The 144179-nt window shown below is 43.5% G+C and overlaps 2 protein-coding genes and 1 pseudogene across 6 annotated transcripts; 2 read left to right on the plus strand and 1 right to left on the minus strand.

The window, feature by feature from the left end:
* The first annotated feature begins 19737 nt into the window (after positions 1 to 19737).
* On the plus strand, positions 19738 to 29561 carry LOC110526737 (annotated as a pseudogene).
* Positions 29562 to 35044: 5483 nt separating this feature from the next.
* On the plus strand, positions 35045 to 70668 carry LOC110525712 (transcription factor COE2). Of its 5 annotated transcripts, none has more exons than XM_036979821.1 (16): positions 35045 to 35711; positions 38580 to 38736; positions 40729 to 40786; positions 41911 to 41966; positions 42083 to 42156; positions 43573 to 43641; positions 61839 to 61920; positions 63513 to 63654; positions 63853 to 63983; positions 64238 to 64364; positions 64498 to 64586; positions 65737 to 65802; positions 67876 to 68050; positions 68246 to 68431; positions 68590 to 68757; positions 68997 to 70668. In XM_036979821.1, the coding sequence occupies exons 1-16, from the start codon at positions 35578 to 35580 to the stop codon at positions 69026 to 69028; spliced, it is 1746 nt and encodes a 581-aa protein (XP_036835716.1). In that variant the 5' UTR covers positions 35045 to 35577; the 3' UTR covers positions 69029 to 70668. The 5 variants fall into 5 exon arrangements, with proteins under 5 accessions (XP_036835716.1, XP_036835715.1, XP_036835714.1 ...); XM_036979820.1 differs by having other exon boundaries at positions 35578 to 35711; positions 40723 to 40786; positions 68971 to 70668; XM_036979819.1 differs by having other exon boundaries at positions 35578 to 35711; positions 40723 to 40786.
* Positions 70669 to 98205: 27537 nt separating this feature from the next.
* LOC118965020 (collagen alpha-1(I) chain-like) lies at positions 98206 to 112092 on the minus strand. The gene is made up of 5 exons (XM_036981740.1): positions 111891 to 112092; positions 111489 to 111667; positions 100233 to 101497; positions 99178 to 99789; positions 98206 to 99133 (listed from the first exon to the last, which is right to left on the minus strand). The coding sequence occupies exons 1-5, from the start codon at positions 112090 to 112092 to the stop codon at positions 98206 to 98208; spliced, it is 3186 nt and encodes a 1061-aa protein (XP_036837635.1).
* Between the last annotated feature and the right edge of the window lie 32087 nt (positions 112093 to 144179).

Raw genomic sequence — 144179 nt, forward strand, 5'->3', positions numbered from 1 at the left:
ACCATTTTAAGTCTTTAGTGATTTGGACACTGAGGAACTTTAAGCTCTCGACCTGCTCCACTGCAGCCCTATCGATGCGGATGGGGGAGTGCTCGCCCCCTCTTTTCCTGTAGTCACGATCAGCTCCTTGGTCTTACTAACGTTGAAGGAGAGGTTGTTGCTCTGGCACCACACTGCCAGGTCACTTCCCTCATCCCTATAGGCTGACTCATTGTAGCCGGTGATCAGGCCTACCACCGTTGTGTCGTCAGCAAACGTCAGCAAACAAACGTGCGTGGCCATGCAGTCGTGGGTGAACAAGGAGTACAGGAGGGGACAAAGCACATACCCCTGTAGGACCCCCGTGTTGAGGGTCAGCATGGCGGAGGTGATGTTTTCTACCCTCACACCTGTGGTCGGCCCGTCAGGAAGTCCAGGATACAGTTGCAGAGGGAGGTGTTTAGTCCCAGCGTCCTAAGCTTGGTGACGAGCTTGGAGCGGACAATGGTGTTGAACTCTGTAGTCAATTACAGCATTCATACATAGGTATTCCTCTTATCTAAATGCATTTAAATGCATTTATTCATGCATTTATTAGCTAGAAATGCATTTATTCATGTCTGCATTTGAATTTGCTACATTTATTCTATTACAGACACCTTAAAGCATACTTTTAAATTAAATTATCTGAGTTAAACATAAAAATAAAAATGTAAATATATATTAAAAAAATCCTTAAAGTATACTCTTTTTTAGATTACTAAAGTTACTGTCCCCACTACAACAAAAATAGTTCAATACATGTAATTTTTCCTATGAAAACATTTCATTTAAATATTATAGAATTCCTATGGAGGACTGCTCCTACTGGGGACTGTCAATATGGCCAACAGATGGCTTCAAAGCCTCTCAAAGAACAACAGATGCCTTTCTGTGTTTTGCAAACATTGCCACGCGAGGGCGATGCACTTCAAGTTGGTGGCAGAACAATGGGAAGTTCTTATAGAACGCCAGCAAAAAAAGCATATTTTTACATGTTGCATATGGATTATGTTTGGATTTTAAGGCTCGTATGAATGTCCTGCTTAAAACCTGTTACGGCTAGACGTTCCGCTAGCAGAACGTTTCGACAACATCCAGTGAAATTGCAGAGCGCGAAATTCAAATTAAATTATTAGAAATATTTAACTTTCATAAAATCACAAGTGCAATACACCAAAATAAAGCTTAACTTCTTGTTCATCCAGCCACCGTGTCAGATTTCAAAAGGCTTTACGGCGAAAGCATACAAATACATGAAAATCATATTTCAACCAAGCAGGTGCGACACGAAAGTCAGAAATAACTTAATAATTCATGCCTTACCTTTGAAGATCTTCTGTTGGCACTCCAATGTGTCCCAGAAACATCACAAATGGTCCTTTTGTTTGATAAACTCCTTTTTCATATCCCCAAAATGTCAGATTATTTGGCACGTTTGATTCAGAAAAACACTGGTTCCAACTCGCCCAAAAGGACTACAAATTATCTAATAAGTTACCTGTAAACTTGGTCCAAACATTTCAAACAACTATCCTAATCCATCCTTAGGTATCCTAAAACATAAATAATCGATATAATTTAAGACGGAATATACTGCGTTCAATAGCGGATAAAATTGGAGCAAGCTCCAGGTCGCGCTCTCCAAACAAAAGAGTCCAATTGGCTTGACACTCATTCTGAATAGCTGTACTTCTTCATTACTCAAAGGAAAAATATCAACCAATTTCTAAAGACTGTTGACATCTAGTGGAAGACATAGGAACTGCAACCATGTGCCTCAAATCTAGTCACCCATAGAAAACCAATAGAACCAATAGAAAACCAATAGAAAACACAGTGACGGTTTGTCCTCGGGGTTTCACCTGCCAAATAAGCTCTGTTATAATCACAGACATTATTTTTAACAGGTTTAGAATCTTTAGAGTGTTTTCTATCCAAATCTATCCAAATTATATGCATATCCTAGCTTCTGGGCCTGAGTAGCAGGCAGTTTACTTTGGGCACGCTTTTCATCCGGACAAGAAAATACTGCCCCCTATCCCAAAGAGGCTTAATATAATGTTTGGGTCATCATAGCAAATCAACTGCATTATACCTAAAAACACTTCAAGCAGAAAAATGGCTCTTTGGCTAGCTTTTGCCACAGCCTATATCAATGAGCTTTAGCATTCTAGTTAACAAGTGCTGTATCCAAAACAGTTATTTTGCAGTTATTTTGCAAAGATCACAACCAAATATAATATTAGCAACTGTGAAAGCAAGAATTAAAACATAATTGAAAGCTTGATAACCCAAATTTTGTTTAGAAGTAATAAAAACGTTAACCTAAGCTATGTTGAGTGGGCGCGCGCATCTGTGTGTGACGTCAGTGTGACGTGTACTGCACACTCCACACTGAATCATCAACCCAGGGTTTATATATATTATTGGGTACTACAGTTACAAATAGAACAATGGTTGCAGTCCCCCCTCAGCCCTTGCGCTAGAGAATATTCCCTTGGGGGAATCCCCGTCGAAACCATATGCAGTTTGATTGCCATTTTAAGTGGAGGTCCAATTCACTACTGTTGCCCACTCTGCCCTCCATTCAGCTCCAGGGAGCAAGTGTAGAACTTTGATGACTTGTGGGGTTGATATGACCCACAATTCAATGCAAACTGTAGTCACGTGTCATACTCCAGTGGCCGCAAAGTGTCACACTTAATCAACATGGCTGCATTTTCGGCCTGTCAGACAAAATGATGATGCTAGCTTGCAAAAAAAATATAGATATTTATAAACTGGGTAGTTTGAGCCGTAAATGCTGATTGGCTGACAGCCATGGTATATCAGACTGTATACCACAGGTATGACAAAACATTTATTTTTTACATTGGTAAACAGTTTATAATAGCAATAAGGCATCTCGGGAGTTTGGGGATATATGGCCAATATACGACAGCTAAGTACAGTGTCCAGGCACTCCGTGTTGCGTATTGCATATGAACAGCCCTTAGTCGTGGTATATTGGCCATATACCACACCCCCTCGGGCCTTATTACTTAAATATATGACATTGATTTTAGCATTGGTAAATTGGCTTAGTCTTGTAGTGAGGAGCCTATAAAACGTAGCTAGCTTCATAAACATATGTTTGGTAATTCTGAAAATGTATTGGAATAAATGACCAAATAATAAAACTAGCGAGCCAACTATGGGTAACTGTAGCTACCTAGCTACGTTAGCTTGCTTGTTACATGAATAGCTTTAGGTTGGTTGTTTTTCATCTCAAATTCAACATTCCCACCAAGAATGTTGCTTCTCCGATCATCACTCTCACTCGCTTGGGCCTGGGACATTTAAGGTACACTCGGATGTAACGATGTAAAACGTCATTCAAGGGCTGAGGGGTGCCAATGAGCCAGATATTTCACCGGATGTATAAATGTGAAGCATGGGGTTGGCATTTCCAAGGATTTAGAAGGATTGCAAAGGTGAATCGAGTTATTGCACACGCACTTCACGGAGTAGGCGTTCCCTAACGGAAATATGTCAATATATTTTAGGATCACTGGCTTGTGCTTGGCTCTGCCCTTGCTTGCTCTGCCCTTGCTTGCTCTGCCCTTGCTTGCTCTGCCCTTGCTTGCTCTGCCTGCTATGATTCATGTATTCCCATTGTAAAACGACAGGCTCTAGTCTATCTTGGGTTAGTTACAGAAAATTTGGTTACTAAGCTTTTCTAAGAGGTTGGTTATGTTTCTACTTGCCTCTGCAGAAATATGTATTAGATGTTGATGTATTCCTATTGGTTGGTTGAATTTACTTATCAATAAGGTGTCATGCCATTGGTCATGCTTGCAGATATGGGGAGGTTGCGTACGGGACTCCCTAAAAACAGGCCACTTCGCCTGAAGTGATATTCATAGCAAGTTAGGAAAGCATTTTAGCTAACCCTAATCTTTTTCCTAACCTTAATCTAATTATCCTAACCTGCTACATAAATTCTCCAAGTTCCCAGCTTGCCTGTTTTGCATGTTATTTTGTGACATATCAGTTTGCAAACAATGTAAAAATGTTTTTTTTTATATAATGGCGGTAATAAAGTCGCATACAAACATGGTCTCCTTTTTTGTTTTCTTGAGTAAGGCAGCGCCAAAATGGAGGTGTTTCAGCCTAGCTCAATGCTTTCTTTGGTGGTTAGGAAAGACAGCAGAAAATATGGAGCGTTGCGCCGTGATTGGCTCAGTGTTCTGTCACTCATGGGGACACTACGTTACTGCCAAGTCTAAGAGTAAAGCTAGAAATTTCAAGCCCCTTGGGTGCTACCATAGAGTTACATTAGAAGTGCCCATCCAAGAAGGCTCAAGGTCATTGGCCACAGATAAAATGACGTCAAATCCTGTTATATCTACAGTAGCTTTGATTGGACTGATCATGTCAACATTATACTTTCAAAATCTTAGCAAGCAGTCATCATCATGAATCAAGTTGAAAATCTACTGGTAAATGCTTATTAATCCTTGTCATATGAAGATAAATAATGAAGAGAAATTATAGATAAAATGTATCGGTACTCATTGGCCATTGGCTATTGGACATAAACATTACACAGCAAGTTGTAAATTGCAAATTCAACAATGAGTGGTTTGGAAGGAATCAGTGGCTAACTGCAAGCATTGCAAAGCAATCATTAGCCTGCTATTGAGTGGAGTGGCTATGTGGTTCCAAATCTAAGATTAAGGGTCTCTTTTCCTAGTTTCAAATTATAAACATTCAACGTTGGCCATGCTGTCAGTGAAGCATGATTTGTGCCACACAACTTAACTCGGAACTGCAAAATCGGACTTTAGTGAGTTCAAGACAACTGTGAACTCGGGAAAAACAAGCTATGACTGGAAAATAAGTTTTGAACTTTCATCCAACTCGGAATTATAAATCGGGAACTCTGGCCTCTTTCTAGAGCTATGACTTGAAAGTCACTGACGTCATCATGATTCAACCTTTTTTTTCATAGTTCCCAGTTGTCTTGAAAGCACCATAAATCCAGAGAATGCCAGACTTTGATGACAAAGTTTGATGACAAAATTTGCCCACAACGTACCGCTGCGCCACATTCCTGTTCAAGTTGAGTCCAAAAATGTATTTTATGCTGCTGCATAAATTATGTAGTAGGCCAGGGAGATATGTATACTGTAGCTAAGAAATTAATCCAAATTGTATGGTCTATTTTCGCCTCTTAATTTTGCCTACTGTTCTGACTTGGTGGTGCACATGTAGCCTATAACCTGTTTTTGAGAAATGTAATCATCGAATACTGGAAGAGTTTTCATTGTCTGTATATATGTACCCTTAATTTACCCTACGGTTCTGACCTGGTGTACAGGGAGAACACTGTAAGAACGGCCCATGTTCTGAATTCTGTCACTGTACATTTCAAAAGTGCTGAACAAATATTTATGACTATATCCATCCTAGCTCGCTCATTAATGTCTTAATCGAAATTACAGATGGCCTCTTATCCGCTTGTCGTCCCCTTATGCCATAGTTTGTACATCTCAATTGTCAGTAGAAACCACATTTGTTTAAGCAAATAAGCCATATTAGCAATGTATTTTTTTAATGGCAGTAAATGAGACTGAATGACTGTTTTGCTGCCACACATGGCTCCACTGATAGTGTTGTGTTCTGTAGTAGCATTGCTGGCATGCATCCCACATATATATTTTTTGCCCCACCAAGATTTACATGCTAAAATCGCCACTGTACCTGTTAGATATTGCGGGCTTCCTGTGATAAGCTTTTGTATGTATCATTGCTGTACAAGTGAGTTAGCTAGCATGCTCGAGATGTAATGGTTGCATTATCCCTAGCTGAGGAACCCTCAACCACAGACGGTCCAGTTTGGAGATAGGCTAAAACAGCTTCTCCAATAGAAATCCCTGATCACACTTGTTGGCGATCGTTGTTTAATCAGACAACAAAATCTTATAGTCTTTGGAATATGATACCACATTTTGTTTTCCAGAAAAATGGGGGGCTTCATTTTTACTCCAATGCCCTTATGCTGTGGGTTAACTTAAATTAGCAACATTTCATTAACAAGCTCTAATTTGCTAGTCCTTTTTATACAAGCACAACTTCTCTACACACAAATGTTTTATTTGGAATAACGGTGATATTAAATATAGAAATAAAACCTTATTTTTTCATAATTAGTTCGCCAATAATATCTTAGTGGTTAGTCAATTTATAACTGATAATGGTAATCTTTATATTTACAATGAATTATTAGCCAAATATAGCTTTGTTATGTTGTGTAAGGAATATATTTTAATGAAAGCTGTTCCCAATGGAATCCTTACTTTACTGAAGGATCGATCAAGCTTTTCGTTACATGCACTAAGTTACAGGGATAGTATAGAATTTAATGTCATAAACATAGAAATTATTAACCGGAAGACTACCCCTGCAGCAATTTTTCTATGGGCATCTTCATTTGATGTGAAATGACAGCGTGCGTGGACTAATCCACATAAATATTTCATAACTAATAAGATAGAAAGAAGTCTCTTACAAGATCCTTAAATATTCCTAATAGTCTTATTTCTAAATATGTAATTCATGTAGAATGTGAATGTAGCTTTCGTGAATTGGAAAATGACACTGTAGAGCGTTTATTTAGTGATTGTTTGCATAGTGAAATATTTTGGACAGATATGAAACTATATATTAGTGATAAGATGGGTAAAGCATGACCAAATTCGATATTATTTTTTATTTTACATACACGCAGTCACTGCCAATACATTGTATTGTATTGTAAACAAAGTTCATGGGTAAAAAATACACTTTTAAATAGATTTCTAATTGATTTACAATATTATATAACATCCCTAAAACATATAAAAGTAAATAATCAAAGAAGTGTCTACAGTATTTTGTCAAAATGTAACTTGTATATAGCGTAATATATACTAAACAAAAATATAAACGCAACATTCAACAATTTCAGAAATGTTATTGAGTTACAGTTCACATAAGGATATCAGTCAATTGAAATAAATAAATTAGGCCCTAATCTATTAATTTTACATGACTGGGCAGGGGCACAGCCATGAGTGGGCCTGGGAGAGCATAGGCCCACCCATTTGGGAGCCAGGCCCACCCACTGGGGAGCCAGGCCCAGATAATCAGAATCAGTTTTTCCCCACAAAATCAGTTTTTCCCCACATTTCTGTCTGACTTTAGTACAGACAGAAATACTCAGTTTCATCAGCTGTCCAGGTGGCTAGTCTCAGATGATCCTGCAGGTGAAGAAGCCAGATGTGGATGTCCTGAGCTGGTGTGGTAATACGTGGTCTGCAGTTGTGAGGTCAGTTGGATGTACTGCCAAATTCTCTAAAACGACTTTGGAGGCAGCTTATGGTAGAGAAATTAACATGAACAATTCTCTGGCAACAGGTCTGGTGGACATTCCTGCAGTCAGCATTCCAACTGCACGCTCCCTCAACTTGAGACATCTGTGGCATTGTGTTGTGTGACAAAACAGCACAAAGTGCACCTGTGTAATGATCATGCTGTTTGTTCAATTTCTTGATATGCCACACCTGTCAGGTGGATGGAAAATCTTGGCAAAGGAGAAATGCTCACTAACAGGCATGTAAACAAATTTGTGCACAAAATTGGAGGGAAATTCTCTTTTTGTGCATATGGAACATTTCTGGGATCTTTTTTTTCAGCCCATGAAACATGGGACCAACACTTTACATGTTGTGTTGATATTTTTGTTCAGTATACTTTTTTTGTGACTGGATTGATTTATTATTTATGCATTTTGGGGGGGATGTGTGATGTGTGATATTTTTATATTCTTTCTTACAATGTTCGTGTAATGCAATAAATAAATACAAATGTCAATGTCATGGCGATGTTGGCTAGCAAAGCTCATGCTTAGAAACACATCATCAGGAATAAAGGTCTCGCACCAAACTGCGCATGTGCAGGCCGTCAAATCAAAGGCATTTCTTCGTTATAAAGTTGTTTTTGACGAAAATGAAAACGTGTCGGTTTGCCACTTTCACTAGGTTGGAGTAATAACATGTTAAACTACTTAAGACATTGGCTCGAATCTAGGTTGTACCTGTAGATTTTGAGAAAAGGAACAACTAAAGAATAATTGTTCTTCTCTCATTGACTTCTCCAACCCCAAAACCTGTCAGGTATAGGTATTGCAATAGTTTTTTCTTATTTTGCACCTACCCCAGAATTTGAATATTATTATGTTACTGAATGTATCTAGAGTATTTTTAGATTTTGTTATTGACAAATGCTGGAAGAGTACAGTAAATGTAAAATGCACATCACATCAACAGTGTAATTGTTGGATTCAGTGTTGTGTCAGGTGAACTGTTGTGTCCTCACATTTGGTTTGATCATTTCCCCATAATCTCCAAAGCGTTCCCTTTCAATTGCTACCATGGCCATGCATATGCGTTTTAAAGTTCTTCTGTTCGAAACATTGCAATTTGGCCTTATCCATATAGGCCAATTTCCAGTGTGAAGGGTTAAGCAAAACTATGAATGTAATAGATATGTTCTACATGACTATAGTTATTAGATATGAAATATTAAATTACTTTGAGACCAACGGTTATTTATTTGTGTCATTTAATTTACCATTAAGATGTGGCCATCTATTGCTTTTATGTAACTAAGTAATCAAAGTAGCCTAATAATTGCAAATTTACAATGAACTGTTATAACTATTATTCCAGATCTAGGCCTGCAAAGTAATAACAAAATCTATAAACTCCTTTATTCACTTTTTAATAACATTGCACCAAGATATGTTTCTGGAAAGAAACAGACAGAGAGCCTAGCAGATGGGTAATAAGGGTAGTAGACCAATGCACATCATTTAATGGTTAAACCCCCCCCCCCCCCCCCCCCCCAGTTTACACATCAAAGGTTGTAATACAAATGTCTTTTCTTTTTTTTGTCATACTCCCATATTGACATTAAATACATAGATTCATGAGGAAGATAAAATGGTAAAATGGTACAGTACATACAGTATGAAGGAACTGAAAGTCTTCAACAGACAAAATTACACATGTGTAATATAGTGACCTCTAGTGAATGATGTTAGACATTGTAGTATGACCATTTCAGTTTGCAACACTTGTTTTCGACGTGTAAATACATTCAAACCCCTTGACTTATGCCCAAAATGACAAAGTGAAAACATGTTTTTAGACATTTTTGCAAATTTGTTGAAAATGATAAAACAAACATCTAATTTAACATAACATCTGATTTGCATAAGTACACACCCCTTTGCTATGACACTCATGTATTTGAGCTCAGGCATAGAAGCCGGAAGCAGGGGTGCTGAGGGTGCTGCAGCACTCCCTGAAAAATCATAATAATAATACGAGAAATTATACAAAACATATTATTTTACTTGGCCTTTGCTAATATTAGCGGACAGATAGACAACTGTACCAGGGCAAAACAAATATTTCAGCATCGCCACTTTGGCAAAAAAAAAGGTTGTTGTATAATTAAGAACAGTATCTTGGAGGATTCAATAGTTGGAATTGAAAAAGTTGTTGCCCTGTACCTTTCTCTGCGATTGTCATTCTAATGGAATCTAGAAATAACAAAACCCTGTCCTTCAACATTTACATCTAAAAGGTGCAAAGTTATGGGCAAAGACACAAATCATCCACATCAAATACATATATTTTGTAAATCAAATAACATGATTTTTTTTGTGCAGTATTAATTTACCATCCTTACAAACCACTTAATGTAAATGTTCATTACTGTATTGTGCATAGGCTGGTCATCTAGGTTTGTACCTGTAGAAAAACCATGAAGAAAAACAATGCACAATACAGTATTTGAGTACATTTAAGTGGTTTGTGATGTTGTGCTTAGGTTGTTAAAGCATAGTGCTCGCAATACTATGATGGTGGGTTTGATTCTCATGGGGGACCAGTACAAAAAAAGTATGAAAATGTATGCACTCACTACTGTAAGTTTAATTTGCAAAGTATTTCAAGAAACTGGAAAATATATATCAAGCAAGTATTTTTATATTCCACAAGTATCATCAGATTAACTGTTTTGTACAGATAAATATCAGACTCAAGTTACAAGTGCTGGTAGACACACTAATACGCTATATATACACAAACATATGTGGACACCCCTTCAAATTAGTGGATTTGGCTATGTCAGACACACCTACTGCTGACAGGTGTATAAAATTGAGCACACAGCCATGCATTCTCCATAGACAAACATTGGCAGTAGAATGGCCTTACTGAAGAGCTCAGTGACTTTCAACGTGGCACTGTCATAGGATGCCACCTTTCCAACAAGTCAGTTCATCAAATTTCTGCCCTGCTAGAGCTGCCCTGGTCAATTGTAAGTGCTGTTATTGTGAAGTGGAAATGTCTAGGAGAATCAATGGCTCAGCCGCTAAGTGGTAAGCCACACAAGCTCACAGAATGGGACCGCCGACTGCTGAAGCGTGTAGCATTTCAAAATCACCTGTCCTCGGTTGCAACACTCACTACAGAGTTCCAAACTGCCTTTGGAAGCAATGTCAGCACAAGAACTGTTCACAATGCCAAATGTCGGCTGGCGTGGTGTAAAGCTCGCTGCCATTGGACTTTGGAGCAGTGGAAATGCGTTCGCTGGAGTGATGAATTATGCATCACCATCTGGCAGTCTGACGGACAAATCTGGGTTTGGCGGATGCCAGTATAAGGCTACCTGCCTGAATGCATAGTACCAACTGTAAAGTTTGGTGGAGGAGGAATAATGGTCTGGTTCTGTTTTTCATGGTTCAGGCTAGACCCTTAGTTCTAGTGAAGGGAAATCTTAATGCTACAGTGTACAATGGCATTCTAGACAATTCTGTGCTTCCAACTTTGTGGCAACCATTTTGGGAAGTCCCTTTCCAACTTAAGCATGACAATGCCCCCATGCACAAAGTGAGTTCCATACAGAAATGGTTTGTCGAGGTCGGTGTGGAAGAACTTGACTGGCCTGCACAGATGAATTGGAACGGCGACTTCGAGCCCGGCCTAATCGCCCAACATCCGTGCCCAACCTCACTAATGCCTTTGTGGCTGACTGGAAGCAATTCACCGCAGCAATGTTCAAACATCTAGTGGAAAGACGAGTGGAGGCTACAAAGGGGGGACCAACTCCATATTAATGCCCATGATTTTGGAATGAGATGTGCGACGAGCAGGTGTCCACATACCTTTGGTCATGGAGTGTACATTTAGTTACAAATGTAGTGAACTCGGCCTTTGCCCGCGCTGAAGACGTCTATATCGGTCTGCTACTACAGGACTAGTAAAAAAAAAGTCTGCATCCCCCCTCTGCAAAAAGATTGCAGAACCCCCACCCCTTAACTACTTCCCACGGATATGAGCTGAGATGTCACCACAACTTGATTGGAGTCCACCTGTGGCCAATTCAATTGTTTGGATCAGTGGAGGCTGCTGAGGGGATGATAGCTCAAAGTAATGGCTAAAATGGAGCGAATGGATTGGCGTCAAACACATAGGAAGTAGAGGTCGACCGATTATGATTTTTCAACGCAGATACCGATTATTGGAGGACCAAAAAAAAGCAGATACCGATTAATCGGCCAATTATTTACATGTATTTGTAATAATGACAATTACAACAATACTGAATGAACACTTATTTTAACTTAATATAATACATCAATAAAATCAATTTAGCTTCAAATAAATAATGAAACATGTTCAATTTGGTTTAAATAATGCAAAAACAAAGTGTTGGAGAAGAAAGTAAAAGTGCAATATGTGCCATGTAAAAAAGCTAACATTTAAGTTCCTTGCTCAGAACATGAGAACATATGAAAGCTGGTGGTTCCTTTTAAGATGAGTCTTCAATATTCCCAGGTAAGAAGTTTTAGGTTGTAGTTATTATAGGAATTATAGGACTATTTCTCTCTATACGATTTGTATTTCATATACCTTTGACTACTGGATGTTCTTATGGCACTTTAGTATTGCCAGTGTAACAGTATAGCTTCCGTCCCTCTCCTCGCCCCTACCTGGGCTCGAAGCAGGAACACATCGACAACAGCCACCCTCGAAGCAGCATTACCCATGCAGAGCAAGGAGAACAACTACTCCAAGTCTCAGAGCAAGTGACGTTTGAAACGCTATTAGCACGCACCCCGCTAACTAGCTAGCCATTTCACATCGGTTATACCAGCCTAATCTCAGGAGTTGATAGGCTTGAAGTCAAAAAACAGCTCAATGCTTGAAGCACATCGAAGAGCTGCTGGCAAAACGCACGAAAGTGCTGTTTGAATGAATGCCCACAAGCCTGCTGGTGCCTACCATCGCTCAGTCAGACTGCTCTATCAAATCATAGACTTAATTATAACGGATGGCATCCCTAAGTCTAAATATTCCTGTTACATTGTACAACCTTCAATGTTATGTCATAATTATTGACAATTCTGGCAAATTAACTACGGCCTTTGTTAGGAATAAATGGACTTCACACAGTTCGCAATGAGCCAGGCGACCCAAACTGCTGCATATACCCTGACTGCTTGCACGGAACACAAGAGAAATGACACAATTTCCCTAGTTATAAGAAATTCATGTTAGCAGGCATATATACTAAATATGCAGGTTTAAAAATATATACTTGTGTATTGATTTTTAAGAAAGGCTTTGATGTTTATGGTTAGGTACATTGGTGCAACGACAGTGCTTTTTTCGCAAATGCGCTTGTTAAATCATCACCCGTTTGTCGAAGTAGGCTGTGATTCAATGATAAATTAACAGGCACCGCATCGATTATATGCAACGCAGCACACGCTAGATAAACTAGTAAAATCATCAACCATGTGTAGTTAACTAGTGATTATATTAAGATTTATTGTTTTTTATAAGATAAGTTTAATGCTAGCTAGCAACTTACCTTGGCTTCTTGCTGCCCTCGCATAACAGGTAGTCAGCCTGCCATGCAGGCTCCTCGTGAAGTGCAATGTAAGGCAGGTGGTTAGAGCGTTGGACTAGTAACCGGAAGTTCTGCCCCTGAGCAAGGCAGTTAACCCACCGTTCCCAGGCCGTCATTGAAAATAAGAATGTGTTCTTAACTGACTTGCTTAGTTAAATAAAGGTGTTAAAAAATAAATCAAATAGGTGTCCAAAAATACAGATTACCGATTGTTATGAAAACTTGAAATCGGCCCTAATTAATCGGCCATGGTATTTGATACCATTCCACTAATTCCGCACCAGCCATTACCACAAGCCCATTCTCCCCAATGAAGGTTCCACCAACCTCCCGTGGTTTGGGCATGATTTAGAAAGAGATAGCATTGTGATGAGGCATATATTGGGGGGAAGGGTATGAAACCATTTCTAGAGTGTTGAAAGTTTCCAAGAGCACAGTGGTCTCCATCAATGGGAAATGGAAAACATATGGAATTACCCAGACTCTGCCTAGTGCTGGCTGTCCAACCAAACTGATCAACCCGGAAAGAAGGACCTTGGTGAGGGAGGTGACCAAGAACCCAATGACCACTCTGACTGAGATGGGAGAACCTGCCAGAAGGACAACAGTCTCTGCAGCGCTTTATGGCAGAGTGGCCAGATGGTAGCCACTCCTGAGAAAAAGGCACATGACAGCATGCCTGGAGTTTGCAAAAAGCAAATATTGTTGAGTGAAAATTGTCTCATCAAACAAAAACTATTTGTCCAGAACACAAAGCTCTATGTCTGGAGAAATGCACAGTTCATCACCCATCTAACACCATCCCTACCATGAAGCATGGTGGTGGCAGAATCATGCTACAGTGATGCTTTTCAGCTGCGGGGACTGGGAGACTGGTAAAGGATTGAGGGAACAATAAATGGAGCCAAATACAGGCAAAAGTCCAGACTTGAATCACATTGAAAATCTGTGGAAAGACTTGAATATTACTGTTCACCGCCGAACCACATTTAACAGAGCTTGAGAAAATCTGCAAAGAACAATGGGAGAAAATCTCCAAATCCAGATGTCCAAAGCTGATACAGATTTACTCAAGATGACTCAAAGCTGTAATTGCCGCCAAAGGTGCTTCTACAAAGTATTGACTCAATACTTATGTAAATGAGATATTTCTGTATTTAGTTTTCAATACATTTGCCAAAATTTCAAAAAATATGTTTTCACCTTGTCATTATTTATTTATTTATTATTTATTTATTTAAACTTTATTTAACCAGGTAAGCTAGTTGAGAACAGGTTCTCAGGACCTGGCCAAGATAAAGCAAAGCAGTGTGACACAAACAACACAGAGTTCCACATGGAAAAAACAATCATACAGTCAAATAACACAATAGAAAAAAGAAAGTATATATACAGTGTGTGCAAATAGCGTGAGGAGGTAAGGCAATAAATAGGCCATAGTAGCGAAGTAATTACAATTTAGCAAATTTAACACTGGAGTGACAGATGAGCAGATGATGATGTGCAAGTAGAAATACTGGTGTGCAAAAGAGCAGAAAAGTAAATAAAAACAATATGGGGATGAGGTAGGTAGATTGGGTCGGCTATTTACAGATGGACTATGTACAGCTGCAGCGATTGGTTAGTTGCTCAGATAGCTGATGTTTAAAGTTAGTGAGGGAAATATAAGTCTTCAGCTTCAGCGATTTTTGCAATTCGTCCATTCATTGACAGCAGAGAACTGTAAGGAAAGGCGGCCAAATGAGGTGTTGGCTTTGGGGATGACCAGTGAGATATACCTGCTGGAGCGCGTGCTACGGGTGGGTGTTGTTATCGTGACCAGTGAGCTGAGATAAGGCGGAACATTACCTAGCAAAGACTTATAGATGACCTGGAGCCAGTGGGTCTGGCGACGAATATGTAGCGAGGGCCAGCCGACGAGAGCATACAGGTCGCAGTGGTCGGTGGTATAAGGGGCTTTGGTAACAAAACGGACGGCACTGTGAAACACTGCATCCAGTTTGCTCAGTAGAGCTATTTTGTAAATGACATCGCCGAAGTCGAGGATCGGTAGGATAGTCAGTTTGTGTGTTTGGCGGCGTTAGTGAAGGAGGATTTGTTGCGAAATAGGAAGCTGATTCTAGATTTAATTTTGGATTGGAGTTGTTTAATATGAGTCTGGAAGGAGAGTTTACAGTCTAGCCAGACACCTAGGTATTTGTAGCTGTCCACATATTCTAAGTTAGAACCGTCCAGAGTAGTGATGCTAGTCGGGCGGGCGGGTGCGGGCAGCGAACGGTTGAAAAGCATGCATTTGGTTTTACTAGTGTTTAAAAGCAGTTGGAGGCCACGGAAGGAGTGTTGTATGGCATTGAAGCTTGTTTGGGGGTTAGTTAACAGTGTCCAAAGAAGGGCCAGAGGTGTCTTCTGCGTAGAGGTGGATCAGGGAATCACCCCGCAGCAAGAGCGACATCGTTGATATATACAGAGAAAAAAGTCGGCCCGAGAATTGAACCCTGTGGTACCCCCACAGGCCCTCCGAATGGACACAATGAACTCTGTCTAAGAAGTAGTTGGTAAACCAGGCGAGGCAGTCATTTGAGAAACCAAGTCTGCCGATAAGAATACGGTGATTGACAGAGTCGAAAGCCTTTGCCAGGTCGATGAAGACGGCTGCACAGTACTGTCTTTTATCCATGGCGGTTATGACATTGTTTAGTACCTTGAGCGTGGCTGAGGTGCACCCGTGACCAGCTCGGAAACCGGATTGCACAGCTGAGAGGGTACGGTGGGATTCGAAATGGTCAGTGATCTGTTTATTAACTTGGCTTTCGAAGACTTTAGAAAGGCATGGCAGGCAGGACGGATATAGGTCTATAACAGTTTGGGTCTAGAGTGTCACCCCCTTTAAAGAGGGGGGTGACCGCGGCAGTTTTCCAATCTTTAGGGATCTCGGACGATACGAAAGAGAGGTTGAACAGACTGGTAATAGGGGTTGCAACAATGGCGGCGGATCATTTTAGAAAAAGAGGGTCCAGATTGTCTAGCCCAGCTGATTTGTACTGGTCCAGGTTTTGCAGCTCTTTCAGAACATCTGCTATCTGTATTTGGGTGAAGGAGACGCTGGGGAGGCTTGGGCAAGTAGCTGCGGGGGGTGTGGAGTTGTTGGCCGGTATTGGGGTAGCCAGGAGGAAAGCATGGCCAGCCGTAGAGAAATGCTTATTGAAATTCTCGATTATCGTGGATTTATCGGTGGTGACAATGTTACCTATCCTCAGTCCAGTGGGCAGCTGGGAGGAGGTGCTCATGAAGTGGTTCCCAACTCCGGTCCTCGAGTACCCCCATACTACACATTTTCATTGTAGCCCCGGACAAGCACAACTGATTCAACTTGTCAACTAATCATCAGGCCCTCAATGAGGTGAATCAGGTATGTTTGTCAGGGGCTACAACAAAAATGTGTGCTCTTCGGGGTACTCCAGGACCAGAGTTGGGAACCACTGGATTGTGTGAGAAAAAACATCTATTTCATCTATTTTGAATTCAGGCTGTAACACAACAAAATGTTGAATAACTCGAGGGGTAGAAATACTTTCTGAAGGCACTGCAAATTTGTGACATTCTTTTTCCATTGCGACTGCATTTCTCTACATTCAAGGTGGTAAACAAAATGTATGTTTAGGCCTATTATTTCTTTGACTACCCTATTCATAGGGCTGGATTCAATCCATATCGTCAAAGTATCGTGGAAGATTGCATTAAAATGTATAGCTAATTTCTGATTGAGCCGACATACCGTGAATGTAGTCTCTGTGAACGTGGGAACATTGACTTTAAATGTCAATCGAGCTATAAAGCAAATCCAGCACTTAATCACACAGTGGTTATATTGGCCAGTGGCACATTGAAAATAATGATTTGGTAGCACTTTATAATAACTCCACATAATAATTTGCCAGCAGCATACCACCCTGCATACCACCCTGCGTACCACCCAGCATACCACCCTGCGTACCACCCTGCGTACCACCCTGCATACCACCCAGCATACCACCCAGCATACCACTGCTGGCTTGCCTCTGAAGCTAAGCAGGGTTGGTCCTGGTCAGTTCCTGGATGGGAGACCAGATGTTGTTGGAGGGCCAGTAGGAGGCACTCTTTCCTCTGGGCTAAAAAAATATCCCAATGCCCCAGGGCAGTGATTGGACACTGCCCTGTGTAGGGTGCCGTCTTTTGAATGGGATGTTAAACGGGTGTCCTGACTCTCTGAGGTCATTAAAGATCCCATGGCACTTATCATAAGAGTAGGGGTGTTAACCCCGGTGTCCTGGCTAAATTCCTAATCTGGCCCTCAAACCATCACGGCCACCTATTAATCCCCAGTTTACAATTGGCTCATTCATCCCCCTCCTCTCCCCTGTAACTATTCCCCAGGTCGTTGCTGCAAATGAGAACGTGTTCTCAGTCAACTTACCTGGTAATAAAATAAAGCATTTATAATGGATTAGTGAATAGTTTATTCATTTATTAGTCATTAAACCTACTACCACATTGTAAATTGTATAACCTAGTTATTGACACATTTATAAATAACTTTTAAAGTATTTAATAATGATTCATAAGATAATTCATTATATGTTTATTACAGGTCCTTCTACTAACTCTATTTGTAAGGCCTCATCCAAAGTGCGGACTATTTATACTTTATAAATGTTTTGAGTGACCAATGTAATTTCTCACAAAAAGATGGACATGAAATTGTTAGACATTTCAGCAGTAACTGTTTCTCCATAAGGTCTAAAAATGGCCCTTCGAGCATATCAATGGTTAAACAATAAGCACACAATACAGAGGATATTCAAGAAAATATATAGGTCATTTTATTCAAAAACAGTCATACAATAGTGTGATGTGCAACTTCAGACACACTATGCTAAGTAAAATAATGTTTTTAGTCCGAAAATGCTAACATAAGCGTTTATTGGCAGTGACTTTTCTACCAAAACCAGTGTTGATTGCAGTCACTCCTTAGAACAAAAATTTGGTCAGCTGCGTGATTAAGTTCTGTGCCCATGCGTGATGAAGTTCTGTGCCCATGCGTGTTTAAGTTCTGTGCCCATGCGTGTTAGAAATTGGGAGTTCTGAAGTCTCCGCCCTCGCAAAAGGAAACTCTCAGCCAAAGATTTTTGGGCTGAGTTTTCCTTTAAGAGCAATCCGAAGACTGCTTATGAGGTAAGAAAACAAATATCTGAATACATTATTTCTCTGAACTATCCCATTAAGTGTAAACTGTAAAGAGTAATTCATTTAAAGGCCCAGTAAAGGTGCTGTCAAACAAAGCCAGCTGTAAAATAGTCTGCGCTTAAAAGACTGAAGCGCTGAAAGCATTTAAAAGTTATGCATGTAACATTTCTACTTCAATCTACTGCAACACTCACACACACATGCATGTGTGTCAGTGTAGTATGTGTGAGTGTGTGGGTAAAGTCCAGTGATTTTGCATAAAGCCAGCGCAAACGGCAAAAAATAAATAAATGGTGTCAATGCGAATCGTCTGGGTAGCCATTTGATAAACTGTTCAGCAGTCTTATGGCTTGGGGGTAGGAGCTGTTCAGGAGCCTTTTGGTCACAGGCTTGGCACTCCGGTACCAATTGACTGCGGTAGTAGAGAGAACAGTCTATGACTTGGGTGGCTGGAGTCTGACAATTTTTAGGGCCTTCCTCTGACACCACCTGGTGTAAAGGTCCTGGATGGCAGGGAGCTCTTCCCCAGTGAAGTACTGAACCATATGCACTACCCTCTGTAGCGCCTTATGGTCGGATGCCAAGCAGTTGCCATACCAAGCGGTGTTGGAGCCAGTCAAGATGCTCCTAATGGTGCAGTTGTATAACTTTTTGAGCATCTGAGAGCCCATGACAAATATTTTCAGCATCCTGAGGAGGAGGAGGAGGTGTTTTCGTGCCCTCTTAACGACTGTGCTGGTGTGTTTGGGCCATGATAAATTGTACAATTTGAATGAATTGTGGTTGATTGTAGTACATCATTTTGTTTTTACATGAATGTTCAAAACCTGCAAAAGCAATCTGAAAAATTACACATCTAAAATTCACAGAGTATGCGTTGTTTTCGTTTTGTGACCACAGCACATGTCTGGCTGTGGGAAACTTATGACATCCTGTGTGTGTTTTTGCATTTTCTGTGCCTTCTGGCCTTTGGGTTGTACCTGTGCTTGTTAAGCCAGGTGAATGCACGTGAGTGATGGCTGTAGCACCTTTCATCAAACTTCCAAAATGATTGCATTCTGTGAAAAGGGTGAAAAGAGAAAGTATTTCATAAATTGGTCAGAACATAAATTGGTAACTAATGCCTGAATGTGCTCTCATTTATTATGGACCAATCAAATGAACTTTGAATAAATAATTCTTGCATATAGAATGTTGCCAGCACTAGACATACGTATAACATGTGGAGATCAGTCACAGGAATTGAAAGATGCTTATTTTGTCTTCAGAAGGGCGCGTGAGCAGGATGACGTAAAATGATGCTAAGGCCAGAGTGGATGCGGACTATGAGTAATCCTGAAAAGAGTGAGTCTGAAAACCCTTCTTTGAAATTTCCCATTGGAGCCTGGTAGATCAGAATATATTTTTCAGTGTCATGTATGAATCACAGAACATGTTTCAGTTTGATTATGTATTGTACAGAATGTGTATTTCTATGTGGAAATGTCTTTATGGTACACCACATAACTTCCCAGCCATGTATAGCTCGCCGTAAGAGTGCCTAGACGCCTGGCTTGCGATGCTACATACAGTACCAGTGAGTAATACCATTGGCTCATGTTCCTGCACTGCCCCCCTGTAGGAGTTTATCACACGTAAAGAGTAATGCTGTTGGAGCAGCCTGCCCGGGACGCCCGCTCAGCGGTGCGGGCTGTAGACAACATGGAGAACACCCCTGGAAAGATCTACCAAAAAACCACAGCATCCATAAGCGCTCACTCAACGCCACGGGTCGGTCCTGTTTCTCACACACCTGTTTCTCTATCCTGTTTATCTCACACGTCTCTTTTCTGGCATTTCCCCGGGGTTTAGAAAAAAATACCCTGGCTGCTCCATACACATGTCCCCATCAACACTCAGACCACACAGCTCACTGGCTCTCTTGTCTGTCTTCCGCACAGACCTAATCTCTTCTGAGGATCTGGAGACTATTGCTGATCTGACTTGCTGCTCAGCCATGGCCCGCACCACTTCCTGCAAAAACCACCCCAACCTGAAAAGGTTTCGCACAGCCACCAGTGTCTGTAACAACAGGTAAGCCAAATAATGACATCAAAGCAACAAGTCTCCTACACCATCCTGTTGTTGCACAACACATACTGGCCTAAAATCACAGAAGGAAGGAATTGACTAGTGACGCAAGCCAAAAACATGAATATCACCATGGCATCTCCTTCACTTTTTCAATGTCTATTTCCCTCCCCCTCTCTCCAGGGAAAACCCTCGAAGAGGCTCTGCCAACACACCCTTCACCCACTGTCTCCTTGCTGAGTATGAGGATGGCATCTCACTGGCCAAGGGCTGGGATCCGAACATGCAAATCAATGGGAACCTCCTTCCCCTGGTACTACAACCGTATTATCATTACCAATATTATCATACTGATTAAGCTACTCTATTAACTATCCTTGTTACCTTGATCCTTAGGATTAAGATAGTGTTAGCAGTACGATCCATAGTACTCTAGTGGCACTGCAGCAACATTTCCTTCAGTCTCACCAAAGGGATCCTTTTCTCCAACTGTCCAGGTGAGGGAGGTGTCCAACCGCATCCTGAACATTGCTCTGACCTCCATGCCCACAATGATGTTGCGTGAACACAACCACATGACCCGCACCCTCACCCAGCTCAACCCTCACTGGACTGGAGAGATCACCTACTAGAAGACCCGCAAGATCATGGGAGGCTACTTCCAGGTAATTCCAATGAGAGCCTAATAACAAATCTATTTAATTTAGCTCAGTTTCTATCTGTACACGGAGTTCAAAGTTACACAGGTCATAACATAGTTGTAGTTACCTACACACATGGGTTTGAGTTGCTGGGTGATTAAACTGTCACACATGTCCTTCCTCCTCTCACAGGTGATCACCTTCAAGGACTTCCTGTTCCACATTGTGGGCCCAGACTTCATTGCAAGGCAGCTGTCCACCTACCCTGGCTATGATGAGAATGTCGACTCCAGCATCTCCAATGTGTTTGCCTACCTCTTCGCTCAACTGTCCATCCAGCCCAATATCTTCCAATATCTTCCGTCTGGATGAGAACTACAATGAGAACGCCCAGTTCCCCAGTCAGCTGCTGCACAGGGCCTTCTTCGCCCCCTGGAGGATTGTCTTTGAAGGTACAACTCTCAGTCCCACTTCTCAGGGGAACGTTTACATTCACCATAAGTGATTTCCCATTGTACACTAAAAGTGTATAGATCAAAATAAGGTTGTATTATTATTACTACTAAAGTATAGCTGGATCAGGCCTTACTGCTACCTGCTCCCCCAGGTAGCAGTAGTGGTTAGAGCGTTGGAATAGTAACCAAAAGGTTGCAAGATCAAATCCCTGAGCCGACAATGTAAAAATCTGTTGTTCTGCCCCTGATCAAAGCAGTTAACCCATGGTTCCTAGGCCGTCATAGAAAATAAGAATTTGTTCTTAACTGACTTACCTAGCTAAAAAAGGGCTCTGTTAAATACAGTCAAACATGTTGTGGATTGAGAGTCTATAAACGACCCTGCCTAATCAATGTTGTCAGGAGTCCCATAGAGGCTCAGCAGGTTCTGGGCCAGCTCAGTGTTGTTTATCACCATTGTCAGGTTCTGGGCCTGGGACAGGTTACATAACCCACACCATTTGTTGTAACCTGAGAGGGGTAACAAGAAGATGAAGTGTTAATTGTCAGCCTTTTACAGAAATACAGTATCACATAGAAGACAGTGTGGAGAGCTTTGACAGTAGTCCTCCCATGTGTGGTATAAGTGGAGGAAAGTTATACTGTAGAGAAAGATAAGCTTCTAGATGAGACAGTTAATCAGAGAGAGGGAGAAATAGAGGATAGGAGACAGAGAGATGGAGTACCTTACTGGGGAGTCCGTGATCTCGGTTGAGAGAGCCCATGACCAGGGACCTTTTAACGGAAAACTCAAACAGCCTACCCCTCAGCTCATCATGTGGTCCTGAGTGTTCAGTTTAGCCTGACGACCCACCAGCCACCTCAGCATAGGGTCCAAACCACCTTTTTTTTAGAAAGGACTCAGCAATGTCTTGTTTGGACTTTCATATCTCTGAGTCTTCAGTCATAATTTACAAAAACCCTGTTTTGTGTTGTGTATCAGACTGTGGTGGGAAAACGATAGTCTTCACCAAGGATCAGAAAAAAAGCCTGGGGAAGACATCTCTGGCTCGCGTCACCTGTGACAACACTGGCATCGCTGATGTCCCTGAGAGACCCTTCCAGTATCACCCCCGTGAGTCCGGTTACACCCTTGGTGAAGACATGCCTGCTTTTGACCTCAGCCCCTGGAAGGACAATGGTGATAGTGAGTGTTGATCTGAGGCCTCGCGTGACATACATCTCTCTTTAACTGAGCCTTACTGAGGTGGGAATTTGTGTGTTCTCAAGTGCGAGTTAGAAAGATATGACTTTGTCAATATATACAGGAAGTAATACATGATTTCTAGTATTTTTTTTATTGAACCTGGTCCAACACAGATCCCAAATCTGGTGGAACTGGCTTGACTAAACAAGGACCAGTAGGACCGAGAGGGTCACCAGGACCAGAAGGTCAAATCACCACCCTCCTCCACCATCCCTTCTCTCCCCCATTTACATGTATAGTGGCAAGAAAAAGTATGTGAACCCTTTGGAAATACCTGGGTTTCTGCATAAATTGGTCATAACAATTGTATCTGATCTTCATCTAGTTCACAACAATAGACAAACACAGTCTGCTTAAACTAATAACACACACAACTAATAACACACACACATACATAATAACACAACTAATAACACACATACATTTTCATGTCTTTATTGAACACACTGTGTAAACATTCACAGTGCAGGGGGGGAAAAGTATGTGAACCCTTGGTTTTAATAACTGGTTGACCCTACATTGGCAGCAATAACTTAAACCAAACGTTTTCTGTAGTGATGGATCAGACCTGCACAACAGTCAGGAGGAATTTTGGACATTCCTCTTTACAACACTGTTTCAGTTCAGCAATATTCTTGGGATGTCTGGTGTGAACTGCTCTCTTGAGGTCATGCCACAGCATCTCAATCGGTTTGAGGTCAGGACTCTGACTGGGCTACTCCAAAGGCGTATTTTCTTCTGTTGAAGCGATTCTGTTGTTGATTTACTTCCGTGTTTTGGGTCGTTGTCCTGTTGCACCACCCAACTTCTGTTGAGCTTCAATTGGCGGACAGATAGCCTAACATTCTCCTGAAAAATATCTTGATAAACTTGGGACTTATTTTTTCCGTCAATGATAGCAAGCTGTCCAGGCCAAGAGGCAGCAAAGCAGCCCCAAATCATGATGCTCCCTCGACCATACTTTACAGTGGGGATGAGGTTTTGATGTTGGTGTGCTGTGCCTTTTTTTCTCCACACATAGTGTTGTGTGTTCCTTCCAAACAGCTCAATTGTAGTTTCATCTATCCACAGAATATTTTGCAAGTAGTGCTGTGGAACATCCAGGTGCACTTTTGCAAACTTCAGACATGCAGCAATGTTTATTTTGGACAGCAGTGGCTTCTTCCGTGGGGTCCTCCCTTGAATACCATTCTTGTTTAGTGTTTTATGTATTGTAGACTCGTCAACAGAGATGTTAGCATGTTCCAGAGATTTCTGTAAGTCTTTAGCTGACACTCTAGGATTTTTCTTAACCTCATTGAGCATTCTGTGCTGTGTTCTTGCAGTCAGCTTTGCAGGACGGCCACTCCTAGGGAGAGTAGGAACATTGCTGAACTTTCTCCTTTTATAGACAATTTGTCTTACCGTGGACTGATGAACATCAAGGCTTTTTTAAACTTTGGTAACCCTTTCCAGCTTTATGCAAGTCAACAATTCTTAATCTTAGGTCTTCTGAGATCTCTTTTGTTCGAGGCATGGTTCACATCAGGCAATGCTTCTTGTGAATAGCAAACTCAAATGTTGTGAGTGTTTTTTATTGGGCGAGGCAGTGCTAACCAACATCTCATCTCATTGATTGGACTCCAGGTTAGCTGACTCCTGACTCCAATTAGCTTTTGGAGAAGTCATTAGCCTAGGAGTTCACATACTTTTTTCAACCTACACTGTGAATGTTTAAATGATGTATTCAATATAGACAAGAAAAATACAATAATTAGTGTGATATTAGTTTAAGCACGCTGTGTTTGTCTATTGTCGTGACTTAGATGAAGATCAGACCAGATTTGATGACCAATTTATGTAGAAATCCAGGTAATTCCAAAGGGTTCACATACTTTTTCTTGCCACTGTATATGATTACTGTCTGTATTATGTCATAAATATTCTGGTAGTCACTCACTAGGCCTGATGTGAGGTGCTAAGTGGTTGTCTGATGAGGTCCCCCAGAGCATAACCACTGTTATGACTAATAGTATTTAACAAGGAGAAGCATAACCACTGTTATGACTAATAGTATTTAACAAGAAGCATAACCACTGTTATGACTAATAGTATTTAACAAGGAGAAGCATAACCACTGTTATGACTAATAGTATTTAACAAGGAGAAGCATAACCACTGTTATGACTAATAGTATTTAACAAGGAGAAGCATAACCACTGTTATGACTAATAGTATTTAACAAGGAGAAGCATAACCACTGTTATGACTAATAGTATTTAACAAGGAGAAGCATAACCACTGTTATGACTAATAGTATTTAACAAGGAGAAGCATAACCACTGTTATGACTAATAGTATTTAACAAGGAGAAGCATAACCACTGTTATGACTAATAGTATTTAACAAGGAGAAGCATAACCACTGTTATGACTAATAGTATTTAACAAGGAGAAGCATAACCACTGTTAGAACTAATAGTATTTAACAAGGAGAAGCATAACCACTGTTAGAACTAATAGTATTTAACAAGAAGCATAACCACTGTTAGAACTAATAGTATTTAACAAGGAGAAGCATAACCACTGTTATGACTAATAGTATTTAACAAGAAGCATAACCACTGTTATGACTAATAGTATTTAACAAGAAGCATAACCACTGTTATGACTAATAGTATTTAACAAGAAGCATAACCACTGTTAGAACTAATAGTATTTAACAAGGAGAAGCATAACCACTGTTATGACTAATAGTATTTAACAAGGAGAAGCATAACCACTGTTAGAACTAATAGTATTTAACAAGGAGAAGCATAACCACTGTTATGACTAATAGTATTTAACAAGAAGCATAACCACTGTTATGACTAATAGTATTTAACAAGAAGCATAACCACTGTTATGACTAATAGTATTTAACAAGGAGAAGCATAACCACTGTTATGACTAATAGTATTTAACAAGAAGCATAACCACTGTTATGACTAATAGTATTTAACAAGGAGAAGCATAACCACTGTTATGACTAATAGTATTTAACAAGAAGCATAACCACTGTTATGACTAATAGTATTTAACAAGGAGAAGCATAACCACTGTTAGAACTAATAGTATTTAACAAGGAGAAGCATAACCACTGTTATGACTAATAGTATTTAACAAGGAGAAGCATAACCACTGTTATGACTAATAGTATTTAACAAGGAGAAGCATAACCACTGTTATGACTAATAGTATTTAACAAGGAGAAGCATAACAACTGTTATGACTAATAGTATTTAACAAGGAGAAGCATAACAACTGTTATGACTAATAGTATTTAACAAGAAGCATAACCACTGTTATGACTAATAGTATTTAACAAGGAGAAGCATAACCACTGTTATGACTAATAGTATTTAACAAGGAGAAGCATAACCACTGTTAGAACTAATAGTATTTAACAAGAAGCATAACCACTGTTAGAACTAATAGTATTTAACAAGGAGAAGCATAACCACTGTTAGAACTAATAGTATTTAACAAGGAGAAGCATAACCACTGTTAGAACTAATAGTATTTAACAAGGAGAAGCATAACCACTGTTAGAACTAATAGTATTTAACAAGGAGAAGCATAACCACTGTTAGAACTAATAGTATTTAACAAGGAGAAGCATAACCACTGTTATGACTAATAGTATTTAACAAGGAGAAGCATAACCACTGTTATGACTAATAGTATTTAACAAGGAGAAGCATAACCACTGTTATGACTAATAGTATTTAACAAGGAGAAGCATAACCACTGTTATGACTAATAGTATTTAACAAGGAGAAGCATAACCACTGTTAGAACTAATAGTATTTAACAAGGAGAAGCATAACCACTGTTAGAACTAATAGTATTTAACAAGGAGAAGCATAACCACTGTTATGACTAATAGTATTTAACAAGGAGAAGCATAACAACTGTTATGACTAATAGTATTTAACAAGGAGAAGCATAACAACTGTTATGACTAATAGTATTTAACAAGAAGCATAACCACTGTTATGACTAATAGTATTTAACAAGGAGAAGCATAACCACTGTTATGACTAATAGTATTTAACAAGGAGAAGCATAACCACTGTTATGACTAATAGTATTTAACAAGAAGCATAACCACTGTTATGACTAATAGTATTTAACAAGGAGAAGCATAACCACTGTTATGACTAATAGTATTTAACAAGGAGAAGCATAACCACTGTTAGAACTAATAGTATTTAACAAGGAGAAGCATAACCACTGTTAGAACTAATAGTATTTAACAAGGAGAAGCATAACCACTGTTATGACTAATAGTATTTAACAAGAAGCATAACCACTGTTAGAACTAATAGTATTTAACAAGGAGAAGCATAACCACTGTTATGACTAATAGTATTTAACAAGGAGAAGCATAACCACTGTTATGACTAATAGTATTTAACAAGGAGAAGCATAACCACTGTTAGAACTAATAGTATTTAACAAGGAGAAGCATAACCACTGTTATGACTAATAGTATTTAACAAGAAGCATAACCACTGTTATGACTAATAGTATTTAACAAGGAGAAGCATAACCACTGTTATGACTAATAGTATTTAACAAGGAGAAGCATAACAACTGTTATGACTAATAGTATTTAACAAGGAGAAGCATAACCACTGTTAGAACTAATAGTATTTAACAAGGAGAAGCATAACCACTGTTAGAACTAATAGTATTTAACAAGGAGAAGCATAACCACTGTTATGACTAATAGTATTTAACAAGGAGAAGCATAACCACTGTTATGACTAATAGTATTTAACAAGGAGAAGCATAACCACTGTTAGAACTAATAGTATTTAACAAGGAGAAGCATAACCACTGTTATGACTAATAGTATTTAACAAGAAGCATAACCACTGTTATGACTAATAGTATTTAACAAGAAGCATAACCACTGTTAGAACTAATAGTATTTAACAAGGAGAAGCATAACCACTGTTATGACTAATAGTATTTAACAAGGAGAAGCATAACCACTGTTAGAACTAATAGTATTTAACAAGAAGCATAACCACTGTTATGACTAATAGTATTTAACAAGAAGCATAACCACTGTTAGAACTAATAGTATTTAACAAGGAGAAGCATAACCACTGTTATGACTAATAGTATTTAACAAGGAGAAGCATAACAACTGTTAGAACTAATAGTATTTAACAAGGAGAAGCATAACCACTGTTAGAACTAATAGTATTTAACAAGGAGAAGCATAACCACTGTTATGACTAATAGTATTTAACAAGGAGAAGCATAACCACTGTTAGAACTAATAGTATTTAACAAGGAGAAGCATAACCACTGTTATGACTAATAGTATTTAACAAGGAGAAGCATAACCACTGTTATGACTAATAGTATTTAACAAGGAGAAGCATAACCACTGTTAGAACTAATAGTATTTAACAAGGAGAAGCATAACAACTGTTAGAACTAATAGTATTTAACAAGGAGAAGCATAACCACTGTTAGAACTAATAGTATTTAACAAGGAGAAGCATAACAACTGTTATGACTAATAGTATTTAACAAGGAGAAGCATAACCACTGTTAGAACTAATAGTATTTAACAAGGAGAAGCATAACCACTGTTATGACTAATAGTATTTAACAAGGAGAAGCATAACCACTGTTAGAACTAATAGTATTTAACAAGGAGAAGCATAACCACTGTTAGAACTAATAGTATTTAACAAGGAGAAGCATAACCACTGTTATGACTAATAGTATTTAACAAGGAGAAGCATAACCACTGTTAGAACTAATAGTATTTAACAAGGAGAAGCATAACCACTGTTAGAACTAATAGTATTTAACAAGGAGAAGCATAACCACTGTTATGACTAATAGTATTTAACAAGGAGAAGCATAACCACTGTTATGACTAATAGTATTTAACAAGGAGAAGCATAACCACTGTTAGAACTAATAGTATTTAACAAGGAGAAGCATAACCACTGTTAGAACTAATAGTATTTAACAAGGAGAAGCATAACCACTGTTATGACTAATAGTATTTAACAAGGAGAAGCATAACCACTGTTAGAACTAATAGTATTTAACAAGGAGAAGCATAACCACTGTTATGACTAATAGTATTTAACAAGGAGAAGCATAACAACTGTTATGACTAATAGTATTTAACAAGGAGAAGCATAACAACTGTTATGACTAATAGTATTTAACAAGGAGAAGCATAACAACTGTTAGAACTAATAGTATTTAACAAGGAGAAGCATAACCACTGTTAGAACTAATAGTATTTAACAAGGAGAAGCATAACCACTGTTAGAACTAATAGTATTTAACAAGGAGAAGCATAACCACTGTTAGAACTAATAGTATTTAACAAGGAGAAGCATAACCACTGTTAGAACTAATAGTGTCTGTTGTAGTGTTGACATCATTCCTAACCTCACTCTCTCTCACTCAGGACTACAAGGGCCACGTGGTTTGCCTGGCATCTCCGCAAAATCTGCCCTCGCCGTGCGGCTCGGCTACAACTACCCCAGGCCAGCCCATCCAATTCTATGAGGTAATCTACAATGGACAGAACCACTACGACACCAGGATGGGGGAGTTCACCTGCGTGGAGCCAGGCGTCTACGAGTTTGAGTTCCATTGCACCATATAACAGAATGTGGGCAGTGTGGACCTGCGGAGGAACGGCCAGCTGGTGCTGCATTCCTTCACCACCCAGCAGAACGGCTACATCACGGCTACTGGAGGCACACTGCTGCAGCTCAACATGGGGGACAAGATCTGGCTGTCAACTTACTACGGTGGCAACAGCATGACCTCCGACAGCTTCTTCTCAGGGCACCTGATCTTCACTGTCCAGAGCCCTCTCTGACCCACAGGTTTCAACTAAGCTACCTTTTCTGTCTTTTTAAATTATTTAAATTCATTTTTTATTATCTTTTAATGTATGATAAGCTTTAACAGATCATCAAGGAGAAAAGAGGTCAGTTCACTGGTTTGTTATACTTGCACTAGGAGAGAAAGAGGAGTGGGAGAGTCACTGATAGGAGAGAAAGAGGAGTGGGAGAGTCACTGATAGGAGAGAAAGAGGAGTGGGAGAGTCACTGATAGGAGAGAAAGAGGAGTGTTAGAGTCACTGATAGGAGAGAAAGAAGAGTGGGAGAGTCACTGATAGGAGAGAAAGAGGAGTTGGCGAGTCACTGATAGGAGAGAAAGAGGAGTGGGAGAGTTACTGATAGGAGAAAGAGGAGTGGGCAAGTCACGGATAGGAGAGAAAGAGGAGTGGGAGAGTCACTGATAGGAGAGAAAGAGGAGTTGGCGAGTCACTGATAGGAGAGAAAGAGGAGTGGGCGAGTCACTGATAGGAGAGAAAGAGGAGTGGGCGAGTCACTGATAGGAGAGAAAGAGGAGTGTTAGAGTCACTGATAGGAGAGAAAGAGGAGTGGGAGAGTCACTGATAGGAGAGAAAGAGGAGTGTTAGAGTCACTGATAGGAGAGAAAGAGGAGTGGGAGAGTTACTGATAGGAGAGAAAGAGGAGTGTTAGAGTCACTGATGGGAGAGAAAGAGGAGTGTTAGAGTCACTGATAGGAGAGAAAGAGGAGTGTTAGAGTCACTGATAGGAGAGAAAGAGGAGTGAGCGAGTCACTGATAGGAGAGAAAGAGTAGTGTTAGAGTCACTGATAGGAGAGAAAGAGGAGTGGGAGAGTCACTGATAGGAGTGTTAGAGTCACTGATAGGAGAGAAAGAGGAGTGGGAGAGTTACTGATAGGAGAGAAAGAGGAGTGGGAGAGTCACTGATAGGAGAGAAAGAGGAGTGGGTGAGTCACTGATAGGAGAGAAAGAGGAGTGGGAGAGTTAGATTCAATTAATCTTAACACATCAGGGATATGCATTGGGATAGCTTTATGATTGATTTGCATTGGGATAGCTTTATGATTGATATGCATTGGGATAGCTTTATGATTGATATGCAATGGGATAGCTTTATGATTGATATGCATTGGGATAGCTTTATGATTGATATGCATTGGGATAGCTTTATGATTGATATGCATTGGGATAGCTTTATGATTGTTAATTGTATTTTATTTAATTTGACTTTCTTCTAATTGTTGGTATGTATTTTCCTTCTTATGAACTTGTTGGCTAATTCAATTATATCGTTAGATCTTGCACATTAAACACTTAGAACAAAACCTAATAACTTAATATATGCTAATGATGAGTTTTGGGGTGATGGTAAAATGATGACAAATAAGAAGCGAGCCTACCTGCGTTACTCAGGGAGCCTACCTGCCACTGGGTCGGCAAAACATTCATTCTAAAGCTAATGTTTCAACATTTATACAGTAAATTTCGAATGTTTTTATTTATTATTTTTTATTTATTTCACTTGGAAAGTCACACATTCGTATTTACAATGACGGCCTACCCCGGCCAAACCCGGACGACGCTGGTCCAATTGTGTGCCGCCCTATGGGACTCCCGTTCACAGCCGGGTGTGATACAGTCCGGAATCGAATAGAGGGTCTGTAGTGACGCCTCTAGCGTCACTCGGGATGATGTAAATTATTATGAAGAGTATACTTTGATAAACAATTATTTTCTGACTGTGATTCATCTTTCAAATGATAAATTATGAATACAATCAAATGACACGTGCACATGCTCCTCTCTGTCTTCTGTGTCACCTCAAGTCAAGACCTCACCTCACATTGTTGAAGTAGCGATACACACAACACACAGCATGTTCACTTCACGCTCAACCAAAGGGGGGCGTGAGGGTTCCACATCGATTTGCACCCTTCTTCTCAGATGTAGGGCTTTTCACAGAATACGAATGTCTCAAAATCTACTTGGATTGCTCAGATTATGGTCTATAGGCTACACTGCAGTATGTGGTTTATCACACATATAATTAATAATCTATGCTTAATGTTAGTTTTATGAAGATTGGCCTAAAAGAGTCAATATGTGCCAAAAAAGTACAATAAACTCAACATAACTTGTTGTGCATAGGCCTAGGCTAGGCGTGTTTTCGTTGTGGAAAATGAGTAACATAAATATTGGCTACAAAAACAACACCAATATGCATATAGGATACAGAAAACAGAACATTAATATTTTGTCAACTTTAATAGGCCTACTTATCTTATAGCCAATCATCCTCAATATTAAAGCAAACGAATAAGTCAAATTAACATCTTTCCTAGCCTTTCAATAAAATGTTTGCTTTATTCGTGAAGTAAAGATTATGATTTAGAAAATTAATAGAATGGTAGGCTGAAAGCTGAGGATAACATAAGATGTGGTCTGACTGGGCACCATTTTAATTGTTGTCGTCTATAGTCGCCGGGGACTTACCTTACTTAAATACGTAAACAAATAAATGAGCGCAATATATAGCGATCGATACGGACGTGGTGGGCCGCATTATCCCGTTGTTCTCTCTGTAGTGGACAGAGGGGACGAGAGCCAGCTGCTGCGTCATGGGCCACCCCCCCCCCCCCTCCCCCTCCCAGAAAGTGGCGGCTGGTACTCCCGTGGGAGCGAGGGAATGCCTGGAGATGGCGAGTGGCACACGATACACCATTGTTCGGTCTAGCAGTCACTGATTCCTCGCCCCAGACCCCGTAAACACTCACTGACCGTCTCAGCGAGTAAAATTGATTAGAAAGCCGTTTGTGTCGCTCAAGGTGGTTTGACTAATCCTCATTTTCGCCTGGGTATCTGCTCCAATATTACGAAGCGAGCAAATCCATTTTTCATTCGATATGGCTACATGGCTATGGGCTAGGCCTACCCATCTGTAAAGTTAAACAGGTTGTTTCCCTCTAAAGCCCGATGACTGGTCCATTAACTTCCCACGTGCAAACAGGACTCATGTCAATAAAATCTAGTCCGTTAATGTCATCCAACTATTTGCGGTGTTCTGTATAGCCATCCTACACTCAGTGCGCAACCATTGCATTGAGGATGTTCTGAGGGTCCTTCAAGCGCTTCGGGGGAACCTAATTTTTAAAAGATAATAGTCCTCCTGCATGAGTCCTCAAGTCAAGAAGGTCTTTCTCCTGCCAGTAGATGACTCCATTCACCTGAGAGGAAGTGGGTACATAAAGCAGGTAGGCTACAGTTGACAATAAGTAGCCTAAACCTGCCCTAGACAGCCCTCAATGCCAAAATCCGTAAAAGCAAGTGCGGTTATTTTAGCTATGGGTGCTATGTCATCTCTAGTAGTGTTCTGTGGAGGAATTCACAAGATGTGTATTAGGCCTACCTACTTCAGCATCTGTAGTTATTTAATGGTTTCGGGTTAAGCAGAGCTGTCAATCAAACAAGTCGGGATGCGGGGCAGAAGAGTATGGAACGAACTCAGGGAGGGGCGGAGAATCAGTGGCGAGGATTCCGCAAGACTGTTCTTATAATTGGGGGAACATCTGACTCCGTCGCGCTGGCAGATGGTCGGTTGAGGCGGGATCGAAGGGGGGAGATTTACATTCATTGTTCAGGGGCTCGAGCTCAATCCAGAGACAATAGCCACAGCAAGGAGCAAGGGATGGAAAAACGTTCCTTTTCAGATACAGAAGTATGGATAAAGAAACAACGGAAATTAATTAAAAACAAGTTTCTGTATATTAAAACGCATAAATACGCATGATCGGCCAGCTTTTCGAGCACACCGGTCAACAGGCATATAGAAACAGCAGTTTGTCATCAGCTTTTATGTAAATCGTTTTTCATTTCATGGTGCAAATAACCTGAGTAAAACGCGTAACACACATAGCCAGTGTTTATTGCAGATAGACAAAGTGCAGATGTATCGGTTTTTCTGCGCAGGCTCTTCCGTGACACCCACATGGGAACTGAGGTTTAACTTTCCAACTAGAATATTTTTTATAATAAGGTTGAACGCATTTATAACTGAAATGTGGTTTACTCAATTGAACACGGGTTCACATCCTATCTAAGCATGATATCTGATTCCTCCACCTTTTGGAACTGTGCCCCAAATATATATTGATGGTCTATTTAGCAAATAGAAAAAAATAGACTAGGCTACAATGTAAAATGTACACATAAATCCAAATGATTTTTCATGGATGTGTTGTCATTGCATTGCCTGTTGTTATAGCGGATATAATTATTTCTCCTGTGTTCGTTTGAAACATATCTAACATATACTGTGTCTGTATAATTTTAGACAGAAGTTCCAACCGTGTTTCCTCAGACTGACAGCACTGTCTTGGAGGAGCAGCACGAATGTATAGCAGTGAAGAACAACCAGACTACAATTGTTTAGCACTAATATCCTTAATCGAATCACAGCTTTCAATCACTGCGCATTGTTCAGGGAGAGTAGACAGGTGCAGTGCACTCTTGTGTTTACTGATGACGCGACTGAAAATGCCAAATAAGATATTCAGGTTTGTTGCTTTTCTACTTTTAATCCAGTTATCCTATTAAAAAGACAATTTACAATTGAATGCCTAACGCAAGCAATAGAACAGAAACGTTGGCCACGTTTTGAATATCAAACTAAATAGGCCAATAGTTTTGCTGGAGATGCAATATGTATGCGTAGGCTACAATAGTTACATTCTACATGTTCAAGTAACCTAGACTTAAATGCTTTCTCAATTTTATACTCTTTAGACAACTTTGCTGCAGCATGAAGGCCTAGCTGTCTTTCTGTAGGCCATTCATGCATATGTCTGGGACAAATATGGCAGCAGTAGGCCTTTATTCAAATGGAATGTTGTGTCTATGTTATTTATTTGGGTTTGTTCCCTGCAGCGGTAATTGTACGCCGCACTGAGAGATTACAAAGTGATAATAAACAAGACATCGAATAATAATCATTTATTAAGTTGCCTAATGAATAGGCCAATATTATAAACAGGTGATTGATGTCACTGCACTATAGGCTGAATAAAAGGTTTTGTGTTCACTGAAACTTCCATTTGTGATTTCAACATAGAATAATAACATAATATAATCATTAACACAATGTAGCCTAGTTCGATAGTCTATAAAAACAAAAATCTACTCTTTCTGCTGAAAATAATAAAGGTCTGTTGTCTGAATATGTGACCAAATATTTAAAAGTTCAAATGAAAGGATAAAAAAATAAATAATAATGTTATTAGCCTTAATTTTTGTTCATATTATGGCACTTTCATCTGAGATCTGAAGCACACTTTGGGTAGGACTTCACCAAAGAAAAGTTTGAACAGACAAGAGAGCTATTTGGCTAGCTGGATGCTCAAAAAGTCCAACTAACGGGGACATTTTACACCAATGAGAGCATCCATTTCAACAATCGGTCCCACATATGGCAGTGTAGCCCCTCCTCCAGACCCTATCCCGACAGAGGAACTCATACATGCTCCAGGACAGTGAAGTGGAGCATTATTGCCAGCTCTTTAGCCCATACATTCAAAGCGAAAAAGGTCTCTGCTACTTTGTTGGAGAAAGATTTTGCCACCTGATTTTAGAGCTGTCGTGTGGAAGTGTGTGTGCATGCATATCTGTGGAATAGACTACGGTGTGCACGAGACTGTCCAGGAGTGCGCGCGTGTCCACCAAACAGGTGACCCTTGTTTATGTTCGAACCGACGTTTGACGTTACATATCCCCTGTTTGTGGACAATGATTGTAGTCCACGGGAAAATACATCTATTGCGTGTTTTCCTTCAAGAGCACGTTTGAAGACAGAATAGTGGACACGCAGTAGCCTATTATTTCCATTGGGCAGCTCTGAAGCCTCAATCATCACCCAAGTGCTCGATAACAGCATCCTTGGAACGTACCTCCCAGTTCTATTTTGCCAAAGTGATATTGCTCTCTCGTTTACTCAGAAAAGAACACCATTGGATTTGTGTATTAAATGTACGGGATCCAGGAGCATCTGATAAGAGACGTCAGCGGATTAAAAGAAAGAACTCTAGGAGAGGAGATGGATCCAGTCCGGTCCTGGGTGCGTAATGTCGGTGTTGTGGATGCTAACGTAGCAGCGCAAAGGTAATGTATACCTTCATGTCCTGTGGTATTTTGACGAAATACACTTATCTTTTCTATTGGCAACTAAGCGCAACATAAAACAGTATAACGCACGTATAAGAAATTGCTTTAAATGATGATTAGGTTAGACTTCTTTAAGCATGCAAGATGAGTCAATGTATTATGCACATGGTTTTAACAATTTCTATATCATAAACAATACTATGCTCGGTAAAAAAGGATAAAGGTAAATGACAAATAGCCAACCAGATGGCGCACAGATCACCGTAACATAGCCTATAGAATAGCCTATAAAAGTGACCTGTGGTGCAAAGCAGTTAAATATAAAGTATTGTTGTTGATTATGCTCATGGCTCTTGTGTGATACTCATTTACCCTAAACTTATCCACACTTGAGATAAAACGAAAAAGCAACAGGTTGTCTTTGGGAGTAAGTGGCCCCGGGCGTAAAATTGACAATTGTGTAGAAAAAGTCTATCTCAAGCATCCCTGTCTTTCTGTATGCTGAGTCCTGATTGTCCCGGGCGCGCGCTGTCAATAGCGAGTGGTGGCAGTGTCACAAGCAGCATGAAAGGGATACAACAAAACACAACAACAAAACAAAAACGCATTCTGTCACGAAAGTGACCGCACGGGCCGGAATAATGTTAATTTAGTGAGGATTCCACCTCTTGAGTATTGATTTGTTGGCCTATAGGACGCGCATGTAAGGCTTTTGACGGTTGGAATCTGTTATTTTATCCATGTTGAATTATCTACTAAAGATTTGATATCTCCATCCAGAAATGATCTTATCCCCATATATTAGGCCTATAGCCAATAATAACGATTTAAGTTGATGGTAATAGCCCAGAAATAATAATAATAGGCCTAATCACAATAACAATAATAATGATAATAATAATACAACTATGTTGGCCTGTCTACTGAAATATGAATCACTTGACAAATTCATATTCGTATTATCATTTGTTTCCCCCAAAAAATCAATTAGTCTACCATTATCTTATTCAAAAGTTTTTCAAAACTTTGACAGTGTTTTTCATACTGGTTTAAAATGAACTTTTGTGTATTCTTAATGTTAAAATACTCCAGTAGGCTACATCTACAGGCTGTTATGATAGCCTTGGTATAAATTATGTAGACTTCTTTTCAAATGAGAACATGCAGAAAAGTAAGCATGCATACAAGGTAGCTTAACATTACTTTCAAAGGTGTATTTGCCTAAATAAACAGTTTTTTGGCAACAGAACAAACTTTTGTAGTAATTTGAAAACCTTCGTATTTTGGTGTATTCGATTAAATAAGGTTATGGCTGATGTTTCAAATGGGCGTTAATCCGATCACAGTCTTTTCCTATTTTACATGTATTTTATGCAACCCGAAACACATTTGTTGATTGAAACCCTTTTCAATTGGTCACATCATGAATATCACCTTTTCATAATACATAGATAGCAGACATAATATAACTTTACCTGAATGTACTCTGATGCTTCTTAATCTGTAAGAAAATTAGAATTTTCCGTGTTCTTCCAAGCCTAAATTATGCAGCGATAAAATAATGGATACATGTAGGCTAGAAACAATTATCCTATCAAAAGTACATTTTAATTTATGTCTGACTTTGGACCCTTTCTCCTTTCACTTTTCGAAGGTCAAGGATGAAGATCAGCATGAGTGCCAAAATAACTTTCACAGTAGACCTATAAGAAAAACGTTTTAAACTTTTTCATATTTTGCAGCGTCGAAAGAAACACAGCCTTTATCTCACCCAGTGTAAGAGGCGAAGCATCAATAAACAATCATTGTTAATTAAGCTCTAGGCCTTCACGCTTGGAGCAAGACAAACTTTGACCCACCCATTAATTACATAAACACTGCAAGCACTTCATGCTATTTTTTGGTACATGTCAACATTTTGATTTCATTCCACCATCGATAATTCGCGATTTCCTAGGTAGGTCATGCATAGAAAGTTAGTCATTGAACCCAATGCGATTCTTGAATTGTTGCTAACAAATAATCTAAATGACCGTTTGTGAAAATGAAGCATAAGATGATTGCATCATACAGTTAGGCTATATAAGCTGTTTATTCTTACAATCTTAATGAAGCATTTAAATCAAATAGTCTATAATTCCTTTAATGGGTTTCCTCACACTGTTTGTTCAGTGAGTATTTTCAAAACAAATTTTCTCCATTTTGCCATTCCTGACTAATTCATGTTGCAATGTTAAATCTAAAACTGAATGATTCTGTTGTAGTCTATACAGTTGACCTTAATAAACAGTGATTGGAGTTGTAATGTGCCATCACTAGCACATTAGAGGCTGCTGCCTATATACATGCACTTGAAATCACTGTGCCTCTTTAATGAATAGAACACCAGTCACTTTTAATAATGTTGACTGATTTTGAATTACTCATCTCATATGTATATACTGTATTCTATTCTATACTATTCTACTGTATCTTAGTCTATGCCGCTCTGACAGTGCTCGTCCATATATTTAGATATTCTTAATTCCAGTCCTTTACTTAGTTTTGTGTGTATTGGGTATATGTTGTGAAATTGTTAGATATTACTTGTTAGATATTACTACACTATTGGAGCTAGAAACACAAGCATTTTGCTACACCCGCAATAACATCTGCTGAACACGTGTATGTGACCAATAACATGTGATTTTGATTAGATTTTAAGAGTGTTTGCTATGTGTGACTGAGGATTGTGATGTAGTGTAAGTGAATTTCCCTCTCCTCTCCTCTCCTCTCCTCTCCTCTCCTCTCCTCTCCTCTCCTCTCCTCTCCTCTCCTCTCCTCTCCTCTCCTCTCCTCTCCTCTCCTCTCCTCTCCTCTCTACAGTGGTGTAGCTCTCTCCAGGGCCCACTTTGAGAAGCAGCCCCCCTCTAACCTGCGCAAGTCCAACTTCTTCCACTTCGTCCTGGCACTCTATGACAGACACGGACAGCCTGTAGAGGTGGAGAGGACTTCCTTCGTGGACTTTGTGGAACAGGACAAGGTGTGTGTGTTTGTTTGTTTCAGTTTGTTGACTGTGTGAGTATATTTGTGCATATTTCTCCATGGATTTCTCTTTATTACGCATGTCCTCTGTGTTCGCTATTATTGAAATCAAATCACACGTCTCAAGTTAGTTTCCATAAGTTTACAAGAGAGAGTGAAGAAAAGGTGGTAGCTCTTACTATAGAAATAGAATGAAGATTTCTCTGGCTATTACAGCGAATGCAGCACAACTTTAAGCTGACCACATTTACACATTTACCCAACCCATAGCAGGACATTTCTATGCAACCTGTAGTGTACAGGCGTTTAACTTGACCCTCCATGTCCCCTATAAAGCTGAGCTTATTGAACAGCTGACAGCTCCATGTTACAAGCCTCCCTCCCAATGAGCTGAGCTGATGGTGAGCGATTGAAAACTAATACCTAATGACTAATTAACAGCCTTGCTCATTAGTGGGACATCACTACTTGTAAAAATGCAAATTACGCTCGCCTCTGTTAAGTTTTACCGTGACCAAATCATCAAAGTCTCTTTTCCTCCCACCCTCACATTATAAATACTGCGGAGGGGGGAGAAGTACATTCCTCAGGTCAGACATTGGGTCAAAATAAGGAGAGGAAGAGGTGCAGAGTGTCAGTCAGATTGAGAGGGAGAGAGAGGGAGAGAGAGAAAGAGAGAAAGAAAAGGCGAGAGAGTTTTGAGAGAACAAGAGAGACAGACAGAGAGCGACAGGGCAGGGGAGGGGTACACTGCATGGTGGAAGCCTTATGCCCAGTGTTGATGGATGGTTTTGCCTTGTGGTTAAACTCGAGCTGAGAGTTTGAGGCTTGTGGTCCAAACTGGTAACAGCTCTCCCCTCGAGAGAGAGAAAAGAGCGCACTGTCCTGTCAAAGGAAGTTCAAACACGGTTTTGTTTTACAGACAGAGAGAGAGAGACTGTCAGTGCTAATGCCAGGGCTGAGGGCTGTCAGTGTTTCCCCTAGCGCCACACACACAGCCATGTCAAGGCAGAATGATATGACGGCTGCAGAGGAGTTCATTTTCTGCATGTTTAACCTGGCATCTGGTTTTGTTGTTATTCAGAGGTAGAAGGGTGATACGAGTATATAAATGTTCCTCTGTGAATATTTACTAAACATTATGTTCCAGTCTCTACTGTAAATGGTATATTTCTCTCTTTCTTACCTTCGCTCATCTCTCTTAATATGTTCATTTCTTTCTTTCCTTCCTCTCTTATCTCTTACTTTCTCCCTATCTCTGTCTTCCTCTCTTTTTGCTCAGAGATGACGGCTCCCTGGGTTATTGGACCAGGGAGGATTCCTTTGAGACCAGTTAGCAAGAGACTGGAAAGGGAAAGAAAGAGATGGATAAAATGAAAGAGGGTGGTGTAGAGCCAGGGGGAAGAAAGGATGGGGGAAGAAAGGATGGGGAAGAAAGGATGGAGGAAGGGAAGTCTCTCTGTCAAGGTCGAACTGCTGCTCACTCTCGCAGCACTACAGTCGTTTCCACTCACTGGAATATCCAGAGTAGGCCTACGCACACAGACAGACACATTGCGCACATGCACACATACGCACACACACGCGAGCTTATGCACACGTTCACTGTTTCATAGCATACATGATAATGGGTACACTCTATTTCATTTGATCATACAGATCCCACGGCTTTAGGATTTCACGTCAGATGTGCTGCAGTTCAACTTCTAAAAAGAGGAGCTAACTCAAGGTTAAGCACCCAGCTCTGGAGCCCAGTGCAGGGTCCCATCTGGGGGTTTGAGCCTACAACCCTGAGATCCCCACACCACTCCCAGGGAAGGATGAAGTGCAGGATTAGAGGAGCCTGACTCTGCTTAACTGTGCTTAGTGATGCCCAGATGTACTTAACTGTGCTTAACTGTGCCCTCACCGGTGCTATAACTGCATGACTGCATCTGTGCGTTTGTCTGTTTGTCTGTTTGTCTGGTTGTCGTCTCATTCCAAGGAGCAGACGGGAGAAAAGACCAACAACGGCACGCACTACAAGATACAGCTCCTCTACAGCAATGGTGAGTGCACCTTCAAATCATCAGCCATAGCATCAGATAGCAGCATGTCCCATTCATGTCAGTGTGAGAACGTGGCCACTCGGGTATTGATGTTCTGTGTGGTTTCATGTCTCTTGATTCTTTGTCCCAGAGACATTTTAGTGTCTGACCACTTCAGAGTGGGAGGAGGAACAGGTTGTCCTGAGCCGGACTACAGACCAAAAACTATTCCGCATCTTAATGGTATGGTCATGGAATGGACATGATATGGACATAACCACTTCTCATGCGTTCCAAATATGAGAGCAAAAAGCCCACTTGAACCCCCCCCCCCCCCTCTCTCTCTCCCAGTGGTCTTCTCCCTGTCACTTCCTCTGCCTCTCATCCCACCTCACCCTTCTTCTAAATATCTATCCACTCATCCAATTTCAGAGTTTTTTGAGCCCCAGATTTAGTTGTGTGTGGAGCCGCTTCCTTGCCCATAAACAGGGAAACAAGGTACACAGTGCCCCACAGGGTGTTACAACATCAGATAAGGGATATGCAAAGAGATTTCTGGTTCCCATTAGCCTCCACTGCCCCTCCTCTGATATCGCCGTGGCACCCATGGGAGAGGAGATAAAAGACATGTACCAGAAAGACCCCCACCATACACACTCATACACATACACTGTACACTGTACACACAAGCCTGCCTCTACACCCTCCCTTCCCCTTCCCCCAAGCCATATCAAAGGCCTCCAGATTGAGACTTTGATGAAAGGAACCCGTTTTAAAAGTAGTATTCTGCATTGGCTTCATAATAAAATCCCTCAGATAAAACGTGGTGCTCTTCAGACGCAATTCATTACATCGACGGCAGCTTTCAAGGAAGTAAAACCAGTAGTTTTGAAGCACCCAGAGACCAAAGGTTCAGGTGTTTTCTAAAAGCATGCTGGGAGGCTCTCTGTCAGATCTCATAGCGCCTAAAGCCCTCCACTGCTCCTCATCTGACCTGTATTTATGACCCAGGGAATGGCCATTCTGGGAATCAAATAAATGTCCCGTCTAAAACACTCATATCCCATCCCTTCAGGATTAGGTTGTCGTTGTGAGATGAGTCCAGCTTAGTTTCCTTTACTGATTGTGTATGTGTCTGTGTGCAGGGGTTCGTACGGAACAGGATCTTTATGCACGACTTATTGACTCAGTCACTAAACAGGTAAGGAGCCCTGTTTGCCTTGACTGGATTTAGCCTGCTGTGGAACTCCTGATTACAGCTTGATTGATTGCACATGAAATCTAATTCCCCCATCACTCGCTCTCCCTCTCTCTCAGCCCATAGCATATGAGGGACAGAACAAGAATCCTGAAATGTGTCGTGTTCTGCTCACTCACGAGGTTATGTGCAGGTGAGCCACACACACACACACACACACACACACACACACACACACACACACACACACACACACACACACAAACAGATGGAGGAAATCATATTCTTCAAAATATCCATCACCCATGTCTCTTTGTTTTGTCTTGATGTGTCTGACATGTGGTATACCATTTGAAAATAAGACTGGGGTTGAATGGGGTTGAAGTGAAAGTATAGCCTGTCTGTCTTCAGGCTTGTTACAGTGTGAGCCCCCTGCCGCCTTCTCCTGTAGCCCCCGAGTCCCCTACCAGCTCCTGTTTCTCTCTGGAGCATCCCTCACGGACATGGGGAGCTACGGGGGCCAGACTTCCTTGAACCTCCACTGAAACATGTTCAGGGTATAATTACCCCCCCCCCCCCCAACCCCCATCACCACCCCAGCCCCTTATGTTTTACGTGGACAACGGTCCACAATGGAACCCTGTTGAAACATACGAATTAGAGTAGTTTCTCTGATTTCTGAAAGCTTTAGTTTCTAACAGAGTTCATGGAAACTATGCGTAATGTGTAGAAGGCATAAGACAGTGTGGCAGCAATGGGTCAGGGTGAAAGAAGAGGGCTGCCGTTATGGTGCTTTAGTAAGACTGGGCTTCCTCACTATGCATGTTATGTTTTTGGAGGTATGGAGGTAGGAAGAGAGGGACAGAGGGAGAGAGCGAGTGACTGCTGGGGAAGTGGGGCAGTGACCCAGGGTTTGAGGGCAGGAGGGGGAAGGAGAGGGGGGTTTGGCAGGGGAAGAGGGGCTAAGACTGAGTGGGCTTTGCCATTGTTTAGCCAACAGATGCCCGAATGTGACTCACAGCTGGCTAATAACAGAGCCGGGGAGGCAGAGGGCAAGCGTCACAGCTGGGGAGTGAGGCCGTCTGACAGGGGGGCGGAGGGGGGGGCAGAGGGGGGCAGGGCCAAGCTGGGACACGAGAGGGGTGAAGCGAGGTGTAGGAGTGGCAGATGGTTAGGGGTGGGGGCACTTTTTGTTATGCAGCGGAGGGGACTTGGAGGGTGGGCCGGGGGGGCCAGCAGGCTCCACAGACAGGACTGCTGACGAATTGTAGGATGCCGTGTGTGTGTGTGTGTGTGTGTGTTGATGTGTTTGTCTGTGGGTGATTGGGTGGGGGTTGAGTTTGATTTCGAAATCAATGTGACAGATTGCCAGGCTGGCTTTTCACTTCTGAATAATGTCTCCCTGTTTGTATGGTCCGTTGTTGTACCTTTTCTCCCCTTTCTTTTATTCTTTTGTCTCTTTCTCCCCTCCTCTCCTTTACCCTTTTTGTTTCCCTGGATCAGTGCAGTCTGGAACGGTGGACGAGCCAAAGGAAAGATCAGTCCTGTCATGCTGGTTTGTTTCACTCACTGTGTTGTTGTGTTTTCTGGTTGTTCTTTTGGAACACAGTCGCTGTTGTGAGAAGAAAAGCTGTGGAAACCGCAACGAGACGCCCTCTGACCCGGTCATCATTGACAGGTAACAGCACCTGTCACCCGCTCACACAACCCTGACAACGTCAAACACCCCAACTGAGCCTGTGTTCCACTGTCTCCCCCTCAACTGTCCCTCTCATGCCTCTAAGATGTCCAGACATACTCAGATGCAGAAATACTCACTACTCACACAAACATCAATTCATGGATGCACATTAACATTTACTCAGAGAGAGAGAGAGGGAGAGAGAGAGAGAGAGAGAGAGAGAGAGAGAGAGAGAGAGAGAGAGAGAGAGAGAGAGAGAGAGAGAGAGAGAGAGAGAGAGAGAGAGAGAGAGAGCGAGAGGGCAGAGACCCAGATCCATGTGATGAGATCTCACAAATAAGCTGTTGTCTCTATGGCCAGTAAGGACAGAGGGCCTAGTGGGAGAGGAATGGTTAGTGGGGGCAATGGGACAGAGGGCAGGGTGGGGATGTGTAAGGGTGATGGCGAGGTGCATACATGTCTGCATGTTAAATATGTGTGCAAGTGTGTACAGTCCGTGTGTGTTGTTGTGGGTGTGTGTGTATTTGGGAGCTCACCCTCTAGGTCTGTGTTGCTGTGCCAGATGCCTTTAACCCCATGGAGTCGATGTCCACGCCCCCGCGAAAATCTAATTAGCATAATAAAACATTCCCATCAAAAAAATGTGTTTAGGGGCCCCCGAGCGGTGCAGTGGTCTAAGGCACTGCATATCAGTGCTAGAGGTGTCACTACAGATCCGGGTTTGATCCTGGGAGGTGTCACAGCAGGCCGCGACTGGGAGACGCAAAATTGGCCCAGCGTCATCTGGGTTAGGGGAGGGTTTGGCTGTCCAGGATATCCTTGTCCCATCATGCTCGCTGGCGCATGCACGCTGACACGGTCGCTAGTTGGATGGTGTTTCCTCCGACACATTGGTGTGGCTGGCTTCCATGTTAAGCGAGCAGTGTGGCTTGGCAGGGTTGTGTTTCAGAGGACGCATGGCTCTCGACCTCTGTATGGGAGTTGCAGCGATGGGACAAGACTGTAACTACCAATTCAATATAACGAAAAAGGGGTAAAAAATAAGCTAGATTTTAAGCTAGAGATATCCGTTTTTTTTTGCATTGGATGCGTCTCAATCCTACACAAGCGTCTTGGGACTCGTCTGAAGTCGGTACAGCCGATCTGCCAACTTCTGTCTATAACGTCCTAACAGTTTGGGCTACACAGTAATATGATCCCTCTGTGGAAGGGTGAGACTCTCATGAACAAGTACATGTTGGTTGTTTTGCTCTATGTTAGTTGTTTTGCTCTATGTTAGTTGTTTTGCTCTATGTTAGTTGTTTTGCTCTATGTTAGTTGTTTTGCTCTATGTTAGTTGTTTTGCTCTATGTTAGTTGTTTTGCTCTATGTTAGTTGTTTTGCTCTAGGTTAGTTGTTTTGCTCTATGTTAGTTGTTTTGCTCTATGTTAGTTGTTTTGCTCTATGTTAGTTGTTTTGCTCTATGTTAGTTGTTTTGCTCTATGTTAGTTGTTTTGCTCTAGGTTAGTTGTTTTGCTCTATGTTAGTAGTTTTGCTCTAGGTTAGTTGTTTTGCTCTATGTTAGTTGTTTTGCTCTATGTTAGTTGTTTTGCTCTATGTTAGTTGTTTTGCTCTATGTTAGTTGTTTTGCTCTATGTTAGTTGTTTTGCTCTAGGTTAGTTGTTTTGCTCTATGTTAGTTGTTTTGCTCTATGTTAGTTGTTTTGCTCTATGTTAGTTGTTTTGCCTCACAAGACTCGTCTGAAGGTCCCGCGGTACCAGTTGAACAAATTAATGGAAGTATATATGGACTGTTTAGTGCCAAAAATAAGGGGTTAAATACATGTAAAAAGTATATATCTTGGATATAGAACAGACACTTCAGAACAAACATCCTTTTTGTTGGGGACTATCTGTTGTTCCATGTAGTTAATCTCTTATTCAATGCGTTTGTATGGGCTAATATAACTAAGGCCAAATACATTTTTTTTTATATACTTCAAGGGGTCTTAAAATTCTAAATCAAATAGCAAAATGATCCTTGGTATGACCTTCTTAAAACAATTCCACATAGCTTAGTAGAACCCCCCCCTCCCCCTCCCCCGGCTTAGACAGGGCTTAGACTATAATGGGTTAATGGAGTGCACCCACCCTGTGAGTGTTTATGACACTGAGGCATGCGTCTGTGATAGTTAGCGTCTCTGCAGTATACCTGTCACTGCTAATGTAAGCATCTGTGTTTGTTAGTGACTGTGCTGCTAACACATGCAGATACTGTACACTCTGTCTGTCTGTCTGTCTGCCTCCTATGCACTGGTGGTCAGCACACAGAACACTGTGACTGCCCCTTGCACTTAGTCCACACTGTCCTACAAATAAAACCTCTGTACACAGTCCTAAACTCCTGCCATATATACTGTATAAATAAAAAACATCCCTGTCAGAATCATGAAGGGTTAGGATCTATCATGCAATGTGAGGGTTCACACATATGTCTTGTCTGCAGCCTCCCCAACTGACAGCCAGTTATCAGGCTTTAGGGAGACAGAGCGTTACCTTAATCGGCATGTGTGAGGGCTTCCACGTCCCAGGGATTTTGGAAGTCACACAGGGTCTGCATGGAGTTAACCACTGTGATGAATGCTCTTAAGCAGACCTATGTACAATAGTTTTTCTGTGATATCATCTCTTCAACCTTCATCGCACCTCTCCCTCCCTCCCTCCCCCCCTCCCTCCCTCCCTCCCTCCCTCCCTCCCTCCCTCCCTCCCTCCCTCCCTCCCTCCCTCCCTCCTAAAATACACTCACTTCATACATGTCAAAGATTTCTCTCTCTCTTTTTCTCCTCTGTTCAAGCTGGCTGGCTGTTGACAGTGTGTCTCAGAGGATCTCTGCTGAAGATAGTTTTCATATAACGGAAAAATTGGGCTGTTGTCTTTTGGATTTTCCCAGAATCCCTAGGAGCAGCTGTTTTTCTCATTTAGTGCATTACTTTCCCAACTATCCTTTTCCTCCATCTTCCATGGCTAAACCTCTCCAAAGATTGTTCATAAGTAGTGCAGGGGGCTTGTGAATTGGAGGATCTGTATCAGTGTGTGAGCCTGTGCAGGCTGATGGTGGTGCTGTGAGGATGGTTTTAAATGGGATCGTTGACCTAATCACACTGTGCCCATCCAGACCTGATAGGAGCTTTTCCCTCTTGACAGGCTCATGGATCCCTCTCCTTGGGGAGCAGCCTATTAGCAGCTATGTAATTTGGGATAAGCTGTTGGAATTTGTTGCACTGTGTCCTTGCAGAAATCCCAAATGTATTTCTTGTGGGTTTGTATGTGTATATGTGTGAGAGAGGGAGAATGTGTCTGTGTGAATATGTTCATTGTTTGTGTGTACATCAATTAATGTATGTTTCTGTTTGCGCATGGTTGTGCACAGATGTTTATTTATTTATGCATTTATAGTGTATGGATGCATGTGCAATTGTGTGTATGTGACCCATTGCCTGACTTTTACCCCAGTCACTGCTTGGGGCCTAAATTATTTGTGTGTGTGTGTGTGTGTGTGTGGTGGGTGGGTGGGGGTGTGGGTTGTTTTTGAGGGTGCAGTAATCATCCTCCTGCTCCCAGCCCCAACACCTGTTCTCCAATTAACATGCAGCTTGCCGGGGCCCACCCTCCCTACTGCCACCCTCCCTACTGCCACCCTCCCTACTGCCACCCTCCCTACTGCCACCCCTACTGCCGCTGAATCGCTCTCATCTCTTTTTTTCAATTTCTCCCCCTTTCCCTCTCTCTCAATCTCTGTGCTTCTGTCTCTCTCTCTCTCTCTCTCTCTCTCTCTCTCTCTGTGCTTCTCTCTCTCTCTCTCTCTCTCTCTCTCTGTGCTTCTCTCTCTCTCTCTCTCTCTCAATCTCTGTGCTTCTCTCTCTCTCTCTCTCTCTCTCTCTCTCTCTCTCTCTTACTCTTTCTCTTTGGGATTCTCTTGGATTCTCATGCTTATACCAGTGTTTCTACCAAATCAAATCAAATCAAATTTATTTATATAGCCCTTCGTACATCAGCTGATATCTTAAAGTGCTGTACAGAAACCCAGCCTAAAACCCCAAAAAGCAAGCAATGCAGGTGTAGAAGCACGGTGGCTAGGAAAAACTCCCTAGAAAGGCCAAAACCTAGGAAGAAACGTAGAGAGGAACCAGGCTATGTGGGGTGGCCAGTCCTCTTCTGGCTGTGCCGGGTGGAGATTATAGCAGAACATGGGGGGCGCCAACCCAGACTCTTTCTATCTGTCTTTCACTTCCTTTCTGCCCTTGTCTTTCTCTCTTCCTCTGCTTCGTGTTTCCTTATCCCTCTCCCCCCCTCATCCTAGCCCATCAAATTTTGTGATAATTAGGCAGTGTCATTAGGACACCTACCCAAGTACAAGGGAGTTTTGCAATTCCCAAACGGCCCAAACCCCCTATTTTCTAATCTCCTTTCCATATTGTCCCCCCCCCCCCTCCCAATCCCCTCCTGCTGCTCCGCTCCCTCCTTCTCCCTAATCCTGATTTGAGTGAAAGGGGAGAGAGGAGATCACAGCTGATCCAAAGGGAGGGATGGCGGGATGCAGGAGTGGGGGTAGGGGGCTTGGAGGTGTTGGGGGTTAGTCAGAATGGGGAGAGGACTCTTTAAGACACCCTTACTCCTCTTCATATAAAGCACTGATCAGGTCATACTGCTTGCAGCGTTTACTAGTCTTGTCATTGTTGAATATGTCACTCACTGACTATCTTATGCAATCGAGGGGGACCTCTTTGTTTTGAAGATGTAAATGATCTTTGATTGATTCATTGACTGATTGATTCCTCTGTTTTGCCCATTTCAAATTGTGGATTACGTTCACACGTGCCCTGTTGCTGAATGACTCACTTGTGATTAAATGATCTGTTTCAAAGAGAACTGACTGTATGGTTGTAGCATAGAACTCCATACTCCATTCTCTGATATGTTCTGTTTGTTTTTACAGGCCTTGCTGTCACAGCTTTTGCATCGTCCGGCTTTGATATTTTCTCAGTGCTTGTCTAACTTACATATACCAGAACACATCCCTGTGTGTGTCCCTCCCTCCTCCAACCTAAGGAGTTCTACTCTCTACTCAGAGACAGACAGGTCAGTTAACAGTGGCATTACTGCCAGATGACCCCTGACCTTTAGAGAACTATATGAGCGCTAGCCTCTGTGTTTATAGAGGAGCATGCTTTACAACAGAGGCAGACAGTCAGTATTAGTGTTAGTGTTTGTAGGAATGGGAAGTTTGGATTGGTTAATGGGAGGGGGCAGGGTTGGAGTGTGTGACCGTGGTTTTACATTTGGGTAGGAGGTTGGAATCAATAGATGGTCATAAGGAAAGCATGAAAGATCCATTGTAAGGGAGGAGAAGGGAGGCAGGGGAGGAGAGAGTCCGGAGAGGGGATCAATGGCATGCACTATCTCACTAATTGATCGTGTTTTCAAGAGGGGTCTTTTTTTAACAAGCCAGCACTCTGAGGAAAGAGGAATAATCAATGGGAATTTTCCAATTTTGTCAATATCGCTTTTCCCTTCCCCCTTTCAAAACGACAAGCCATTTCACAAAGCCTGGATGCAAGAGAGAGATACATTCGTTTTCCTTTCTGTCAATGAGAACATACAAAATCCTCCTCAGCAATTGTTTTTCTTCTCATCAATTAGACCAGATAAATCCTTTCCTATGTGTTAAATGATAAAAAATACTTATTATAGGCAGCAGTAATGGTTGTGGTCAAGCCCACTTTTAGAAATGTGATTAGAGCTCCCTTGCGAAGACTTCAAATAGTTGACCCTAAGAGGAATCCGTTGCTCTTCATCTTGTATTATGGGCCGTATTGATCTTCTACCCCTGATTCTAGTTATGTGCACGTTTGGTTGTTTTATCTGGCCGCCACATAGCAGTGAATGAAAGTGTGCACACGGTTGCTTTTAAATCAATTTCCACTAAATTGCTTTTACTTCTAGAAAATCATTTGGGTCAAGTTCTAATGTCTTCATTTGGATGAGGATTATTTCAGTGAATATTTTGCACGTGCTATATGTTGGAATCCACACGGATTCCTCTGGACAGTTTGACAATATAGCATTCAGATATCATTTGTTAATTTGTATCTGAATGCCTTTCTTCAACAACCACATCTCTATCACCATGCCCAAACCAGACGCGCGCGTGCTTCCGCGTGCTTCCGCGTGCTTCCGCGTGCTTCCTCGTGCGCAAAATTATTTTGTCCCCCCCACACCAAATACGATCACGATACGCAGGTTGCAATATCAAAACAAACTCTGAACCAATTATATTAATTTGGGGACAGTTTGAAAAGCGTTAAACATTTATGGTAATTTAGCTAGCTAGCATGCAGTTGCTAGCTAATTTGTCTTATTTAGCTAGCTAGCTTTGGACTTTATATGTCGATTAGCAACTTTACTTTCATAATAAGGTGCATTACCATAACCGTTCAGTTCATCTTTCAATCACCCACGTGGTTATAACCAATGAGGAGATGGCACGTGGGTATATGCTTCTAAAAGCCAATGAGGAGATGGGAGAGGCAGGACTTGCATCACATTCTTCATCACAAATAGAAGCCACATCTATTTTAGCACCTGGCAACGCAGACGCTCATTGACGCACACCAGCATTGTGGGTGCAATGACTGAATAACATGTATGTGTAAATGTATTTTGTGACGTGAGCGGTGTGGTCAGCATGTCAGGGACTGTTTGACAATCTGTCTGAATCTTCAACAACCACATCTCCAAGGGACTGTTTGACAATCTGTCTGGATCTTATTTTCTGTCTGTTTCTGCTTGTCTGTCTGTCTGTCTGTCTGTCTGTCTGACTGACTGTCAGCCTGTCTCTCCCTTCTTTCTTTCTTTCCTTCCTTCTATCCCTTTCTCTCTCTCTTTTCCCCTATACGTAAGATATATCTGTGTGTTAATTATGCTGCCTCGGTGTGCTGCCTCTGTGTGTTGCCTCTGTTGCGTTCTGAGCTCCTGTACATCTGTGTTGGCAGGTCCCTGCTCCCTGTGCGAGCTTGCCTCTTAGCCTCTCACTGTAATTTTAATGGAGGGGAACATCACCCGCCCCTCTCAACAGAGCCCCCGGGAACATGCAGGGAGCAGAGTTTTTGGAAAGGAACATTAAACAACTGGCCAAAAAAATGGAAACAGCAACCATTTTTGACTGTGTCAGGGGGTCAAATTCCTCACCTCTCCCAGATGCCTAGTAGAAGCCAAATGGCCCTGTTACCTCATCATTTGTCCTCTTGGAGATGTGAACAGTGTCAGTTTTAGAGATTGTTTCTCACGATCACAGAATCTGTAACTCCTTTAGCCTTGGAGCTCAGAGTAGGATGACATGGTCTCCAGCAGCAGTGCATGTCAGAGTGGAGATCCTAGTTAACAGACCTATTGGCCCCTTCTACCACCACTACCTCCACCACCTCCTCCACCTCCACCACCAAGACCTCCACCACCTCCACCTCCACCACCTCCACCACCAATACCTCCACCACCACCACCTCCACCACCACCACCAAGACCTTCACCACCTCCACCACCTCCTCCACCTCCACCACCAAGACCTCCACCACCTCCTCCACCTGCACCTCCACCTGCACCTCCACTTCCACCACCTCCACCAACACCTCCACCTCCACCACCACCACCTCCACCACCACCACCTCCAACACCACCACCACCACCCCTGTGTAATCTGGACACCCTTTCCACAATGGTGGTTCCTTCCCAGACCCATTTTTTACATGTCCCAGAGAGCCCTGATTTTAGGGGAAGGAGGAGGAATCCTTCATCTGAAATACACAGATCAATGGCATGACAAGCCGTCCATACAGGCTCATCTCCACTACCTCTGGTAGCGTGCCATGTCTTCTAGCCAAAACATATACATCCCCCTCACAGGCACTCACTGAGCCAGCTATAGCTACAAGCACAATCTACCTACATGCTGATCCTATACGTTCTCATTATTACAGCTACACATCTGTAATGTCTTTAAAGACACACACACACACACACACACACACACACACACACACACACACACACACACACACACACACACACACACACACACACACACACACACACACACACACACACACACACACACACTCACACACACACACACACACACACACACACACACACACACACACACACACACACACACACATACACACACACACACAATCCCTCCAGTCCCTTCACTTCCCTGTCACAGGCACCTCGTCTCCCTGGTGGCTGGTAGTGGCCAGTCCCTCCAGACCTCTGTCAGGAGCCCTTCAGACAGGGGACTGGCAGTGAGTGGAGACGGAGACGGGGCCCAGCAGCTCCACTGCACACAACACCACAGGCTGGGCCAGTCTGAGCAGCTGGCACAGGAGTGGGGGGCATCTCCTCCCAGGAGGCAATGAGAGGAGGAGAATGACAGACAGACAGACAGAGGGAGAGGGTGCCACTGTCTGAATTATCAAATACTCACTGACAGGTACTGCTTGTAAGAAACACAGAGAGAGAACACTATTCCAGGAAGACCCACGACTCAAATACAGAAAGGAAGTGAACCATGAGTGGCAGATTAGATGACTGGATTGTGCTGTCACCTTTTGCTGCGTTGGACTGCGTTGGGTTGGGTGTCGTGGCTTGAACCCTAACACTCAGAACAAGCATATGTTGTTTTCTTAAGGAGAGCGCACAGAGGGGGAAGTCGGAAACGGAGCGCAGCAGAGAAATGTTTTGACAGGAAATGGGAATGGACTGCAAATGGGCTAATGTGGGTGAATGGGGATTTAGGGAGGGGGGTAAACATGGGGTTTGGAAGGGGGCTCATAGCACTGAAAATGGCCACACTCTCCATGAGTGGCTGGGACTGGGTGCTGTGTTACTGGGACAGGGAGAGGGGAAAGCAGCTTCCCATTTGTCTGGCCACTAATGGGTTTCACCTTTGGTAGGGCAGCACTCTCAGGAGGCCAGATTAGCATGATTTATTTTAGAGTACTTGAGATAATTTGTGTGTACATGGATGTGTGTGTATCAGAGTTTGTGTGTATCAGAGTTTGTGTGTATCAGAATGTGTGTGCACATGGATGTGTGTGTATCAGAGTTTGTGTATATCAGAATTTGTGTGCACATGGATTTGTGTGTATCAGAGTTTATGTGTATCAGAATTTGTGTGCACATGGATGTGTGTGTATCAGAGTTTGTGTGTATCAGAATTTGTGTGCACATGTATGTGTGTGTGTATCAGAGTTTGTGTGTATCAGAGTTTGTGTGTACATGGATGTGTGTGTATCAGAGTTTGTGTGTACATGGAAGTGTGTGTATCAGAGTTTGTGTGTACATGGATGTGTGTGTATCAGAGGTTGTGTGTACATGGATGTGTGTGTATCAGAGTTTGTGTGTACATGGATGTGTGTGTATCAGAGTTTGTGTGTACATGGATGTGTGTGTATCAGAGTTTGTGTGTACATGGATGTGTGTGTATCAGAGTTTGTGTGTACATGGATGTGTGTGTGGAGCCTCCAAGCAGGCAGGCATGTGTGTCAAAGGCCAGAGTCAGAGGCCAGTTAGCAGTGGTATTTAGGAACAGGGGCTGTTATCTTTGGCTGGATGCTGGTGCGTAGGGGTGGGGCAAAGAGGTGTGGGGGGTGGATAGGGGGTCAGTCAGCCCCCATATAAAGGTCTTAAATTTCACTAAGGATTTAACGATGCCCCCTGGCGCTGGCCCGGACCCAGTTTGTTTGTTTGTTTGTCTGTTTGTCAGGAATCTGGACAGAATTGATTTCCCAGGGAGGACTCAGATTTGTCTTGTATCCCCCCAGTCGTCCTCAACATACTCCCCCTTACCGCCTCAAAGCACCACATTTAAATTAGGCCTATAGCCCTATTTACCCCGAAAACATGCATATAGAAGTATTTAGAGAGATGGAATATTAGACGTGCATGCCATGCTACAGTACGGTCATAGAGTAATTATAACAACCTGTTATTGAAATGGGTGCGTTAGAGGCAGCTGTTTCTATAATATCTAGTAGCCCTTAGAGCAACACACGTCTGTATATGCATTCTCCTGATACCGTTTTTGATGGTCGTGTGTATGTGTATGTGTGTGTGTGTGTGGGTGTGTGTGTGTGTGTGTGTGTGTGTGTGTGTGTGTGTAAATATTCTTGATGAATCTGTCAGGGCTGAGGGCAGGGGGTGATGTGGCCGCTGACAGCCTCCCAGCAGGCATGCTGTGCGCCCAACAGTCCCCCTGCCCTTCCTCTATCCCCCTCCAACCCTTTCCTCTCTCTTATTCCCTCCTGCCCTCCCTCCCACTCTCTCCCGCTCCTCTCTATGGCTCCACACATTTGCTGTGGATTAGCTACGGACAGTAAATTACAGCACCCTGGACCTCTGAGTGATTCCATACCGATCTCTACACACGTTCCACCTCTCCCTCCCTCCTTCTCTCCCTTGTGCCATTATCCAGTTCTACCCTCTGTCTCTCTCTCTGTCTGTCTGTCTGTCTGTCTGTCTGTCTGTCTGTCTGTCTGTCTGTCTGTCTGTTTCTCTCTCTGGCTCTGTCTGTCTGTCTGTCTCTGTCTGTCTGTCTGTCTGTCTGTCTGATCTGTTTTTCTCCCTTCTATCTGTCATTTCCGTCCTGGTTCCTAGATTCCCTCAACCCTGTCAGAATTCTCTCCCCCTGTCTCTCTGTCTCTCTCTTTTTCATTTTACTTCACTCCTTCCTTCGTTCTTCTATGGTGTCACGCTACACAGCATTCTTTCTTTTACACGCCCCCCTCTCTATTCCTCCCTTCGATCACTCTCTCCCACCTCTCCTTTCTACCTCCCTCCCCCTCTCCTTCCCTCTCTCTCTGGAAACAGATGTTGTTTGTCAGATCTTATCATTACTGGCTAATTAAGAAGACATCTCTTCTCATGCTGTTGTTGTTTCTCTCCTCTCTCTGACGTCCATCTCTCTGTCTTTGTTCTTCTCTGAGGCGGGTTTGGGATGTGCTGTGGTATGTGGGTATTTAATACTCAAAGGTGATTATCGGCTCATGGAAGCCTATTGGTTTTGACAGTGTTAGGAGGACAGTATCTAGGAATCATCGTTATGTGTATTGGAGGGAGCACCTGATACATTTCTGATTTCTGCATTTTGACATTATTCATGCTGCTTCAGTTAGAAATACCAGTTTTGGGTCATCGGTGTTGTGTGGGGATTGTAAAGGTTCTTATTGGTATGTATGAGACCTTCCCATACACAATGGGCTGCTCAACGACTCCAGTGCGACTGTTTGGAGAGAGTATTTTGAATCTTCATCCCATAGGACTCACAAAGCATGCTGGGAAAGGTCAGGCTACTGATGGGAGGTCTATTCCCTATCCTGGATGAACATTCACGTTCTCTCCAGCCTGGATCTCTCTGTGTATGTCTCTGTCAGTCTGTCCAGCCATAGATCCATATAACTAAATATACCTACATCTCTCTCTCTTTCTATCTCTCCCGCTTTTCTTATTGTGCCAAGTGCTGGACGCTGGAACAACATTCAACTATTTTAAAGATTCAACCGATACCATCATGCCAGCAGTGATGTTGTTAGGTCATTTTAAGACCAAGGTATTGCAATGTTCAAAAGGTCCACGTTCGCACTTATCAGAAGGGTCCATCAGCCCCCATCCATGCCCCTCTATTACCCTGTCCCCCCTTCTCACCCCTCTCTCACCTCACTGCCCCGCCGCAACTGAGGCACTTTTGCGCCTGATGGTTGTACAGCACTACCAAGCTCTATAAATCAGCACTAGTGGTTTAAATGTTTGGCTTTGACACAGTTGTCAAGTTTAGAGACGGGTGGGCTGGGTTTTGGTCTGGGGCTGCAGGGGTGAGGCTGGGCTGAAATGGAGAAGGGGCCATGGGGGCAAATCCAATCCAGCGGTCAAACTTTAAAAGGAGTCCTCGTTCCCCATGCTCTGTTTCAGTCTGTGTGGCACCTCTCCAAAGAATCTAGCCGCTATTTTTGATACCACAGGTCTATCTGTGAGTGCTTTCCTTCCACCAACGCTGACGAATGCTGCCGCCAAAATGTGGCCATTTGTTCTGACCTCTGCTGCTCGAAAGATACATTAAAACAAAGAATATTTCACTAAGTGCAGGTTTTTCCTTCCCGTTTATGCCTTTTGAAGCCAAAGATCTTTTGTCACTACAAACATTTGAGCTAAGCGCACCAATTTCTCTTTCGATTGATTTGGTGTACCTATCTCCACCATCACTCAGTGGTCTTGTCTGTCAGTGTGTGGTTGTTAGTGTGACTGTCAGACCATGAAGACAGGATTAATCCCTGGATCAAAACAGCCATCAATGAGAGACTAACATGGGCCATATTATAGATTATGACAGAGTGGGATTAGGAAAGGTGGGGGTGCTAGAAATTTGAGAGGACAGAGGTGCATTTTTTTTTTTTTAACTAGGCAAGTCAGTTAAGGACAAATTCTTATTTACAATGACAGCCTACCGGGGAACAGTGGGTTAACTGCCTTGTTCAGGGGCAGAACGACAGATTTTTTACCTTGTCAACTCAGGGATTTGATCCAGCAACCTTTCGGTTACTGACCCAACGTGCTAACCACTAGGCTACCTGCCTCCCCCATAGCTGTGCACCCAATAAAATAAATCTAAAATAAGTGAAACCCCTGCTAAAACAAGTTGCTAAGGGTTGGTTTATCGATGACTTTTAAACATGCAAGGCAGTTTGGAGAGAGAGGGGGAGTGAGAGAGGGTTAGGGTTATATAAAGTATGTTAAGTAAAGGTGAGAGATGTATTTTAGTACAGAAATCGTACTAGTCCAAGTTAGTAGGCTGGTGTGAATGGTCCCGCGGTGGTATGCTACAGAGGGGGTATCAGTTCGTGGAGGGTTCTCTATGCCCCATTAGCAGTGTCAAAGGTCAGGTGCCCCGGGTGTTAACCCTGGTGACCAGTCTAGCTTCCAGTCTGCCAGGGGACCCTGGGATCCAGGGGTATTTATTACCTCCTCCCCAGTTCCCCTCCTCCCCGTCCTCCTCATCCCTCCCCAAATCTCCCCATGGAGGAAAACAAAACACCCCTCACCACAACCCACTCCATATACTAATTGGATGCATATCCATACATTGATGCATGACGACCCATCTGTAGATTTCTGCATCGGTGTAAAATATTCATAGGTCAACTCTGACCTATCCAGAACTCGGCCAATAGACAGGAGCCTTGAAACATGACCCAATACTCATATTTTGTGCATATATTTCAAGTTGCGTTTACATGCATTTGATTTTCTATTTGAATGTGTACGTTTATTATAGAGTTTGTTGGGTGTATGTAATGTTTGTGTTTGTGCATGTGTGCGTGTGTGTGTGTGTGTGTGTGTGTGTGTGTGTGTGTGTGTGTATAAGTTAATGTTCTCAGTGTGTGAGTGTGGCAGAGGAAGGTCCTCAGCATGTCAGTATGTTTTAATGCCTCACATCTGGTTTCCTAATTTTCTTCCCCTACCCCCCCCCCCACCATGTCAGGACACTGTTTTGTTTTTCCAGGGTGGGGGGCGATGGGGGGGATGTCTGATGAGTGATGGCCCTGAATACAGGACGTCAACATTCCCCCTCCTCTTTTTGTCTCTCTCCCTCTCTTCTCTCGCTCTTTCAGCCTTTTCTTCCCCACCCCTCTCTTCTTCCTTCATTCTCTCTGCCTGTCTTCTAAATGCTTCTGACCTGTCACTCCATCTCTCTCTCTCTCTCTCTCTCTCTCTCTCTCTCTCTCTCTCTCTCTCTCTCTCTCTCTCTCTCTCTCTCTCTCTCTCTCTCTCTCTCTCTCTCTCTCTCTCTCTCTCTCTCTCTCTCTCTCTCTCTCTCTCTCTCTCTCTCTCTCTCTCTCTCTCTCTCTCTCTCTCTCTCTCTCTCTCTCTCTCTCTCTCTCTCTCTCTCTCTGTTGGTGTTCCTAGATAGAGAACAGAGCCTCTCCCACCCTGCCAAACTAAATGCTCTCCATTTTAGTCCTCTCTCTGTCTCTAACGGTTCAAATCCCTCCCAAGTCTTTTATTGAAAGATGATTGTCATCAATGCAGCTGTCCCAAACAGAGGACCAGGCTCACATGAGATAAAGGGACTGTCCCACAGGAAGACAAGGCTGCAGGAACTAGTCCAGTTGTGTGTATTGTAGCTAAATCCATGCACCATAGCAGATCTAATAGACGGATAAAGGGACTGATACAGCTGTGTCTAATCAGCATATAGATAGTGATATGTCCTGTGTCTCTGTGACATGGCAATTTAAGCCAGTTGAAATTAAGGTTGATAAATGCCAATGAAAGTTATTGTTAGGGGTCCTGTGCAGCTTATGTGCTAGCGATATGATTAAGGCCATATGTAATGGCTCAGCTATGTTTAACAGTTGCCTCAGATAGGACTGACTGACGCTAAACGTGGTCTGTCTGACAGTCAATGCCATGGTGAACATGGAAGAATGAAACAATTATGGAGTTAAGTTTGTAACTTTGCTGTTATTGCAATGTCATGACTTACTCTCGTTTTTTTCTGAACTAGTTTTAGTTAAGCAAGTTGTCACCCTGCGGATTGCTCTCCCCATGCTGTGAGGCCTGTGTTTAGTCTTGGGAACTGAAGCAGATGCAGACAAAGGGGATTTGGAGGCCTTGACAGAGATACAGAGGGGAAAAAACAGACTCCCCATGGAGCCAGTGTGGAAATTGATCCCAAGGCTTAAGACTTGGGCCTACCTTTTGTTTGTGTTTCCTAATCAGGTCTTTGAGGAGGGTCGTGGGGAACGCCAGTTGGAGGGGTCATAGATATTTCATGATTTACATTAATGACAACTGGACAACTCATAAAATATTAAACTTGCATCTCAACTTGTCACAAAAAGTTACCCCTCCCCCAAAATGAATTTCCTAATTGAATTAGTGGGGGAAATATGAATTCCAGTGACAGTTGGTTATGGAATAACCACTTTGAATATGAGAGGCAAAGCTGCAAATGCACACCTCTAAGCCACAGTGTAGCTAAAGGAGTTATCCTTTGAAAATGGACATTCCTCTCCGCACAGTTTCCTTCTGACATCCAGATCACCTCCAATGCTTAACAAGTCCACCTCCTCTCTAGCCTGTGGGTGGGGAGGTGTGTGGGCGTATTGCATTACCAAAACAAAAACAAACAACCCCGATATTAAACTTTTACGACCACAACAGAGGCGGGGGAAAAACAGAGGGTCCTCGACTTCTTATTAATTATGCAAGATTAGTCTAATTATAATTCAGCAAATGAATGTGTGGCAGAAGGTGCGAGGCGACGGGGCTGGGAGATTTGCATGTTAAGTGGGCAGGGGGAAGCGGCTAATGCATGCTAATATATGCACCAATGTCTCGCTTTAATTTCAGCATTTGCAGCTGTGTGCGTCCGAACTGAGGGGGCTGAAAGTTGACTGAATGGGTTTTTGGGGAGGACAGAGGTGGGGTGGGGTGAGGTGGGTGGGGGGGGGGGGGGGGTTGTATGGAAGTGTGTATGAGTGTTTATAATGTCACACAAACAAACACAGTGAGGGAATGATGAATGAAAGTCAGAGGAAAGGGGAAGGCCAATGCACACTGTCCACTGGGGATGTCGGCCTAGAACCTGGAGGGTCGTCGCTACATCTGGAGTGTGTCTTTAAAGGGATGTCACGCATCCCTGCTGTGAAGTCACCAATGTGACTGGGTGGAGTGAGCGGTCATTGTTGGCTGGGTGCGCTTGAAGTGGCCAGAGATCCAGAGAGCAGGTGGCTGGGCAGGGAGAGGAGCGTGTCTGTGTCTAGGATAGAGCAGGGCCATGGCCACGGTCATTTAGCCCAACAAAGGAGCCCGCAGTAATGTTATAAATGACTCTGCCATGTCTCTTTATGGGGGTTCCCACATGAATTTGAAGCAAATTAATAGAATGTTCCCCATCATATACCAGAGTAGAAATCACATACTGAAGGATCTTCAAGTGCACTGTTTAAAAGAAGTATATGAAAACAGCAGAACATTATCCAATATATCTCTCATCGGTGGCTATGAGGCAAACTGGATTCAAATACAGCATAAACTACTAAGAAAACATATAAATCATGACATCATGATGGATACAATACAGAGAGACCAGAGAGGGAAGGATAGAGAGAGGGAGTGATGGAGGGAAGGACGGAGAGAGGGAGTGATGGAGGGAAAGACGGAGAGAGGGAGTGATGGAGGGAAGGACAGAGAGAGGGAGTGATGGAGGGAAGGACGGAGAGAGGGAGTGATGGAGGGAAGGACGGAGAGAGGGAGTGATGGAGGGAAGGACAGAGAGAGGGAGTGATGGAGGGAAGGATGGCTAGAGGGTGATGGAGGGAAGGACAGAGGGAGTGATGGAGGGAAGGACGGAGAGAGGGTGATGGAGGGAAGGACAGAGGGAGTGATGGAGGGAAGGACGGAGAGAGGGAGTGATGGATGGAAGGACAGAGGGAGTGATGGAGGGAAGGACGGAGAGAGGGAGTGATGGAGGGAACAACGGATAGAGGGAGTGATGGAGGGAAGGACGGAGAGAGTGATTGATGGAGGGAAGGACGGAGAGAGGTAGTGAGGGAGGAAAGGACGGAGAGAGGGAGTGAGGGAGGGAAGGATGGAGAGAGGGAGAGAGAGAGAGATGGGGATAGTGATATAAAGAGGAGGAAGTGGTTAAAGGGAGGGAGAGGCGATGTGGCCATTTGCACACATCCACCCCGGGCCCAACTGTAGCGGAGCTGTGAGGTTGGAGGTCCCAGCTCTCACTGATAAATCAGAATCACCCTCCGCCAACAACAATATTGATTGTCCTCCGCTGAAATAGCTCAAATCAAGAAATATTGGACACTGTCTTGGAACCAAGCGCTAGTTCTGAGCCAGGACCTGTTCACAAGGGACGTGGGGAGGGAGTGATGGAAGAAGAGCGAGAAAGAGGCTGAGCGAGGGAAGGAGAAATGACCATTGAATGGGAGGGTTCTGGGCTGCGGGGCCAATATGAAGTCCCTCTCCAAACAAAGTCTCTCCATTAATATGACTTATATCTGCAGTGAGCTCAATGTGGGTGGGATCGGATAGCTAGCCGCCCAGCTCCTGCCTCTCTCTCATTTCTCCTCATCACTGTTGTTGTTTGTTTAGTTAGTAGTCCTGATCTCTACACCACGCCCATTTCACTCTAATTCTCTTTTTCTCTTCAGACCATTTCATTACTCCCTCAACTATCTCCCCTGCCTATCCCCTTTCTATCACTTCCTCCCCCCTCCTCTCTCCCTCGCGCTCTGTGATGGAATGTGTGTTCCTTGTGGTTGCCTTCTCTTTCCCGTCTCTGTCTTTCCCTCTCAGCGTGGGGACTTTGGGATTGCGGCAGAGCCGTGTTGCCATGGCAGCGGGCTATGTTGCCGAACTGTGTACACCTGGGATTTGGAGTCTCTCCCTCCTTTCCACATCTTCATCTCAGTCTCTCCATCTCTCTCCTCTTCTCTGCTCTAGTGGAGGCTATCAGCACCCCGTCTCTCTCTTTCCACGCTCTGATCTCCCCCCCACACACACAACGTTAATGAGACACATCCATGAGAAAATACACACACAAACCTCATGCAAACGTACATACAAACACTCTGTCTCTGTCCTCCTTTCACTTTCTCTCTAGTTGCCTTTCTCTCATCCTCCACTGTTCCCATGTGTAGGTTCAGATGCAGCATAGTGGGATACCATGGGGTCCCCAGAGTCCCCTGGCATATATCACGGGCTCCTGTTCACTTTGAAACACAGCCGCAGTTTTCACTGGACTGCATTACACATTTTCATCATTTGATTTAAAGTGTAATAACATTGACTCTAATGCTAAACTAAACAGCAGTGATTAATGCAAGGGCAGATATCACGAAGCAGCATTAACCACACACGCACATGCAAACACACACACGCAGACTCACACACGTGTAGGCACGCACACACTCAATGTTCATAATGCATCTCTATGACCAGAACACCAATCAGCGTCTTCTTGACTGATTTGAAATGATTAATGCCACTAAATAAGGCCAACAAATAATGAATGTGTTGTTCTTCCATGTGATATATTCCTGTCTATTGAGTTATTGATGTCCTATTTTTCTTTTTCCCCTGCAGATTCTTCTTGAAGTTTTTCCTGAAGTGTAACCAAAATTGCCTGAAGACAGCAGGGAACCCAAGGGACATGAGGAGATTTCAGGTATGGAGTGTAGGAGATAGAGAGAGAGGGATGTTTGTGTTTATTCATGTAGGCCTATGTGTGGGAGGGAGGGAGGGAGGGAGGGAGGGAGGGAGGGAGGGAGGGAGGGAGGGAGGGAGGGAGGGAGGGAGGGAGGGAGGAAGGAAGGGAGGGAGGGAGGGAGGGAGGAAGGAAGGAAGGAAGGAAGGGAGGGAGGGAGGGAGGGAGGGAGGGAGGGAGGGAGGGAGGGAGGGAGGGAGGGAGGGAGGGAGGGAGGGAGGTTTTTAAAACATGCATTTCTTTCCACTCTACTTTCACAAAGAGGGTATTTTGTTATCCAGGATCTGCCCAGGTATAGGTGAGACCACATTTCTCCATATCAGAACCTCAAGCACTGGAATGGAGGGGAAAGTTAAAAATCAATAGAGAAACAAAGAGGGCTAGATGGAAAGAGAAAGGGAAGGGGGTAGTGGGGTGGGAGAGACAAGGGGGGGAGGCAGGCAGGAAATAGGCTGAGGTGTTTCAGGAAGTTGTCAAGAATTGAGTGATTGGCTCCAGATGGGGGAGGTCATGCTCCGTGACCCAGGAAGTGGTCACAGGGGACACTCCCGCTTCACTTCCTCTGCTGTCTTTCAGCACAGGAGCCCCTGTCTGGCATTCTCTCTCTCTCTATTCTCTCTATTCTCTCTATTCTCTCTCTCTCTCTCTCTCTCTCCCTGTTTTCCACCATGTTTGTTTTAACTCCCGCGCGGTGACACATGCTGAGACGTTATGAGCGGCTGGCCACTCCAAGGCCCTCACCTCCAGGTTAAAAGACGATCAGAGCGGGACAGGAGCCCGTTGCTCCTGCTTGATCGATAATTTACTGTTATTTTCCTTCAGATTACTTTCCTCTCCTAGTCAACCATCTACAAGAACATCTGCTTTCTCTCCCTCTCTCTCTCTCTTTCTGTGCGTCTGTGCTCCAGTCCCTACATATGCAGCTCTGCAATACCGATAAGTCCTTAACACTCCACTTTCGTATGACAAAGCCTATTTCCAAATACCTAGAAATGAATGTCCATCAGCATTTCATAGTCACCACGCAACTACCACCACCCCTTCCTGCATGTACACATATAGACATATGGACACTCTTAAACACGAAGACCCAAGGCAAGCACACAAGAACATCCACATATTTTGATTGCATGTCCTCCATGGTGAACATGTGTACTTTGTGGAGAGGAAGGGACACACATGCTGTTGGCCAGAAATCAAATTATGGCCACCATTTATCATACTCTAACTCCCAGTAAAAAGAGGAGATTCAGTCCATATGTCTGGTGTCAGTGAGGGATGAGGCCTGCAACTCCAACCACAGCCTCAGGAGGGGATAGGAGGGAGAGAGGCCACAGAGAGAGGGTCGGTGATGTAAAAATATGATCTAGTAGGGTCGTCACATTACCCGTTGAGAAATATTTAAATGAACTGGATGCTGAAATTGATTGTAGCCAAGGGATTTATTTTAGCAGAAAACCAAATCTCACATAAAGTGACGTAACAAGTCTTTAGGCACCCAGATACACCGTGAGTTGATCTTTTCCTCTTTCCTGACCTCCCCTGTCTTTCAGGTGGTCCTGTCCAGCACTGTGAGTGTAGACGGACATGTCTTAGCTGTGTCTGACAACATGTTTGTCCACAACAACTCCAAACACGGCCGGAGAGCCCGCAGGCTGGAGCCGGGAGAGTCAGTGGAGAACGGCATGGAATACGGTAAGACACACACCACTACCTACCCTGATGTACTGATGCATACTGTAGCTTACTCATGTTATCCACTTCTCCACTTCACTGTGCTCCACAATGGCTAACCTCAAGGTCTAGGGCTGACCCCCTAAAACAGACACTGAATACATTGCCAGGATGTGGAATGAGTTCAATTAAAATGACCTTATTGCTCTTCTTCTACAGCCACCCCCTGTATCAAAGCCATCAGCCCCAGTGAGGGCTGGACCACGGGCGGGGCCATGGTCATTGTGATCGGGGAGAACTTCTTTGACGGGCTGCAGGTGGTGTTCGGCAGCATGCTGGTGTGGAGCGAGGTAGCTATGTGGCTTCACTGTAACTGTCTCTTTAAAACAACTCATTAACAAGACTGTTACTGATTGAAGACATAAGGGACAAGGTAGCAAACGCATATGGATTGTCTCATTAGCACAGTCATTTGTTGGCTGCCTGTTACATGTTGGCATTATGAGAGCAGACCGTATTATTCTATCAGATACTGTAGACAATTAAATAGTCTCGTTTGTTGCTCATTTTCTGTCTTGTCTCTGTTTCTCCCTCTTTCTCTTAGTTGATCACGCCCCACGCCATCCGTGTCCAGACGCCCCCTCGCCACATCCCAGGGGTCGTGGAGGTCACGCTGTCCTACAAATCCAAACAGTTCTGCAAGGGGACACCTGGGCGCTTCATCTACACAGGTAAACACACCTCTTATTTACCTCACAGCCACACCTACCCCAGCCAGCAGCCATTCACCAACAACATATCAAACAGAAACATTACATGTGATGAGTCAGGACCTAGTGCTGATGTATCTGTGTTTGTGTTTAGCGCTGAATGAGCCCACCATAGACTACGGTTTCCAGAGACTTCAGAAGGTCATCCCCAGACACCCTGGTGACCCTGACAAACTGGCCAAGGTGAGTGAGAACACACTACACTACACTACACTACACTACACTACACCAGACCACACCACACTGGACCAGACCACACTACATTGCACTACACCAGAACACACTACACCAGACCACATTACACCACACCACACCACACTACATTACACTACACTACACCACACTACATTACACTACATCAGACCACACTACACCACGCTACACTACACCACACTACATTACACTACACCAGACCACTCTACACCACACCACACCAGACCACACTACACCACACTACACCACACCACACTACATTACAATACACCACACCAGACCACACTACACCACACCACACTATATCACACTACACCACACTACATTACACTACACCATACCGCACCACACTACACTACATTACGCCAGACCACACTATACCAGACCACACCACACCACACCACACCACACCACACTACACCACACTACACCACACCACACTACATTACACTACACCACACCAGACCACACTACACCACACCACACTATATCACACTACATCACACTACATTACACTACACCACACCACACCACACTACATTACACCAGACCACACTACACCACACTAGATTACACTACACCACACAACATTACACTACACCAGACCACACACCACACCACACCACAATACATTACACCAGACCACACCACACTACACCAGACCACACTACACCACACAACATTACACTACACCAGACCACACACCACACCACACCACACTACACCAGACCACACCACACTACACCAGACCACACTACACCACACAACATTACATTACACCAGACCACACTACACCACACCACACTACACCAGACCACACTACACCACACCACTCTACACCACACCACACCACACCACACTACATTACACCACACCAGACCACACCACACTACACAACACCACACTACATTACACCACACCACACCACACTACATTACACTACACCACACCACACTACACAACACCACAATACATTACACCACACTACACAACACCACACTACATTACACCACACCAGACCACAGCACACATGGTGACTTCTGTCATCACACCCCACTTTACATACAGTACACACGATGTAACACCAGAGGCTAATTCATGTCTCTCTGTCTGTGTGTAGGAGATGCTACTGAAGAGAGCAGCTGATCTGGTAGAGGCCTTGTATGGAAACCCACACAGTAATCAGGTAACCAGTGCTGTTCAGCAGAGGTGGCACCGAGTCACAAGCAAGTCAAATCGAGTCACAAGTTTTCAAGTCAAGTCTCAAGTCGAGTAAAACATGAATCTATACATGCAATAACTTGTTCAAATCTTGGTCTATTTATTGAAGCTACCAGACAGCCCTTTTCATTATTTTGTCTGCAACACATTTTGATGATGTCATTGTAAAATAATGACCTTGTAGCAGTCGTGAGGTCATGACATCAGCAACAGGCAAGGCAGGTTGATGTGCTCAGTTTGTTGATTTATTTACAGGTCTTGGTGATCCAATGTTAAAGGGCCATATCATACAAAATAGATTGACCAAATAAATATAGAAGGTCCAAAATACATAGCCTCTGTATCAGGCTCAACCTGTCCTATCTGAACAGACACAGGTAGAGGGCAGGACTGCACATCCTCCCCTTGAGAAGCCAAATGGAATCTGTCTAACAGGAGTCCCTCCCAGGACCATACAATTACCCAATTGGCAATTACAACCAATTCTAATTTCTAATTCTATATTTAAATGGCAATTTCCACATTCATTGTTACATTGGTACATTTGTCTTAATCAGACTTAATGATTATTAATGATATTTCATCACCATTCATACATAGAACAATAATTTCTTCTTATTCAACATACTGACTCCAAAGCGTGGCACGCAGGCCACATTGCTATATTTAGAGCGTTGGGCCAGTAACTGCAAGGTTGCTGGATCGAATCCCCAAGCTGACAAGGTGAAAATCTATAGTTTTGCCCCTGAGCAAGGCAGTTAACCCACTGTTAACCGGGCGCCAAAGACGTGGATGTCAATTAAGGCAGCCCCCCACAGCCCCCCACAGTCCCCCACAGCCCCCCACACCTCTCTGATTCAGAGGGGTTGGGTTAAACGCGGAGACACATTTTAGTTGAATACATTCAGTTGGACGACTGACTAGGTATCCCCCCTTTCCCTTTCCCTATTTCTATCTGCACTGAGGTGCGCATTCTCCTATTACGCACATCCAGAATGACAGAGACATAGGACACAGACACACAGAACTCCGACATAACCCGAAACCATACATTGAATTAAATGAACAGAACTTCTACCTCATGAGTCTTGCGAATGTTCATGTGCACAATAAACACAGCGCCCGGGCTAAATGAAAATGTATCATATGAAACATGAAATAGAAATGTCTAAGTGTTGCAATAAATGGTATGGTGATGGAATGACGAAACGCTAGTAATTATTGGAGGATTAGATGGAATATAGACTTACCACACGTGAATTTAAATGTGTGAAAACAACAGCAGATATTTAAAGAGTTGAACAAAGCGGCTCTCCACTGGAAGGAGTTGGAGAGCCCCTGTGGGGGATCCTCGCCACAGTAATAATTCATTTTAACAACAAATTCCAAATGCAAGTATAAGTAAATTATAAATGTCAAGCCATTTTAGCATGCCAAAAGACCAGTAAGCCTATGCTAGTAGTCTAACTGTCGCTTGATGCCCCATTGCTGCCGAGCTTGCAAAGAAAACAGTTAATATTCTTGATCACCAAACTATTTTTGGAGCTGCGTGTTTATTTATCATGGCTGTCCTCTCTCCCTACAATTTGACGTTTGCGCTGCACCCGATCCTATGGCTGTACAGTAAATCAGCAATCTGTTGGCTAGCTCACCCGACTGGTGTTGATTGACAGTTTTCTGGTCCAATCAGAGGGCCAAGTGTGCGTTTCACTAGCCAATCTGTTGCACATTTTTTGTTGTTGCAAGGGCGATGCTGCGGCTTCTGTCTATGGCTTCTCTGTGCCACAAAATGAGTGACAAACATGACAAAACATGACAAAACCTAGCCAGATCATTTCAAGTCATCAGTCTCAAGTATAAGAGGGTAGTCCCGAGTCATGAGGCTCCAAGTCAAAGTCAAGTCTCAAGTCATCAAATTTGTGACTAAAGTCTGAAGTAAACAACTCTGCTGTTCTTGTCTCTTTTACTGTTACTCTTATCAATAACTACTATAAATCTCTGATGTCTGGCTAACAGTTTGTATTGTCTGTCTCTTTAGGACATGTTGCTGAAGCGTGCAGCGGACATTGCTGAGGCCCTGTACAGTGTTCCCCGTCCCCACAACCAGCTGCAGGCTCTGCCTAGTTCCCCAGCCCACGGCAGTGTCATGGGCCTAGGCTCATACCCCTCCCAGCTGGGGGTCAGCATCGGAGAGCCAGGACAAACCAGCCAGGGTGAGCAGTACTTGACTTACTATGTGATTTATAGTGATATTCACAAGAGTCTGTCCCTCTGCGATTTTCTTCTAGGTGGTGCTGTGATATCCCCAGTGGGAAAATCACTTTTCGTCCTGTGTTTTCCTTACCTCTGTCTTTTTTGTTCTAACACTCTATCGGTCTCTCTCTTTGTTTCTCTCTCTCTCTCTCCAGGTTATATTCGTAACTCCAGCAGTTTGTCCCCACGGGGATACCCTTCTGCCTCCACCCCTCAGCAGTCGGGCTATGGGGGAGGTGGAGGCATGAGTGGCGGGTATGGGGCAGTGCCCATGACTAGTCTGGGGGTGCCAGGATCCCCTGGTTTCAGCAGTGCCTCCCCCACTGGTTCTCCCTATGGCAGTGAGTGTGTCTCCTCTGACTCAATCACTCTGTCCTGTGTTTTCTTCCTGTCCCTGCTACAATAAAACATCATTGCCCACCATTGACAAAGGTTGACCAGTGCATAGAATCCTTCTGTTATAAAGTAACAACAACTATTCTCTCTCTCTCCTCCACAGTAATGCCATCTAGTCCCACCATCCCGGGTTCCAGCTCCTCATCCTCCCTCCTGCCGTTCTCCTCCTTCCCGTCCTCAGCCAAACAGAAGAGTGCCTTTGCTCCCGTTCTCCGGCCCCAGGGATCTTCCTCTCCTGCCTGCCCCGCCTCAGGAGGCAACAGCTTCAGAGGTAGAACCAAACTACAATCTTAGGAACACCCCTTTCTGTGTAACCCCCCCCCCCCCCCCCCCCCCCCCCAAACATTTTTCTGTATAAAAGCAAATCCATACCCACATGCACATAGGCTAGGCATGCATGACAATACAAATATGTCTGGCTGTTATTTGGGTTATAATAATGATTGCTATTTTCAAAACTAAGTTTGTATCTAAAACATATTAGATTATTACTATTCTCTTTCTCTATAGCGATGACCGGCCTGGTAGTTCCCCCGATGTAGCAGTACTCCACCAACTCCCATCCACCATCTACAAACCAGACCAGACCAGACCACTGCTCCAACACTGCCACCCCCCTGCAGGCACTGACAGGGCAGGGATGATGATGGAACACACACTGATTTCTCAACCACCCACAACTATCCTCACTGATGCCCTGCCATTAGTTGAGTCCGTGTATCATTCATCTGGATGAAAGGGAATGGGACAGAAAGAGTCCAAAGACCAGCCAGTCACTCCAGATGCAGACAGAATACCTCTTCGTCTGTAGTAGCTGCAAAGACATGAGACTTTCTTGGGCCACACCACAACACAGTGGAGCCCTATAGGGTGCACTATGGGTGTCTCTGTATTTTGAAAGGAAAGCAGAAGTCAGCGTCAAGATGCCTTCACGAGCACTCATACAACCCAATGCTACAACCTTATGCAGCGTTTGGTTCTTCCAACAACACCTACCCCAAACTGATCAACCTCTTGGCTAGCGGAGGTGTGGTAGAAGAATATGTCTGTTGATGATTTGTTGTTAGAGCACTGAACTGAACGGACAATGGAAAACTCTGATACTATGTGCCGAAACTCAATGAACCAGGGTGATATTTGTCTCCAAGGACACTGTCAAAGGCATCTGAAGACTCCAAGGTTTTTGTCGTAGACTTTTTGAAGGTGATATACATTCCAGAATGATAGACCCTTTATTTTTTGTTCTCATCTCCACGATTTTACAAGGGCAAATTCTTTGTCCTCCAGTGTTGGTAATAAAAAGTAAAAAAGTAATTCATATATTGATTTATTTAAGAAGAAAAAAACAAGCAATTTAACTTATTATTACATTTAGTTTAGGGAATAATATAAACGTGTTTTAATTCCTTTTTTGCAATTGTTATATACATGATTATCTCTATCTTGTCATTATTCTTGTTTTTATTGAAATCTTTGAGGGTTTTATTAGACATGACTGTTGATTAATATGTAAGAGAGAATGAAGTAGTACTCCAATGTTTATTTGAAATAAATTCCTTGGCCAATACTCTTTTCCTGGTTTGTCACATAACAAAATGGAACCATTATGTCCAATGTCAAAGAAAGCAAATTACCTTGCTGTTCTCTATAAAGGAAAACTAGTTAGCATATATTATTATTCATTTGTATGCATGTTATTTCAACACTGATTCCCTCGTATTATTTCATTCATGTGGCCAATTTGAAGTTGTATGTCGAACATTATGATTTTCATTGTTGGTTGATTTGATGTGTTTCATTCCACAGTCTCTGGTCACTATGCAGTACAGTAGCAAGCACAAACTGAGATCAAAGGGTTATATTGGGGATTTGTCATAAACCCATGCAACAGTGTTCTTACTCACTGTTGCAGCACAATACAAACATCATGCTCAGGATTAGAAAACACAGAATACATTTATTGTTTTTCAGCTGACTTCTATTCAAAGTTGTTTCCAGTGTTTGACTGGTTTTATTTATTTGATAACAGGTAGTAAAATGTAAGGTCACACATTTTTTGGGGTTCAAAAGCCATCTTTCTTTTTTAATGGTACAGAATAACATGATTGTCTGAAATTGTGGTTTGTATATCATAAGGTGTAATTATATTTTGTCCTCCCAAATAAAGCAAAAATCACAGTAAGAGCTCACTGTTGGTATTCATAACTGAAACATGAGGAAGGTTGAAGAAACAAGGTCTATTTTTGTGTGTGTGCACCTGACTTTGTGTTTGCATCTATGCCAATTAGACATCAATAAAAATGTACAGATATCCATAATATGACCAATTAAAAACGATTTAGGCAAGTGAGGTTTTGCTACCTACAGCATTATGGGACTATAATTCAGGAATACACCAGGACAAGTTTTTGACTCACCTGTATGCTTGTGTATTTTGACACTGCTTTGTATACATAGCTGATGAGGCGCAGCATCTTAATTGTGGTGTGTGCGTTGCAGACTGTGTAGCTACTGCCTCTAAAGATAAACAACATCCCCCCATCACTCTCCTCTCCAGCGGCAACCTTGCTTATTCCTCTAAGGACCAGGCCTCTGGGGGCCCCACTGAGAACCACATGAGCCTCTCCTCCTCTCTCTCTCTGGCGTGTGCCCTCTTTCTTTCCCATCTCCCCCTCTCTCTCCGCTACCCTGCCATTCTTTCTGTCAGTCTTTGTTTCAATCCCCTTTCATCCCTTCTTTCTTTCTCTCCTGCTCCCTCTCTCCCTCTGTAATGGCTTCTCTCTGTTAATGTAATTAGCACTGGTAAAGGAGGGCAGTTAATTACCAGCTCTTTTTTTGATGGGGTAATTAATGTTATGCCAGGAAACAGCAACTGTTTCATTAACACAGCGCTCAAAGCAGTGAAGGGGTGGGGCAGCGCTGAGTGTATTCATATCCATGTGTGTGTCAATGTGTGTGGTTGTGTTCGACAGTCTGAGTGTATTCATATCCATGTGTGTGTCAATGTGTGTGGTTGTGTTCTACAGTCTGAGTGTATTCATATCCATGTGTGTGTCAATGTGTGTGGTTGTGTTCGACAGTCTGAGTGTATTCATATCCATGTGTGTGTCAATGTGTGTGGTTGTGTTCGACAGTCTGAGTGTATTCATATCCATGTGTGTGTCAATGTGTGTGGTTGTGTTCGACAGTCTGAGTGTATTCATATCCATGTGTGTGTCAATGTGTGTGGTTGTGTTCTACAGTCTGAGTGTATTCATATCCATGTGTGTGTCAATGTGTGTGGTTGTGTTCGACAGTCTGAGTGTATTCATATCCATGTGTGTGTCAATGTGTGTGGTTGTGTTCGACAGTCTGAGTGTATTCATATCCATGTGTGTGTCAATGTGTGTGGTTGTGTTCTACAGTCTGAGTGTATTCATATCCATGTGTGTGTCAATGTGTGTGGTTGTGTTCTACAGTCTGAGTGTATTCATATCCATGTGTGTGTCAATGTGTGTGGTTGTGTTCTACAGTCTGAGTGTATTCATATCCATGTGTGTGTCAATGTGTGTGGTTGTGTTCGACAGTCTGAGTGTATTCATATCCATGTGTGTGTCAATGTGTGTGGTTGTGTTCTACAGTCTGAGTGTATTCATATCCATGTGTGTGTCAATGTGTGTGGTTGTGTTCTACAGTCTGAGTGTATTCATATCCATGTGTGTGTCAATGTGTGTGGTTGTGTTCGACAGTCTGAGTGTATTCATATCCATGTGTGTGTCAATGTGTGTGGTTGTGTTCTACAGTCTGAGTGTATTCATATCCATGTGTGTGTCAATGTGTGTGGTTGTGTTCTACAGTCTGAGTGTATTCATATCCATGTGTGTGTCAATGTGTGTGGTTGTGTTCTACAGTCTGAGTGTATTCATATCCATGTGTGTGTCAATGTGTGTGGTTGTGTTCGACAGTCTGAGTGTATTCATATCCATGTGTGTGTCAATGTGTGTGGTTGTGTTCTACAGTCTGAGTGTACACTACAGTAGGGTATTTAGATAAATATGCTCAAGGATGGAGTAATAGTGGTTTTGAACACAAAAGGCAGAGCTGCTCTGTGAGAGGACCCTCTGGCCCCCGTTTAGTCTTAGCTTTTGTTTGATTTCTTTGTCACGGTCAAGTGGCACTTGTCAAAGAAGTCAAAGCTGCTAACCGTCTCTCACTCTCTGCCCCTATTTTTCTCTCTCTCTCCATCTCTCTCCCGCTCTCACTGTAAACATGCTGCTAATTTGACAAGTTTAAGTCAGCTTTGTTGTCAGAACCTCAGCATTCATCCCAATGAGTGCTCCTTCTGCCCAGTGGTGCAGGAGCCATATGCTCGTCTTCCTCAGGACTGTTTAGTTGTTATTGTTTTGGCTGCTGTATCACAGGTGCCATTTCACTGTCTTCTGATCACACATTCAATTAAGGAAGGATGTTACACCACCTGCCATCGAGCACTTCTCACAGATTTACACAATCTCTTATTTTAAGGAGCGTCACCATTTTCATGTCAAAAGCCTTACATGTAAATATAAATAAATGGATGATATTTTAATATGAATTTGTTCGTCGTGTAGCAAGGTAGAATAGAACAAAATATGAGACAAAGAAAAGTAGGGAGTATAAGACAAAAGTCCATCCAACCCCCCCTTTCAAGGGATGTGTTTGTGTTTATTTACCCAATTAGCCCTCGGGCCACAGCATGGCCCGGCATTAAGCTGACATTATCCCAGAGTGTGTGCAGTTTGTGCACTGTGTGTGTGTGTGTGTTCATCCCCTTCTCATTTGAATCTTAGATGATGACCAGCTAAAGGCAGTCTATAATGGGACTTGAGAGGGGGATTGTTTGGTCAAATAGATGTGTAGATTGGCTCGACCCCACCCCACCCCACCCCACCCCACCCCACCCATTCACTCTCTGCAGCCTTTGGCCAATCAATCACCAAATCCTATATTGTTGCCCATTAGACAAGGGTTTCCCAAACCCAGTCCTGGGGCCCCCCCTCGGTGCATGTTTCATTTTTTTGCCCTAGCACTACACAGCTGATTCAAATAACCAACTCAACATCAAGCTTTGATTATTTGAATCAGCTGTGCAGTGCTAGGGCAAAAAAACTAAACATACACCGAGGGGGGGGGGGGGGGGGGGCAGAACCGAGTTTGGGAAACCCTGCATTAGACTACTGAAACGCCTTTCGTTTTCCAAAATTACCCCCCCCCCCATCCCCATTCCCTTGGGTGTCAGTAGAGTGGGGTGACAGATGGGATAGACAGATAGCTGGCCCATAAGACAACCCCCCCAAACAACCCTCCTCCACAGACACAGACCTCATCTGTCTGTCCTATGCTTTTGTTCACTTTGGAAAAGTGCGCTCTGTGAACACAGAGGGACGACTCTGCCCCTCTGTCTCAATTTGTGTGTATGTGCGTGTGTGTGTGTTGAATGACACTTGCAGAGTATTAGTGTGGGGTGAACGATGCTCGGATGAAGCCAGATGTACTCAATCATTATATTCAGAACTGCATGTTCTTAATTCATGTACACACGGTGCCATATGGTACCTCATTCTGATGTTCATGATGTGTGGCTACTGTGTGGAGGACCCAGATGTGCAGGTTCTATGTCGGGCCACCTCAGAAACTATGTCTGACCTAAAAACACATGGGAAGATGCACAGTTGGTTTAAAGTGTGGACACAAAATGTTATTTTTAGGGCAAACATTCTACATGTAATTGCAGCCTGAGTAGAAAATGACAGTTGTGAATACTGGCAACAGATACAAATATACACTCTTAGAAATAAGGGTTCCGAAAGGGTTCTTCGGCTGTCCCCATAGGAGAACCCTTTGAAGATCCCTTTTTAGCTCCAGGTAGAACCCTTTTTGGTTCTAGGTAGAACTCTCCCAAAAGGGTTCTACTTAGAACCAAAAAGGTTCTACCTGGACCTTAAAAGGGCTCTTCAAAGGGTTCTCCTATGGGGACAGCGAGGAACCCCTTCGGTTCTAGATAGCACCTTCTTTTCTAAGAGTGGCGCAGAGGTCTTAGGCACTGCATCTCACTGCAAGAGGCGTCACTACAGTCCCTGGTTCGAAACCAGGCTGTATCACATTCGGCCGTGATTGGGAATCCCATAGGGTGGCGCACAATTGGCCCAGCATCGACCGGGTTTCACTGGGGTAGGCCGTCATTGTAAATAGGAATTTGTTCTTAACTGACATGCCTAGTTAAATAAAGGTTCAATAAAAATACATAAATACAAATAATAGTGTTGAGGATTTTATTACATTTTGAGCCACATCAGGTGGTGGCTCAAGGTGGTCTAGCCTACAGGACAAACTTTGCATTTATGAAAAATATTATATTTGATCTCTGTCTAATTCTAATATTGTCAAAAGTGTAGTAGAATCAGTGAGGATCTAATCTGGCCTAACTGTGCATATTGGCTGTTTTTGCAGAGCCGAGGTTTGAGGAGGTGAGAAGGCCCTGTACCGGTGATTAATTACACCCACGTCAGGTGACAGTGGTGGGATCTCTCAACGTGGTGCCTCCAACCGACACGGAGGGAAACCACCCTGGCTAATTGACCCGGCTTCTGTTAGGCCATCCATCACCCGTGGCCCAAGTGCCCCCGTAAGAAACACATTATTCAGGGATAAGTTAGTTAACCAACTATTGCTCCACCTTTCATTAATGTTATTAGCTTTTCTCGTGTGCGTGCTTCTCCTCCATGCACGTGGCTAGTTAGACAAAATTGTGTTGGGTTGTTTGCCCAAAGAAATGTTGTGTACTGGGAAGTGTCAAAATGTGAATGCACTGATATTCTAAGTAGGCTAATAGACATAACCCCCCTCCATTGAGGACTTTCACCATTTTGAAGTAGTCAACTGGGTGGGACTTCCAATGGGTTAAGGAAGGATCACATCATTTCATCCTGGTCATCGGGAGGGATCAGCTAATGAATTATGCTCATGAGCAAACATTCCATACATACAGGTGGCAGTTGGCTTTATACCTGTTCAAACAACACACTCCAGGTGGCAGTATGCACCCTTTCAGTTTGTTTACCAACTCATAGGAGTAGTAGAAGAAGAAAATGTCCTACTTCAAAATGGAAATGTCATCAATGGCACTGCCCGTGCGCTCCAAAATGCCATAATGGACAGATACAAAGAAGAGTCCTCTATCATTCTCTATGGTCCAGTAACAGTGTGTTTGGATACACATGAGTTTCTCGGTCGAAAACATCTTCAATTTATGTGCGTTTAGAGGAGTTTTCCCTGGCTCAATTGTTAGTCCCGTTACACACCTTCAATATCTACCTATCACTGTTCATCAGCCAAGCATTAACTAATGAGATGATTCATAGTCTATCATTTAAAAATACTCCTTTCTGCCTATCAAGCTGTTTGCTGTTTTTACCTCAGTTCTCTGTAAAAATGTGATAAAACCTTTCAAATAATTGTATCGACTGTGAAGCCTTTGTCTGGCAGTACCTCCTGAGGAAACGACTGACGACATGATAAGAAAGAGACCTCTCATCTGTATCCATGCTGTTGGTATGTACCATATATGGAGCAGTTTTTCTAAGCATTTAATCCAAATAATGTCTAAATCATGTTCCCCCATTCAATTTAGTTCCCCCTTCAGATAGTGAAAGACAACATTTCACCCCAAATCTTGAGATCATATAACATGTTGTTTTGTTATAGCATATGATGTGCCATGTTCGAGATTTGGTTAAGGTTTTCTCTTGAAATTGTGTCTGAAAACAAGGAGGGATCACATCTGAAGGGGGAGCAGAGTTGAACACGACACAGGATTATTTTGATCTGGAGTAAATGTTTTGTAAAACGGAGCCCTGGGTTCAATGTTTTGTAAAACGGAACCCTGGGTTCAATGTTTTGTTAAACGGGGCCCTGGGTTAAATGTTTTGTAAAACGGAACCCTGGGTTCAATGTTTTGTTAAACGGGGCCCTGGGTTCAATGTTTTGTAAAACGGGGCCCTGGGTTAAATGTTTTGTAAAACGGAGCCCTGGGTTAAATGTTTTGTAAAACGGAGCCCTGGGTTAAATGTTTTGTAAAACGGAGCCCTGGGTTAAATGTTTTGTAACACGAAGCCCTGGGTTCAATGTTTTGTAAAACGGGGCCCTGGGTTAAATGTTTTGTAAAACGGGGCCCTGGGTTCAATGTTTTGTAAAACGGGGCCCTGGGTTAAATGTTTTGTAAAACGGAGCCCTGGGTTCAATGTTTTGTAAAACGGGGCCCTGGGTTAAATGTTTTGTAAAACGGAGCCCTGGGTTAAATGTTTTGTAAAACGGAGCCCTGGGTTAAATGTTTTGTAAAACGGAGCCCTGGGTTAAATGTTTTGTAAAACGGAGCCCTGGGTTAAATGTTTTGTAAAACGGAGCCCTGTGTTAAATGTTTTGTAAAACGGGGCCCTGGGTGAAATGTTTTGTAAAACGGAGCCCTGGGTTAAATGTTTTGTAAAACGGGGCCTTGGGTTAAATGTTTTGTAAAACGGAGCCCTGGGTTCAATGTTTTGTAAAACGGAGCCCTGGGTTAAATGTTTTGTAAAACGGAGCCCTGGGTTAAATGTTTTGTAAAACGGAGCCCTGGGTTAAATGTTTTGTAAAACGGAGCCTTGGGTTAAATGTTTTGTAAAACGGAGCCCTGGGTTAAATGTTTTGTAAAACGGAGCCCTGGGTTAAATGTTTTGTAAAACGGAGCCCTGGGTTAAATGTTTTGTAAAACGGAGCCCTGGGTTAAATGTTTTGTAAAACGGGGCCTTGGGTTAAATGGAATGGTGGTTTATGTGAATCCCAGTGGTGCACACCTGTGTAGCCCCAGTAGATTACATGTATTTATAACCTTCCATTAGAAAGCCTCATAAACCGTTATTTATTTTCCAATCAACCTAAAATACTAAAGAGGTGTTACTGTTTTTACAGTCAGTTGGGCCCCTCGGGTCATGTCATACTGTTGATGTGAATACAATGATACTGCATCAGAGGCCTGGTTGGCTTTGTACTTTTCAGTCTTTTGTCGATTTGAATCATTCCCTCCCTGTCCTTAGTACACAGTAGGCAACTGTAGGGTCGGAGATCCCAGCAGTGCAGTGCGGTATGTGTCTGTCTGGGTGAGGAGAGCAGATAGACAGGGAGAGATGGAAGGGCCTGCGTTCTCTCTCCTTCACACCTGGTCTGGTCAGGACCCACATGTGGTTTCGCTTTGCTCCTCAGGAAACGGAGGGACAGTCAGCGAGAAGAAGGGAGAGGAGGGGAGAGATATATTGGAGATGGTGAGCTGTGGGTTGAGCAGGACAAATTATTTCTCATCCCCAAAGGGTATGTCAGTCATACCAGAAACTCTCCCAAAATAACCACTTTCTCTCCCACCGAGAACGCTGGCTCAGTGTTTACAGAGGCACACAGCGAGAGCAGTTGGAGTAGATACAGATAGGTCTTCTTGCTCAATGAGATTATATGTCTCGGTCTGTCTGTCTTTGAATATTCTATATGTTTAATAGTGGGCCGCAAATTACTGTATTGAATCTGTGTTGTGGACACACAGCAGATCTCTTCTGTAGCAATGTTTGGACAGCCAGCACTAGTGCGATGAGGGTGTAATGGGCCTGCGTAATAGATGATAAGTTTCTCGCAATCTACTTTTGTTCTATGGTATCTAGCAGGCAGTCTGAACTGTGGGAGCTGGGGTTATGCTGCTATGCCATTCAGAGCCTGAAGGAAGGGACTGCACTGCACTGCACAGTTTAAAATGTACACGCTGATGTAGTTTTAAGCTGTTCAAAGAAGCAGTAGAGTGCCACCTTCTGGTAAAAGAAAACAATCTCGCTAAATGTTCAACGTTTTTCTTGTTCTCTCGTCAAAGATACTCTAAGTGTACAACATATTAGGAACACCTGCATCCTTCCAAGACATAGAGTGACCAGGTGAATCAAGTTGGAAGGAATGATCCCTTGTTGATGTCACATCAGTGTAGATGAAGGGGAGGAGACAGGTTAAAGAAGGAATTTTAAGCCTTGAGACAATAGAGCCCCACAGCGGAGGTGTCATAATACCCATAAAACCTAGCAGTCAAACAGGGAAATGGTTCCAATCGTTTTTTCCACCATTCATTTTTTCCCATAGGGAATTTTAGAAACTAAAATAAGGGCTGTATTTTGTGTAGGCGTGACGTTTAGATAACCATGTAAATCTCACTCAGACAAGGTGACTTTTATCAATAAATTGGCTCTATTTACTTTCAGATTTGAAAATGCTAATTAGCATCAAAGTAGACATCATGCAAGACTACAAATCCCTGCAAGCTCCTGCACGCCATCTCTATATGACACCTTTGTTAACAGGTATTGTGTCAATTTAAAACTTGCACAAGACAGTTCACAGAATTGTTCATTTAAAGAAATGTAGCCAATGTATTAATTACTAAATGCAGCTAACATTAGATTGTTAATCCAGAGAGTTTTACCTTTGCCTCGATTTGGTCTCATCCAGATCATCATGGCATTTGTAGTTATTTGTGATAGGCACATTAGCAGCTAATTAGCATTTCGTTTTTGTGTTGTAAATACAGGCAAATATATTGATAAAAGTCACCTTGTTCGAGAGAGATTTACATAGTTATCCAAACGTCATGCCAGGGTATACCTACACGAAACACAGCCCTTATTTTAAGTGTTTCTAAAATACTCTATGGGAAAAATGAAAAATGATTGGAAGCATTTCCTTGTTAGACCACTAGGTTTTATGGGTATTATGACGGTAGTGGTAGTCTATTGAGAAAAAGGATTGTGTATGTGTGCCAATCAGAGGGTGAATGGGCAAAACAAAATATTTAAGTGCTTTTAAACGGTGTATGGTAGTTGTTGCCAGGCACATCGGTTTGACTGTGTCAAGAACTGCAACGCTTCTGGGTTTTTAACACTCAACAGTTTCCCGTGTGTATCAAGAATGGTCTACCAGTCCATGCCCCGATGAATTGAGACTGTTCTGAGGGCAAAAGGTGTTCCTAATGTTTGGTACACTCAGTGTATAGTAATGATTTGGTCCGTGTCCATCTGTGTGTGGCACAAACAACAAGTGCATCTCCGCTCCACCAACTGAATGCCAACATGTATAAATATGCAGCAGGATATCTAATCAAACAAATCCATTCATTAACAGAGCCGCTGGTATTTCTTCCTTTGCATTAATTACATAGTCATTACCATATCAATTAGAGAAATCAGAGATCATGTAATTAAGGTTTAACCAGGAGCACCTGCTACCTCAATGTTGTTTGTGTGCGTGTGTGTGTGTGTGTGTGTGTGTGTGTGTGTGTGTTCCAGTCCTAATCTCATCTCAGATCTTTGACAGGACTCTCCCTCATCAATCTGAGCTGTCGGAATGACATCATTTTTTTGTGCTGTTGTTTTTCAGTGGATGGGGGTGGAGCAGGAGATGTTTTTACAGCGATTCTATTGATTGGCAGTGATGCCTGATTAGAAAGGAAGAAAAAGGGACAGGTGGAGAGAGGAGGGCTGGCAAATCTTAAGGAAACGGTTGGGGTAGAGGGAGAACACGGGGCATCAGGTGGTATTGTGTGTGTTGTTGCTGGTGTTATAACGGCTTGGATCACACAATGCAGCAAAATAAATCCTCTCTCTTACTGGTCACAGAAAATGTCCTGTTGAGGGCTTTCCTGAAGCTTTACTGAGTATTATTATGTTAGCTGTCAATTGAAATGACAGTTCTCATTACATTTTCCGAATGTATTCCACGTGTATCATGAAGTAAACTTTATATCAGTTAACTTTTTTTTTACCACACTGCAGAGTTTTGTACTCACCAGAAGCAGTGGTTGTCATTTCCATGTATTCAAATATCTGATCTATGAAAAAGTGAATTGACCAAAGATGTCAGTTTGGGCAGTGGAGCATGGTAGTTCTGAGCAGGTTGTAGAGAGGAAGGGGTTAGAGGGTAGGATGGCCACCTGGAGGGAAAGAATAGAGGGGGTGGGTACAGGAGAAGGATGGAATATTTTTTGATGGGGGAAGAAGGAAGCGCAGAAAGAAAAACACCCAGAGGAAAAGAGGCAGTGGAGGAGAGGAGGTGAGGAAAGGGAGCGGGACAAGGGGGAAGGAGGGAGGGCATTTTGGAAATGGGACTCTGGGGGACATGTCTCAGCTGCACGGAGCCTCAGAGTGGCACCTACCTCCGGCCTCTTCCCCTGTTCTTTCCTGTTCCACTTTCTGTTTTCACTCCTTTGCTACCCCTTTTCTCCCTCTTTATCGTTCTCATTCTCTGGACACAAACCATATCTCTCTGTTTTGTCCTCAACATACACTCCCACTAATGTAAACGCATTCCCTGACTTATACAACAATATAGACACACAAACACCCTCACATATACACACCTGTAGGAGTTCTGATCCCTTGCCCTGACTGGACAACCTCCTGGGGCGTTGACATCCTCTGGCCTTCTCCCTGTGCGCCTAACTGTGCTTTTTTTTGGGGGGGGGGGGGATTTTACGGACCTTCCCCGGTCCGTAAATCACCCTCACACCCTCTGCTCTGGTCTGCAGCCAGGAGCTGCAGTTGGACCTCAGAGTGAACCACAGCAGCACTAACAGGGCGATTCCGGCATTATGGACATTACATTTGCATGCAAAATCGCTACTTTAATGTCTCACAGAATGGACAAACAAAATATACATTAAAATGTTGATGTGTGTGTCTTGGGGGAGTGTATATCCAAGAAAGCAGACTTTTAAATATTGTCATGTTGCAGAAATAAAGCAAATTAGAAGCGTTATGGATGTTACATGAAATGGACAAGCTTTTTGGGGACACGTAACATAATAGCAAAAGGTCTGTGAGTTTGTAAATCTTAGGTCAAAATACAAATAGCCATTTTGTTTGTCATTTCAATTATTACTTTAGAGAGGAAAAAAACAACCGTTATGGATGATTGAATAATTACAGGCCAGTCACCATACCCTACCATTACAATTTTTACACTTTATTTATGTAAAAATGTACCTTTACCAGTGGAACGCAGACACAAATATAATATGTTTTTGTGTCACAACTTTTCTGAAATATTGTAACAAAATAGATGGTAAATGTACATGAAGTAAAATTGGAAATGTACCTGTTTTAAAGTATTTTGTGGTAGTTGAGGAGTTTGAAAAGTTTAACTTAAACAAAGCACTTAAATATAGTCTAAGTTAAATGTAGTAAAATAATTGGTCTGATTACTTTGATATACTACTATATCCACCTTACTACTTCGAATTGTGGGGCAGTCAGATCATACATTTCATCAGAAATAACTATACTCGGACTACTACACTTCTAAAAACTCTCCTACTAGAATACTGTAGTATATGCAAACGAATAATAAGACAGAGACGATGATGAGGCATTGTTGAAGTTTTAAATAAATAAAAAATGATATTTATTCCACAACATATTTGGATGACGGCGGAATGTTCATGAAGTCCTCTCTGAGCTGGAGGTGGATCAGTGGAAAGAGGAACACACTGGCGGGAAAGTGGGAACCCTTTCCCCCGGCGCACCTCTGCCCCCAGGGGGACACATAAATTAACTGAGCATAGCATACATCTGATATTCATTATTTGAAATGCAATTTTTTTATATATATTTTTTTTTACCTGAGCATGTTTAACATTTATTCTGCTTTTTTTTTGTTACACTAATATGAAGACAGAACTAATGCAAGCAGTAAAATGTGATACCAATGTTTTGGTCAAGATTCATACCTGAGAGATGTCTGAAGTAAAACATGTACAGTACACTGGGTTGTGATAGCTGTAGTACGTAGGTATCACACCTGAATGGATGCAACGTTGTGGTCGAGAAATGAACACTGGATCCAGCAGCGTATTATTTTCTGTGGTAGCAGCTTGTATCAACTGCACGTACCCTCTCTCGTGAAACAACAACAAGATGGGCTTGCTCAACCGCAGATCCTCGTTGATGTAGCCACAGACGACGAGAGGTTCGGTGCCTTTAAACTATGACAATGGAAGAAGTGTATATGTGTGTACTGGTTTCAAAGTGTTTGTGACTTCCTACCTGTAGAAAAGGATAATTGTGGCACTTAAAACATATTGAGATAGAGGGCTATTAATGTGTCACCAATGAAATCACCAACGAAATGACATGAGGGTGGGAAGTTACTTTAATGAAAGCAGTTGATGCTGTTATTAAAACCGCTCTACCTCTTGATTGGCAGAATTGGTTCCTGTTCAGATTTTTTGTATAAAAGATATCAATTTGACCAAAAAGTTGTATAATAGCACACTATCCCAGACAAGGTCTGTACGTTTTAAATGCTGAATGCCGTTTCTAGCTTAAACAGTGTCCGAGGAATAGCGTTCTAAATAATAATAACTATAAATCAGAAATCATTCTTAAAATAATTAAAGTGGGACGTTTGCTGTCACAAGTTCCGTTTAAGATGCAAATGAGACAATACACATGTGCCTATACTGCCAATCCACTTTTCTGGTCACTGGATGAAGTCGGTATATTTCGGGGGGCTTTCATTTGAAAAAGACACCCCAGGACAATTCACAGATTGTTTATAAACACTCTTCTCATATTTCTACCTATCTAAAAAAAAACAGTACTATCATGTATGAGAAATGCATTTCAGCATATATTCTCTATGATAATCTTAGCACACAACATGTTGCGAATGCACAAGCTTCTGGAGCTAAAATATGATACATAAATATCCGTCACATCCACAACCATTATGGATGCTACGGGATGCTATCCTTATGGATTATGGATGCTATCCTAGACTATATGACACCTTGATCAATGAAAGCTTCACAGAGAAAGTTTCAAGATGATCCAATATAAGGTGCATGTTTAAAAAAACAACGTTATGGATGGTACATCGCATGTCCCAGTCACCCTTCTATCTTTACAAACTATAGAGCACGCAAACAAAACGCAATACACTTCCATTTGGTTTGTATTGCTTCATTAACATCTCATCTTCAAAACGAACCCTTGGGGACAGCTGTGAGTGGAGAAACAAGCTATGTGAGCTCGTTCATAAAGCCATGAAATGAACTTTTTTTTTGAGACCTTCAGGATAATTATGAGCGTGGTTTCATTTGGAAGTTACTAACTTTATTTGGGCATGCTCAGGTTGACTTTTCCCTGGAATCGTCCAACACGGTCTCTTCAACATCGCCAGACAGCCATGCCCTCTACCAAAGGAAACGACTCTGTAAAAACAACCAATTATATTTTCCTATGTAAGGCACTCCTGTGTGAATATGGAGGATAGGTTCCTGTGTGTGATGCAGTTGATCCTGTGTGAAGCCTCTGCTAGTTGAAGGGACTACATAGTCTTTTTTTTGTTTTGTTTTTTTAATTTTTACCCCTCTTTTCTCCCCAATTTCGTGGTATCCAATTGTTTAGTAGCTACTATCTTGTCTCATCGCTACAACTCCCGTACGGGCTCGGGAGAGACGAAGGTTGAAAGTCATGCGTCCTCCGATACACAACCCAACCAAGCCGCACTGCTTCTTAACACAGCGCGCATCCAACCCGGAAGCCAGCCGCACCAATGTGTAGGAGGAAACACTGTGCACCTGGCCAAACCCTCCCTAACCTGGACGATGCTAGGCCAATTGTGCGTCGCCCCACAGACCTCCAGGACGCGGCTGGTTACGACAGAGCCTGGGCACGAGGACTACATAGTCTTACTAAGTCTCTGAGACAAGTAGCACCACTCTGCTACCTCCTATGACATTTTACAGTACATTATTTAAACCCATGCAATGCAATACCACTAGGTGGCAGGAGCAAGCTGATGTATCTTTATTCATACCAGCTCAGCTCTGCATTTTCCCCTGCTGTCACACTCCTTTACCATTTCTAGAATCAGAGCTCAAATCTACCACTAGATCTTCCTCTCATCCAATCAGCCTTATTCTCCTTTTCCCTGTTCATTTATAATTGGTCAGCTGGTAATGGAGTGTATTCTGATGGTGGAACAAACAGAGAGGCCGAAATGTGGAGCAAACGCCTAGTAGACAGGGCTTTTGCATAGCAACGTTTGTCCCTTAGTGTCAATAGCTGGCACTCCGGAGAGTCTCAGATCACTTTGTAACTGTCTGTTTTTGAGTGGTGTTGGAAACAACATCTCCCCAGAGATCTCTATTACACGACTGAAGCTTCTTGATTAGAGAATGTTTAGACAAACTTCTTCAGCTCTCCAATTACAGCTCTTCACTAAAGCCAAGCTGGATCTTTCCATTCATTACCAATCATTGAGCAGTTCTGTTTTATTGAACATTTCTCAGCTTGTTTGTACTCATTCCCTAAGCTTAAAACAAAATGTACAAAGGCTAACCATGTTATAAAGCTGTTTGTTTTGACCAGAAAATGGACATGTGTTTATAGTGAGATAAGGCATTTTTCTCTGGCATTGTGAGTTAAGCAGCACTTACTGCGTCTCGAGGGCAGAGCAGTAGAATAGCCCTGGCCGTAACAACCCAAGCCTGTAGAGCCCCACCCTCTATTGATATACATTTCTCTCCACCACTTAGCAGCACCACATACTGTACTGGTACTCAGGCCACAGTCATAAGAGGCATGAAACAGAACAGTGGTTGTTGCCAAGCTGCCCCAGGCTGTTGTCATTCCCAGCTGGTGTGATGCGACGATGCCCACCGCTGATCCTGTGGTTATCATAACACCCTTAGGCCTGCCCACGCTGGCCACTGGTCAGCATACTCGTACACGCACACACGCACTGCCGTGTTAGTGACTGATCAGCCTTTTAGATTACATGGCAGAGTGCCTGGGCCATGTGAGAGCATGGATGCGAAGCCTGCCCTTGGTTTGTTATCCACCATATGGCATTCCCAATCAGTCCCCTCTATTGATGCTATGCCAGGCCCAGGCTGCCCAGCACTGCCAGCCTCACCAGAGGAGACACTCCAAGGTTCTGAGGCTATGAGCTCCAGGATTTTATGCTGCGTCATGAAACAGACAAATGTCAGAGATGCTTTTAGAAAAGGAAATACATGTCAGAGGGGCTGTATTAAATGGTCTAGTTTTCTAATATGAAAGATATGGCGCATATTAATAAAAATAAGTAGCTGACTGTTTTCACAGAAAGAAGTTGGATTTGCGAATTGTTGCCTGTAGGTGCACTTGATTCAGCAGATCTGGCGCCGGAAAGGCAAAGTGTTCCCATTTTGAACCATTTCATCTGTCTGAAGGTAGAACTCTGCCTACCCGTCAGGCCCAGAGTGCAAATCAAGTGCATCTATTGGCCTACCGCTAGCCAATCTGATAGCTCAGATCACCCGTGTCTGTAGTTTCAGAGCCATGGACTGTAAAAAAGAAACCTTGAAAACACAGCATACTGTGAGATTTCAAAACCATGACTAGAGAGAGACTCAACGAATAGAGCAAAGAGATGCTGTTTTTATAAGTACGTTCATGTTTAAGTTGTTATTCAGCACTGTCAACACTTTGACAAGCCATAAAACGGCATCCTCTTCTACGCACTCTACAACCAGCTACAATGAATGAGTATAGCAAAGTGTTCCGATAAGCTTACGTTATTATTATCGGGTCGTGCAATTTTTAATGTCGATGAATATTTCCCTTTCTCTGCTCATACAAGTAACAACATGAATTGGTGCATGAGGCATAAATAATGCAGTGTTACTTGAGTTGCGCCATCAGCTGGAAGACTGCGTTGCCTTTTCTCAGCAGAAGGAGGGAGAGTGGAGCGATGGTGAGTCGGGTGAGAGGCAGCCTAACCGCTGCTATCCATCATCCCCTCAGACTGACCATTAGATGCAGGCCATCAGTCCAGAAAAAAAGAAGCTAATTGTTATGCTCACTTAGCCGTGCCTCACAAGTAATACAACAAATGATCTACAGTGCCTTGCGAAAGTATACGGCCCCCTTGAACTTTGCGACCTTTTGCCACATTTCAGGCTTCAAACATGAAGATATAAAATTGTATTTTTTTGTGAAGAATCAACAACAAGTGGGACACAATCATGAAGTGGAACGACATTTATTGGATATTTCAAACTTTTTAACAAATGAAAAACTGAAAAATTGTGCGTGCAAAATTATTCAGCCCCCTTAAGTTAATACTTTGTAGCGCCACCTTTTGCTGCGATTACAGCTGTAAGTCGCTTGGGGTATGTCTCTATCAGTTTTGCACATCGAGAGACTGACATTTTTTTCCCATTCCTCCTTGCAAAACAGCTCGAGCTCAGTGAGGTTGGATGGAGAGCATTTGTGAACAGCAGTTTTCAGTTCTTTCCACAGATTCTCGATTGGATTCAGGTCTGGACTTTGACTTGGCCATTCTAACACCTGGATATGTTTATTTTTGAACCATTCCATTGTAGATTTTGCTTTATGTTTTGGATCATTGTCTTGTTGGAAGACAAATCTCCGTCCCAGTCTCAGGTCTTTTGCAGACTCCATCAGGTTTTCCTCCAGAATGGTCCTGTATTTGGCTCCATCCATCTTCCCATCAATTTTAACCATCTTCCCTGTCCCTGCTGAAGAAAAGCAGGCCCAAACCATGATGCTGCCACCACCATGTTTGACAGTGGGGATGGTCTGTTCAGGGTGTTGCTTTTACACCAAACATAACATTTTGCATTGTTGCCAAAAAGTTAAATTTTGGTTTCATCTGACCAGAGCACCTTCTTCCACATGTTTGGTGTGTCTCCCAGGTGGCTTGTGGCAAACTTTAAACGACACTTTTTATGGATATCTTTAAGAAATGGCTTTCTTCTTGCCACTCTTCCATAAAGGCCAGATTTGTGCAATATACGACTGATTGTTGTCCTATGGACAGAGTCTCCCACCTCAGCTGTAGATCTCTGCAGTTCATCCAGAGTGATCATGGGCCTCTTGGCTGCATCTCTGATCAGTCTTCTCCTTGTATGAGCTGAAAGTTTAGAGGGACGGCCAGGTCTTGGTAGATTTGCAGTGGTCTGATACTCCTTCCATTTCAATATTATCGCTTGCACAGTGCTCCTTGGGATGTTTAAAGCTTGGGAAATCTTTTTGTATCCAAATCCGGCTTTAAACTTCTTCACAACAGTATCTCGGACCTGCCTGGTGTGTTCCTTGTTCTTCATGATGCTCTCTGCGCTTTTAACGGACCTCTGAGACTATCACAGTGCAGGTGCATTTATATGGAGACTTGATTACACACAGGTGGATTGTATTTATCATCATTAGTCATTTAGGTCATTAGTCAACTTCTGGAGAGAGTTTGCTGCACTGAAAGTAAAGGGGCTGAATAATTTTGCACGCCCAATCTTTCAGTTTTTGATTTGTTAAAAAAGTTTGAAATATCCAATAAATGTCGTTCCACTTCATGATTGTGTCCCACTTGTTGTTGATTCTTCACAAAAAAATACAGTTTTATATCTTTATGTTTGAAGCCTGAAATGTGGCAAAAGGTCGCAAAGTTCAAAGGGGCCGAATACTTTCGCAAGGCACTGTATTACCAGTGTGATCATATTTTTTATTTTTTTATTTAACCTTTATTTAACTAGGCAAGTCAGTTAAGAACAAATTATTATTTACAATGAAGGCATACAAGAAGGTTAAAGGCTTCCTGCAGGGACATGGGGATGGGATAAAAAAATAAAAATGAAAATAGACACCATAACACTACATGAAGAGAGACCTAGACAACAACATAGCATGGCAGCAACACATGAAAACACAGCATGGCAGCAGCACAAAACCTGGCACAAACATTACTGGGCACAGACAACAGCACAAAACATGGTACAAACATTACTGGGCACAGACAACAGCACAAAACATGGTACAAACATTATTGGGCACAGACAACAGCACAAAGGCCATGAAGGTAGAGACAACAATAAATTGGGCGAAGCACCACAACTGTCAGTAAGAGTGTCCATGATTGAGTCTTTGAAAGAAGAGATGGAGATAAAACGGTCCAGTTTGAGTGTTTTTTGCAGGTCGTTCCAGTCACTAGCTGCATACCTACATGTTTTTACATTTTTGAAATGGTCTGAGAACAACATTGACAGCGCAATTCAAGCATAGCCAATATGCAGTGATATAATAATGTATTGAGCCTATAGCCTACTGCACAAACCTCATTGCTACAATTGGTTAATGTGGTATAGGCTTGCACTTTGTAAGTCATGTTTAAAAAAAAATCTGAGCAGTTTGTCTCGGCATACATCTTGACTCAAAGTGATCTTGACTCAGAAAAATCCAACCTAGTTTTACTGTTCACATACACATATTTAGCAGATGTTGTTGTGGGTGGAGCGAAGTTCTTGTGTTCCTAGCTCCAACAGTGCAGTAGTATCTATCAATTCACAACAATACACACAATTCTAGAAGTAAAATAATGCAATTAAGAAATATATAAATATTAGGACGAGCAACGTCGGAGTGGCATTGACTAAATTACAGTAGAGTACAGTTTCTACATATGAAATTAGTAAAACAGTATGTAAACATTATTAAAGTGACCAGAGATTCCATGTCTATGTATATACGGCAGCAGCCTCTAAGGTGCAGGGTTGAGTAACTGGGTGGTAGCCGGCTAGTGATGGCTATTTAACAGTCTGATGGCCTTGAGATAGAAGCTGTTTTTCAGTCTCTCCATCCCAGCTTTGATGCACCTGTACTGACTTCTCCTTCTGGATGATAGCGGGGTGAACAGGCCGTGGCTCAGGTGGTTGTTGTCCTTGATGATCTTTTTGACCTTCCTGGACATCAGATGCTGTAGGTGTCCTGAAGGACAGGCAGTGTGCCCCCGGTTGGTTGGTTCGTGACCACTGCTTTAGGCCTATATCTTGAACTGTACTGTATGAAATGAATAGCTCACCTTGAATAAGCAAACGCTACTGTATAGGCATTCAGGAATGAAAACATGAATCATTATACATAATACCACTCCTAGGCTTGGTGTTGAAGATGTAGATTATGTCATCATAGTCAAAAGAGCCACTGAGTTCGCTTTCAAAGGACAACAGGTTAGATGGTTAAGATGTGCAGTCAGCATTCAAGGTCTGGATGCTATGATATGGACTGTAGTGGAGAAGTGTCTGTCAACACTACATGAAGTCAATCGGAAGGGTGATGGCCCTTAGTAGTCTATTGATGTTAGGGAAAATGTCAGGGCTGCAGTTGTCCAACATTTCAATAAGGGATGGGAATTCCTGACCTCCCACCATTTTCCAAAGCAACTTTAATTCAGCATCCTCAACAGAGATATCCCACTGGGCATACATTGGTTGAATCAACGTTGTTACAACATAATTTCAACCAAATTATGTTAAACCAATGTCGAATAGACGTTGAATTGACATCTGTGCCCAAAGGGATAATATTGATTGCATGGGGCCAGCAGTGATTATTTCAGTTCAAAAGTCCTAGACCCAGGAAGACAGGCCGCTGCTGGTCTCATTCTTCCATATTAATCCTTCTGGAACCGGGTGTGCAGCTCATATGATATTTGGATACGAATGAAAAAAAATCCTAAACGTTGCACTTGTTAAGGGCCTCTTCACTATCCCTGCCTCCACATAGTGCTATGACCTGTTCAGCGCATATCATAACAATGTCCAGAACCCCTTTGACAATTCCTCTCTACAAATTAATATTCCATGTCCTCGCGGTTAAGTTGGTTTAAAATATTACCCCTGGCTTTGATTACGATGGCTTGCACTGTATGCTTCAAATGTACAGTATCCACTGAAAAAGAGTGGGGTTTGCTATCCTGGTGTTTGAAGCGTGCCTCGTGAATGTGCTTCCAATCCTTATATCTGTCTCTCACAAATGAACATTCCATAGTGGCCTCGGGGAAATGTCTACACATTCTACAGAAAACATCATCCCCTGTCAAACTGTCTTCCAGCCAATAAAACTGCCATACCACTTCCATTGATCACTTTTGTGGGGAACATTCACATTTTTGGTTGTGTGGGTGGTTTGTCAACTGCAGCCAAATCCACAGGTGGACTCGTGATGGCATGCTCACTGTGATGATCTGGGCTGTGGAAGTCGAAGCAGTAGCCATGCTAATCTCCTATGGGCTTCCGCTGACATGCTAGCTACCTCATGGGCTGATGACGTCTCTGGTGGCTTGAGCTCTCTGGTGGCTCGACGCTGGTGGCTCGACTCTGGTGGCTCGACGCTGGTGGCTCGACTCTGGTGGCTTGACGCTGGTGGCCGACAGAGGTAGTGGAGCAGGTGCTGTGTCTTCATCCATCCGTGGCTTTTTGAAAAGTGTCATTCGTTTTTTAATAACTTGTGACCTGCTAGCTAGTGCTAGTTTGCATTAGCAAACAATTGCAGAGGGTCAAAACAATTTGCGCATAGTGTGTGTGTGGTGGGGGGGATTAGTGGTACCATATGATTATGATTACTATATGACCAATTAGATCCCATTAACCTATGGCATTTCAATACTTCTGATTAGTCAAGAGACAATATAAACAACAAATCAAATTATTATTTATTTATTATTTATAAAAAATCTATATTTTAAGCCAGCCCAGTTTGGTGGGCCAATGTTCAGTCTGGCCCTGTTGTGGCTTCACCTCTGTTTTAATAATGTCATAATATTGTACTGTCTTTATAGTGTTTGATTAGTAGAACTTTGTGTATTTGTTTTCATGAAGGACAGGGTGTGTATGTATTTTTCTGGCTGGGTTAAGCGGTACTCTTTACTGAAACTGTGCTCTGGGTTTGCTGTGTGGTGCAGTGCAGTGCTGAGCCTCCTGCTGTTTAAAATACACCATCGGATAACGCTTCCAGTATTGTCCACAGGGGGCGCCAATGGTTAAGGAGTCATAGTCAGACAGCAGGTTAAAACACTCCTGCCACTGCAACACACATTTTCTCTGCTCTTTCAATTACGTTTTCAGTCAAAGTCAGACTGAGATCACAGATTCATTGAAAAGTCATATTTTCTTGATCAGAAGTAGGCCTACAGGTTTTCTGTGATAACTCAAATGGAGATAAATACATCATTAAACAGTCTGTCTTTTATTCTGTTGGGGCTGGTCAGCTGGTGTACTGTATACTCTGTCAATACTGTCTTCTCTCTGTCCTGTACCCCCTGTCTCATTAATGCTTACACTCACCACTAGATGGGCCAGTTACCCTACACAACTCACACTGTTAGTCCCTGAGTGTAATATAATGGGAGAGAGAGAGGAAATGCAGTGAACAACTATATTTATTTTATTCTAAGGAATGGCAGGATTATGATCATTTGATCCACTGGACATAACTGAAATAATTTGATGAAAGGCTGTTTTCACTGCAATTCAAAACCAATTCAGTCAGTCAGTATTTGTGAAATACACGAGGGCTATTGTATGCCACATTTTGGTTGCCTAATGGTGACTAATACTACCTAAAAATAACTGTGGTATCCAGCAGTGCTGCAGCTGAACGTGCAGAGAGAGGATGACAGGCACCATGTACTGTAGGCTGATGGACCTCTGCCAGAACAACCACTATACTCTAGAGACACTGTATAGAAATGTGAGGCGGACTCCACATGAGCAGCATAACAAACGCATCACACTGATCTGTCTGTATACAGTGTGTGTAGGAGGTCAAAGACTGTAACATGTATGAAGCTACTGATAGGAAGAGGTGTTATTGTTTCGTCTGTTATCGGGCTGGTTCATTCTGACCTTAACGAAGTGTTTATTCCAAAAATACTCTACAGACCCCTATGGCCATGTGATCACCTTTGATGAAGAACATGATTAAATTAGGTAAGTTAATGAGATATTCCCCCAAGTCCCATTCTCTCTCTGTCTATGTCTCTTTTCCCCTGTGGAGTGAATATGAATTAGTGTAAAAATGGCACTAAGTTTCTACCCCCATCAATAAAGTGTGGACTCACAGGTCCTCTCTATCTAAGCCAGTTCTCTGTCTTTCTCATAGCTGGAAAGGCACAAAGGTCATTGTGTGGTAGGTTGTTGCGGTGAATGTTGCAGTGATGAGGCAGATAAGAACGGTACATTTTCCTACCAAAGTTGAGGGCTTTTATTTGACAACGTGGAGAGTAAAGAATAGGTTGCTAAAGTACTTACAATATTTTCAAAATGATAAATAGGACGAGGCGCAACAAACTGGACTGAGATCAATTCCACAGCACTGACCTAACCCAGGCATCAATAAACCCATAGCAATTAGCAGAAGCAGCACAAGTATAGACCAACATTCCCATGTCTGGCCACAACAAGAAATTATGCATTTTACCGTGGAACATTCCGTTATATACAGTACATTTCAATGTTCACCAATTATCCCGTCTCCCCCCAACAGGTTGTGTAAAACCACAGTTTACATTGTGCTAACACACTACCGTTGGCCTGTCAAACTCTGATCATGATAAACCACTCCACAATTAACAGGTAAGCAATTGATCTACATTTCACTTAACCACACAGATTCAATTCTTAAACATGATCACTTCGTAGTTGCACATAGTTACATGAATGTAAAGAGTAACTATCTACTAGTGGAGTCGCAAAGAAAATGGCTGGCGCCAAATCTTCTTGCACAACCACAAACTCCCAATGGCCCACATTTGTTTTTCCTTCCTAATGTGATCAACAATGAAAATAACGCAGGACACTGCTGCAATTTCAAAACGTCTCTTCAATAAAAAATATGAATCTACGCCTTTCCTGCAGTCGAATGACCAAAGTGGCCTCATGGGTGGAATGTTATTAATATTTTTAATTTTATATATATATATAGAGAGATATATATATTTATTTTTTTGAAGGAGGGGGGGGGGGGGGGTAGATCAGCTTTAATATTGAAGATAGATTGTGGCTTCCATCAATCTCATTGTCTGCAGCATTTCCAATCCCCCACATATAGACTACCGTTCAAAAGTTGGGGTCACTTAGAAATGTCCTTGTTTTTAAAAGAAAAGCACATTTTTTGTCCATTAAAATAACATCAAATTGATCAGAAATACAGTGTAGACATTGTTAATGTCGTAAATGACTATTGTAGCTGGAAACGGCAGATTTATATCTATATAGGCGTACAGAGGCCCATTATCAGCAACCATCATTCCTGTGTTCCAATGGCACGTTGTGTTAGCTAATCCAAGTTTATCATTTTAAAAGGCTAATTGAGCATTAGAAAATCCTTTTGCAATTATGTTAGCACAGCTGAAAACTGTTGTGCTGATTTAAAGAAGCAATAAAACTGTCTTTCTGTAGACTAGTTGAGTATCTGGAGCATCAGCGTTTGTGGGTTCGATTACAGGCTCAAGCTGGCCAGGATCAAATAACTTTCTTCTGAAACTCATCAGTCTATTCTTGTTCTGAGAAATGAAGGCTATTCCATGCGAGAAATTGCCAAGAAACTGAAGATCTCGTACAACGCTGTGTACTAATAGAAAGAGGAGTGGGAGGCCCTGGTGCACAACTGAGCAAGAGGACAAGTATATTAGAGTGTCTACTTTGCCTCACAAGTCCTCAACTGGCAGCTTCATTAAATAGTACCCGCAAAACACCAGTCTCAACGTTAACAGTGAAGAGGCGACTGCCTAGTGTCTCTATGTTCTTTTTCCCATCTTAATCTTTTATTTTTATTGGCCAGTCTGAGATATGTTTTTTTCTTTGCAACTCTGCCTAGAAGGCCAGCATCCCGGAGTCGCCTCTTCACTGTTGACGTTGTTATTTTTAGTCCCACCCTTCAGTTCCACTCAACCCGGCAGGTAGCCGGGGCAGGAAGCCGGCAGGTAACCTAGTGGTTAGAGTGTTGGACTCGTAACTGAAAGGTTGCTAGATCAAATCCCCGAACTGACAAAGTTCTGCCCCTGAACAAGGCAGTTAACCCACTGTTCCTAGGCCATCATTGAAAATAAGAATTTGTTCTTTAATTGACTTGCCTGGTTAAATAGAGGTAAAAAATAAAAACTCCCATCTATCTCTGACACCATCCAGTTTAGATTTATATTTTATATATTTTTCAACTGCTGTGCTGTGATGTTTCACAAAACTTCTGAACCTTTATTTTCACAGTTTCAACAGATTTTAAATTTAAGTTAAACATTTTTGCTAAGAGTATTATTATATTATTCATTTGCTATTATTTAAAAAATAATAGTGCTATTTGCGGAGTTAGCTTGAGGTAAATGTTGCAATTCTTCAGCCATTCCTGAACCTGCGACCAAAATCAAGCTACATATGGACAGTACCAAAACAAATGATCTAATGATTCTTGCAGTGAAATCTGCAGAGCTGGTATGGTTGTATCCCCAATATATATATACCAATATTCTATTGGTTGCAATCATTTTTGGGAATGTTTTGAATGCAGCGTTGTTTTGTGTACCAGGTCATTGTGTACCAGTTCATTGTGTACCAGTTCATTGAATATTTGTTCTGTCTTTTCTGGTGGCTTGTTTTTAAAATAGTAATATTTTTGAAGATTATTTCATTTTCAAATAACCGAAGGAGAGGTTGTACTCTGAATATTGGGAAAAAGGCTATTCTTAAACATGGGGTGAGACATTTTTACTAATCTGCTGGAGAACCAGTTCAGATTTAAGTATAACCTTTGTATGACTGAAGCCTTTAGTGAGAGGTCTAATGCTTTAATATTTAATCATTTCTGCCCTCTAATTCATATTCATTATAGAAATAGGTCCGTTTTAAATTTCTCTTGCTTGACGTTCCAAATAAAATGTAACATCTTTTGCTCATGTAATTTAAAAAACAGGTCACTAGGTGTAGGCAAGGCCATAAGCAAATATGTAAACTGGGATATGACTAAATAGTTAATCAAGGTGATTTTTTTTCTCACAAATTGACAGGTGTTTTCCTTTCCATGGTGGCGAGTATGTCCACTTCACCGTCCGACCATTTTATTGGTAAACTACACAGTAATGTAAAACTTGTATTTCTTAGTGATCTAATACGTAATACGTAGTGACCTAATACTTATCATAATTTGGTTGTAATCCAGAGAGGTTAGAAACATCATCTAGATCCTCTATGAGGCTGTGGATCCAGATTGTGGTTTTAAAAGAACACATGAATGACACCTTTGTTTCTAGACCATGGATTTCTAGCCCCTTCATATTATTGTTGGCTCTGATTTTAATAGCTAACATATTCAATGTGAACAGACTCCTCAGTTTCCAGGAAATCTGCCAGTGTTTTAATGTCCCAGGTTCATCGTTTTGTCTTTACCTTCAACTCCGCCTATCCATGCAAGCCTATGGGGTCCCCTGGGGAGCAGAACTAGTAGTACACCCATTGGTCAAACTTCTAACGGACAGACGCCCCTCAAAAATAGTTGTTTCTGATAACTGTAGTCAATTAATTATAGCAGCTCAAAAACCATTAACTCTATCCACTTTATGGATTTTACACTTGATGACAGACAAATAAATTGGGAGACAGTATGAAAAAATATATGTGGCTCATCTAGAAACCCCAATCACCAATGAATGAATATATTTCTTTGCCATAGAACCTACCACCTCAAAAAAGACAACATGGGCATTAGTCCATCGCCATTATGTGAGTTCTGCACCACAGGGGACCTTGGTACTTTTAAGCATGTCCTGTGGAAATGCCAGGAGGTGGTTGAATTCTGGGGGAAAGTTAACAATGTCATCTCTGTACTTATAGATAAAATAATGTCATTAGATCCAATAGTGATGTTGCTCTGTGATGACTCTGATTGGCACTTGTCAGAACGCCAACGGAGAGTGTGGTTGGCAGGAACCACAGCTGCTGAGAAAATGATTGTACCAAGGTGGATTCCACCTCATCAGTTACCATTGCAACAATGGCTGCTCACATTTAAGGAAATTGTACTTGTGAAGCTCTCCATGGCCAGGATCCACAGGGCCAAGGTGTCCACTCTCCACGGCCAGGATCCACAGGGCCAAGGTGTCCACTCTCCACGGCCAGGATCCACAGGGCCAAGGTGTCCACTCTCCACGGCCAGGATCCACAGGGCCAAGGTGTCCACTCTCCACGGCCAGGATCCACAGGGCCAAGGTGTCCACTCTCCACGGCCAGGATCCACAGGGCCAAGGTGTCCACTCTCCACGGCCAGGATCCACAGGGCCAAGGTGTCCACTCTGGACACTTGGAAAAAATCAGCGGTGGACATTTCTGAACTCTTAACCAATGGGCCTTTACACCCATGAATGTGCATCAATCATTTGGCAATAAGAGGCTAATTTATTTATCTAATTCATTTTTTTACCTCAAGTATTTATTATTTCAATTCATAGGATTCATACAATAGATTTACAGATCTTAGAGGATCTTTATATTTACCACTTGAGTCTTGTTTCAGTAATAATGAAATCAGACCCTGTTGAGTGTCTGATAATCTACCATTTTATAGTAGTGGCTAAAACATGCAAATAACAGTCCTCTGAGTACATCAAAAAAGGTTTGGTATACCTCAGCAAATAAAAAAAAATTATAAAACAAAATAAAAAATGTCCGTTGTTTCTATGTCAAAAGGTTTTGTTATATTTCAGTTTTCTGTGATGTATATAAAGTGTCATATTGGGATGCAAAATGGAATACATTTCAACTCTATATCTGACATGGTACAGGTGTCTTCTTTTTTTAAGCCCATAACCATGTGTGTGAGGTGTATACTTTTGTTTCAAAGTAGTTTTGTTTAAGACTAGCAAGAAACACTCTGTGTGACACTGATTTTATTTATTATTTTATAACTTTTTATTTAACCTTTATTTACCTAGGCAAGTCCAGTTAAACATTCATTCTTATTTACAATGACGGCCTACCCCGGCGACACTGGACCAATTGTGCGCCGCCCTACGGGACTCCCAATCACGGCCGGATGTGATACAGCTTGGATTCAAACCAGGGACTGTAGTGACGCTTCTTGCACTGAGATGCAGTGCCTTAGACCGCTGCGCCACTTGGGAGCCACTGCAGTAAAAGGTTCATGACTGATTTAGCAACCCTACAGTACATGTTTACAGGTCAGTTTTCCTAACCACTAACCCCACTCTCTCTGGATAATTTTTTTAAATGTTGTATTTTGTCATTTAGCAGACACTTAGCGAGAGAGACTTACATAAGTTCATTCATCTTAAGATAGCTAAATGAGACAACATATCACAATCATAGCAAGTACATTTTCCCTCAACATTGTAGTGATCAGAAAAGTCAGTGCCAGTAAGAGAGGGAATTGGTTCTCTATGGCTGCACGAACGCTGTATTATTTCAGTCTTGTTAACTTGTGACTGATTGACAGTATCCTATGTGTCATGCTAAACTATGAACCATCACCCTGCTGGGCTTGACTGGGTGTGATATTGATGTTGTGTTCTCTCTTTCTCTCTGTAGGGCAGAACTGGTTGTGCATGTGTGAGGGCCTGTCACGTTGTGGCCTGTGTTTTAACAGGGCCAGTGGAGCGGTTAATGTGCTGGCGGTGCTAGCCATCACGTTGAAGGAGGGCAGCAGCGTGCTCTCTCCCAACAGGGCAACACAACCTGTCCCTCTCTGGCCTAGCCTCAGTCCTGTTCCCCTCAGCCACAGCCTCAGTCCTGTGCCCTCAGCCACAGCCTCAGTCCTGTCCCCCTCAGCCACAGTCCTGTCCCCCTCAGCCACAGCCTCAGTCATGTCCCCCTCAGCCACAGCCTCAGTCCTGTCCCCCTCAGCCACAGCCTCAGTCCTGTCCCCCTCAGCCACAGGCTCAGTCCTGTCCCCCTCAGCCACAGCCTCAGTCCTTTCCCCTCAGCCACAGCCTCAGTCCTGTCCCCCTCAGCCACAGTCTCAGTCCTTTTCCCCTCAGCCACAGCCTCATTCCTGTCCTCCTCTGCTCCAGACTCAGTTCTGTCCCCCTCTGCTCCAGACTCAGTTCTGTTCCCCTCTACCCCAGACTCAGTTCTGTCCCCCTCTGCTCCAGACTCAGTCCTGTCCCCCTCTGCCCCAGACTCAGTTCTGTCCCCCTCTGCCCCAGACTCAGTTCTGTCCCCCTCTGCCCCAGACTCAGTGCTGTCCCCCTCTGCCCCAGACTCAGTGCTGTCCCCCTCTGCCCCAGACTCAGTGCTGTCCCCCTCTGCCCCAGACTCAGTGCTGTCCCCCTCTGCCCCAGACTCAGTGCTGTCCCCCTCTGCCCCAGACTCAGTTCTGTCCCCCTCTGCCCCAGACTCAGTTCTGTCCCCCTCTGCCCCAGACTCAGTTCTGTCCCCCTCAGCCACAGCCTCAGTCCTGTCCCCCTCATCCACAGCCTCAGTCCTGTCCCCCTCAGCCACAGCCTCAGTCCTGTCCCCCTCAGCCACAGCCTCAGTCCTGTCCCCCTCAGCCACAGTCTCAGTCCTTTTCCCCTCAGCCACAGCCTCATTCCTGTCCTCCTCTGCTCCAGACTCAGTTCTGTCCTTCTCTACCCCAGACTCAGTTCTGTCCCCCTCAGCCACAGCCTCAGTCCTGTCCCCCTCAGCCTCAGTCCTGTCCCCCTCATTCACAGCCTCAGTCCTGTCCCCCTCAGCCTCAGTCCTGTCCCCCTCAGCCTCAGTCCTGTTCCCCTCAGCCACAGCCTCAGTTCTGTTCCCATCAGCCACAGTCTCAGTCCTGTCCCCCTCAGCCACAGCCTCAGTCCTTTCCCCTTAGCCCCAGACTCAGTTCTGTCCCCCTCTGCCCCAGACTCAGTGCTGTCCCCCTCTGCCCCAGACTCAGTGCTGTCCCCCTCTGCCCCAGACTCAGTGCTGTCCCCCTCTGCCCCAGACTCAGTGCTGTCCCCCTCTGCCCCAGACTCAGTGCTGTCCCCCTCTGCCCCAGACTCAGTTCTGTCCCCCTCTGCCCCAGACTCAGTTCTGTCCCCCTCTGCCCCAGACTCAGTTCTGTCCCCCTCAGCCACAGCCTCAGTCCTGTCCCCCTCATCCACAGCCTCAGTCCTGTCCCCCTCAGCCACAGCCTCAGTCCTGTCCCCCTCAGCCACAGCCTCAGTCCTGTCCCCCTCAGCCACAGTCTCAGTCCTTTTCCCCTCAGCCACAGCCTCATTCCTGTCCTCCTCTGCTCCAGACTCAGTTCTGTCCTTCTCTACCCCAGACTCAGTTCTGTCCCCCTCAGCCACAGCCTCAGTCCTGTCCCCCTCAGCCTCAGTCCTGTCCCCCTCATTCACAGCCTCAGTCCTGTCCCCCTCAGCCTCAGTCCTGTCCCCCTCAGCCTCAGTCCTGTTCCCCTCAGCCACAGCCTCAGTTCTGTTCCCATCAGCCACAGTCTCAGTCCTGTCCCCCTCAGCCACAGCCTCAGTCCTTTCCCCTTAGCCACAGCCTCAGTCCTGTCCCCCTCAGCCACAGCCTCAGTCCTGTCCCCCTCAGCCACAGCCTCAGTCCTGTCCCCCTCAGCCACAGCCTCAGTCCTTTCCCCTCAGCCACAGCCTCAGTCCTTTCCCCTTAGCCACAGCCTCAGTCCTGTTCCCCTCAGCCACAGCCTCAGTTCTGTTCCCCTCAGCCACAGTCTCAGTCCTGTCCCCCTCAGCCACAGCCTCAGTCCTTTCCCCTTAGCCACAGCCTCAGTCCTGTCCCCCTCAGCCACAGCCTCAGTCCTGTCCCCCTCAGCCACAGCCTCAGTCCTGTCCCCCTCAGCCACAGCCTCAGTCCTTTCCCCTCAGCCACAGCCTCAGTCCTTTCCCCTCAGCCACAGCCTCAGTCCTGTCCCCCTCAGCCACAGCCTCAGTCCTGTCCCCCTCAGCCACAGTCTCAGTCCTGTCCCCCTCAGCCACAGCCTCAGTCCTTTCCCCTCAGCCACAGCCTCAGTCCTGTCCCCCTCAGCCACAGTCTCAGTCCTTTTCCCCTCAGCCACAGCCTCATTCCTGTCCTCCTCTGCTCCAGACTCAGTTCTGTCCTTCTCTACCCCAGACTCAGTTCTGTCCCCCTCTGCTCCAGACTCAGTTCTGTTCCCCTCTACCCCAGACTCAGTTCTGTCCCCCTCTGCTCCAGACTCAGTTCTGTCCCCCTCTGCCCCAGACTCAGTTCTGTTCCCCTCTACCCCAGACTCAGTTCTGTCCTCCTCTGCTCCAGACTCAGTTCTGTCCTTCTCTACCCCAGACTCAGTCCTGTCCTTCTCTGCCCCAGACTCAGTTCTGTCCCCCTCTGCTCCAGACTCAGTTCTGTCCTTCTCTACCCCAGACTCAGTTCTGTCCCCCTCTGCTCCAGACTCAGTCCTGTCCCCCTCTGCCCCAGACTCAGTTCTGTCCCCCTCTGCCCCAGACTCAGTTCTGTTCCCCTCTACCCCAGACTCAGTTCTGTCCTCCTCTGCTCCAGACTCAGTTCTGTCCTTCTCTACCCCAGACTCAGTTCTGTCCTTCTCTGCCCCAGACTCAGTTCTGTCCCCCTCTGCTCCAGACTCAGTTCTGTCCTTCTCTACCCCAGACTCAGTTCTGTCCCCCTCTGCTCCAGACTCAGTCCTGTCCCCCTCTGCCCCAGACTCAGTTCTGTCCCCCTCTGCCCCAGACTCAGTTCTGTCCCCCTCTGCCCCAGACTCAGTGCTGTCCCCCTCTGCCCCAGACTCAGTGCTGTCCCCCTCTGCCCCAGACTCAGTGCTGTCCCCCTCTGCCCCAGACTCAGTGCTGTCCCCCTCTGCCCCAGACTCAGTGCTGTCCCCCTCTGCCGCAGACTCAGTTCTGTCCCCCTCTGCCCCAGACTCAGTTCTGTCCCCCTCTGCCCCAGACTCAGTTCTGTCCCCCTCTGCCCCAGACTCAGTGCTGTCCCCCTCAGTCCCAGACTCAGTGCTGTCCCCCTCTGCCCCAGACTCAGTGCTGTCCCCCTCTGCCGCAGACTCAGTTCTGTCCCCCTCTGCCCCAGACTCAGTTCTGTCCCCTTCTGCCCCAGACTCAGTTCTGTCCCCCTCTGCCCCAGACTCAGTGCTGTCCCCCTCAGTCCCAGACTCAAACCTAGGTAGGACCATCTAACCACAGGTACAAACCACATAGACAATGCTCGGTGTAATCGTAGCTTCTCAACTTGGTTATATCGAATGATCGTGTGATATATTGTGTGTCAGGACGTAATGTGCTGGTGAGGCTTCTCCTCCTCGGGGTCAGGACAGTGGGTAGTGGTTCAGTCTGAGATGGTCAGGGTACATTAAGTGGTTACTCTATAAACATGAAGGGCTATTAGCTCAGAGAAAACACAGCACACAACTTACTCATGTTTGGGGCTGTAGTAATTTGCCTCCATGTTTTCCAATACCTGTAATCTATTGTGTGACAGACAATGTGTGCGTCTGCCTGGTGCTGTGTGAATGAGAGTGATGTGAACAGACAGAAGACAGTAACACCAGTCCTGTTCATTTGTATGCTGCTGTAGAATAGTGAGCTGATATCAGGTGAGGGGATGCCTTTGCAGGAGAAAGGGAGGTAGAGAGAGAGAGAGAGAGAGAGAGAGAGAGAGAGAGAGAGAGAGAGAGAGAGAGAGAGAGAGAGAGAGTGAGAGAGAGAGAGAGAGATACTGGCATGAATTGAGGAGGGATGTAGTAGCACAATGTGAGGGTTCAACGTTTGAAAGATCTTAAAGCATATCCTTGACACTACATAAAGATGTAATTCACGTGAGGAACGTCATTTTCCTTCTCTAAGGAATAAGTCGTATGCACATTTGGTACAGCATCGTTTATCATTCTGTAGTAATGGAAAAAAATGTTGGTAGATGGTAAGAAATTCAGAGAATGAGAGAGAAGAGAAGGAGAGAGAGATAAAGAGAAGGAGAGAGCAAGAGAGAGAATGTCAATAATGATGGTGCGATGGCATCCTGTGTTTGTGCCAATGACGTCGCACAAACCTCCAGAGGTCCGTACCACAGGACAGTCTGAGAGAATGACGAAGGAAACAAAAAAACTCTTCTACTGAATTGAATTGCTACATTCCCTTTCTCCCCCTCCTGCTCTCTCCTTCTCTCTATTCCCTGCGGTAATAGTTAATTTGCTCTGAAAATACAGAAAGACCATAGTTCTCTCCATCTCTGTGTGTGTGCATGTATGTTGTTTTACATACGTATGTACTGTATTTGTGTGTTGTTTTACGTATGTATGTACTGTATTTGTGTGTTGTTTTACATATGTATGTATGTACTGTATTTGTGTGTTGTTTTACATATGTATGTACTGTATTTGTGTGTTGTTTTACATATGTATGTATGTACTGTATTTGTGTGTTGTTTTACATATGTATGTACTGTATTTGTGTGTTGTTTTACGTATGTATGTACTGTATTTGTGTGTTGTTTTACATATGTATGTACTGTATTTGTGTGTTGTTTTACGTATGTATGTACTGTATTTGTGTGTTGTTTTACATATGTATGTATGTACTGTATTTGTGTGTTGTTTTACATATGTATGTACTGTATTTGTGTGTTGTTTTACATATGTATGTACTGTATTTGTGTGTTGTTTTACGTATGTATGTACTGTATTTGTGTGTTGTTTTACGTATGTATGTACTGTATTTGTGTGTTGTTTTACATATGTATGTACTGTATTTGTGTGTTGTTTTACGTATGTATGTACTGTATTTGTGTGTTGTTTTACGTATGTATGTACTGTATTTGTGTGTTGTTTTACATATGTATGTACTGTATTTGTGTGTTGTTTTACATATGTATGTACTGTATTTGTGTGTTGTTTTACGTATGTATGTACTGTATTTGTGTGTTGTTTTACATATGTATGTATGTACTGTATTTGTGTGTTGTTTTACGTATGTATGTACTGTATTTGTGTGTTGTTTTACATATGTATGTATGTACTGTATTTGTGTGTTGTTTTACATATGTATGTACTGTATTTGTGTGTTGTTTTACATATGTATGTACTGTATTTGTGTGTTGTTTTACGTATGTATGTACTGTATTTGTGTGTTGTTTTACGTATGTATGTACTGTATTTGTGTGTTGTTTTACATATGTATGTACTGTATTTGTGTGTTGTTTTACGTATGTATGTACTGTATTTGTGTGTTGTTTTACGTATGTATGTACTGTATTTGTGTGTTGTTTTACATATGTATGTACTGTATTTGTGTGTTGTTTTACATATGTATGTACTGTATTTGTGTGTTGTTTTACGTATGTATGTACTGTATTTGTGTGTTGTTTTACATATGTATGTATGTACTGTATTTGTGTGTTGTTTTACGTATGTATGTACTGTATTTGTGTGTTGTTTTACGTATGTATGTACTGTATTTGTGTGTTGTTTTACATATGTATGTACTGTATTTGTGTGTTGTTTTACATATGTATGTACTGTATTTGTGTGTTGTTTTACGTATGTATGTACTGTATTTGTGTGTTGTTTTACGTATGTATGTACTGTATTTGTGTGTTGTTTTACGTATGTATGTACTGTATTTGTGTGTTGTTTTACATATGTATGTACTGTATTTGTGTGTTGTTTTACATATGTATGTACTGTATTTGTGTGTTGTTTTACGTATGTATGTATGTACTCTATTTGTGTGTTGTTTTACGTATGTATGTACTGTATTTGTGTGTTGTTTTACGTATGTATGTACTGTATTTGTGTGTTGTTTTACATATGTATGTACTGTATTTGTGTGTTGTTTTACATATGTATGTACTGTATTTGTGTGTTGTTTTACGTATGTATGTATGTACTGTATTTGTGTGTTGTTTTACGTATGTATGTACTGTATTTGTGTGTTGTTTTACGTATGTATGTACTGTATTTGTGTGTTGTTTTACATATGTATGTACTGTATTTGTGTGTTGTTTTACGTATGTATGTATGTACTGTATTTGTGTGTTGTTTTACATATGTATGTACTGTATTTGTGTGTTGTTTTACGTATGTATGTACTGTATTTGTGTGTTGTTTTACATATGTATGTACTGTATTTGTGTGTTGTTTTACATATGTATGTACTGTATTTGTGTGTTGTTTTACGTATGTATGTACTGTATTTGTGTGTTGTTTTACGTATGTATGTACTGTATTTGTGTGTTGTTTTACGTATGTATGTACTGTATTTGTGTGTTGTTTTACATATGTATGTACTGTATTTGTGTGTTGTTTTACATATGTATGTACTGTATTTGTGTGTTGTTTTACGTACGTATGTACTGTATTTGTGTGTTGTTTTACATACGTATGTACTGTATTTGTGTGTTGTTTTACGTATGTATGTACTGTATTTGTGTGTTGTTTTACGTATGTATGTACTGTATTTGTGTGTTGTTTTACGTATGTATGTACTGTATTTGTGTGTTGTTTTACATACGTATGTACTGTATTTGTGTGTTGTTTTACGTAGGTATGTATGTACTCTATTTGTGTGTTGTTTTACGTATGTATGTACTGTATTTGTGTGTTGTTTTACGTATGTATGTACTGTATTTGTGTGTTGTTTTACGTATGTATGTACTGTATTTGTGTGTTGTTTTACATATGTATGTACTGTATTTGTGTGTTGTTTTACATATGTATGTACTGTATTTGTGTGTTGTTTTACGTATGTATGTACTGTATTTGTGTGTTGTTTTACGTATGTATGTACTGTATTTGTGTGTTGTTTTACATATGTATGTACTGTATTTGTGTGTTGTTTTACATATGTATGTACTGTATTTGTGTGTTGTTTTACGTATGTATGTACTGCATTTGTGTGTTGTTTTACGTATGTATGTACTGTATTTGTGTGTTGTTTTACATATGTATGTACTGTATTTGTGTGTTGTTTTACGTATGTATGTACTGTATTTGTGTGCTGCGTGTGATGAAGTGAGCCAGGGAGCGAGAGATGTTAAAGGATCTTTTTTTTGCCTGCATCAGCAGCATTGCAGGGGGAGGAAAGGGAGGAAAGGGAGGGGTGATGGGTAAAGTGAGAGCAGAGGGAGCGCTAGAGAAATGACCGTAGCAATACCAGTGAACAGGTGCAGCCTTCGTCAGTCCCGCACTCTGTGTGCTAAACACACACAATCACATGAGTACAACAGGAGATTGGTGGCACCATAATTGGGGAGGACAGGCTCGTGGTAATGGCTGGAGCGGAATGGTATCAATTAAATCAACCACACGGTTTGATGCCCTTCCATTCGCTCCGTTCTAGCCATTATTATGAGCCGTCCTCCCCTCAGCAGCCTCCACTGTGCACGTTTAGACATACACACACTTTGACCATGATACAGAAAACAATAGGAGGAGCTTCTCACTCTGCTGTCCTTACAATACCCTTCTAGTGTATAGGAGAGAGAGAGAGAGAGAGATGGAGAGAGTGACCAAGGGAATGAGAAAAAGAGAGAGGGAGAGAAACCTAAGCTGGTAGCAGGCATGCTGGTGTTATTACTGTAGCTCAGAGTGTGATATAGAATGGTCTGTTATTGCTCACATAAGCACACACACACTGCACCAGCAAGCCTGCATGGGTACCAATCCTGTTCGCCGCAGCGCCCGAAGAGCAGGGAGAGAGGGAGGGGGAGCAGTAAGAGAGAGAGTAAGGGGGGAGCAACGAGAGAGAGAGAGAGGAAGAGGGAGGGGGAGCAGTGAGAGAGAGAGAGAGAGAGAGAGGAAGAGGGGGGAAGTGAGAGAGAGAGTAAGGGGGGAGCAATGAGAGAGAGAGAGGAAGAGGGAGGGAGTAGTACAGTGAGCGAGTGAGAGAGGCAGTTTTTTTAATGTTTTGGATGGGTTTTTGTCTTCCCTGGTCTCTTGGTGAGTGAGTGTGATGAAACCCAGAATGCCTGTGATGCTCAGTGATTGTCTGTAGCTCCCACAGCCCTGTCCAACGCTCTGTCCAAAACCTCCCTCCACAGACGGACAAGCAGCAGGACTATTGGAGAGGAGAGAAAAAAACAACCTGCAACAAGAAACCAAATCAATGCAGCAAGAGGGAGATTTGACTTTCACTTAAAGCGTCTATCTTTTCTTAATCTTTTCATTTTGTTAGAGGGGGTCGCAGTAGTTTCACAGGGCTGCAGAACAGCAGGGGAGGAAGAGAGAATTAGAGCCTCAAGAGAGAGGGAGAGGAAGAGAGAGAGAAAAGTGCAGCATCACCCGAATTCCCCCTGTTCTGTTCCCTTGAGGCAGAGTGTGAGCACGCTCTCTCAGACACAGCAGGGCCATACAAGGGAACACACCGGCACCATCAGCGTCAGTGTCCACCCACGGCAGGCAGGACCTCCAGCGCTGCAACCCCCCAGCCTCTCAGCCCCAGCTTCAAACCAGGACCTCGCCAGGCCTCATCAACCTTCATCTGCACCAGACAGTCGGCTCAACCAGGCTGAACCATGGCACAAGCTGCCAAACATCTCGTGAAGAACAAGGAATTAAAAATCCAGCTTGAGGCGGAGCGCCTGCTGAAGGAGGAGGAAAAGGCCAAGAAGAGGAACCGCTCGCGGGATAAAAAGCGCAAGGTAAGGGGTCTGCTCACAGGGGGTCGATGCAGCTGCATTGAACAGCACAACTTTTCTCTCCAAACAGTGCAGAGGTGGGTGTAGTAGATGGCTTATGGTGAGGTAACTGCTGTTTGACGTGGCGTGAAACTAATCTAGAGTTTTTATTTGATTTTTTTATCCCGGTGCTGAGCTAGTGCCTAGCAGCTAAATGCTGTATGACATGTGCTTGTCCTATAATGTTATGTCCCCTATCAACTGAGGTGAATGAAGCTACAGCAGCCAAGGTGATAATGGCTGGAGTCAATTTAGCTTCTTTTAGCAGTTCTCCAAATTGCATTTTTGAGTTTTTAAATTGTGTAGAAATCACATTGCAGCGTATTGTGTCAATGAGCAACATTTCACGTCCACTCTGCTCAGTGATAACTTAAAGCGGACAGGACGGAGAGAGGACATGTTTTTGTGCCCCTCTCTCTCATCCTCTTCCTTCTACCTGTCGTTGAAGAACAATGACTGCTGAGTAAGGAGTAATAATTACCTGCAGGCTTTTGGGACCTTTGCACTGCACTGGTGGCTGTTGTCATACTAAACTCTAAATCTCTGCTCCATCAATCACTGGCTGTTGGGGGTTACAGACGGACCTGTATCAGCGCAATCTGTGATTATTACTGGGATAGCTGGGAAAACCCTACTTGGCTCTTTTCACATTTCATTTAGTGTCATGAATTAAAATGAGCACTTGTCAAAGCCATCGATGAGCGTTGTTTATCATATGATAACACATTCCTCTGTGTCCTGTCTGTCTGTCTGTCTGTCTGTCTGTCTGTCTGTCTGTCTGTCTGTCTGTCTGTCTGTCTCTGTCTGTTTCTCGCTCTCGCTCTCTCTCTGTCTGTCTGTCTGTCTGTCTGTCTGTCTGTCTCTCTGTATGTATGTATGTATGTATGTATGTATGTATGTATGTATGTATGCATGCATGTATGTCTACCCCTGGGCTGGTGTCCAGCTGCGTGTATCTGCCTGTAGGACTATTCTGATGTAAACTAATCTGCTGAGGCAGTAGAGACAGAGATATTGACAGACAGACAGACAGACAGACAGACAGACAGACAGACAGGCAGTCGGCTACTAGTGTTCCTCACCCCACAGGATGCACCCAGAGGGTGCGGACATAGAGGGGACTGGGGGGAGAACGGATGCTGGGGTAGGGGTGGGTTTGTCATGCGTAGTTTGCGTATGGCTGCAGATGTATTGGGTGTGGAAAGAAAGGGTAGAAGAAAGGTCGGTATGGATTGAAGGAGTCTGAGAGGAAGAGATAATGGGGAGTGGGAGGGGGGCATGAAGGAGGGGGGTGCATGAGAGGGGCAGAGAGGATATGACTCAGACTTACCTGAGGCAGGTGTCACAGTTGAGGTTGAAAGTGACTCATGGACCTGAGAACCAATGGGCCCTCAGGCGCCCCCACCACTCAATATTTGTTTTTTGTTGTCCTCTAAAAATAGTAGGTGGAAATGCTATTTTTTCAGTTATTACTTGCTGGTCTTGTTCCACTGTTGAGTCCGCATTGTTTTTTAAATCCGTATTGGTACATGTTACAAATCATTAGGTTGTAATAGACATATGTTGCATTAAACAATACAAACATTCACGGTTAATCAGAACTAAGTCCATGTGCCCAATATTTCATTCTGTCTTTATGATTTGTTTTTGTGCTTTTGTGTGTGTGTGTGTGTGTGTGTGTGTGTGTGTGTGTGTGTGTGTGTGTGTGTGTGTGTGTGTGTGTGTGTGTGTGTGTGTGTGTGTGTGTGTGTGTGTGTGTAGCGGGCAGTGAGAGAGTAAGAAAAGGAGGGCTGTGTAGTGGAGAGGGAGAGAGACCAGCGAAGGGGGGAGAGACAGTCATTCTGGCCATGCAGCCCAACTTTGATTGAAAGTGTATTGTTACAGAGTATCCCATGTCACTTATGTAACCAGCAGCCACCCAGCTTAATAAAGTCTGTTAAATAAGTGTTGTGACCTCCCATCCCTTCCCTCCTTCTTTAACACCAGCTTAGAGGCTATCTTGGTTTCTGGAGCAGATGTTATCACAGGGGGAACTTTCTCTCTCTCTTCCTGCATTTTCCATGTTTTTTCTAGATATCCCAGTGAAGTACATTCATAATGTTATGTCTGCGGTGTCCTGTTGCTCGAGCCGTGGGCCCGGGGTTCTGAGGTTGTGTTTGTGGTGCAGACAGTAGGATTTCTTCAGGGAACATTTAAACATGATGAAAAACCCACACCCAGTAAACACTAGTCTCAGAGCAGGGTGACACTTAGGCCAGTGCTGGGTTACACAGAGGCTATGGTTGAATTTCCCACGATGGCTTCTAATCTCAGGCACGATGGCTTCTTATCTCAGGCACAATGGCTTCTTATCTCAGGCACGAGGGCTTCTTATCTCAGGCACGAAGGCTTCTTATCTCAGGCACGATGGCTTCTTATCTCAGGCACGATGGCTTCTTATCTCAGGCACAAAGCCTTCTTATCTCAGGCACGATGGCTTCTTATCTCAGGCACAAAGCCTTCTTATCTCAGGCACGATGGCTTCTTATCTCAGGCACGAAACCTTCTTATCTCAGGCACGATGGCTTCTTATCTCAGGCACGAAGCCTTCTTATCTCAGGCACGAAGCCTTCTTATCTCAGGCACGATGGCTTCTTATCTCAGGCACAAAGCCTTCTTATCTCAGGCACGATGGCTTCTTATCTCAGGCACGAAGCCTTCTTATCTCAGGCACGAAGCCTTCTTATCTCAGGCACAATGGCTTCTTATCTCAGGCACGATGGCTTCTTATCTCAGGCACGATGGCTTCTTATCTCAGGCACAAAGCCTTCTTATCTCAGGCACGATGACTTCTTATCTCAGGCACGAAGCCTTCTTATCTCAGGCACGAAGCCTTCTTATCTCAGGCACGATGGCTTCTTATCTCAGGCACGATGGCTTCTTATCTCAGGCACGATGGCTTCTTATCTCAGGCACGAAGCCTTCTTATCTCAGGCACGATGGCTTCTTGTCTCAGGCACGAAGCCTTCTTATCTCAGGCACAATGGCTTCTTATCTCAGGCACGAAGCCTTCTTATCTCAGGCACGATGGCTTCTTATCTCAGGCACGATGGCTTCTTATCTCAGTCACGATGGCTTCTTATCTCAGGCACGATGGCTTCTTATCTCAGGCACGATGGCTTCTTATCTCAGGCACGATGGCTTCTTATCTCAGGCACGATGGCTTCTTATCTCATGCACGATGGCTCGCTCACTGATAGATTTATTTATCTCTGTTCTCACCAACTCTTCCGTGGAGATATAATGCTATTCACTATTTGGCTTGTTTTTTCCCTCATGTTTGCCACTTGACACCTGTTTTTATGCGGCTGTTTCATCATCTGTCTGTGGTATCTATCTGCTCTCTGGAGTGTCCCTATTCCCTATCCTCACAGTGCCACAGTACTGGAGCAAGGTCATCTCTTCCTGGTGACAGACACTTCTCTCACTTTACTGATGGACATGCACAGACAAATGCAGACACAATCACACACACACACACACACACACACACACACACACACACACACACACACACACACACACACACACACACACACACACACACACACACACACACACACACACACGCAGAAGCAAAAACACACACATGCCCAGCAACACACACACACACTCATGCACAGTACAGTATGCACAGTAAAGTATGTGTAGAATACATGGTCGCATGTCTCGAGAACCGAAGGGGGCTTACAGCCTTCCCCCTTTGGGTTCTCCGCTGAATGTACTCCAATCCTGACACTCTATTTTAATGTTTAGAAACGTTCATCTGCACTTGTGATATCGTTTTGGAAACATAAAGCCCTCATTCCTATCACATGAAAATGATTTCACAAATGCAAAATATACACTATTGTATATGGGTTTAACTCAATTGCAGCCGACGGTATTTTTTTTAGTTACAACACTATTCTGATGTCCTTCTTCCGTTATACACAGGTGGTCACATCTGTCTTTCATTAGCAAGCGCTGTAACATGGCAATATGGCCGCGTGGGAACCCTACCCCTATAAAGTTGTGTAGTTATTTAAACATTTTTCTTCATGATTTTTTGAAAGTTATGTTCCAAAGGCTTCCAAAACCGTATTGCAAGCGAGGCATATCAACGCTTAGACAGAGCATTTGGGAAGCGTCGGTCCGTCAGGCGCTAGGCACCTTCGTGAATAGATGGTATACTGTAAGTTTAACATTACGTCTATTGAATGGGCTAGATAGTGGGTAGTGGTTCATTTTCAGAGGGTCAGGGTACATTAAGTGGTCCTGTACTGTGTCTCCTGTGCGTCTCCCCAGCCCGGTACGTCCTGTGCCAGCTCCACGCACCAGGCCTCCTGTGCGTCTCCCCAGCCCGGTACGTCCTGTGCCAGCTCCACGCACCAGGCCTCCTGTGCGTCTCCCCAGCCCGGTACGTCCTGGGCCAGCTCCACGCACCAGGCCTCCTGTGCGTCTCCCCAGCCCGGTACGTCCTGGGCCAGCTCCACGCGACGGTTGGCAGTCCAGAGCCTCAAGCGATGGTCGGCAGTCCGGAGTCTCCGGCGGCGGTCGGCAGTCCGGAGCCTCCGGCGGTGGTCGGCAGTCCGGAGCCTCTGGCGGCGGTCGGCAGTCCGGAGCCTCTGGCGGCGGTCGGCTGGTTCACAGGCAGCTACACAAAAACAAGATCCCACACAAAACAGGTGGAAAAAGGCTGCCTAAATATGATCCCCAATCAGAGACAACGATAGGCAGCTGCATCTGATTGAGAACCATACCAGGCCAACATAGAAATGCAAAAACTAGAGTACCCACCCTAGTCACACCCTGACCTAACCAAAATAGAGAATAAAAAGGAACCCCCCCCCCAAAGGTGCGGACCCTGGCCACAAAACCTGACTCTATGGAGGAGGGTCCGGGTGGGCATCTAGCCTCGGTGGCGGCTCCGGTTTGGGACGTAGATCCTGCTCTGCTCGCGGATCCCTCCGGATCGTCGCCGGGGACTCTGGACCTTGGATCATCGCCGGAGGCTCCATTACGTGGAACCGTCGCCAGAGGCTCCATACCATGGAACCGTCGCCAGAGGCTCCGGACCATGGAACCCTCGCTGGAGGCTCCGGACCGTGGAACCCTCGCCGGAGGCTCCGGACCATGGAACCCTCGCCGGAGGCTCCGGACCGTGGAACCCTCGCCGGAGGCTCCGGACCGTGGAACCCTCGCCGGAGGCTCCGGCGGCGGTCGGATAATTTTGCACACCCAATTTTTCACTTTTTGATTTGTTAAAAAAGTTTGAAATATCCAATAAATGTCGTTCCACTTCATGATTGTGTCCCACTTGTTGTTGATTCTTCACAAAAAAATACAGTTTTATATCTTTATGTTTGAAGCCTGAAATGTGGCAAAAGGTCGCAAAGTTCAAGGGGGCCGAATACTTTCGCAAGGCACTGTACATATTTTGTCAAATCCGTGGTATACCACGGCTGTCAGCCAATCAGCATTCAGGGTTCGAAACACCCCGTTCATAAAACATAATTTTTTCATGTGGGTGGTGACACACGTGGAGCAATCAGTGAGGTAGACCTCAAAAAGCCTGTTTTTACCAGAAATGGCCTACCCACTGTAGATCTGGTCACAGGTGGCCACTATGGGTTTCTTCACAGCACCCAAACCGAAAACTGATTTAATGTGTCACTCAGTTATGTATAGAGCCATGTCATCGTGTAATTCTCTGCCAACAGAGGTTACTCAGCCAAAAAGCAAGTTTTGCTTAAAAAAACAGATAAACATCTTGTATCACAGCGCCTCTCCTCTTTCTATAAACATCTTGTATCACAGCGCCTCTCCTCTTTCTATAAACATCTTGTATCACAGTGCCTCTCCTCTTTCTATAAACATCTTGTATCACAGCGCCTCTCCTCTTTCTATAAACATCTTGTATCACAGTGCCTCTCCTCTTTCTATAAACATCTTGTATCACAGCGCCTCTCCTCTTTCTATAAACATCTTGTATCACAGCGCCTCTCCTCTTTCTATAAACATCTTGTATCACAGTGCCTCTCCTCTTTCTATAAACATCTTGTATCACAGTGCCTCTCCTCTTTCTATAAACATCTTGTATCACAGCGCCTCTCTTCTTTCTATAAACATCTTGTATCACAGTGCCTCTCCTCTTTCTATAAACATCTTGTATCACAGTGCCTCGCCTCTTTCTATAAACATCTTGTATCACAGCGCCTCTCCTCTTTCTATAAACATCTTGTATCACAGCGCATCTCCTCTTTCTATAAACATCTTGTATCACAGTGCCTCTCCTCTTTCTATAAACATCTTGTATCACAGCGCCTCTCCTCTTTCTATAAACATCTTGTATCACAGTGCCTCTCCTCTTTCTATAAACATCTTGTATCACAGCGCCTCTCCTCTTTCTATAAACATCTTGTATCACAGTGCCTCTCCTCTTTCTATAAACATCTTGTATCACAGCGCCTCTCCTCTTTCTATAAACATCTTGTATCACAGCGCCTCTCCTCTTTCTATAAACATCTTGTATCACAGTGCCTCTCCTCTTTCTATAAACATCTTGTATCACAGTGCCTCTCCTCTTTCTATAAACATCTTGTATCACAGCGCCTCTCTTCTTTCTATAAACATCTTGTATCACAGTGCCTCTCCTCTTTCTATAAACATCTTGTATCACAGTGCCTCTCCTCTTTCTATAAACATCTTGTATCACAGCGCCTCTCCTCTTTCTATAAACATCTTGTATCACAGCGCCTCTCCTCTTTCTATAAACATCTTGTATCACATCTTCACATCTTGTATCACAGCACCTCTCCTCTTTCTATAAACATCTTGTATCACAGCACCTCTCCTCTTTCTATAAACATCTTGTATCACAGCGCCTCTCCTCTTTCTATAAACATCTTGTATCACAGTGCCTCTCCTCTTTCTATAAACATCTTGTATCACAGCGCCTCTCCTCTTTCTATAAACATCTTGTATCACAGTGCCTCTCCTCTTTCTATAAACATCTTGTATCACAGTGCCTCGCCTCTTTCTATAAACATCTTGTATCACAGCGCCTCTCCTCTTTCTATAAACATCTTGTATCACAGTGCCTCTCCTCTTTCTATAAACATCTTGTATCACAGTGCCTCTCCTCTTTCTATAAACATCTTGTATCACAGCGCATCTCCTCTTTCTATAAACATCTTGTATCACAGCGCCTCTCCTCTTTCTATAAACATCTTGTATCACATCTTCACATCTTGTATCACAGCACCTCTCCTCTTTCTATAAACATCTTGTATCACAGTGCCTCTCCTCTTTCTATAAACATCTTGTATCACAGTGCCTCTCCTCTTTCTATAAACATCTTGTATCACAGTGCCTCTCCTCTTTCTATAAACATCTTGTATCACAGTGCCTCTCCTCTTTCTATAAACATCTTGTATCACAGCGCCTCTCCTCTTTCTATAAACATCTTGTATCACAGTGCCTCTCCTCTTTCTATAAACATCTTGTATCACAGTGCCTCTCCTCTTTCTATAAACATCTTGTATCACAGCGCCTCTCCTCTTTCTATAAACATCTTGTATCACAGCGCCTCTCCTCTTTCTATAAACATCTTGTATCACATCTTCACATCTTGTATCACAGCACCTCTCCTCTTTCTATAAACATCTTGTATCACAGCACCTCTCCTCTTTCTATAAACATCTTGTATCACAGCGCCTCTCCTCTTTCTATAAACATCTTGTATCACAGTGCCTCTCCTCTTTCTATAAACATCTTGTATCACAGCGCCTCTCCTCTTTCTATAAACATCTTGTATCACAGTGCCTCTCCTCTTTCTATAAACATCTTGTATCACAGCGCCTCTCCTCTTTCTATAAACATCTTGTATCACAGTGCCTCTCCTCTTTCTATAAACATCTTGTATCACAGTGCCTCTCCTCTTTCTATAAACATCTTGTATCACAGCGCCTCTCCTCTTTCTATAAACATCTTGTATCACAGCGCCTCTCCTCTTTCTATAAACATCTTGTATCACATCTTCACATCTTGTATCACAGCACCTCTCCTCTTTCTATAAACATCTTGTATCACAGTGCCTCTCCTCTTTCTATAAACATCTTGTATCACAGTGCCTCTCCTCTTTCTATAAACATCTTGTATCACAGCGCCTCCTCTTAAAATAGATCTAATTGAACTGTATATAAAAATATGAATATATATAAGAGGTGTGTAAATCATTTTTTTTGTTATTTCTTTGTGTCTTTCCTATATATATTTTTTACTTTAAATTTAATCTTATGTTGTTCATCTCTTTTACTGTCCTTTAGTTCATGTATTTATACATTTAATGTGGACCCCAGGATGAGTAGCTACTGCTAGTGCAGTAGCTAATGGGGATCCTATTCAACTAAACTTCAACAGTATACACTACACTGCTCAGGCCTTGTCTGGAATACGATGGAGTGCTGTTAGTTGGATGCAGGGCAGGTGAGAGCAGGCTGCAGTGCACCTGGTGAAGGACATGCACACTCTTGAACAGTGTTGGGGAAGCTACACTGAAATATAGTTTACCAAACTACCAATTACTTTGGCGAAAAGAAGTTAACCTACAAAACAGCTACCCCTACCAAAAATATAGCATTTTTTTTGACTAAAGTTACTTTGTAAAAGTAGTTCACTACATCTAAACTACTTAAATCTGAAAATGTCAGATGATAAATTGCAAGAACAGATCAATTTGGGGTCATATGTTAACAGAATGTGTAATTTAGCCTATTAAACACAAAAACGGTTCAAGTGAGATTTAGGCAGGTCTGATAATGAAAAAGAAAGGAAATTATTGCCTACTTCACCCATATTTTATTTTTGCAAAAAAGTAGTGTGTAGTTTAAGTAGTTATCTACACCGCTACATAGCAAAAAAGTAATTAACTACTAAAAACACTACCTAGATTTGAATTTACACTGAACAAATATATAAACGCAACATGCAACAATTTCAACGATTTTACTTTCACAGTTCATATAAGGAATAAAGTCAATTGAAATAAATGCATTCGGCCATAATCTATGGATTTCACATGTCTGGGAACACAGCTATGTATCTGTTGGTCACAGAAAATGGTAGGGGCATGGATCAGAAAACCAGTCAGTATCTGGTGTGACCACCATTTCCCTCATAGATGCAGCTCTATGTGACCACCATAGAGTTGATCAGGCTGTTGATTGTGGCCTGTGGAATGTTGTCCCACTCCTTTTCAGTGGTTGTGTGAAGTTGCTGGATATTGGTGGGAACTGGAACACACTGTCGTACACGTTGATCCAGACCATCCCAAACATGCTCATTGGGTGACATGTCTGGTGAGTATACAGGCCATGGAAGAACTGGGACATTTTCAGCTTCCAGGAATTCTGTACAGATCCGAGCAAAGTGGGGCCATGCATTATCCTGCTGAAACATGAGGTGATGACAGCGGATGAATGGCATAACAATGGGCCTCAGGATCTCATCACGGCATCTCTGGGCATTCAAGTTGCCGTCGATAAAATGCAATTGTGTTCGTTGTCCGTAGCTTATGCCTTCCCATTCTATAACCCCAAAGCCACCATGGGACACTCTGTTCACAACGTTGACATCGGCAAACTGCTCGCCCACACAACGCCATACATGCTGTCTGCCGTCTACCCGGTACAGTTGAAACCGGGGTTCATCTGTGAAGAGCACACTTCTCCAGCGTGCTAGTGACCACCAAAGGTTATTGCATTGGATAACAGATAGTCCTCAAAAAATATCAAAAGGAAGTTTGTTCTGGACTGTCTCTCCTATATCTGAGTGATAAAAGAAAGATCAGGAAACATGTTTATTATTATATATATATATATATTTTTTTTTTTACATGAATTTAACCCCATATTTCTGGCATTAAACAGCCTCCATATATACAGTACCAGTCAAAAGTTTGGACACACCTACTCATTCAAGGGTTTTTCTTTATTTTTACTATTTTCTACATTGTAGAATAATAGTGAAGACATAAACTATGAAATAACACATATGGAATCATGTAATATCCAAAAAACTAATATATTTTATATTTGAAATTCTTCAATGTAGCCACCGTTTGCCTTGATGACGGCTTTGCACGCTCTTGGCATACCGACATCAGACACATCTCCTGACACTTGTGGAGGTCGTAGAGCGTTCTAAGAATGTTATTTAAAAAACATATGCATTCCGTTCTCAGCATCAACAAAACTCTCTTTATGCTCTATCTTGTTAAATGTGTCCAGGTGTGTTGGGTGCGCCAACTAATTGGCCACGCCTGATCTTTATGAGTGCTTGTTTCCTTTGAAATGGGGTCTGTTTGAAGACTAAAATGAGCAGCTTTGTATGAGTTTACAAAAAACATGACATTCTAGCTCCATCATGGTGGCGCAGTGGACTAATTCCATGGCTAGAGAACAGAAGAGCATACTGTAGGTTTGAATCTCACTGATGCCCCAAAAAATACAACACATTTTTGTATGAGTAAATTCATTTACATGTGTCCTATCTGTGCTTGGAGTTCAAAACAGTTAACCTAAGCTAGCAGTGTTATTAAAAGTCTTGAAACATGTTCTCAGAATGTTATTTAATTACCTTTCAAATAACCTATAATTTCCGTTCTCAGAACGTTAATAAAACCTCCAAGAAAATGTTCAGGGTAAAAAATTCACGTTCAAAGGAACAGGTAGAAATTTTCACTTCTGTTTTCAGAATGTTTAAAAAACATTCAGTTTTACGGGTCAGGAAACTTATGGCTTCGTTCCCAGAACCAATGGGATACCAAAAACGTATGTTCCCACAACTTCCATTGAACCATATGTGCTAACTGGGTGAAGAGCAGGGAGAGAGGGAGGTGGGAGCAGCGAGAGAGGGGAAGAGAGCAAGGGAAAGGGAGCAGCGATAGAGGGAGGGAGCAACACGGTGAGTGAGTAAGAGAGGCAGTTTATTTTTTTTATGTGCATGTTTTGGATGGGTTTTTGTCTTCCCTGGTCTCTTGGTGAGTGTGATGATACTCAGAATGCCTGTGATGCTCCGTGATTCTCTGTAGCAGAGCCGTGGCGAGTAGCGCCCACAGCTCTGTCCAACACTCTGTCCGCACCTCCTTCCACAGACGAACAAGCAGCAGGACTATTAGAGAGGAGAAAAAAAACTGCAACAAGAAACCAAATCAATGCAAGAGGAGGGAGATTTGACTTTCACTTAAAGCTGTTCAGGCTGTTCTATTCCTCAGTCCATCCCTCTCTTTTTAATCTTTTCATTTCCATAGAGGGGGGTCGGAGTAGTTTCACAGAACTGCAGAACAGCAGGGGAGGAAGAGAGACAGAGCCTCGAGAGAGGGAGAGGAAGAGAGACAGAGAGAGAAAAGTCTAGCTTCACCTGAATTTCCCCCTGTTCTGCTCCCTTGTTGTGGTTCAGAGAGAGGAAGAACGGAGGATCCGAGAGCGAGGGAGTGGCAGCTTCAATAATTACACAGGGAAAGTGTATGTGAGTGAGAGAAAGAGGCAGAGAGAGCGGGAGCAGAGCTGCAGTAGCATCTTACAGCAGACGGCTGAGGACTGCCTCCCTGTGTGTGTGTGCGTGCGTGTGTGTGTGTGTGCAGCATGTCTGTGTGACTGCACTGCACTGCTGAAGAAGAGGAGGAGGAGGCAGTGTGAGCATGCTCTCTTAGACACAGCAGGGCCATACAAGGGAACACACACCGGCACCATCAGCATCAGTGTCTGTTCGTGGCAGGCGCTGCATCCGCCCAGCCTCTCAGCACCAACCCCAGGACCTTGCCAGGCCTCTACCACCTTCATCTCCACAATACAGTCGGCTCAACCAGGCTGAAACATGGCACAAGCTGCCAAACATCTCCGCAAGAACAAGGATTTAGAAGCCCATCTTGAGGCAGAGCGCAAGGAGAAGGAGGAGGAAAAGGCCAAGAAGAGGAACCGCTCGCGAGATAAAAAGCGCAAGGTAAAAGGTCTGCTTACAGGGGTTCGTAGGGGGAAGGGGAGAGGGAGCAGTGGAGATGGGGGCATGAGGGACAAAAACGTCCCCCTTCTTTCTCTCTAATGCTAAGCTCTGGTTAGTGGTGCTGGGGCACACACACTGATGCGTGTTTCTACAGTGTGTGCAAAGTGGCACTGACACACATGTACTGTGCATACAGAAATGGGGAAACTGTAAGCACACTGCGCACTCTCTTTCTCCTCTTCCTGGTTTACTGACTCCTCTGGCAGAGCTGTCCTATGGGTCTGTGTGGTACTCTACCTCTTTCTCTCTCCCTTTATCTTCCTGTCTCTTTCTCTCCCCGTCTCTCCTCTCTTTGTCTTCACACTGCGGGCTGATTGTGTCAATGAGCAACAGTTCCCCGAGAGAGGACGTGTTTTTGTGTCCCTATCTCTCCTCATCCTCTTCCTCCTACCTTTCATTTAAGGACTATTGTAATGACTGCTGACTAAGGAGTAATAATTACCTGCCGGCTTTTCTCATTACTGGGACCTGTGCACTGTGCTGCCAGCGCTGGTGGCTGTTGTCACACTAGTTGCACTTGCCACAAACATTACATGCTGCTTCATCAATCACTGGCTGTTGTGTTGTGGGTTACAGATGGACCTGTATCAGCGCAGTCTGTGACTGGGATAGCTGGGAAATCCCTACTTGCCTCTTTTACGTCATATTTCACTTAAGTTTCATGAATTAAAATGAACACTTATCAAAGCCATCGATGAGCATGGTTTAGCATATGATAAGACGTTCCTCTGTGTCTGTCTGTCTGTATACCCCTGGGCTGGTGTCCAGCTGCATGTATCAGCCTGTAGGACTGTTCTGCTGTAAACTGATCTGATGCCGGTGCAGTAGAGACAGAGTTATGGAAGGACAGACAGACAGACTGACTGACTGTCGGCTACTAGTGATCCTCACCCTTACAGGATGCACCCGCAGAGGGAGATGGACGAAGGGGGGAGAACGGATGCTGGGGTAGGGGTGGGGTTGTCTTGCATAGTTTGTGTATGGCTGCAGATGTATTGGAGGTGGAAAAACAGTTGGGTAGAAAGTCACGAGAGCTGTTTCACTGCTACAAACAGAGAGTTTCTAGCCACCCAGCTAGCACACAACGTTCTGAGAACCATATGTTTCTTAGAGCTTGGTGAGAGCATGGTTGTCCTATGGTTATTTTGCATACAACCTTCCCACAACTTTCTGGGAATTGTGCAGGATAGTTGCTTGGTTTTGGAACATTCTCAGCACATTTAAGGAACTTACCAAAAAACTGCGTGGTTCCTAAAAGTTTAAACATGGTTACATGTCATTTCAATTTTGGTAATGTTCTAGGAACGTTCTCCAGCTGGTTTGACATTGCGAACGTTCTCAAACAATACAGAGAACGTTAAGAAACAATTTTCTTCTGTGGGAATGTTATTTAAAAACAAATCCATTCCGTTCTGAGCATCAACAAAACTCCCTCTATCTTGTTAAGTGTGTTTAGGTGTGTTGGCTGTGTTCACTAATTGGCCACACCTGATCTTAATGCTTGTTTCCTTTGAAATGGGGTCTGTTTGAATAGACTAAAGTTAACAGCTTTGTATGAGTAAAAAAACATGACATGCTAGCTCCATCCTGGTGACACAGTGGATTAATTCTGTGGATAGAGAAGAAGATTATAGGTTTGAATCTCACTGACGCCGTGTCACAATAAAAAAATACATGTGTTTGCATTTTTAATGCCTAAGGAAATGAATTTCTCTGTGTCCTACATGCGCTTGCAGTTCAAAAAGGTTCATCCAAAAGAAGATAGCACTGATATTAAAAGTCTTATTGAAACGTTCTGGGAACGTTTTAAGGAAGTTAACTCAAAAAGCTCCAAATAATCTCTGATTTTTATTCTCAGAGCTTTAGTTAAACCTCCCAGGAAAACTTTCAAGGAACCAGAGTAAAACATTCTCAGAACCTCCCTGCAACCGCCAGTCAAACATTTTGCACAATAGAGGGGTTGTAGTGGATGTACGACGACGCCTGGAGGCCATGTTGGAAGCCCACTGCATTCATTCTTCTGACAACAACAGCCCAAAACTGCATGATAACAGTGCCTAAAACTACAGTAGTTGATTCATCACCGCGTCATTTTCTGTAGAGTATTTGGCTGCTCTAACAAGGCAGGAAAGGCAACGGTAAAAAAACATGTTTACAGATTCCCCAAAATCATGAAACTCCATTGGTGACGCTAAGGTAAGACTCAAGAAAACTTCTTGTCCGTCAAGACATGAACCCAGACAGCTGTCAGTATTTTTATTTATTTAACTAGGCAAGTAGGTTAAGAACAAATTCTTATTTACTATGACGGCAGATGCTGGGCCGATTGTGCACCACCCTATAGGACTCCCAATCACAGCCGGATGTGATAGAGCCTGGATTTGAACCAGGGACTGTAGTAGTGCCTCTTGTACTGAGATGCAGTTTATCAAATGTGGCCTTTGATAAACATTTCATGCAATGAGACTACACTTTATTTGACTGGAGAAATTAGCAGAATCTTTTTTAATACGATGGTATCCTAGGCCTACTCTACTGACACTGACAACAGATCAATTAAAACCACCTTGTCTTGAATGGAACCATGTAGTCTAGGGCTAGGAAAAAGGGGTCCTGGCTAAAAGAGATCCAGCCTTTAGTCAAATTGTCAAAAGTAATTTTTGTGCAACTTAGCTAACCCTAACCCTTTTCCTAACTTTAACCTAATTATCCTAACCTGCTACCTAAATTCTCCTAATCTGCTACGAAATGTCAAATCTGACGTTAATTTGACAAAAGCTGGATCCCTTCTAGCCGTGACCATGAAAAGGGGAGATGCAAATTGTTAAATATGACGTCCATATAGCCTGGAGGAGATTACTGTCCAAAAAACCTCCAGTGGTTATCATGTATTCATGTGATATATTCATATGATAACCCAGTGACAATTTGTTGAACTTTATTAATAGGAGGAGGGAAAATGTAGGGACATTACAACATAGGACAAAGGCCTCAGTGGGCTATAGGACAACCTGTTGTGTTGACTATTGGTTGTTCAAGCCCAACAATAGATTTAATCTTTATATGACACTTAAACAACCTGAATGAATTAAACACAACCAAACAATTAAGAGCCCTGATGGTATAGGTGACCTGAAGAAGGGATATTCTAACATCAGGTGTACTACTGTAGGTTCAACCAGCTGACCTCTATCAAGACACCCATGTTGACTGGATTCCCACTGTGAAGATGAGCAATGCTGCAGCAGCATCAGTTTCTACCATTGTTTTCCTTTTCCAGATATCAAAGGAGACATCTCTCAATTATACGAGATGTTGTATGCTGTGCTTTGGGCTATCTGAACGATTCTGTTGTGCCATTTGAGTAAAGCACCTTCAACTTGTCGTCATGACCAAAGTGCCCGCTTAAACTGTATGAATATATAAAATGTCATTTGGAATGTGTAAAAGACTATTGTTTATAATATTGTCAACATACTGTACTTTAATAATAGGCTATATTGTTGTATGGGGGAAATTAAGTATTTTGTCATCTTTGCCTAGCCCCATTTGAATTATAAGGTCTTCTTATAGCCAAACAAGTTTCTTTCTTTACAATTGAAACACATTTAGCATAGACAATGCTATTGTTGTGGTAGTCTTAGGCAAACCATCTTCATTATCACAGTGGCACCTCCACATGCCACTCAGACCGTCTGGGAGAAAAGTATCTGGCATTGAACTTGTTAGAAGTAGTTGTTTTTAGACAAGGGTCCCATCTCCTGGTTCAGACATTTCACCACCTCAAATCAAATCACATGTTATTGGTCACATACACACGGTCAGCAGATGTTATTAGTCACATACACACGGTCAGCAGATGTTATTAGTCACATACACACGGTCAGCAGATGTTATTAGTCACATACACATGGTCAGCAGATGTTATTGGTCACATACACACGGTCAGCAGATGTTATTGGTCACATACACATGGTCAGCAGATGTTATTGGTCACATACACATGGTCAGCAGATGTTATTGGTCACATACACACGGTCAGCAGATGTTATTGGTCACATACACATGGTCAGCAGAAGTTATTGGTCACATACACACGGTCCGCAGATGTTATTGGTCACATACACACGGTCAGCAGATGTTATTGGTCACATACACACGGTCCGCAGATGTTATTGGTCACATACACACGGTCAGCAGATGTTATTGGTCACATACACACGGTCCGCAGATGTTATTGGTCACATACACACGGTCAGCAGATGTTATTAGTCACATACACATGGTCAGCAGATGTTATTGGTCACATACACATGGTCAGCAGATGTTATTGGTCACATACACATGGTCAGCAGATGTTATTGGTCACATACACATGGTCAGCAGATGTTATTGGTCACATACACACGGTCAGCAGATGTTATTAGTCACATACACATGGTCAGCAGATGTTATTGGTCACATACACACGGTCAGCAGATGTTATTAGTCACATACACATGGTCAGCAGATGTTATTGGTCACGTACACATGGTCAGCAGATGTTATTGGTCACATACACACGGTCAGCAGATGTTATTGGTCACATACACATGGTCAGCAGATGTTATTGGTCACATACACACGGTCAGCAGATGTTATTGGTCACATACACATGGTCAGCAGATGTTATTGGTCACATACACATGGTCAGCAGATGTTATTGGTCACATACACACGGTCAGCAGATGTTATTGGTCACATACACATGGTCAGCAGATGTTATTGGTCACATACACACGGTCAGCAGATGTTATTAGTCACATACACATGGTCAGCAGATGTTATTGGTCACATACACACGGTCAGCAGATGTTATTAGTCACATACACATGGTCAGCAGATGTTATTGGTCACATACACATGGTCAGCAGATGTTATTAGTCACATACACATGGTCAGCAGATGTTATTGGTCACATACACATGGTCAGCAGATGTTATTGGTCACATACACACGGTCAGCAGATGTTATTAGTCACATACACATGGTCAGCAGATGTTATTGGTCACATACACACGGTCCGCAGATGTTATTGGTCGCATACACATGGTCAGCAGATGTTAGTGGTCACGTACACATGGTCAGCAGATGTTATTGGTCACATACACACGGTCAGCAGATGTTATTGGTCACATACACATGGTCATTAGATGTTATTAGTCACATACACATGGTCAGCAGATGTTATTGGTCACATACACATGGTCAGCAGATGTTATTGGTCACATACACACGGTCCGCAGATGTTATTGGTCACATACACATGGTCAGCAGATGTTATTGGTCACATACACATGGTCAGCAGATGTTATTGGTCACATACACATGGTCAGCAGATGTTATTGGTCACATGCACATGGTCAGCAGATGTTATTGGTCACATACACATGGTCAGCAGATGTTATTGGTCACATGCACATGGTCAGCAGATGTTATTGGTCACATACACATGGTCAGCAGATGTTATTGGTCACATACACATGGTCAGCAGATGTTATTGGTCACATGCACATGGTCAGCAGATGTTATTGGTCACATACACATGGTCAGCAGATGTTATTGGTCACATACACATGGTCAGCAGATGTTATTGGTCACATACACATGGTCAGCAGATGTTATTGGTCACATACACACGGTCCGCAGATGTTATTGGTCACATACACATGGTCAGCAGATGTTATTGGTCACATACACATGGTCAGCAGATGTTATTGGTCACATACACATGGTCAGCAGATGTTATTGCGAGTGTAGCGAAATGCTTGTGCTTCTAGTTCCAACCGTGCAGTAATATCTAACTAGTAATTTAACAATTTCACAACAGCTACCTTATACACACGTGTAAAGGAATGAATAAGAATATGTACATATACATATATGAATGAGCGTTGGCCGTGTGGCATAGGCAAGATGCAGTAGAGGGTATAGAGTACAGTATATACGTATGAGATGAGTAATGTAGGGTATGTAAACATTATATAAAGTGGCACTGTATAAAGTGACTAGTGATACATTCATTACATCCAATTTTTAATTATTAAAGTGGCTAGAGATTTGAGTCAGTATGTTGGCAGCAGCCACTCAACGTTGGGGTGGCAGGTAGCCTAGTGGTTAGAGTGTTGGATTTGTAACTGAAAGGTTGCAAGATTGAATCCCTGAGCTGACAAGGCAAAAATCTGTTGTTCTGCCCCTGAACAAGGTAGTTAACCCACTGTTCCTAGGCTGTAATTGAAAATAAGAATTTGTTCTTAACTGACTTGCCTAGTTAAATAAAGGTACAAAATGTTAGTGATGGCTGTTTAACAGTCTGATGGCCTTGCGATAGAAGCTGTTTTTCAGTCTCTCGGTCCCAGCTTTGATGCACCTGTACTGACCTCGCCTTCTGGATGATTGCGGGGTAAACAGGCAGTGGCTCGGGTGGTTGATGATCTTTTGGCCTTCCTGTGGCATCGGGTGCTGTAGGTGTCCTGGAGGGCATGTAGTTTGCCCCCCGGTGATGCGTTGTGCAGACCTCACTACCCTCTGGAGAGCTTTACGGTTGTGGGCTGAGCAGCTGCCGTACCAGGCGGTGATACAACCCGACAGGATGCTCTCGATTGTGCATCTGTAAAAGTTTGTGAGTGTTTTCGGTGACAAGCCAAATTCTTTCAGCCTCCTGAGGTTGAAGAGGCGCTGTTGCTGTTGCACCTTTGTGACTGATGTGAAATGGCTAACTAGTTAGTGGTGGTGTGCGCTAATAGCGTTTCGATCGGTGACGTCACTCGCTCTGAGACCTTGAAGTAGTGGTTCCCCTTGCTCTGGCTTTTGTGGAGTGATGGGTAACGATTCTTCGTGGGTGTCAGTTGTTGATGTGTGCCGAGGGTCCCTGGTTCAAGCCCAGGTTGGGGCGAGGAGAGGGACGGAAGCTATACCGTTACACCTTCTTCACCACACTGTCTGTGTGGGTGGACCATTTCAGTTTGTCCGTGATGTGTACGCAGAGGAACTTAAAACTTTCCACCTTCTCCACTACTATCCCATCGATGTGGATAGGGGGGTGCTCCCTCTGCTGTTTCCTGAAGTCCACAATCATCTCCTTTGTTTTGTTGACATTGAGTGTGAGGTTATTTTCCTGACACCACACTCCGAGGGCCCTCACCTCCTCCCTGTAGGCCGTCTCATCATTGTTGGTAATCAAGCCTACCATTGTAGTGTTGTCTGCAAACTTGATGATTGAGTTGGAGGCGTGCATGGCCATGCAGTCATGGGTGAACAGGGAGTACAGGAGAGGGCTTAGAATGCACCCTTGTGGGGCCCCAGTATTGAGGATCAGCGGGGTGGAGATGTTGTTTCCTACCTTCACCACCTGGGGGGCGGCCCGTCAGAAAGTCTAGGACCCAGTTGCACAGGGCGGGGTCGAGACCCAGGGTCTTGAGGTTAATGACGAGTTTGCATGGTACTATGGTGTTAAATGCTGAGCTGTATACGATGAACAGCATTCTTATATAGGTATGGTACCTAAATTGTCATGTCAGCACAAGCGTGTCCAAAATCTAGTTTAATGATTAGCCTCGTATACATTGTCTACTGGTATAATTTTTTAATTGAGAACACATAGCTGAAGAATATGTAAACAGTGTGAGTTAAGCTATTCTCTGCTTCAAATATACAATGTCAATGGGTGCATTGCAAATGACCGTAAGGCTACTGCCATCATACTGTAGGCCAATGGTTCCCAACTCCGATAATCGAGTACCCCCAACAGTACAGTTTTATTGTAGCCGTGGACAAACACACCTGATTCAACTTGTCAACTAATCATCAGGCCCTAAATTAGTTTAATCAAGTATGTTTGTCCGGGGCTACAACAAAAGTATGCTGTTGGGGGTACTGGAGGACTGGGGTTGGGCTGTTGGGGGAACTGGAGGACTGGGGTTGGGCTGTTGGGGGTACTGGAGGACTGGGGTTGGGCTGTTGGGGGTACTGGAGGACTGGGGTTGGGCTGTTGGGGGTACTGGAGGACTGGGGTTGGGCTGTTGGGGGTACTGGAGGACTGGAGTAGGGCTGTTGGGGGTACTGGAGGACTGGGGTTGGGCTGTTGGGGGTACTGGAGGACTGGGGTTGGGCTGTTGGGGGTACTGGAGGACTGGGGTTGGGCTGTTGGGGGTACTGGAGGACTGGGGTTGGGCTGTTGGGGGTACTGGAGGACTGGGGTTGGGCTGTTGGGGCTACTGGAGGACTGGGGTTGGGCTGTTGGGGGTACTGGAGGACTGGGGTTGGGCTGTTGGGGGTACTGGAGGACTGGGGTTGGGCTGTTGGGGCTACTGGAGGACTGGGGTTGGGCTGTTGGGGGTACTGGAGGACTGGGGTTGGGCTGTTGGGGCTACTGGAGGACTGGAGTAGGGCTGTTGGGGGTACTGGAGGACTGGGGTTGGGCTGTTGGGGGTACTGGAGGACTGGGGTTGGGCTGTTGGGGGTACTGGAGGAATGGAGTTGGGCTGTTGGGGGTACTGGAAGACTGGGGTTGGGCTGTTGGGGGTACTGGAGGACTGGGGTTGGGCTGTTGGGGGTACTGGAGGACTGGAGTTGGGCTGTTGGGGGTACTGGAGGACTGGAGTAGGGCTGTTGGGGGTACTGGAGGACTGGAGTTGGGCTGTTGGGGGTACTGGAGGACTGGAGTTGGGCTGTTGGGGGTACTGGAGGACTGGGGTTGGGCTGTTGGGGGTACTGGAGGACTGGGGTTGGGCTGTTGGGGGTACTGGAGGACTGGAGTTGGGCAGTTGGGGGTACTGGAGGACTGGAGTTGGGCTGTTGGGGGTACTGGAGGACTGGGGTAGGGCTGTTGGGGGTACTGGAGGACTGGAGTTGGGCTGTTGGGGGTACTGGAGGACTGGAGTTGGGCTGTTGGGGGTACTGGAGGACTGGAGTTGGGCTGTTGGGGGTACTGGAGGACTGGAGTAGGGCTGTTGGGGGTACTGGAGGACTAGAGTAGGGCTGTTGGGGGTACTGGAGGACTGGGGTTGGGCTGTTGGGGGTACTGGAGGACTGGAGTTGGGCTGTTGGGGGAACTGGGGGAACTGGAGGACTGGAGTTGGGCTGTTGGGGGTACTGGAGGACTGGAGTTGGGCTGTTGGGGGTACTGGAGGACTGGAGTTGGGCTGTTGGGGGTACTGGAGGACTGGAGTTGGGCTGTTGGGGGTACTGGAGGACTGGAGTTGGGAACCGCTGCTGTAGGCCTATGGCTGTATTGGTGTTGCATGCTATTATCAGATGTAAAATGGGTTCACATGGCTGAAATCCTGAAAAATGAATTGGCAATCAAATAAAACTAATTGGAGAGCTTATGACTGAACATAAAGGTACTGTTCATTTTAGAATACAACACAGAAACACAGACACATTAGAGAGATTCCCTTCCCCTCTTTATTGCAGGATTGTGATCTGTGATTCATCAACATCAACACTAGTTAATCTTGTGATCTGGGATTCATCAACATCAACACTAGTTAATCTTGTGATCTGTGATTCATCAACATCAACACTAGTTAATCTTGTGATCTGGGATTCATCAACATCAACACTAGTTAATCTTGTGATCTGGGATTCATCAACATCAACACTAGTTAATCTTGTGATCTGAGATTCTTCAACATCAACACTAGTTAATCTTGCATAATAGTTAAGTTAACAAAACAAGTTCAAACTTAACTTCAAAGATTCAACACTTTCATATCATTTCAAAGTGTACAAGTCAGCTAACTCATATGTAAAGGTTAGACATTTTAGTAATGAAGTAGGCTGTAACTAAATACTAAAACATAATTTCAGGAGAAAACAAAAAGAAGTCAATTGCAGAGGTGTCCAACCTCACTGATCCCTGATCTACTGGGTGAGCAGACTTCTGTTCCATACTAGCAATAGCACACTTGATTATTAACTAATTAGGTTTGATACATTGAATCAGGTGTGTTAATGTAGGGCTGGAACAGAAGCCTGTACAACCAGGAGGGTTGGCCTGCTCCAGTTGTAATAGGTTTAGACATTGTGTGACTTTTAAACTGTATTTTTGTTCACATAATTTGCTAACATATACTGTAATCCATGGTATACAAGGATGTACCCTTATTCTCTTGGAACATTCATTAGGACCTCTTCATCTGCAGACAGGGTTTGACGGCTCTCTATCTGAGGACAGAAAACATCACAAAGAAACAGGCTGCATTATACTCAAGTTCGACAGCCCTGAATATTATGCTGCTATATCTCTCTGTCCTCAGTTTCTCTCACTAGGGACTGGAATTTGAGAATAGTTTCATAATGTCCTCCCACAAAGTTACCTGCTCTATCCAGAGTAGCCTACTCTCCCTTCTCTGACAGCTGGAAGTGCTAGCTAATCCTTTCACCCTCTTCCATGGCTGTTAGCTAGCTAACCTAGCTATAAATGCATTTGGAGTTACAATGATAAATACATCAAGGTAGCTAACTAGCTAATATGAAGTTAGCAAGCTGGTGATTTTTCTTTACGTAGATAGCTAGCTATACAGTATGTAAAGTTAGCTAACTAGCGAACATTACAGTGCTTCGGAAAGTGTACAGACCCTTTCCCTTTCCCAACATTTTGCTACGTTACAGCCTTATTCTAAAATGGATTACATTTTTTTCTCTCGTCAATCTACAAAAAATATGACAAAGCAAAACAGGTTTTTACTCATTTCTGCACATTTACATAAGTATTCAGACCGTTTACTCAGTACTTTGTTGAAGCACCTTTGGCAGCGATTACAGTCTCGAGTCTGCTTGGGTATGAAGTCTCGAGACTGTTCACACCCGCTACACCCGCCATAACATCTGCTAAATATGTGCTCGTGACCATAACATTTGATTTGATGACGCGGCAAGCTTGGCATACCTGTATTTGGGAAGTTTCTCCCATTCTTCTCTGCAGATTCTCATAAGCTCTGTCAGGTTGGACAGGGAGCGTGTCACGCATGCTCCCGCTCTTCCTCCCTCTGGCGCTCAAGGGTGCCAGACTCCCCAACTTTACACACTCAAGCCACCTTCAGTGGCACACCTGCCTTTTCCCGTCACACGCATCAGCGCTCATTGGACTCACATGGACTCACATGGACTCAATTACTTGTAATTACTTTGTAATTTCCTTCTCTATGTCTGTTTCCTAGCTCTGTTCCCTACTTCGGGATTGTTTGTCATATGTCCTTGTTTTACCCATGTGCTGACGCTGTTCTTGTCGTGTTCCATGTCCGTTCCTGAATAAATGTTTGACTCCCCGCTTCTCCTGCCCGGCATCGGTCCATACAGAGCGTCGCTGCACAGACATTTTCAGGTCTCTCAAGGACATTCAGAGACTTGTCCTTGTCCAGTAAAACGCAGCCAGCCAGCATGTGGATGATTTGAGGGCTTTCAACAGACTGAGTTTGGTCTTCCAACATGGAGCTGGGTGCGGTTGCTAGGTGATTTGTGACGCAACTGCAAGCACCCTATAGGCAACATTTTCACTTCTGTTCTCAGAACGTCCAGTCAGAAAGCATATGGCTTCATTCCCACCAAAAATGTGAAACCAAAAACATACATTCCCACAACTTCCAATGGACCAAATGTGCTAGCTGGGAAACCTATTTGGTAGATACAGTATGTACAGTATGTGCTATGGGTGTATTCGTGTGTTTAGATATGGACAAGTGACTCATGAACCTGAGAACCAATGGGCCCTTAAGGGCCCCCACCACTCAATTAATTGAATCTTTGTTTTTGTTGTCCTCTGAAAATAGCTGCTGGAAATGCCCGATCGTCTTTTATCACGTTTATCTTCTATTAGGCTGTTATTACTGATTTCGTCCCACATGGCTGTTGAGCCCACATCACGTGTGTGTGTGTGTGTGTGTGTGTGTGTGTGTGTGGCGGGCAGTATGGGAGTCCATGGAGTGGAGGGAGAGACCAGCGAAGGGGGGAGAGACAGTCATTCTGGCCATGCAGCCCAACTTTGATTGAAAGTGTATTGTTACAGAGTATCCCATGTCACTTACGTAACCAGCAGCCACCCAGTTTAATAAAGTCTGTTAAATAAGTGTTGTGACTACCCCTCCCCTCCCCTCCCCTCCCCTCCCCAGCTTAGAGGCTATCTTGGTGTCTGGAGCAGATGTTAACACAGGGGGCTCTCTCTCTCTCTCTCTCTCTCTCTCTCTCTCTCTCTCTCTCTCTCTCTCTCTCTCTCTCTCTATTCTCTCTCTCTCTCTCTCTATTCTCTCTCTCTCTCTCTCTCTCTCTCTCTATTCTCTCTCTCTCTCTCTCTCTCTCTCTATTCTCTCTTTAGTCTCTCTCTATTCTCTCTTCTAATTGAGGTACATTGAGGTACAGTCATACTGTTATGTCTTGTGTCCACCCTTGCTGTAGCAGTGGGCCTGAGGTTCTGAGTTTGTGTTTGTGGTGCAGACAGGAGGACTCTTTAGTGGGACATTTGAGTCCCCACACCCACACCCAGTAAACACTAGTCTCAGAGCAGGGTGACACACAGGCCAGTGCTGGGTTATACAGAGGCTATGGTTGAATTGTGTTCCCCATTTATGCTTTTTTTCACTGAATATTTTCCCCGAAGCCTTCTTATCTCAGGCACGATGGCTTCTTATCTCAGGCACGATGGCTTCTTATCTCAGGCACGATAGCTTCTTATCTCAGGCACGATGGCTTCTTATCTCAGGCACGATGGCTTCTTATCTCAGGCACGATGGCTTCTTATCTCAGGCACGATGGCTTCTTATCTCAGGCACGATGGCTTCTTATCTCAGGCACGATGGCTTCTTATCTCAGGCACGAAGGCTTCTTATCTCAGGCACGATGGCTTCTTATCTCAGGCACGAAGCCTTCTTATCTCAGGCACGAAGCGTTCTTATCTCAGGCACGAAGCCTTCTTATCTCAGGCACAAAGCCTTCTTATCTCAGGCACGATGGCTTCTTATCTCAGGCACGATGGCTTCTTATCTCAGGCACGATGGCTTCTTATCTCAGGCACGATGGCTTCTTATCTCAGGCACGATGGCTTCTTATCTCAGGCACGAAGCCTTCTTATCTCAGGCACGATGGCTTCTTATCTCAGGCACGAAGGCTTCTTATCTCAGGCACGAAGCCTTCTTATCTCAGGCATGAAGCGTTCTTATCTCAGGCACGAAGCCTTCTTATCTCAGGCACGAAGCCTTCTTATCTCAGGCACGAAGCCTTCTTATCTCAGGCACGATGGCTTCTTATCTCAGGCACGATGGCTTCTTATCTCAGGCACGATGGCTTCTTATCTCAGGCACGATGGCTTCTTATCTCAGGCACGATGGCTTCTTATCTCAGGCACGAAGCCTTCTTATCTCAGGCACGATGGCTTCTTATCTCAGGCACGATGGCTTCTTATCTCAGGCACGAAGCCTTCTTATCTCAGGCATGAAGCATTCTTATCTCAGGCACGAAGCCTTCTTATCTCAGGCACGAAGCCTTCTTATCTCAGGCACGATGGCTTCTTATCTCAGGCACGATGGCTTCTTATCTCAGGCACGATGGCTTCTTATCTCAGGCACGATGGCTTCTTATCTCAGGCACGATGGCTTCTTATCTCAGGCACGAAGCCTTCTTATCTCAGGCACGATGGCTTCTTATCTCAGGCACGATGGCTTCTTATCTCAGGCACGATGGCTTCTTATCTCAGGCACGATGGCTCGCTCACTGATAGATTTATTTATCTCTGTTCTCACCAACTCTTCCGTGGAGATATAATGCTATTCACTATTTGGCTTGTTTTTTCCCTCATGTTTGCCACTTGACACCTATTTTTATGCGGCTGTTTCATCTTCTGTCTGTGGTACCTACAGTGCCTTGCGAAAGTATTCGGCCCCCTTGAACTTTGCGACCTTTTGCCACATTTCAGGCTTCAAACATAAAGATATAAAACTGTATTTTTTTGTGAAGAATCAACAACAAGTGGGACACAATCATGAAGTGGAACGACATTTATTGGATATTTCAAACTTTTTTAACAAATCAAAAACTGAAAAATTGGGCGTGCAAAATTATTCAGCCCCTTTACTTTCAGTGCAGCAAACTCTCTCCAGAAGTTCAGTGAGGATCTCTGAATGATCCAATGTTGACCTAAATGACTAATGATGATAAATACAATCCACCTGTGTGTAATCAAGTCTCCGTATAAATGCACCTGCACTGTGATAGTCTCAGAGGTCCGTTAAAAGCGCAGAGAGCATCATGAAGAACAAGGAACACACCAGGCAGGTCCGAGATACTGTTGTGAAGTAGTTTAAAGCCGGATTTGGATACAAAAAGATTTCCCAAGCTTTAAACATCCCAAGGAGCACTGTGCAAGCGATAATATTGAAATGGAAGGAGTATCAGACCACTGCAAATCTACCAAGACCTGGCCGTCCCTCTAAACTTTCAGCTCATACAAGGAGAAGACTGATCAGAGATGCAGCCAAGAGGCCCATGATCACTCTGGATGAACTGCAGAGATCTACAGCTGAGGTGGGAGACTCTGTCCATAGGACAACAATCAGTCGTATATTGCACAAATCTGGCCTTTATGGAAGAGTGGCAAGAAGAAAGCCATTTCTTAAAGATATCCATAAAAAGTGTCGTTTAAAGTTTGCCACAAGCCACCTGGGAGACACACCAAACATGTGGAAGAAGGTGCTCTGGTCAGATGAAACCAAAATTGAACTTTTTGGCAACAATGCAAAACGTTATGTTTGGCGTAAAAGCAACACAGCTGAACACACCATCCCCACTGTCAAACATGGTGGTGGCAGCATCATGGTTTGGGCCTGCTTTTCTTCAGCAGGGACAGGGAAGATGGTTAAAATTGATGGGAAGATGGATGGAGCCAAATACAGGACCATTCTGGAAGAAAACCTGATGGAGTCTGCAAAAGACCTGAGACTGGGACAGAGATTTGTCTTCCAACAAGACAATGATCCAAAACATAAAGCAAAATCTACAATGGAATGGTTCAAAAATAAACATATCCAGGTGTTAGAATGGCCAAGTCAAAGTCCAGACCTGAATCCAATCGAGAATCTGTGGAAAGAACTGAAAACTGCTGTTCACAAATGCTCTCCATCCAACCTCACTGAGCTCGAGGTGTTTTGCAAGGAGGAATGGGAAAAAATGTCAGTCTCTCGATGTGCAAAACTGAGAGACATACCCCAAGCGACTTACAGCTGTAATCGCAGCAAAAGGTGGCGCTACAAAGTATTAACTTAAGGGGGCTGAATAATTTTGCACGCCCAATTTTTCCGTTTTTGATTTGTTAAAAAAGTTTGAAATATCCAATAAATGTCGTTCCACTTCATGATTGTGTCCCACTTGTTGTTGATTCTTCACAAAAAAATACAGTTTTATATCTTTATGTTTGAAGCATGAAATGTGGCAAAAGGTCGCAAAGTTCAAGGGGGCCAAATACTTTCGCAAGGCACTGTATCTGCTCTCTGGAGTGTCCCTATTCCCTATCCTCACAGTGCCACAGTACTGGAGCAAGGTCATCTCTTATTTTATTTTTATTTTTTTACAGTATAAGGTGGCTTTGTTCTTAACTGACTTGCCTAGTTAAATAAAGGTTAAATTATTATAATAGATATCTTTTTTTAATTGGCCAGTTATGCTAATCTGGGTCTTTGTGCACTGATGCATATCTCTCAATCTTCACTCTCAGAGAGGACAGTGATGTCGACTTGGTCTCTAAACACCTTCAACGTCAGTGTCTTTTTGTACAGTGTCTCACTCACCCAGGTGTTGCAGGATACTGTCTCTGATCTGTAGCCACGTCCTTCTCTTACAGATGTATGATCCTAATTTGAATATTGTTTTGTTGCTGAGAATTTCCCTGCACCGCAGGAAAGGCAGAAGAGCTTTGTGATTTACATAAACTCACGGAAAACCCAAACTAACATCCAGTTATAAAGTATTGCACTTATCATGTACCCTACTTTTGGCCAGCCAATAGTCTAATCACCAATCAAGCAACATTATGGACTAAACGTTCAAATCCGGTTGCTGTGACAATATAGGTCAAATTAAGATCCTGCGTCTGTACATACACTTTTGTTATTGATGAGTTTGCTCCTCTGGAAAAATGTGCGTTTTTTTGTCACTTTGCGAACAAAGACCTATTGTTCCAGTGAACACATAGTTTTCTTCTCTTTCTTTGTTTGTGTGTGTGTCCGCATTTTAAACCCATTCTATTCAGGGAACTCCATAATAATTTCTACAGAGGTGGAAATATTTATTTAACTGACTTGCCTAGTTAAATATTGGTAGAAAAAACGTGGTGGAGATCTGAGGTCAATACTTTACCTTGCTCAGATTTCAGGGATAGTTTAAACGAAATGACATATTGGTTTCCTTACCCTGTAAGCAGTGTATGGACAAGGTATGGCAGCAATCCATGCTTTGACATAGTTTCCCCCGGCACTGTTTCCAAGTGCTAATGTTTCTGTATTTGTGGCACGAATCCCATTCAAGTCATGTTACCGATATCAGCATTTTTAGCTCATATTCAAATCATCTAAGTGACTTTGTTGAGCTTCATTATCAATTTGAGATACTTTCAGATGATTTGGACACGATGCACAAAAAATGCTAGTATCGGTACCCTGACTTGAAGGGGATTTGTGCCACAAATGATACAATGTTCCCATTCGGAAACACTGCCAGGGAAGTAAGAAAAAAGCATGGATTGATGTCATGTTTTATCCATAGAATGTTTACAGGGTAAGGAAATCAATTTGTCATTTACTCATTTTTGTGAACTATCCCTTGTTAAGGCCTACATATCTATGACACAGAACCTTGGATACTTCTTCATGTCTCTCACTCATTATTTGATGTTTTATCCTGTGATATGAATATTAAGATAGCAGAGCACATTTGTGAGCATAAGTAAAACGGGTATTTTCAAGATATTTCAAATGTCTAGTTCTCCTCTGGTAATACAGTCAAATATTTCAGTTTGACAGTTTCCCCTAACGGCCATTCAGGGATTGATTTGCACCAAATGCCAATTCTTAGTACAATTAGGATTATTTAATATCCCCCAGGGTATGACTCTGAGGCCACACTGTATGCCAGCCTGTGTGAAAAGGAATGTGTGTGTTCAATAATGCAGTATGCCTCAGTAGCCAAACTTAAACCTGTCGCTAACATGTGTCCTTTGACCTGATCTTGTCCACGTTCTGATTGTGCCCAAATGTTCTAAAATTGGCCTACACATGGTATTAAAATGTGTCTTGTATCTATCCACTGTGTCTGTCCACCAGGTTTCCTGTTTTCAAATTATATGATATATATATATTTTTTTATATGTAGTTATTTATTTGAAGACACATATTGATGCCATGATTCAATGGTGCCACTTGTCAATGAGTTTAGAAGATGGGATAATTGTGCCATGATATTGTGCCAGCCCTAATTTGCAATGCACGTACATCTCCAAATACGAGGATGATATGTAAAGGTTCGTATTATCTTTGCCATGGCTATCCTGTCTCCTAGCCTGTAGTGTCTGTCTGCAGCTTGCAGACTGATAGTGGGCCAGGCAGGTCAGTAGAGAGGCTGAGAGTGGAGACTGTGTTGGTGATGATGACTGTGGCACTACTAGTAGTATCTCAATGTATCAGCAGCCCAGCACTGCCTACTGCAAGTGTTGTGTCTCTGACCCCCCCTCTCTCCATCTCCCCACTCCCTCTCTCTCTCTCTCTCTCTCTCTCTCTCTCTCTCGCTCTCTCTCTCTCCCCCCCTGAAAGAGAGAAAGTGTCCAGTGCGTGTAACACAGTCTCTTCTCAAAGCATTATTGTGTCTCTCTTCCTCCCTCCTCGCTGTGTGTGTGTGTGTGTGTGTGAGTGTGTGTGTGTGTGTGTGTGTGTGTGTGAGAGAGAGAGATCGTTATGGTGATGGGAGAGACGGATAGGCTGGTGGTCCTTCTGTGCTATGCTGTATGTGCAGGTTTGGTGCAGTGGATTAGAGGTGCTACAATGAGCTTGAGTGACTAGGCTTCATAATAAAATACCTGAGCACCTGCCTGTCAACAGCCTCCTGCCAGCCATTTGCTGCTGAGGCGGAAGTGATCCATTTGGCACTTTATGATTGAAGCTTATTGGCTGCCCGAAATAGTGGTGATCAGTTTGGAGTTGAATGCCTTTGACTCTTGTGCCTAGAATTATTATTTGTCTGCTGCACACCTAATGTAGCAGTATGGGCGAGCTGTGTGTGTTTGTGAGTGAGTTGCTGCAGTGGGCTGTTTGTCCCACTGGTGTGGATGGGAAGTCTCAGTAGGACCATAAGGCCCAGGTCCTCTCCTCTGTCCCACAGTGGGTCCACTGCAGCTGGACTCAGCAGCTGCTATACACCCTCACCCTCTGGGCTCCAGGGTGGCTGCTGGTGTGGACCAGTGGAGTATTTTTGGGTGAGCGTGTACAAGTCTACCCACATGTAGTGAGGAAGCTGCTTACTGCAGCACACCTCCAACCAGGCCAGTAAAACGGACTGCAGTCGGCCCATCTCTCGTCTGTTAGCCCCGTCTCAGACCCTGTCTCTGTGTTCATTAATCTCTCCCAATAACAATGAGTGTGCGCAATTTCCTGTGGCTGTCAGTTCGGCCCCTGTGGCCCTGTGGGACCCCACAGACAGCTGAGTCAGCAGGCCCGGCCCTGCTCTCAGTCATATTTATGGAGAAAACCCATCTCCAGCTCCAGCTCCGAACGGCTGTGGGGCTGCAGTGGCTGTGGGGCTGGGTGGCTGAGGGGCTGTGTGGCTGAGGGGCTGGGTGGCTGAGGGGCTGTGGGGCTGGGTGGCTGTGGGGCTGTGGGGCTGTGGGGCTGTGGGGCTGGGTGGCTGTGGGGCTGGGTGGCTGTGGGGCTGGGTGGCTGTGGGGCTGTGGGGCTGGGTGGCTGTGGGGCTGGGTGGCTGTGGGGCTGTGGGGCTGTGGGGCTGTGGGGCTGGGTGGCTGTGGGGCTGTGGGGCTGGGTGGCTGGGATGTATACCGCTGTGCACCGAGCAGCAGCTCTTTAATTAAAGCTGTAATGGAGGGGGTCATGTGATGCTGGAGCCTAGGGTAGCCCTTATGGTATTGGAAATCATACCATCAGTATTTCTAAATAAAAGTGCAGCCACTCTGTTGTGAGTGTAGCTGACTGTGTGAATGAATGGATGGACTGTGAAGAGCAGGTGTTTGGTCCTGATGACTCATGGAGCAGTAGAGTGATTGTGATGAGTGTTGAGTTGAGAGATCATCAGCTCTTGTTTACTGCAGTGCTCATCTTACTGCTGCCAGTTCAGAGGCCGGCTGATTAGGAAAAACGTTATCCTTCTCTGTCAGTTAGTCTAGAAGTAATGGCTAACATTGCTTTGTCATTAGAGCTATGCGATTGTGTGCCCCATATAGAGTACAGTAGCATAACCTGATTAGACTGTAGTGATGTGAGGTGTAGTGTGTGTTAGACTGTAGTGTTGTGAGGTGTAGTGTGTGTTAGTCTGTAGTGTTGTGAGGTGTAGTGTGTGTTAGACTGTAGTGTTGTGAGGTGTAGTGTGTGTTAGTCTGTAGTGTTGTGAGGTGTAGTGTGTGTTAGTCTGTAGTGTTGTGAGGGGTGTAGTGTGTGTTAGTCTGTAGTGTTGTGAGGTGTAGTGTGTGTTAGTCTGTAGTGTTGTGAGGGGTGTAGTGTGTGTTAGTCTGCAGTGTTGTGAGGTGTAGTGTGTGTTAGTCTGTAGTGTTGTGAGGGGTGTAGTGTGTGTTAGTCTGTAGTGTTGTGAGGTGTAGTGTGTGTTAGTCTGTAGTGTTGTGAGGGGTGTAGTGTGTGTTAGTCTGTAGTGTTGTGAGGTGTAGTGTGTGTTAGTCTGTAGTGTTGTGAGGTGTAGTGTGTGTTAGTCTGTAGTGTTGTGAGGTGTAGTGTGTGTTAGTCTGTAGTATTGTGAGGTGTAGTGTGTGTTAGGCTGTAGTTTTGGCAGCAGAGCTGTGCTGTAGCCTCCCTACCTCCCTCCCAGGTCTGGATTAGTCTCTTTATCAGTCTCTTAGCAAAACACCTTCACCCATGAACACTTTAACTCTGCCACCCTGTCAGAGATGCTTTCTGATGCTCCCATCCCGCCCACACCTCACTGGTATATCCTGTTACATCGCCTCATTTACTTGCGTTATTTAGCAGTTTGCAGTCTATTCAGATGCCACGGGAAATGATGTCATATTTAGAGGGTCTTAGTATTTCCCTCTATTCCTCCCTCTATTCCTCCCTCCTTTCATGTCTCTCTCTCTCTCTCTTTCCTCGGCCCAGTGCGCTAATCTCCTCCCAATTGTTATTCTGACAGCGCAGCTCTTACGTAACTCCCTGAAACAAGAATTGAAAGTTCAGGCTGATTGAAACGGATTCTCATCATGGTCGATAGAAAATAGAAGAGAAGAGAGAGAAACAACTCCCCAAAGGAATGTGATATTATGGTGCAGGACAGCAGCACATTTTTAAAAGGGAAAAATGTGGTGTCTGTTGCTGGGATTGTGCTGCGCCCCCCACTCTCCTTATCCTTCCCCACCCTAAGCTCCTAATGCCTGGAAGGAGGGGACGGGAGTCAAGACGACAGGAGGTGGTAGCTGCGGAAATGGGACAGGGGCTTACAGGGTCTTGATCTCAGCAAAGTCTCTTAGCAATGTCCTGTCACCCTCGGCTCAGAATGTCACACGATGTATCTACTGTATCTGCGGTAGTTAATGCATCTGTATGCAGGCAGCACCTATCTCTGCAGAGAGCAGCCAGCCTCTACTGCACTCAGTCTCTGCTCTGCTCGGCACAACAGGGGAGGGGGAGGAGTGTTACTGTATTGTACCATTACGTCACACTGAAGATGTTCCTTAGATTTGGTCCATGTTGTTGAATGGTTGTTTCATGTTCTAATCATCTGATTCTCTGTGCAAACATTCATGTTATGTCAGACAAATGAATGAGTGAGAGTAAGTGTAATGATGGATGTGTAGTCAGTGTATGTGTTCCTGTTGTAGATGTGTGGTACAGTCAGTAAGGGAGCCTTGTGTCCTGTGTTTACTCCTAACTACAGTGGAGTGTGGACATTCCACTTGAGTGCATCTTAGAAACCTCAGTGAAGTGCAGTGGAGCCTGTCCCTGTACCCATAATAAAAGGTCCCCTGTGTGTGTGTGTGTGTGTGTGTGTGTGTGTGTGTGTGTGTGTGTGTGTGTGTGTGTGTGTGTGTGTGTGTGTACATGCGTAGGATTGAAGCCTCAGGGCAGAACTCAAGATAGCAAGAGACAAGGAGAAAGAAATCCAGAGAGAAGGGGGAGAGAGATCTAGAGAGGAGGAGTAGAGAGATCTAGAGAGAAGGAGAGAGATCTAGAGAGAAGGAGAGAGATCTAGAGAGAAGGAGGAGATAGATCTGGAGAGGAGGAGGAGAGAGCTCTAGAGAGGAGATAGATCTAGAGAGAAGGAGGAGAGAGATCTAGAGAGAAGGAGATAGATCTAGAGAGTAGGAGAGAGATCTAGAGAGAACGAGGAGATAGATCTAGAGAGGAGGAGGAGAGAGATCTAGAGAGGAGGAGGAGGAGAGAGAAATCTAGAGAGAAGGAGGAGAGAGATCCAGAGAGAAGGAGGAGAGAGATCTAGAGAAAAGGAGGAGAGTGATCTAGAGAACGAGGAGAGAGAAATCTAGGGAGAAGGATGAGAGAGAAGTCTAGAGAGAAGGAGAGAGATCTAGACAGAAGGACGAGATAGATCTAGAGAGAAGGAGAGAGAGATCTAGAGAGGGGGAGGAGATAGATCTAGAGAGAAGGGGGAGTGATCTATAGAGACGGGGGAGAGAGATCTAGAGAGGACGAGAGAGATCTAGAGAGAAGGAGGAGAGAGAGATTGAGAGAGGAGGAGTGTGTGTGAACCCAGTGTGAATCTGCCCCCCTTGCTCTGTGAGTGAGAGAAAGAGATCTGCTGTCCCATTCTCCTGATTTATCACTGACACCTGCCCTTTGCTGCACGTAAAGGGAAAACCACATAACTTCAGCCTTCCTATTGAAACCCCATCCAGGAGAACATTTCAGCACTGCACCAGGACATCTTTAATTGTGAGCTTCCCTTTCCAGTGACTGACGACGATTCAGAACAAACAAGGTTTAAGAGAGTTATTCCAGTTGATGACATGGGGTTTATTTGCAGTTGGAGGAGACTGAGTTCCTGATTAGAGTCTGACTTGACATGCTGAATTAAACTTGTTTGGTCCCAAGCAGGGTATTGAAATCTGTACGTTAGAATAGCTTAGTGAGGCAATCCTTTAACTCAAGGCAAAGATGTTAAGGAGGGGATTAAGTGCAGTCATCATGGTTACAGTGGTTAAAATCAATCCAAATCTATTGGTCACATACACATGTTTAGCAGATGTTATTGCGGGTGTAGCGAAATGCTTGTGTTTCTAGCACCGACAGTGAAGTAATATCTAACAATTAATATATAACAATTCCACAACATGTACCCAATACACACAAATTTAAGTAAAGGAATGGAATTAAGAATATCTAAATATATGGACGAGCAATGTCAGAGCGGCATAGACTAAGATACAGTACAATAGTATAGAATACAGTATATACATATGAGATGAGTAATGCAATATACTGTACACAGTTTTAAGTATAGTTGCCATGCAGGCAGCCCTTGTTAGGGTCTTGGATTATATATAGACCCCCTCATCTGAACTCCTACAGGAAGAATTAAGTTGCAGTGTCTCTGACTGATTGATCCTCCTCTCCTCCCATCCCCTCTGCATGATGAGGCCATGACACCATCCTCCCTCCCAGATCAGGGACCTGAATCAGGGATCGGGGGCAAGGATAAGGCATGAGGGATGATGTTGGGGTCTTTGACCGGTCCGTCACCGCGACAGTATACATCCTCTTGTCAGACAGCGTAGAGGACAGTCACACACACAGTGCTACAGTGCAGGAGGAGTAGTGATCCACACCCATGTTTGGGCTGATTAGAGCAGGCTATTTGGTGAAAGGTCAGATGCCACTGGAGACCTGAGATAAGAGGTTCTGGTGAGACAATACGTGTTACTTTTCAGTGGTTGTTCCATTACAGTTACAACCCCCCTGTGTCTGTCTGACTGTCAGCTCACTGGCTAAACCCACCCACCGCACTCAATACACTAATTTCATTTCTGGGCTATGAACTCCAGCTGAACGTAGAGGATCTATTGAAATAGATATTAGGGGTAACTGCTGGTGCAAACTGCCTAAAGCCAAATATTTGTTATAAACCTCTTTATTCTGCCAGTAATTCCACTCATGGTCACGAGATCAACTGAACACTCAGCAATTGGTACTTGGTAGTGTATGACACTGCTACTGTTATTCAACATCGTTCAGTCGCGCCAGATCTCAACTCCTTCCAGTCTGTGTGTGACTCTGTGTGTGCTTCTCATAATCACAATAAAAGGTTCCGTGTGTGTGTAGTGTGTTTGTGTCTAATGTGTGTGTGTGTGTGTGTCAGGCACGTGTGCTGTCTTGGGCAGGGATTTACAGGAGGGCTGGGAGAATAGTGGTGTCTTCTTCTTTCTAATTGGCTGACCTCTGAGATATCTCATGTGCAGATGCAGAGATGAGTGCCCTCCCCTCCTTCTCTTTCCTTATCTCCCTCCCTCCATTCCTCCCTTCATCAATCCTCCTCTGCTCGGGCACTGGCTACATCTACCTCACACTCTTTCTCCATGCTCTCCCTCTCCCTCTTTCCCTCCCTCTCCCTTTCCTTCTCCCCCTTCCCTTTCAGCCTGGCTCTGCACCAAACTATAGATTCACATTTAGAGAGAGAGAGAGAGTGCAAGAAATTAAGTGAGCATGTTTATTGTTGCCTTGTTAATTTGTACTGCCAGGGTAGCCTAATGTTCTTGAACCACATTAAGGGAGAAGGAGAGAGGGAGAGAAGCAGGTGCTGTGTACTGAACAATGAAAATAAAATCATTTGTTTACCAACCTTTATATAAGCTTTGATGTGGTAAACAGTGATGCAGAGCAGATAATGCTCTTCCTAGCTGCGTTTTACACTGTGCTGAAGTGAATCGATGTCGATAGTCAATGTTGTAAAGAGAGAGGAGAGAGGCATTGTTTGTGCAAACTGTAGCTGTATTGGTTTAGGAAAGAACTTTACAAGGTCAACCACACCTCACACATGCTCACATGTACAGTAGCCGAGCGCACACTATCAGGCAGCCCTTACTCAGCACCACATTGGTTCTGGAAGAGACTAAGGTCTCCCCCTAGTGTTGAAACAGCAGACCACATCATCACAGTTCTGTCTTTTGGTAAGCTCTACGGGGCCTCATGGAGCTCCACCCTGTAGAGAGGGAAATCTTCCCCAACTTTCTTTCTGTCTTCAGCTGTGTGTGTGTGTATGCATGCGCGTGTGTGTAATCATGCGCTTGTGTGTGTGTGTATGCGCGTGTGTGTGTGCGTGGACCTGCCCCTCCCGAGAGCCAACAGCTGGCCCAGTGACGGCCCTAATTACCTGTTGTCAGAGACACAGCAAGACCCCCCCCCCCCCCCCCCCTTGCATCCAGCTAACACACATCTCTCTCTCTCTTCCTGAATGAACATAGTACAGTCAATCCGACCCTACACACACAAAGTGTGCGTCATGTTTGAGTTTGTTTATTAGGTTTCTATCAGTGTGAGGTCTGTGGGGATGGGGTGTGGTCCATCCTGCTGTGGGTGACATACTGCATGCAGCTCTGCGGTGGAAAGGTTGCCACTGAGGACATACCGCTGTGGCACAGGAGTGGGGAGTGTGTCTGAGAGAAAAAAAGGAGATGTCAGAATGAATTACCAAAGTTATTTTGTTTTCTGTTTGGAGGGAGTGGTGAGGGAGGGAGAGGGTGACATCGTCTGGCCCATGTGTAATTTGCCTTTGGATGCCTGTGACTAGAGAGCTGAAGCATATTTGATTTCTGAGTGGATGATTGTCTGTACTCTGTACCACTGTACCACCTGCTCTGTACCACTTACTCTGTACCACTGTACATCCTACTCTGTACCACC

Source organism: Oncorhynchus mykiss, chromosome 6, assembly GCF_013265735.2.
Source record: "Oncorhynchus mykiss isolate Arlee chromosome 6, USDA_OmykA_1.1, whole genome shotgun sequence".
NCBI lineage: Eukaryota > Metazoa > Chordata > Actinopteri > Salmoniformes > Salmonidae > Oncorhynchus > Oncorhynchus mykiss.

Bases quoted from the DNA above. Each gene is read 5' to 3' on its own strand.
- LOC110525712 (XM_036979819.1), top strand. From the start codon at position 35,578: ATGTACGGGATCCAGGAGCATCTGATAAGAGACGTCAGCGGATTAAAA. The intron at 43,642-61,838 runs GTAACAGCACCT...TTTCCCCTGCAG, and splicing joins GACCCGGTCATCATTGACAG to ATTCTTCTTGAAGTTTTTCC. The intron at 63,655-63,852 runs GTAAGACACACA...CTTCTTCTACAG, and splicing joins GGAGAACGGCATGGAATACG to CCACCCCCTGTATCAAAGCC.
- LOC118965020 (XM_036981740.1), bottom strand. From the start codon at position 112,092: ATGGTCCGGAGCCTCTGGCGACGGTTCCATGGTATGGAGCCTCTGGCG. The intron at 111,668-111,890 runs GTTTTGTGGCCA...GTTTTTGTGTAG, and splicing joins ACCCTCCTCCATAGAGTCAG to CTGCCTGTGAACCAGCCGAC. The intron at 99,790-100,232 runs GTGGCTGAGGGG...TGATGGGAACAG, and splicing joins AGGGGGACAGGACTGAGGCT to AACTGAGGCTGTGGCTGAGG.